This window comes from Talpa occidentalis, unplaced genomic scaffold (genome assembly GCF_014898055.3).
Source record: "Talpa occidentalis isolate TD23 unplaced genomic scaffold, MPIMG_talOcc4v2.1 talOcc4.12, whole genome shotgun sequence".
Taxonomy (NCBI): Eukaryota; Metazoa; Chordata; class Mammalia; order Eulipotyphla; family Talpidae; genus Talpa; species Talpa occidentalis.
This window is the reverse complement of record NW_023601212.1, coordinates 6,088,198-6,208,757: the sequence shown is the minus strand read 5'-3', so window position 1 is coordinate 6,208,757 and position 120,560 is coordinate 6,088,198. Positions and strand designations below refer to the sequence as shown.

The 120,560-nt window shown below is 60.1% G+C and overlaps 8 protein-coding genes and 1 non-coding gene across 16 annotated transcripts; 3 read left to right on the top strand and 6 right to left on the bottom strand.

The window, feature by feature from the left end:
* Positions 1-1,873: 1,873 nt before the first annotated feature.
* On the bottom strand, positions 1,874-1,980 carry LOC119242504 (U6 spliceosomal RNA). Its single transcript, XR_005124503.1, has one exon. It is a non-coding gene; the product is annotated as a U6 spliceosomal RNA (small nuclear RNA).
* A 383-nt stretch (positions 1,981-2,363) lies between these two features.
* On the top strand, positions 2,364-10,937 carry TMEM259 (transmembrane protein 259). 2 transcript variants are annotated; one of them, XM_054693012.1, is made up of 11 exons: positions 2,364-2,722; positions 7,053-7,328; positions 7,818-7,911; positions 8,347-8,457; positions 8,534-8,656; positions 8,735-8,835; positions 8,909-8,966; positions 9,105-9,185; positions 9,259-9,391; positions 9,504-9,603; positions 9,692-10,937. In XM_054693012.1, the coding sequence occupies exons 1-11, from the start codon at positions 2,495-2,497 to the stop codon at positions 10,235-10,237; spliced, it is 1,851 nt and encodes a 616-aa protein (XP_054548987.1). In that variant the 5' UTR covers positions 2,364-2,494; the 3' UTR covers positions 10,238-10,937. The 2 variants fall into 2 exon arrangements, with proteins under 2 accessions (XP_054548987.1, XP_037360810.1); XM_037504913.2 differs by having other exon boundaries at positions 2,365-2,722; positions 9,102-9,185.
* Positions 10,845-24,210, bottom strand: GRIN3B (glutamate ionotropic receptor NMDA type subunit 3B). The gene is given in 10 exon segments (XM_037504907.1): positions 10,845-11,198; positions 11,201-11,412; positions 11,606-11,658; positions 11,735-11,899; positions 12,175-12,326; positions 12,430-12,545; positions 12,637-12,782; positions 19,611-20,640; positions 21,418-21,998; positions 23,786-24,210. Coding segments are annotated over 10 exon segments (3,048 nt in total). The 5' UTR covers positions 24,206-24,210; the 3' UTR covers positions 10,845-11,025.
* Positions 24,211-28,653: 4,443 nt separating this feature from the next.
* On the bottom strand, positions 28,654-36,025 carry WDR18 (WD repeat domain 18). Of its 2 annotated transcripts, none has more exons than XM_037504926.2 (10): positions 35,749-36,025; positions 34,604-34,714; positions 32,611-32,744; positions 32,314-32,455; positions 31,732-31,875; positions 31,545-31,609; positions 31,326-31,450; positions 30,975-31,141; positions 29,982-30,050; positions 28,654-29,680 (listed from the first exon to the last, which is right to left on the bottom strand). In XM_037504926.2, exons 1-10 carry the CDS (start codon positions 35,956-35,958, stop codon positions 29,549-29,551), a joined length of 1,299 nt encoding a protein of 432 aa, XP_037360823.1. In that variant the 5' UTR covers positions 35,959-36,025; the 3' UTR covers positions 28,654-29,548. The 2 variants fall into 2 exon arrangements, with proteins under 2 accessions (XP_037360823.1, XP_054548992.1); XM_054693017.1 differs by having other exon boundaries at positions 28,655-29,680; positions 35,814-35,837.
* Positions 36,026-37,948: 1,923 nt separating this feature from the next.
* On the bottom strand, positions 37,949-74,184 carry ARID3A (AT-rich interaction domain 3A). Of its 4 annotated transcripts, none has more exons than XM_054693014.1 (9): positions 74,106-74,184; positions 70,243-70,889; positions 69,045-69,339; positions 50,992-51,064; positions 47,502-47,685; positions 46,891-47,138; positions 44,617-44,913; positions 43,421-43,522; positions 37,949-42,927 (listed from the first exon to the last, which is right to left on the bottom strand). In XM_054693014.1, the coding sequence occupies exons 2-9, from the start codon at positions 70,626-70,628 to the stop codon at positions 42,731-42,733; spliced, it is 1,782 nt and encodes a 593-aa protein (XP_054548989.1). In that variant the 5' UTR covers positions 70,629-70,889; positions 74,106-74,184; the 3' UTR covers positions 37,949-42,730. The 4 variants fall into 4 exon arrangements, with proteins under 4 accessions (XP_054548989.1, XP_054548990.1, XP_054548988.1 ...); XM_054693015.1 differs by lacking the exon at positions 74,106-74,184 and adding an exon at positions 73,997-74,022; XM_054693013.1 differs by lacking the exon at positions 74,106-74,184 and adding an exon at positions 71,004-72,122.
* Positions 70,780-84,144, bottom strand: KISS1R (KISS1 receptor). The gene is made up of 6 exons (XM_037504707.2): positions 83,839-84,144; positions 82,963-83,087; positions 82,288-82,423; positions 81,772-82,007; positions 81,192-81,597; positions 70,780-70,889 (listed from the first exon to the last, which is right to left on the bottom strand). The coding sequence occupies exons 1-6, from the start codon at positions 84,080-84,082 to the stop codon at positions 70,780-70,782; spliced, it is 1,257 nt and encodes a 418-aa protein (XP_037360604.1). The 5' UTR covers positions 84,083-84,144.
* A 2,907-nt stretch (positions 84,145-87,051) lies between these two features.
* R3HDM4 (R3H domain containing 4) lies at positions 87,052-97,526 on the top strand. Its single transcript, XM_037504929.2, has 8 exons — positions 87,052-87,134; positions 92,988-93,142; positions 93,657-93,781; positions 94,173-94,296; positions 94,659-94,744; positions 95,182-95,267; positions 95,352-95,407; positions 96,501-97,526. Exons 1-8 carry the CDS (start codon positions 87,052-87,054, stop codon positions 96,602-96,604), a joined length of 819 nt encoding a protein of 272 aa, XP_037360826.1. The 3' UTR covers positions 96,605-97,526.
* Positions 97,527-100,882: 3,356 nt separating this feature from the next.
* MED16 (mediator complex subunit 16) lies at positions 100,883-116,064 on the top strand. Of its 3 annotated transcripts, none has more exons than XM_037504909.2 (15): positions 100,883-100,925; positions 102,168-102,342; positions 103,337-103,444; positions 103,773-103,942; positions 105,122-105,553; positions 106,245-106,350; positions 107,442-107,597; positions 108,503-108,714; positions 109,109-109,315; positions 110,061-110,271; positions 110,952-111,085; positions 111,191-111,383; positions 111,816-112,032; positions 113,030-113,113; positions 113,654-116,064. In XM_037504909.2, exons 2-15 carry the CDS (start codon positions 102,210-102,212, stop codon positions 113,778-113,780), a joined length of 2,490 nt encoding a protein of 829 aa, XP_037360806.1. In that variant the 5' UTR covers positions 100,883-100,925; positions 102,168-102,209; the 3' UTR covers positions 113,781-116,064. The 3 variants fall into 3 exon arrangements, with proteins under 3 accessions (XP_037360806.1, XP_037360807.1, XP_037360805.1); XM_037504910.2 differs by lacking the exon at positions 100,883-100,925 and adding an exon at positions 101,060-101,108; XM_037504908.2 differs by lacking the exon at positions 100,883-100,925 and having other exon boundaries at positions 101,305-102,342.
* Positions 116,065-117,435: 1,371 nt separating this feature from the next.
* Positions 117,436-119,809, bottom strand: CFD (complement factor D). The gene is made up of 5 exons (XM_037504930.1): positions 119,746-119,809; positions 118,524-118,680; positions 118,291-118,435; positions 117,791-118,048; positions 117,436-117,661 (listed from the first exon to the last, which is right to left on the bottom strand). The coding sequence occupies exons 1-5, from the start codon at positions 119,801-119,803 to the stop codon at positions 117,500-117,502; spliced, it is 780 nt and encodes a 259-aa protein (XP_037360827.1). The 5' UTR covers positions 119,804-119,809; the 3' UTR covers positions 117,436-117,499.
* Between the last annotated feature and the right edge of the window lie 751 nt (positions 119,810-120,560).

Here is a 120,560-nt window from a genome sequence, read left to right as displayed (position 1 = left end):
GCTCAAGGCATGACCTCAGGCTGGGACCCTAAGTGAGGGCTTTAGGCACCTCCTGGGGGGGCTTTGAACACCCCCACTGCTGTCTTATTTTTGGTTCAGACAGGTGTCTCCGCCCTGTTCCTCACGCCACTTCCTGGTTGGCACATCTGCGAGGGGCATGTGATGCAGGGACAGCAACGAACAGCCACCACAACCGCTCCACAGGACAACCCGGCGACTCAGGTTGGGACCCTCCCTTGTTCACCACCAGCCACGGCCATCGGCGGCCTGCGGCCTCTCGTTCCAGCACCGCCAGAGAGCCACCTTCTCCGGGAGCCTCCCCAAATCCTCATTTAACCCTCAACCTGCCCTCGCCGCGCCCTTGCCCCTGTGCCCTGGCACACCCAGCACGAGCACCGCTGACGCTGCAGCAGCTCCCAGCCCAGGGCAACCTCTCTTTTCCCAGCTGTCCCCAGCAGCACGGCCATGGATCCGTCTTCTCTGCGGTATTCGGGTTCCATTTAGAGCTCTCGCGTGCCCCTTTTTCCCTTTTCCCTGATGGTGATAATAGGAGGCGGCCACATGGTGTGGGCACACGGTAGCGGCACCTATGAACCCTGGGCTGATGCTTAACGCGGCAGCTGCTCGCCACACACACTGGTTCAACGGAAATCACGTTGGCAACAATTAAATTAGTTTCAACTTTCCATCCCTTAGCCACAGTGGCCACGAGCCCAGGAGGGCCCCAAGGTTGGGCCTTGCTGGACGTATAAGGGCCCCTGATCCCTCACCCTCCAACACAGAGACTGGACTTACTCCCAGGTCAAGGGGACATAGGCCTGATTTGAGGGGTGATCCACGATATGTCAAGTGTGCGCACTGAGAGCCAAGGCCTGTCCAGAGCACTCTTTATGGAAGAGGAAGAACATGATCTTGGCTTCCTGGTCTTGGAAAAGCAGGGTCAGTCTGTCCATCCCCAAGGTGTAAGGCTCCCAGGATCATGGAACCTGGCAGGAAGGTCTGGGAGAGTCTCTCAGCCTGCAGACTGTAGCTGAAAGTCTCCTCCCACCCTGCCCACTCAGTCCAACTCAGAACAGACCTCACCCCATCCTCACACCCTGCTCTTTCTCAGAACTTCCCTGTGAGCCCCTGGGGAGGGGGCCCCCGCCTACCCTCAGGAAGCAGACCTGACATCCCGTGGCTGGTCACCTCTCCCCTGGCGTGCCAGAGCTCTGTCAGGGGGGAGACCAACCTGCTGCAGCCCTTGTTGTGTCCCCAACACCTAGCACCCAGCCCAGGGGCTGCAAGCTCACTTCCTGAGCCCGTGCGCAGCCGTCCTGCCTGCCCCTCGTCCTTCCTGGTGAAACCCTGCTGCCCGTCCAGGCGTCCTGCCGTGGTCAAACATAAACGACTTCCTCGGCTACTAGGAGACACTCAGTCGATCCAAAGAGGAGGGAGGGAACATATGACCCAGAGGTGCCCACGCAGCGCCGGGACACTGGGGGCCGCGCCTATGCGTGGGGTTTGGGTGCGGGCACCTGTCCCAGTCAGGTGGCAGCCAAGAGGTGGCCGTGCTAGGGCCAGCTACACGCCGTTGTGGCTTTTGGAGGCCTGTGCACTGTCGCCGTTCGGCGATGGGCGACAGTTGCGCAGGTGACACTTGGCAGATGCACACCTGTGTCCTGCCAGGCCCGATCAGGGGGCTGGGAGCCAGGGCGCAGGCGTGAGTTGGGGTCTGTCTGGTTCACAGGAGGAAAGCTTGGCAGTCGCTAGGAAGGGGAGCTGAAGTAAGAGCAAAGGCTGACTCAGCTTCGGAAACAATCTTCCTCTCGGGCCTGCAGCGGGAACTCAGCAAGAACTGACTAAACGCCCGAAGATGCACGGGTGCAAGCAAGAAAATATGGAACGCTTCACGAATTTGCGTGTCATCCTTGCGCAGGGGCCATGCTAATCTTCTCTGTATCGTTCCAATTTTAGTATATGTGCTGCCGAAGCAAACACGAACTGTTGGGACATCAGACAGCTATTTATAGTCCATAAGTCAAATCACTTTACACCTACACCAATTTATAGAACATTCAATTTGCCTTCCTAGAGTGTCATATGAAACATCTCCTTCAGTAACACTTACTTGGAGTGTTTTTAATAATATTTAACGCCTCAAATGGATAGCATTTAGCTACCTCGTAGCCGCGAGGACTTGTGGGAAGAAATATGCAAAATAGTCGAGCGAGACGCAGCACCACCCCCTCTGCCTCCGCGAGTCGGGCAACCAGGCCGGGGGCGGGGCGACCGGCGGCGGCCGCGGCATCCCAGAGTTCCCCGCGGGCTCAAGGAGGCGCTCTGGCCGGGCAGCAACTCGCTGGCCTTGGCCGCCCGCGGCGGAGGGGACGCGGAGGCGGAAGATGGCGGCGGCAGCTGGGCGTCCGTAGAAGCGGCGGCGGGGAGAAGGGCCCATGGCGGCGGGAAGGCACCCTCGGGGACCCGCGGGCCGTTAGGGACGACGGTGGGCGGCATGTCGGAGCACGTGGCGCCCGGGGGCCCTGGGCCCGGGCCCAACGGCGGTGGCGGCGGCGGCCCGGCCCCCGCGCGCGGGCCTCGCACCCCCAACCTCAACCCCAACCCGCTCATCAACGTGCGCGACCGGCTTTTCCACGCGCTGTTCTTCAAGATGGCTGTCACCTACTCGCGCCTCTTCCCGCCTGCCTTCCGCCGTCTCTTCGAGTTCTTCGTGTTGTTGAAGGTGACTGCGGCCCCCACCCCCGACCTCGGCAGCCGGACCCTCCCCCCAGCTCTGCGACCTCTGATGCGGACCCCCGATCCCGCCCGGGTTAGAGAGTTCCCAGCGGAGGCCAGGCCAGGACCCTGCCCGAGCCCTTGGTGACCCTCCTTTTTACGTTTGCTACCCCTAACTCTAGCCCCTGAGCCCCTACCCGAGACTTTCACCTGGGACTACCCGGGTTTCGGGGCATCGGGCGCCTGTCCCCCATTTCAGGAGCTCCTGATCCTCTCCAGGCCGCGCCCATTCCCTGGCTTCACCCTTCCTCCGGGCTCTCGTCTGCCAGGGACCTCCTCCAAGCCCCGGACCCCTGGTTATGCGACCGGGAGTCTTCAGTCCGGAGTGAACCTCTTCCCCACCCTCTTAGGCCCCTGCACACCCAGAACCCCAGTCCTGACCTTCCTGGAAACAGGCCCCATCACAGTCCCTTCAGGACACACCCCCACCCCACCCGCCCACACTGTAACCCCTCGTTTCCATCTCTAACTCCTGCTTCCTCTTCTCCTCGGGCTTCTTAACTCTTTGGGCCGCCCAGCTGTCCCCCACCCCAACTCTTTTCTGAGCCTCCCCAGGAAATATGACCTAGCTGAGGTCATCTCTCCGTGATTAGTGGCGAAGTCACAACCAGAGTTACTGTGCAGAACTTAGCAAGGGACCTCTCCTATCCTCCCTGCTGGCACTGAGATTTCAGCTGGGAGTTTGGCTCATGAAGTACTGGCGCTGGTCTGGGCCCCTGGAAGATGGGGCCTCACTAGGGTGATAGCTGAGCCCCCTCGGAGCAGTTAGTCTGTGCAAGGTCTTGGATTCCTGAGCAGAGAGGGGTCATTTGACCCTGACATATCTGAGGAATTGGAGAAATGCCCCTCTGGTTTCCCATCAGAGTGCCTCCGCCGGGGGCCAGGGGATGCTGCGGTTGCCAAGTGCTCCTGGGTTCCTGTCTGCAGAAAGGGGACTGACCACAGCCGGTCCAGTGCTGGGGTTAACCAAGAGTTCCTGACTCTTGGGTGAGACTGGCCTGGGTGCAGGTCCCAGACGCCCCACAGCTTCCAGAGAGGCTCCTGTGCCTCCAGTCCCTTGTCTTGGAGACTGATGTTCTATGGCTCAGGAGGCTGTGCAGAGCCCCCCCAGAACAGGTCCCCTTGAGAGGAGTGAGTAGGCTGTGGAGGATTACTGAATGGAGGTTCCTTTATCCAGCTCTCTGGGGTTATGGACAACCTTGAGTTTTGTGAACAGGTTGTCTGTGCCGTGGTTTGCTCGGGAGAGGAAGCTCTCTTCTCAGAGGTGCTCAGGAGCCTCAGTGTCCACAGGGGGGCCCCTCCCCCACGGAGCCCAGCCGCCCCAAGAGCCTAATCCGGTGGCCTCAACTCTGCCCAGTGACTTCTGGTTTAAGAGTGGCTTGTAGTTGAGCCAGTGCTGTAGCTTCCACATCTAGGAATGTCCCGTGCAGGTGGACAGAGGGTGAGGGGAGCACCCCAACTCTCAACAGGGTGCAGTCAGGGTCGGGTGTCATCGTTCATGAACCTTCCCTACCCCTGGTGTTGTAGACTTAGGCCCGGGTGCCTTTGGCTTTCCTGCAAAGTAAGGACTGGACCAGCTGGTTTCTGAGGCTGCTTCAGGTTGCAGAAAGTTCTGCTTCCTGCCCTCTCGGCTCCCAGTGCTCATGCCGCAGAGACGCGGGCCACTCCCGCGCCCTCAGGTTGCCTCATCCTGTGGTGCTGGTGCCACGGGCCTCCCGGCCACGGCCAGCCGGGACTCCCAGCCCACTCACTCTGCTCGGGGGTCATTCTCGGGGTGTGTGTGCGGTACCCGTTGCGGGGGCGTGAGGGGCAGCAGCTGAGTGTTGGGAGCCCCTTGCGGGCCTGGGGCACCTCCACTGCTCTTGGCGACTGCGACCTGGCAGCACCGCTCGGTCACGGAACTCTTGCTCTCTGGACCCTGGTCGGCTGACCCTGCAGCCACTGGGGCACGTGGGGCGGGGCACCCTGTCACCTCACTCCCTCTGGAGAATGGGGGCAGTGGGGCACCCGCAGATCCCTGAGGCGTGAGTCGAGGGCATAAGTGATCCGTCTTCCCTTGGTCTGGGCTCCCTGGACACGCGCTCTGAGCGGCTCCATGCCGGGCGCGGGCGCAGCAAGCGGGCAGACGCGGGGAGGGGGGGGCCGCGGTCTTCGGAAAGGTCCTGCATCTGGGAAGGCGGGAGCCTGGAGTCCCCCGGGGTCAGGAGGTTGGGGGGCTGATCGCCAAGAGCCTGTTGAAAAGGTCTTTCCTTTTATTCAGGAAAGACCCAGAGTGAGACCCCCAAAGCCCTTGGGCGGAGTCAGTCGGCTGGGTGCTTGGGCCGGAACACGGTGCTGCCTGGGGATGGCAGATCTTGCCCAGTGACGGGGAAACAGAGGCCCGGGTGGGGTCAGGCCCTGTCTGGTAGGGGGAGAGACCCTAGGCCCTGCCTCCAGGGTCGTGCCTGTTGGTTCAAGGGTGATGGGCCCACCTGGGACTTAGGGCCAGGAGGACGCTGGCGGTGCTGGACCCCCGTGAGGGCGCAGGAGAGGGCACCAGGTGCCATGCTCGTGCCCATTAGCACGCCAGCCCCCCTTGATTTCAGACGGGTGGCTCAGGCCTGGGCTGGTGGCTGCGTGCTGTTGCTCCCCCCTCCCGTGGGCCCAGCCACCGTGCCGTGTTCTCCAGGTCTCGCTCCCGGCCGCGTGGCCCCTGTGCCTCCCCTCCCTTGTCCATAGGGGGAGCCGGCAGGCTTGGGTCCCGTCGGGCCTCGAGCGAGGTGAGAGCGTGTGTCAGCACTTTCTGTGACGCCTTGGCGTTTGCCGCACTCCCCGTGCCGGCCGGGGCAGTGTCCTGGGCGCGGCGCCAGCGGGGCGGCAGCCTGCAGTGTGGCCGCGGGGCGCCGGCACCCACCCCGCTCGGGCGGGAGTCCCAGCCCAGGGGTTGGCTGCAGCGTCTGTCTGGCAACCTGCAGGCCAGCGAGCTGCCTGGTCTGACTTGGCCCCGGCGTCGACCTGCCCGGGTCCTGGTCTTCGTGTCTGCGGCACTTCGGGCTGTGGACAAAGGAAACGCAGGGCAGTTGGTTCCCGGGACGGAGCTTTTGGTTCTGACATAGCTCGAGTGTGGGGCGGGCTCCCCTGCTTCATGCCTCACTGAATCCAGGACTTCAGCATCTCAGATACGGGGTCTCTCCCTGTCCCCTGGTTCTGCATCCCCCTCATGCCATCAGCACTGTGTCTGGGCCAGGGTAGGAGTGAGACCCTCCCTGGCCCGGCCTTTGCCCAGTCTGCAGGGGGCTCCAGAGGGGCGACTCGTGGTCCTTGACTGGCGTGGACTCATAGCAGGGCATGGAAGGGCCGGGCGCCCTGCCGGTGGCTCTGGCCTTGGGCAGCTCCCGTAGGCCTGAGCATTGGCACCCCCTCCTCGGGACAGGAGGGGCCTTTGGTCTGGTCTCTCTCCCGTGGCTTTTTTGGTGGCTGTGGTTTCAGTCTCCGTGGCTCTTGGCGGAGGGTGGGGTGTTTGTGGTGGGTTATCAGAAATTGTATTAGTCCACCTGAGGGATCACCCCAGTCTGTGGCTGAGCTCCTGGGGTCACCAGCTCCCTGGTACCCACCTTTCTGGGGTGTAGGCATCACATGGGGCCAGCTGAGCCCTTTCCCCAAGGGGTAGGGCAGTGAGTGGGATGCACAGGGGTGAGGCTGTGGACATAGTGTTCAGGCCGAGAGGATGACATTTGGCCATCTGCGGCCTGTGAGAAGCAAACCCTTACAGTGAGGGTGGCTCTGGGATGAGTGGGGGTGACTATGAACACACTTGAGGTGGGGGCTGCTCTTTTGATGACCCACTTTGTCCCAGATGTCACCGAGTGTGTCTTGGCGGCAGAACTGGCCTGTGTGGGAACCACTGCTGCCGCCGCTTCACAGACAGGGAGACAGCCTCAGGCAGAGCCAGTTCACCCTTCTGTGGGCCCTGCCACCCTCGAGGGCCAGCTGTGTCCTGGACCGCTCCAGTTGTCCCTGCCAGCCAGGGAGAGGGGTGTTGAGGGTGCCTGATAGGTGAAAAAAATGCTGTTTTTAGCTAATGAGGTCAGGAGTCCTTGAGAGACAGAACAGGTGGGCTGTGTGGAACCTGTCCTCCCTGCTCTCAGGAAGGCCTCATGCCAGCTCATCCGGGTTGATCACGGGGCCCAGCCTGCGTGGGAGGCGCCAGGGGCCCACCAAGCTCAGGCGCACTGCCTGGTGTTCAGGGCTGGACTGCAGGGTCTTCCGGACCCCTGCTGACTGCGCCTTCCCCCCAGGCCTTGTTTGTGCTCTTCGTGCTGGCCTACATCCACATCGTCTTCTCCCGCTCTCCTGTCAACTGCCTGGAGCACGTGCGTGACCAGTGGCCCCGTGAGGGCGTCCTGCGTGTGGAGGTGCAGCACAACTCCAGCCGCGCGCCCGTCTTCCTGCAGTTCTGCGAGGGCACCAGCCGAGCCAATTTCCCTGGCTTGGCCGTGGAACCTGGCCTGGAACTGGAGGAAGAGGAGGAAGAGGAGCTGACCATGGAGATGTTCGGGAATAGCTCCATCAAGGTGCGGACACCCGGTGGGCAGACCAGCAGCTGTGCGTGTCCGAGCGCACAGGCCGAGCCCGCCCCCTGCCTTCCTGCTGACAGGGCCTGGGCACGCGGAGAGCAGAGGATCAGGGTGCACAGACTTAGATCCTGTCGTGTGAAAGGGATTGGCTTAGTTCTGGGGGCACCCAGAGTGGGGCACCCCCCACTGACTAGAGGGAGTTAGGCATAGCAGGTGCTGGCATAGTTGGGGTGTTGGTACAGACTTCACCATGTGCCTCATCCCTCATGAGCTGTGAAGCTCTGCCCTGGCCCAGCTTTGGGGTGCAAACCTTCTCTTGGAAATAGTTACTTGGGGAGCTTGGTATTGAGGAGGGCATCTTGATTGGACTCTGGGCAGCAGTTCTCCTGCCACAGAGGGAGAGGGCATTAGGGCAGAGTTGGGGGTCACAGTGCTGGCCCTCCTGTGCCATGGCCTGCTGACGTTCTGCTGCCTGGCACCCCACAGTTTGAGCTGGACATCGAACCCAAGGTGTTCAAGCCGCCGGGCGGTGCTGGCAACGACAGCCAGGAGTTCCCCTTCCCCGAGACGCCCAGTAAAGGTATCGGGCTCAGCTGCACCAGGCATGGCATGGAGGTGGGCAGGGGAAGTCACCTCGGGTCTCTCACAGCCCTTGCCAGAGGGCCAAGGGTCTGAGCAGCCAGTCAGCACTGCCTGGGAGAGTAACTCCTCTGCGCCTCAGTTTCCCTATCTGTCAGCAGCATGTGAGGCCTTGGGGCTGCTCCTGCACCCCACTACTGGCATGCCCTCTCTGGGCCCCTTCCATGAAAGGTGGGGGCTGAGGGGAGGGTGATGGGGCCCCCTCAGCTCAGAACTATGCTCTTAAGAGCCAGCCCCGACCCAAACCCTGGCGTCTGGTGCCGGTGATGCTCCCACAGCCTGGGCTCTCCCCAAGCCAGCTCTGGCCTAACCCAGGAAGGGGCCGTGGCGAGGACTGCCAGGCTGACCAGTCCTGTCCCTCTTCTGCGTCCGACAGTGTGGCCACAGGACGAGTACATCGTGGAGTACTCGCTGGAGTATGGCTTCCTACGGCTGTCACAGGCCACTCGGCAGCGCCTCAGTATCCCGGTCATGGTGGTCACCCTGGGTGAGTCTCGGGGGCTCTCCTGTCTGGGGTTGTGGGCCCTGGTCAGGCACACAGCCGGTCACGTGCCCACCCACAGACCCCACGCGGGACCAGTGCTTTGGAGACCGCTTCAGCCGCCTGCTGTTGGCCGAGTTCCTGGGCTACGACGACATCCTCATGTCCAGTGTGAAGGGCCTGGCTGAGAACGAGGAGAACAAGGGTGCGCCCTCAAGTGGGACTTGATTTGGGGAGGTGGGGAGGCGCGCGGCAGCGGACGAGCTCACTGCTTCCTCCACAGGCTTCCTCCGCAATGTGGTGTCGGGGGAACACTACCGCTTCGTGAGCATGTGGATGGCGCGCACGTCCTACCTGGCCGCCTTCATCATCATGGTCATCTTCGTGAGTGCGGGGCCGGGCAGGGCTGGGGCTCGGGGCTCGGGTGCCCTCCCCAGCTCATGCCTTTCGCTTGCAGACCCTGAGCGTCTCCATGCTGCTCCGCTACTCCCACCACCAGATCTTCGTCTTCATTGGTGAGTCTTCCCTCCAGCCAGCTGGCGAGGGGGGGTGGGCTTAGCTCCAGGCCCCCCGAGGGCCCCTGCCCACCCGTCCCACCCTGCTGCTGGGTGCCTCAATCGGTCTGCCCGCCTGCCGCCCTCTGCCCGCAGTGGACCTGCTGCAGATGCTGGAGATGAACATGGCCATCGCCTTCCCTGCAGCGCCCCTGCTGACCGTCATCCTGGCCCTCGTTGGTGAGGACCCCGCCCCTCTGGCTTCCCCTGCCTGCTCCATTCCACCCCCCAACCCCCGCCTGCTCTTCCCCAGGCATGGAGGCCATCATGTCTGAGTTCTTCAACGACACCACCACGGCCTTCTACATCATCCTCGTTGTGTGGTTGGCCGACCAGTATGATGCTATCTGTTGCCACACCAACACCAGCAAGAGGCACTGGCTGCGGTGAGCGGCAGTTGGCGGGTGGAGCTGCAGGGCGGCTGGGCACATGGGTTGGGCGAGTGGCTCAGCAGGTCCCAGGCAGCAGCAGGTCAGTGGGTGGCACCTCTGCCTACAGGTTCTTCTACCTGTACCACTTTGCCTTCTATGCCTACCACTACCGCTTCAATGGGCAGTACAGCAGCCTGGCCTTGGTCACCTCCTGGCTCTTCATTCAGGTAAGGTGCCCTGCCTCAGCCGCTGGGGTGGGTTACCCCAGGGAACTCTGGCTCTGTGCTCTCCTGACCCAGAGTGCCCTATCTTCAGCATTCCATGATCTACTTCTTCCACCACTACGAGCTGCCCGCCATCCTGCAGCAGATCCGCATCCAGGAAATGTTGCTGCAGACCCCACCACTGGGCCCTGGCACCCCCACAGCGCTGCCAGATGACCTGAATAACAACGGTGGCACCCCAGCTGCTGCCCCTGACCCTGCTGGCCAACCTCCTGCCCTGGGCCCTGGCTCTCAGGGTGCTGGCGGGGGTCCTGGTTCCATGGCCGCAGCACCCAGCTCCCTAGTGGCTGCGGCCGCCTCAGTGGCTGCGGCCGCCAGTGGTGACTTAGGCTGGATGGCAGAGACAGCTGCCATCATCACAGACGCCTCCTTCCTGTCGGGTCTCAGTGCCTCCCTCCTGGACCGGCGGGTCGCTGGCCCCTTGATCCCCAGTGGGGCGCCCCCTCAGGCCCCCCAGGACAGTGGCCCCCCAAATGACTCCCTGATGCTTGACACAGCGCCCCCTGCCACAGGGGTGAGTGGGCCTGACCCCACGTCCACAGCTCCAGCAGATGCCCCCTCGGAGGTGGGGTCCTGAGATAGCCCTTCAGCTGAGCCACCTGTCCCTGGCCATCCTGGCCCACTGGGCATGACCTGGCTGGAGCCCTCAGGGGTCCAGAGACTGTCCCTGGTGGCTCTGGGACTGCCTTGGGTGATGACAGATTTGTCATTTGCCCAGAAGACAGGCTTCTCTCCCCCAGGCATGGGACCCACCTGAGGCATGTCCTTACCCCATTTGTGGTGAGCCCCCTCAGCCAGCACGGGGTGAGTCTGAGCAGAAGTCGGGGGGCTCTGCAGACGGTTATGAAAGGGGTTGGTGGAAGGTCTGGAGCGAGCTATCCCTGAGGGCAGAGCCAGGCAGTTCTAAGCAAGGTGACCGGTCAGGCTTCCTTGCTGTTCTAGTCAGCTGGCTCAGCTGGTGCTCTGTCATGCGCAGTGCCTTTTCCATGCCCCACCCCCACGTGTGCGTGCCATTGCAAGGGAATGGGGGGGCGGGCTGAGCTCTGTCACGGCCACAGGGACATGGTGTGAGGGCGCCAACATTGAAGGCAGCTGCTGGACATTGCATCCAGCCCTGCTCAGGCAGGAGGGCCAGCGGCCAAACCCAGTCACTCAATGAGGAATGCAGAAGAGCGTTCATTCCATTCTATTTAATTGCAGTGTACAAATTGTGTTTGTATATAGAATAAACTGTCGGAAGCGGCCCAGCCCACGCCTGTGTCGGGGGTGGGACTCCGCTTCGGTGCTGGGGTGGTGCGAGGGCAGGGCCTGACCATCTCCGCCTGGTGCCGCAGGTACAGCGCGGCGGTCTGCTTTCTGGGGCCATCACCGCATAGCCCCGGTACCTTCCGAGTAGGCTTGGAGCAGGCGCAGTGGCCTGTCGCAGGCGCTGTCCCCCAGCTGGGCCAGCAGCTCTCCACGCCGCACCAGGGCCAGGCGGAGCCTCTCCCTCGCGCCCGCAATGCGCTGCTCCAGCTCCTGCAGCTCTCCTGGGGCGCGGTGCTGGAGGGCAGTGCGGCTGGTGGGCGGCCATTGGAGCAGGGCCGGGTGGGCCCTTTTGCTGGGCTGGTCTCAGCCTCTGGTGCTGCAGTGGCTGCGGACGGCTCCAGCAGGAAGCGCACGCGACGCTCTCGCACCATGGTCCGGCGCACCCGGGTCCAGCCCTGCTTTGCTGCAGGGGCTGCTGTCGTGTCCTGTTGCTCCTCAGGGCCGCTGAGAACCCTGGATGAAAGGGGTGGGCCAGTGTCCCTGAACAGGCAGCTGTGTCCTACCCATGAGCCCCCCTCTGCCCTTGGGGTAATGGCCCCTGAGGAGGCCATGGTATGGGGACTAAGGCAGGGGGTGGCCCAGTTGAGGGAGGGAATGGGGGTGTTGAGGAGCCACCCCTGGGGTGTCTTGCCTGGACTCTGGCTCCTCCTGCCCCTCCGGCGGCTCTGTGTTGAGGGCACGGTGGATTCTCTGGAACACAAAAAAGCCACATGGGGGTGGGGAGGTGGGAAGCTGCCCTGGTCTGCCCGCCTGGCCAGCACCTCACCTGGCTCGTGTGCAGCCAGTACTGCAGCTTGTTGCCCCTGCGGATGCGTGGCAGCGCCAGGTGATAAAAGATGTGCTCACCCAGTGAGCTGAGCAGAGCGCTGCCAAGGCCCAGGCAGAGTAGCACAAAGAGTCCAGAAAAGTGGTAGATGCCCATCTGGAGCGTCTAGAGGAGGGACACAGGCATAAGCCCGTCACTTTCATAGCCGACCCTTTGGGAACCCCAATCCTGGGCGACAGGCTGGGTCTGGGAGGGGGTGGGCTGTACGCGACTGGGTCACCTGGAGGGGCCACTGGACCTTGGGGTTCATAGCATGACTAGTATTGCACAAAAGCAGACAAAAACCCTCGGGTCCGATCAGGGTTTGGTCTCAGGCAAGGCCTCGACATACTCAGATCCCCCCACACCTGCCCCCACCCTCCACCTCAGGCCCTGCCCACCTCTGTAACGGCGATGGCCCGCTTCCCGCAAGGCACCATCTTGTACCACTTGTCATGCAGCAGGTCGATGAAGCCGGAGGACTTGTAGCGGCTGATGAACTCCGACAGGTTGGAAGTGAGTGGCGAGTTCTGGGGGAGTCCGATGCCGTAGCCTGGGGAAGGCCGGGGTCGGGGGCGGGTTGGGACATAGCTGGACGCAGCCCGAGGGAGCAAGGACCACCATGAACCCCCAGTCACTGGCCCCAGAGGCCTCACCTTCGATGGCGAAGGGCTTGCCCACGGTCAGCAGTTTGCAGTCAGCGTCGATGGAGACCTCGTAGTCCAGGAGTGACTTGTCCATGATGAAGGCGTTGAGCTTGGGGGGGTCACTCCTGGGGGGGTGCAGTAATGGAGTCACTGCCCTGTGCTTCGGCCCTGCCCCGCCCGCCGGGTGCGGCCTTCCCATCGGGCCTGTCCCCTTACGTGAGCATGGCGACGCCATCGGGCGTGGTGGGCGCGCTGTGCGGCCGCATGTGCGCGTGCATCTCTGGGAAGCTCTTCTTGATGTAAGCCTCGGCGCTGCTCTCCCACACGGTGCCAAAGCGGAAGCCCTGGGACGGGTGATGCAGCTGTGGGCCAGCCGCCTGTCAGTGCAGCCTCCTGGGCCTGCATCCCACCCACCCCGACTGCCTGCCTCAGCCTTGGTCATGCATCCTCTCCCCTCTGCCTGCTGGCGCGAGACTGGCTCGGCTCTAGTGGCTTGTCCGGAGCACTTCTGCCCCCACACCATGCCGGTGTGGCCCTTAGAGCTCCCTGGGGGCAGGATGACCCAGACAAGAAACATGGAACTGCAGGCCTCACCATCTCCCCTGGGAGACTTGGTGAGCCCCAAGCTCACCACTTCCAGGATTCTAAGGAATAAGTGGGTGACTGCACCTCCTGACAAGTCCACAGCACCACGGAAACTCCAGACCTGAACCCCACCTGCCCTCTGGAGCACGGCCACCCGGGCCTTTGGGTGATGGAGCCTACCGTACCTGCTGTGCTCTCTTGGCCATCGCACCCTTAATGTTTACTTAATTTAACCTAAAAGAATCCATGTGTGACCAGTGGCCACCACAGTGTAGGCCCAGGCTTTATTCCTAGCTTTTAGGGGACACTAGAGTGGGGTTAGCCTCACAGGCTAAACACCCTTTGGACACAGTCATCCAGAGCCAAATGGTGGGAGACACTGGGACCAAAACAAAAGTATCCAACAAGCGAATCCCCAAGGGAGAGGCGGGGAGGCAGCCTAGCGCAGAGAGGTTTCTACCATCCGTGAGGTGAAAAAAATGCGGCCGGGGGTTGGTGTATCTTGTCAAGTTTCCCTGATGTTTAAGTGCCCAGAATATGGTGAAAAAACAGGATGGGGTACAGAGGCGAAACCGGCTGGGGGCTGATTTTGGAGCTGGATGGCGGGCTTATTCATTGCTTGCCGCTAAGGAATAGCCAATGTTTTTTATTAAAAGTGATAAATACAGGGAGTCTGACAAGATGGTGGCAGAGTAGGGGTGCTGGGCTTCGCCTCCTCCACGTACTCAAAACTGAATTACAGGGCCTCCCCGGTGGCGCAGCGGTTGAGCGCTGAGTTGCGAAGCTACCTGCGGCCTCTGCGGCGCCGGTTCGATCCCCGGCTGCTCCCTGGCCACCAGAGGAGGGTCCCACATGGCGCGCAGACCTCTCCTGCCGCCCGCTGCTCCCCTCAGCAGTGTATTTCGGTTCTTCTGCCTGCTCTGCTCCCCGCTCTGGATCTGGTGAATTCTCTCACCCTCCCGCGCTTCTGACTGTACCCAGTGCATGTATAAAACAAAACGAACGAACAAATAAATAAATAAAATAAAATAAAACATGTCTCTTTAAAAAAAAAAAACAACTGAATTACAACAGAACAGAGTCGACAACTTCTGAAAGAGAAAACATGTCTACCAACTCTATCAGGAGTAAGATGCGGGGGAGGGTGGGGAAACCTGGGTAAACTGCAGGGCTACTGGGGGAGTCGGCCCATGAGAAGGAGGGAGGCCTCTGCTGCTGTTAACTCGGGGCACACACCCATATCAGAGACTTTGGAGACCTGGCACTGCCCGGAGAAGGGGGTACACAGAGTTGGTGCTCAGGACAGAGGGTGCACTACTGGAGAACTAGAGGGGTGAGGGTGAGGAATGGTTCCTGGCTTGGATGTGAGCTCCCAATCTAGAACTTTCCGGAGCCCAGACCAGCAAGGAGAACCAGTTTGGATCGCTTCCTGGAGGCAGTGACCCTCCTATTGGTAACCTGAAGCTGTGATATTCAGAACACCTGCTGATAACCTACCTGGGGCCAAAACAAAGACAACTGAATGCTCTCAATAGCCAAAGCTTAAACGATGGAATCTTAATAATAAGAGGAGCAAACACACCAGGGTAAGGTTCCATACTGGAAAATACAGAATTTCCAGCTGGTGGCCCTGCCTCAGCCACAGGTCTCACAGCACTGCAGCTAGAGAGAGCTCAGCCATGGCCCAGAGGGTGAGGCTGGCGTGAGACTGTACAAAACATTTGGCTGAGAGCGAGAGTAGGGACGGATAGCACTCGGGGAGCCCCACAACTCAGACCTGCAGCACAGTAGGAAATCTGAGCCTTCCGTGCTCACTGGAGGTGAACTTTTGGTGTCCTAGACAACCCCAGATCCCCTCAACCTGTGGCTCCTTACTGGTGTCAGCAATCCTGCCATTTGAAGAGACACAAAGGGAAAATAATACAAACCTAGAATTACACCCACTTTTTAAAAAAGATTTATTTACGCATACAAGAACTGGGGTGTGGGGTGAGAGGATTCAGCAGAGACAGAGTGGGGAGCAGAACAGATGGACCCACTGAAATACACTGCTGAGGGGAGCAGTGGGGAGACAAAAGAGGTCTGCCGCACCATGTGGGTAGCTCCCTGGCCAGCCGGGGATCAAACTCATGCTGCAGAGGCTGCAGACAGCTTCCTAGTGCTGAGAATTCACCACCAGGGAGCCCCTATACCCATTGTAGGAGAGGTATAAATCCAATTTATTAATAAAAGGAAATTCCCTATTACAACCCACAAATCTAAAAATAAAGAGATTAAACAACAGACCACACATGATCAAGCAAAAAAATAAACAAGAAGTCTCAATCCAGGAGGAGTTTAAGTTACCAATTATAATCATACTTATAAGAAAAACAATGAATGATGTAAAACAGGAACACAAGAAAGACAAAAATATGAGACTGCTACAGCGAGAATTAATGGATCTAAAAAGCACTATAACCAAATTAAAAAATACAATAGAGGGCCTCAAGAGTAGATGACTGCAAATAGCGGAGAGAATTAATGAGCTTGAAAACAGTGAACACACAAATAGAACAACCAAAAGAAAAAATAATTAAAAAATAAAAACAGTGTAAGAGTCTTTGTGACAACTTAAACAGAAAAAGCATCTGTATCATGGACAGGGGGCAGGGGCTGTCCCAGAAAGAGAAGAGAAGGAGAAAATAATGGAAAATATATTTAAAGAAATTGGGGCCTCCCCGGTGGCGTAGCGGTTGAGCGCTGGGTTGCGAGGCTGCCCGCGGCCTCTGCGGCGCCAGCTCGATCCCCGGCTGCTCCCCGGCCACCGGAGGAGGGTCCCACATGGCGCGCAGACCTCTCCTGCCGCCCGCTGCTCCCCTCAGCAGTGTACCTCAGTCCTTCTGCCTGCTCTGCTCCCCGCTCTGGCTCTGGTGAATTCTCTCACCCTCCCACGCTTCTGACTGTACCCAGTGCTTGTATAAATAAATAAATAAATAAATAAATCTTTAAAAAAAAATTGCTGAGAATTATCTCAATTTGGCAACCAAATTTTCTGATCCAATAGGCCCAAAGAGTTCCAACCAAATTATTACCAGATTGACACACTCCAAGACACATTATAATGACACTGTTGATGTCAATGACAAAGACAAAATATTAAAATCACCTAGGGACAGCGGAGAAACCGATGATAAAAATCACCAATTAGACTTCCCTGGACTTTTCAGTAGAAACCTTACAGCCAAGAAGGAAATAGCAGAAGATATTTATAGTACTCAAAAAAATTTTCTAGACCAGAAAAAAAAAAATTTCTAGACCAGAATACTTTACCCTGCAAGATTATCATTCAAGACAGAATATAGGGTAAGGAATTTCACTGAAAAGCAAAAATTGAGGGCCTCCCTAGTGGCGCAGGCAGTGCTGTGAAGTGCTGTGAAGCTGTCCACAGCCTCTGCAATGCTGGTTTGATCCCCGCCAGTCATGCAAGATACCCATGTGGCATGGCAGACCTCTCCTGTCTTGCCCACTGCTCCCCTCAGCAGTGTATTTCATAGATCCTCCTGTTCTGCAGCCCACTCTGTCTCTGGTGAATTCTCTCACTCTCCTGCACCTCTGGCCAGTACCCCGATTCTTGTATACATACATAAATCTTTAAAAAAATGTTTTTTAAAAAAAGCAAAATTTGAAGGAACTTAAATCAACACTAAGCTCAACATGAAGTACTAAAGGGGCTACTTATTATAAAGCAACAACAACAAAACATATGGAGGCAAAAGACACCTAAATTTTACATTTTACAATGTGGTGACAGTGAAAATATGACCCATCAGAATGAATATGAGATCAAACCATCCAAACAGTTACAAAAATAGTCCATTGGGGCCTCCCTGGTGGTGCAAGAGGTTAAGTGTCAGCACTATGAAGCTATCCCCAGCCACTGCAACATGAGTTCCTCATGAGTTCCATCCCTAGCCAGGGAGCTGAACCACATGGCGCAGCAGACCTCCCCTGTCTCGCCCACTGCCCCCTCAGCTGTGTATTTCAGTCAGTCTGCCTGTTCTGTTCCCCGCTCTGTCTCTGGTGAATCCTCTCACCCACCGCACCTATGGCCTAGACCCCAGCTCTTGTATGCATAAATAAATAAAAATAAATCTTAAAAAAAGTCCATCGTGTATATATATATATATATATTTAAGATTTATTTATTTATGCATACAAGAGCTGGGGTCTTGGCCAGAGGTGCAGGGTGGGGGGCGGTGAGAGGATTCACCAGAAACAGAGTGGGGAACAGAATAGGCAGATTCACCGAAGTACAATGCTGAGGGGAGCAGCGGACAAGTCTGGAGAGGTCTGCTGCGCTATGTGGGCAACTGTTTCCTGGCCGTCTGGGGAATTGCACTTGTGTTGGAGAGGCTGCAGACAGCTTCAAAGGTTGCGTCTTAACCCCTTGTGCCACCAGGGAGGCCCAGTCCATTGTATATTAACCTCAGCATAATCTTCAAACAAAAAAACAGTGGAAGTAACTCATATACAATGGAAATGGAACCTAATTAAAACATAAAAGGATGGGCCTCCCCTGGTGGTGCAGCGGTTGAGCGCTGGGTTGCTAAGCTGCCCGATCTGGCCGCTGGGCGAGGGTCCCACATGGCGCACAGACCTTTCCTGTCGCCCGCTGCTCCCCTCAGCAGTGTACTTCGTCAGTCTGTCTGTTCTGCTCCCCGCTCTGGCTCTGGTGAATTCCCTCACCCTCCCTCGCTTCTGACTGTACCCAGTGCTTATATAAATAAATCTTTAAATATAAATAAATAAATAAATTCAAAACTACCATAGAAAAATGCCTCTTTGGCAGATACAAAGCATTAAAAAAAAACAAACAACATAAAAGGATGACCTTTAAAAAAAAAACTAAAAAAAAAAAGCAACAACCACTTATGTATCATAGATCACCTTAAATGTAAGTAGGTTGAATTCACCAATTAAAAGTTTGACAGTGGCTGACTGGAGTTGAAAACAAAGTCAACCTTCTGCTATTTACCGGAAACCCATCTCACCACTGAAGACTAGCACAGACTTAGAGCTAAAGACTGAAAGATAATTCTATAAGCAAATGGCAATTTAAAAAAAGTAACAGCTATATTTGTATCAGATAAAATGGACTTCCAACTAAGAAAGCTAATCAGATACAGAGACAGACATTATGATTACGGGCCTGGTAGAAGAAATAACACTTATCAAGCTATATTCACCAAAGATGGCACACCAAGATACATCAGAAGAGAGACGGACAGCAACACTAGGAGACTTCAATACTCTGCTTAAAACTATAGGCAGACGGGGCCACCCTAGTGGCTCAAGGGGTTGAGCAAAGCACTATGAGGCTGTCCACAGTCCCTGCAGCATGAGTTCGAACTCCGGCCGGCCAGGGAACAACCCACATGGCACAGCAGACCTCGCCTGTCTCGCCCGCTGCTCCCCACGGCAGTATGTTTCGGTTGGTCTGCCTGTTCTGCTCCCCACTCTGTCTCTGGTGGGCCCTCTTGCCCCTTGAACCTCTGGCCTGTACCCCAGTTCTTGTATTCATAAATAAATAAATTAAAAAAAAAGACGATAGACAGACAAACAAGACAGAGAATAAATAGACAATACCCTTAAGTGAATAACTAGACCAAATAGACTTAACAGACATCTATAGAACACGCCACCCAAAACCCACGGCATATACACTTTTTTCATGTATATGGAAACAACCTGAGTGTCCACTGATAGAGGAGGCAATTAAGAAGGTGTGGTATATCCATACAACAGACGACTACTCAAGACAAAATGTTATTTACAGCAAAATGGAAGGAGTTTGAGGGAACTATGTGTAGTAAAACAAGTCATAATGACAAAGACATAGCAGACAATATGAGAAAGTAAAATACTTATAAAAACTAGAGTACACTAATAAATGAAGCGAGGTTTCTGAAGTTAAGAGGGAGGGGGAAGGAGAAAGGGGAAATATTTTTAAATAAATTTAAAAAATAAGAGAAGGAAAAACCCATAGCCTGGTACATGCCCCTGCTCTTCCCACAACTTTCCGGGGTTCCTGGCAAAAGTCTGTCTTGGGAAAAGCTACTCTAGAGGCCCAGGCCCTCCTGAGCCCATGTGAAAACTTCCCGTTCCTCTCCCTCCCCCACACCACCCCCTTCCCCAACCCACTTGCTGTGCTACAACCTCAGGGCCTCCTCCCAGCTGTTCCCCAAGCCCTTTAAACACACTGTCCCTTCTACATAGAAGTCCAGCATCTGCATAAGTCCCTACGCACAAGGAAGTCCCTCAAGTACCACCCCTACTGGGGAATTTCCTGCTACCCGAGTAAGAAAATGTCCCTTCCCAGCACTCACTGGGTCCCCACGCTGCCTTATTGTTCCCTGCCACCTGTCCCCCCTCACACACCATTCACTGGCTTGTCTTGATTCATGTGTCTCCCCTCAGGGGGGGAGCCCTCTCCTGCTCTGCCTGGCACTCAGTAAGCCTCTGGGAGCAGACGGCTCCTTGTGGCAAGGTCTCTGGAAAGCAGGTGTGTGTATGTGTGTGTGTGTGAGAGACAGACCCCCCAGCTCTGCCCTGGGGCCACCCACCTTGGGGTCATGGATCCCAGACAGCTCCTCAAAAGTCTTATCCCCAACCATGACGGCGGCCAGGTTGGCCGTGTAGCTGGAGAGCACGAGCAGGCAGAAGATGGCCCACAGGTTCATGAGCAGACGCCCCGTGGGGCACTTGGGTGTCTTGCTGGAGACAGTGCGTCCGAAAAGTATGGCGTAGCAGAGGTTGAGGGCCGAGGAGTAGGAGAACACGGTGCCCCGGTTTCGGCCCCGGGGGGTGAGGCCGTAGGGGCTGCGCCACTCATACAGCGTGAGGAAGAGCGCGGTGAGGTGCAGCGCCGTGAAGACGCCCACCCACATGGACCAGTGCAGCGGCCACATGAAGGCGCCAATGGGCGAGGCCGTGTCCCGCGCCCGCACCATGATGCCCAGGCTGGTGGAGAAGAAGGGGCTGCTGAAGTCCATCACCTGCGAGCGGGCTGAGTTGATGCTGAAGCTGGTGACGGCCATGTGGGCCCTGCCCGCCAGCAGGTCGCCCACCAGGCCGGTCCAGCGGCCGTCCCGCAGGGCGCCGTACTTGCCGTCGCCCACGATGTACAGCTCGAAGTCGAAGGGCGTGTCCTCGGCCAGGCGCTCCAGCAGGTCCATGCAGTAGCCGTAGCAGCACTTGCGCAGGGCCCGAGGCAGGGAGCCGTTGGCCAGGGCCGTGAACAGCGAGTCTAGCGTGGCCGAGTCAGTGGTGCCAGGGTCCAGGCACAGCTGTCCCGCGGGGCACTGCCCATCCTCATCTGACTCGCGGGCGAACACGAAGGGGTGCTCCACCAGCGTCACAACGCGCAGCTTGGGCCGGGTCTGGGCGCCTGACGGGGGTGGTGGCCTCAGGGCACCCCCTGGCTCCAACTCCAGCCGCCCGTCCCTCCAGCTGCCCACTGTGGCCCAAGCGGGGGTGCCCCGTGGGTCCTGGCGTAAGCTCCACACCCTGAAGCTCCGGGACATGTGCACCTGGGAGGAACTGGTCACCCACACTGGCCCCGTGCGGCCCTGGAAGGATGTGCCAGCCAGGAACCTGCCGGGCAGGCCGTGGGGGTGTCAGGCAGGGGACGCTCCATACTGAAAATCTCAGGCCTTCCCTCTCCCTCGCTTGCCTGGGCACATGCTGGGGTACCACAGCGGGTATGTGGGCATCCTCCCATACCCGGGTTCCTTACTAACAGGTGCCCACCTCCTGCAGGCTGGAGCAAAGCCAAGTGGGGCTGCTTGGATTTGGGGTGCTGTGCACCATCAGTGGTCTCCCGGCTGGCCATTCCACCTGCTCTGACCCTGCCCTCAGCTCTGCCACCAGGGACCTGCCCTAAAATGTTTCCCCGGCGGAGCACCAGGGCACTGGAGCCTCGGAGCAGCAGCGCTGCGTGGATGAGCAGCCTGTGCGGGACGTTGTGCCAATGGGGGCTGCCTCACACAGACTGTGGGGGGCACAGCCACCTCCCACGATGTGGGCAGCGGCCAGGGCATGACAGCTGTGGGGATGTAAACCAGGCTCAAGGCGGAGCCAGCCCAGGGTGCAGCTCTTCCGCCGGGCACTCCCCAGGTCCTGGCTGGGTCACCCCTGCTGGGGTCCCCCCTCAGTGCCTTCCTCGTCCTCCCACTTCTCCCCAAACACCTGAGTGAACCCTCCATCAGATCCTATTCTGGGGCGCCGCGTCCTCCTACAACAGGTGCGAGCGGCCCGTCATGGGGGCCCAGAGCCTGGGACTCAGCCAGGGCCCAACTGCCTACACGACACGGGAGCAGATGTGGCCCAGGGGGTGCCTCGGTGCCCGTCCCACGGCAGGGCCCCACTCACCGCGCCAAGAGGCGGCCTGAGGACGCAGGCCCGGCGGGCTGCAGGTCGCTGCAGTTGACGGCGGCCGGGAGCAGGGCCTGCTCTGGGTGCACCTGAGCCACGCTGCCCAGAGCCCGAGCCACCAACTCCACCGCGTCGTGGATGGCGGCCTCCAGCGGGGGGCGCACCACCTCCCCCAGCGCCAGCAGCCCAGGCGGCAGGCCCTCCGTGGGCAGCGTGTCAGCGGGCAGCGGGGTGCCGAGCAGCCAGCGGGGCCCGGGGGGCACATCCCGCAGCACCCGAAGAGCCTGGGCAGCGTCACAGCCCAGGAGCACCGCCAAGGGCACTGGGGCTGTGGACCCCAGAGGGGCGAGGCGCGCCTGCAGCCCGGCGTTGCCCGTGTCTGGCCGGCTTAGGTCCAGCACCAGCTTAGGGGCCTGGCCAGCCCGGTCTGTCCAGAGGTCTACCAGGCCCCCGGGGTCCCGCACGCGGCAGAGTACCAGGCCCACATCCTCCCAGGCGTGTGCCTGCAGGACCGACGCCAGCACATCCAGCAAGGTCTCCAGGGGGCTGGCCCAGTCCAGCTGCAGGTGGAAATGGCTCTGGAAAGGGAGCGGTCATAGTTAGGGGCCTCCATGTCCCACCACGCCCCACGCACCCCCATCAGTAGGATCCGGTAAGAAGATGTCACCATGATTGCTGGACCTGCAGCTTTCCTCCTAGCTGCACCCCTGTGCGAACCCCTTCTTGGCTCCCTGTGGCCATCAGCACAGAGCCCAGCCTCCTTAGGTTAGCATTTTAGATCAGATTCTTGGCTTTCCCCACACTGTGCTACCCCACTTTGAGGCATTGCCACCCAACTCCTACACATCCTTCACAACCCAGCCCCTTTGTCCCTTCTCTCCACAGACTCCTCTTCGCTCATGCAGGAGTCTGCCCCCCACCCCCCAATCAGGACTCTCCTAGACTCAAATCCCTCCTTTAACCCCAGTCCTGACCTCACCCACCCCCACCTGGGAGGTCCTCTAGGGCCATGGATGGAGACCAAGGGACGGCTCATGCCCTTGCGATGCCCAGCCAGCATGCTTCCTCCTGAGACCCCCTCACTACACATCACTGCCCCTGTGCTAGGCAAGCCAGGGCCTGGGGGCGCTCTGCCTGGCAGCATCCAGAAAGTTCCCCTGAATTTGCAACAAGTGTGTGAAGGATGAGAACTTTGCCACATATAAGGTGGGCAGGGTGTTGCCTGGGTGGGGGCAGAGTGCCAAATGCTGGGGGACAAGGTGGGGTGCTGCTCAGTTCTTGAGGGGACAAGCGGGCGCCCCAAAGCCTGGCGGTTCCGACAGGGAGGCTGCAGCCCCTGGAGACGGCAGCAGAGGGCACCACAAGCCTGGACTTCGGTTCGAGGCTCGCGGCGGGCAGGGGCAGCGGCGCACGGGGAGAGACGCTGCCCCTGCCCGGGCGGGAGAGGCCGGCCCTGCCCGGGGGCGCCGTCGCGGCGGCGGAGCGAGGGGGCCGGGGAGGGAGGGAGCCGTGGCCTGGAGGGGAGCCCCGGAAGGCCCCTCCGCGCGCGTCCCGCGGACTTAGTGGGGGGTCTCTCACCGGGGTGGGGGGACAGGGCCCCCGGGCTCTGCCCTGCTCGCCTCCTTAGGCCATTTTCTATTTTCTTTGCAAATTCGAGCGCGGGGGGTGGACCAGACGCCCCAAGGACACGGAGGGGCGGCTTCGCGCGCCCGAGAAGGGCATCTGGGGTCCGAGAAGGGCATCTGGGGTGCTGTGGGTGGGGAGGCCTTGGCTTTGAGGGTCTCCAGAGCGGAAGCGGGGGGCTCCTGCAGGAGGAGAATCTCCCCCGAGTACAGGAGCCGCGCCCCCGAGAGAGAGCGAGGAGACCCGCGCCGCCCCGCGCGGGGCCGGACCCGGAGGCGCTGGAGGACGGAGGGGGACGCGCCCCGGGCCCCAAGGGCCGTGGTCTCGGCGGCGGGGCTCCGTCCCCAACGCCCTGACGAGGGTCTGCACACCCCGGGGAGTCCTGTGGGCTCCATCGTCCGGGTCCAGAAGTTTCCCGCAGGAGCGGGGGGTCCAGGGCTCTCGGTCCCGACCACCCTGGGGCTCCCGCTTTCGGGTTCCAGGTCCCCGCGCTCGGGGGGCGGGGGGGGGCGGCAAGTGGGTCCCGAACTCCAGGTTCCGCGAGACCCAGGGCCGTCCGGGGGCTTCGGACATCGGGGCTCCGCATCCCCGCAGCCGGCCTCCTGGGCATCCCCCGGTTCCCACCAGGGGTCCAGAAAGCCGGGGCCGCTCGCCCCGGGACTCTGCCCCACAGCGCGGCCAGGGGCCTCCCTCCTGCGCACCCCGGGGCCCCGCGCTCCAGCCTCCGGGCGTCGGTGCGTACCGGGGCGCCGAGGGGCGCGCGCGCCTCCCTCCGCAGCACGCTGAGCACCGGGGTCTCCGTGGCGGCCGCCAGGAAGTGCAGCTGCAGCAGCTCGGGCCACGCCTCGGGGAAGGCCAGCACGGCCGCCACGCCCGGCGCGGCCAGGGCCTGGCACAGGCCGAGGGCGAGCGACGCGGGGTCGCGCGCGGTGGGCGCAGCGACCACCAGCTCCAGGCTCAGGTTGTGCGGCAGCCGAGGCGCCGGGGAGGCCCGGGCCAGGGCGGCGCGGACGCGGGCGCGGGCGGTGGGCGCGCGGGGCAGGAGGGCGCCCAGGCGCACCGAGCCCCCCAGGCGCGCCGAGACGCCGCACGGCTGCGGGTGGCCTGCAGCGGACCCCGGCGCCAGAGCCAGGCCGAGCCACAGCGTCCACGCAAACTCCATCCCAAAGTTGTGGCCAGGCACGGCGGGCGAGGCTGAGCCGCGGGTGCAAGGGCGCAAGAGGCTGGATCCCAGGCTGCCAATCGCTCCCTCCCCGCCCCCACGGGCCGGCGCACCCCTCCCTGCCTGGCCTGCGCCCGCCTTCACCTCTCCCGGCCCCGCAGTGCCAACAGCCCACGAAGGAGGAGCAGGACTACATGGCCACACCGCCTCCTTCTCTGCACCAGGCCCATTATGTCCCCGTTCTTCAGGTGAAGAAACAGGCGTATTACCAAGGAGGGAGTTTTATGTCTCAATCGGGTCCTCTCTTCCACCCCACTGCTCACCCCTGTTCCCTGCAGGATCTGCCATCCCCCACCCGCCCACTGTTCCCTCAGGAGTCAGGATTTGCCCAAATGGCCACTCAGCAACACCCTGCACCTCCAGGTGGCAGCAGTCACCCTGACCAACCTGGGTGAGTGTGCTCCACATCTTGTGCACGCTGGGGAAACTGAGGCAAGAATGTCTCATGGCAACCTAGAGGGTAGATCTAGCCTCTAGCCCTGGCGGGCATCTTGGACCAGAGAACTCTTTACCCTTCAAGACTCAGTGCCAAATGCCCCTGCTCTGGAGAACCTACTTGTCCCCCAGAAAGATGCAGAAAACACACACACACACACACACCCATGGAAGCTCAGCTCCTGGTGCCTGCGTTAGCCGCATCACTTAATCTATTTGTTCTTTCATTCACTTTCTTATTTAGGGGCCTTCTTCTCCCCCCACTCAACCCTGGGACGGGGCGCAGGTCTGTCTGGCTTGGGAACTGCTGTCCCCAGCCTCACACACAACAGGCGGTCGCTCCGCTCGGACCGGGGCACTTGGGTACATCACCTTCCACTGCTCTGGACCTTTCATGCCTCCCTCGTCCGCCAATCCCCAGCCGTCTCCCGGGTCTCCAGCTTCCCCACAACGACCTGGGGTCCCCTGGTCCTGGCCTGCAGCGGGCATTCAGCAAACACCGATCGACCCCCCCAGGCAGGGGGAGTGGAGAAAACCAAGGCATCTCTCAAGATATTCCAAGTGGGCAGCCATGCCAGCATGGAACATTCCAGCTCTAATGAATGAATCAACACTCGGTTTTGGTGCTTTTTTTTTTCCACACAGAAAAAAACCCCATCTCCTTTTGGAGCCAGTGTTGCAGAGGGAGGGAAAAAAACTCCATTAGATAAATAAAAATGTCGAGTGCTGGCCAGCGACATGGGGTGAATTTTGAGACGATGGTAATGAGGACGCTGGCCGGGCATCCAGGGGCAGGAAGGGTCCGAGGGCCGGGGGTTCTGGGCTCCTCCCTACCTGAGGCCTGTGTCACGCCAGCTCCTCGCCAGGACCCCCCGCCAGCGCACCCACCTGCCCCGGCCGAGGCAGCTTCTCCTGTCCTCAGGGACCACCTGGGCCTCAACCCAAAGTGGGCTCGTGCCCCGCCCACAGCGAGAGTCCCCGGGGATGGACCGGGGTCACTTCCTAGCCCCAGCCAGAGTGTCGCGGACGCTGGTTGTCAGCCAGCACGTGTGCGGGCTCTGGGGAGGCCGCCGCCTGCCGTGACTGCGACTCACACAGGACACGCTCCGGAGCCCCGGCCTCCCACCTCCTCGCCCGGCTTCCCCGGGGCTGCCGGTGCCCCACTCATCATCCTGCGCCGGCCGGACTCCGGGAGAGCATAGGGCTTTGCCCCTGAGTCCCGGGGGCGGCCGCCTGGCTGCCGGGCTGCGGTTTCCCCATCCGCGCGGGCCCGCGCCCTACTCAGCTGCTGCTCGGGTTGCACAAATGAACCCAGAGAAGACTGTTTTTTCACTGTGGTAAAATACACACAGCAAAGACTTTACCTTTTTTTTTTTTAAAAAAAAAAAGATTTATTTATTTATTTATACAAGCACTGGGTACAGTCAGAGGCACGGGAGGGTGAGAGAATTCACCAGAGCCAGAGCGGGGAGCAGAACAGACAGACTGACGAAGTACACTGCTGAGGGGAGCAGCGGGCGGCAGGAGAGGTCTGCGCGCCATGTGGGACCCTCGCTGGTGGCCGGGGAGCAGCCAGGGATCGAACTGGCGCTGCAGAGGCTGCGGGCAGCTTCGCAACCCAGCGCTCAACAGCTTCGCCACTGGGGAGGCCCTTTTTTTTTTGTTTTTTTTTTAAGATTTATTATTTTTATGTATGCATACAGGAACTGGGGCGCAGGCCAGAGGTGCAGGGGGTGAGAGGACCCACCAGAGACAGAGTGGGGAGCAGAGCAGGCAGATCCACTGAAATCCACTGCTGAGGGAGCAGCGGGGAGACAGGAGAGGCTGCTGCGTTGCCTGGTGGGTGGCTCCCTGGCTGGGGATCGAAATGCTGATATCTTCATAGTGCTGAGGTTTTAACGCCTGCACCACCAGGGAGGCCCACACAGGGGCTTCATCTTCATTCATTTTAATCTTTGAGGACCCTCCTGACTGCTGAGCACAGTGGCTGTCCAGCTCCATATTCCAATCCGCCGCACAAGGATTCCAAGTTTCCCACCCCCTTGCCAACCATTGCTGTTTTCCATCTTTTTTGTAAATGGTCGTCCTGGCTGAGGATACAAGGTGGCGGCGGTGTCTGGCTGCGACTCTACTGAAGAATCTCAGCCAATACTCAGGGGTCAGTCAGCACCTCCCCATGAAAGCTGACCCTCCCCCGTGTCTGCTTTCGCCCCTGCCCCTTGTGCACAGCCCAGGGAGCCGCGAGCCAGGATGCAGGGAAGGGGCTGGGGAGGCCGCCGCTGTCTCGATGTCACATCACCATGGCCTGGGAAGAGACGCAAAAACTCCAATCCCTCAGCACTCTGCACCGAGACACCTGAGCCCCCGCGGGGGGATGGGGGGTGTCCAGGGGCTAAGGTGGGTGGAGCATGACGGGAAAGAAGTGGCTTGGGACATGGGTGCATGCTGGGCCATCTGGGTTCTGCCCTTGGAGAAACCCTAAGCTGGGGCGCAGGTGGGAGGCGGGCACACTGGCATGCACAGTCGTGCTTGCCCATCTGCCCCTGGTCTCCAGCCTGGTCACTGGGCCGGAGGTTGGCCCCTCCCCGAGTCTCACCACGAAGGGCGCCCATCTCTTTGCTTGCTTACTAGAGCTCAGGGTAGCTGGGGCCCCTCGGGGCTGAGCTGGGGTGCTCCCAGGCACCTGCACAGCCCTGTGCAGTCCTGGCACACACCAAGCGCTCAGTGAGGAGCAAGAGGCCGGGCGGGGGCAGCCATGGAGGGCAGTGTGGGGGTGCTGCTGTACCGTACAGTACCCGCACCCTGCCCCTGGGGGCTGCCCAGATGTGAGCAGGAGCCCATGCAGGAGGGGGCGGAGCTAAAGGACACCAAGTCCTGCTGGCAGAGATGGTCCAGGATAGCAGGTCAAACTGTTTCTGCAGAAAGTGTACAATCATCCTACAGACAGGGTGACGTCACTGGCTGCATGCTGTGCACCGCTCATGAGGGGGTACCCAGATAAGGAAATGGTCTGCAGTCCAGGTCACCTGTGACTCTAGCGGGTGGGGGAGGCCCTGGGCCTCGCCCCTCACAAGCCCGCATGGCAGCCTGCAGTGGAGGGGGCACTTCATTGTTCAGCTCCAGTCAGGGCCGGGAACAGCGTGGGTGTGGAGTCATTTGCGTATTAATGTCCAGTTCTTCCGGGCCTGTCTGTAGCTTCGGGTGACTCAGTTCTGAATCAGAACACTGGCGGCCCGAGGGGGCAGTGACCCTACCTTCTCTGCTCAGGGGTGCCTACCTCTGCCCCAGCCCTGCGGGAACATTGAGTCACCCGTCTCTGCAGTGCCAGCCGTAGGTTGCGGTAGGCTGGGGAGCCTTCTGAGGAGGGTCCGGAGAGGTGCTGGGGGCAGGGGCTGGGCCCTGGGTGTCCTTGGAGGTGAGGGCAGAGGGAGAGGCAGCAGTGAGCTGCATTTGCAAACTGCCTCACGATGACCTGCCAGTCTAGGCCTGGAACTTGACCAGGGCCAGGGGGCATCAGGCCCGAGTCGGTGAGGGGTCCCGTGGAAAGTCAAATTTAAAAGCTCGCCTCTCCATCAGGCCCTCTGATGACCAAGGGGTGAGAACAGATGGCTCAGTCTACAAATGGGAAACTGAGACCCTGCAGCTCCAGGGAAGGGCCAAGAGCTTTAACCCCCAGCCCTGCTGACTGGCCACTATGGTTTCTGGACCAGTGCTGGCCTCGTCTTGACTTACAGGGCACCCCCACCCCCACAAATAGTGCAAGTCCCTGATGGGGCCTCATTCCCCTTCTGGCCTCAAAGGACAGAGGTCTTCTGCCCAACAGCCCCCTCCCAGCCCCACCATCAGCCAGCAGGCCCAGGAGGCCCAGTGAACACCCCATCCTAGCTACCCCACAGGGCCATTACCCCAAGGGTCCAGGGGCATTCCGCTGCACTAGCTAGTGAGGGCAGAGCCCCCAGAAGGGGGAAGTGCCATTAGCCTGAAAGCATTAACTCAGCACTGGCCGCTGCTGCAGCCGCCGCAGTTACAGCACCGCTCAATCACATGGGTTTTCTGGATCATTAAGCAGTACTGTCAGCTGGGGGCTGCTCTCTGGAAGGTTTTGTTAGTGGCCTTGGGACATTCATCTGGGCTGGGCTCCAGGCACTGGCTGGCAGTGTCCTCAGGGCAGTAAGTCTGGCCTCTCAGGCCTCTGATGTCCACAAAACAGTGTGGGTAGAGCGACCTGCATGTGTGTCCCTCTGGGGGACCTGGGAACTGGCCACTACCCTCAGGTTTGGTTGCCCGCCCTGGGTTGGGAGAACCATCTGGTGGCCATCAGAGGGACAGGCACTGTGGCCACACTGAGCTCCCTCTCTTGACCCAGGTGACCTTGGCTCAGAGCCCTGCGCCCGGCGGTGCCCTCCATGGGAGTGACTGGTCTTCACCGCTGTGCAAAGGCACTGAGGCAGCAACTGGACTGTTGGGAACATCTGAGCTCCAGTTTCTCTCAATGGATTAAAAAACTGGAATGCTGCAAGAGGCTGGGGGAGGTTCCATGAGGCAGCCCGGCCATGGGGAAGAATCTGGAAACACCCCGTACACACACAGACCCAAAAAGGAGTTTTCACAAGTCTTTTGTTAAAAAGAGAACAGCACCAAAATGACACAAAGACCGGGGGTCCATACTCAGGCGACAGGACCCTGTAAAATCCAAACATCAGAAAGTGGCAAAGCGCGAGCTCTGAGCCTTGAGCAGGCTGGTCCCTGGGGAGGGCCTGCCCTGGGTGGGCCAGGACCGGGCTGTGGCCCACACCCCCAGTGCGCACCCGGCAGTCTGGCTGGGGGCTGGGGGGGTGCGGGAGAGGCTCACTTGGCCGGCCGCGTGATGATGCGGGTGGAGAAGTCAAACAGGTCGCGGTTGATCTTGCGCAGGTTCCGTACTTCATCCTCCAGCTCGGTCACGCGGATGCGCAGCTGGTCCTGGCCGCCCAGGACATTCTGGGGAAGGGGAGAATGCTCAGAGGCAGGAGGGGTGGCAACAAGCCCCTGCACCTGAAGCAACCAGGAGGGTCCCCCACTGCCCGAGACAGGCTGGCCTCACGCAGGGCCCTGTTCCTCCACCCTCCGGTAGGGTGCCACCCTCCCCCCCACCAGTGTAGAGCCCACCCCTTCTTGCAGCCCTGCCGCCCGTTCCACCCTATTTCTCCAAGCCCCACTTCTGCGCCTCTTCACCTGTTGCCGCCTAGCACCCAAAGACCCGCCTGGCTCCCCAGGACGCCTGTCCAGCTCCCCAGCCCACCTTCTCCATGGTGTTGCACGTGACCACGTGCAGGTGCTCGGTCCGCTCCAGGTAGCTGGGCTCTGATCCCTAAAACAAGAGGGGCTCATTACACCGCTCAATCACCCCCTTCAGTGTGGGCAGTGGCCCTTGGGAGGGCATCCTCACACCCGTGAGGCTGAGCGAAGGGGGGAGCCAGGTGGGTCTTTGGGTGCTAGGCGGTGACAGGTGAAGAGGCGCGGAAGCGAGCCTTGGAGAAATAGGGTCAACGGGCGGCAGGGCTGCAAGCCCCAAGCTGACCAGCAGGGGTGGCATCTCTGTTCCAGCCGCAGGTTCCAAGCCCACTTCTGGAGAAAAGCAACACACATGCTCCCCTCTCCCCAAACCTGCTTCCTGGCATGCCCCAAATGCAGGCCTGGAAGAACATGCTGAAACCAGGAGCAAGAAAGCATCAGAACTGATGGCAGTGCCTGCCTGGCCCAGCAAGATGGACAGATACTGCTGCAGTGTCCCCTGGCACTCGCTGCTTGGACACGCTGCCCGCGGCTGAGGAGGGGACTCATCACCAGTCCCCAGGGACCTGCGCGACCCTGAAGCAGGGCAATCACGGCTGGCACAGCCTGAGCGGGTCAGAACAGGCCCCACCCAGGACAGGCAGGCAGGGGGCCTGGCTGGAGGGGAACCCCGTGGGTGCAAGGACATGCATGAGCAGCGCCCGCCGTTCTGCTAGACCAGCACCCCAAGCCCAGCTCTGCATCTAGAAGGACACCCCGGTGTGTGGCGCCCTTCCACCCTGGAAGACTCCAGTGTTGTGGGGTCAGGTACCGGCTGCCAGGCTGGGCTCAGCCATGTGGTCAGAGGCTGGAGGTGCAGTGTCCACACCAGCACCAGGGCAAGGCCTACAAGTGGGGGCCAGGCCCACCCCACCAGGGATGGAGTCGTTCAGTGGGGACAGAGTGGGGGCCAGCGTGTTCTGGAGGCTGGAGCACGGGTGCTGCCAGGGGCGCGGTGTACCTGCTGGTGGAGGCCCAGGCGCAGGGTGAGGCCCCCGCGGTGCCGCTCGTCCCCGTGCTCGGCTCCCAGCAAGTGCTTGTTGAAGTGGGGCAGGGGCAGGCCGGGCCTGAAGTCGGAGCTCAGCATGCTGACAGGGGCCAGCATGATGGAGGCGTTGGTCACCGGGCCTGTGGGGCAGACCCCATCACGGACCACCCTCAGGAGGCTCCTGTTCCCTCAAGCCTGTTGGTGTCCGGGCCTGCGCACCCTCTCTGGGACCCCGCTGTCCTCTGACTGGCGTCCCCCCGCCCAGCGGGCATGGCTGTGGCTGGGCACACGGCTCAGACCATGCGGGGAGGGCACGCTGCCCACCTTTGAGGGTGACCGTCCGGATGCACTGCTTGCTCTGGACGTCCCACAGCCGCACCGTCTCGTCGTGGGAGCCCGAGAGCAGCACGGTGCCGTCCGTGGACACGGACAGGCAAGTCACCTGGTTCCTGCGGACAGGCGGGCGGGAAAGCGCCGTGCAAATGACCGCCGACCCTAGGATGGAGGAACAGCCCACCCCCACCCCCGTACCCCAGTCCTGACCTGTGTCCTTTGAAGACCTTCCCACAGTCCTGGTCGGAATGGAAGCTCTTCTCTCTCTGCCCGGGCTGTGGGCCGAGGGGGCCAGTGAGCAGCAGGCCAGGGGGCCTCTAACAAGGGGCGCAGAGGGCGGGGGGCAGGCGACCTTTGGGGTCTCTAGGGTTGGAGCTAGCGTCCCCTGGCTACTCACCCAGGTGCAGAGATCGACCTGGAAGATGGAGCCGTCGCTGCCGCCACAGAACATGTGATGCTCGGCCAGATCCATGGTCACGGCCATGATGCTCACGTCGAAGAGCACGGAGAGCAGCAGCTCACCCGAGGAGATCTCCCACAGCTAGGAGCGGGGGTGCTCTCAGGGACACTGGGGGTCCCAAGGGCTGCTCCGTGGGTGGATGGCCCTGACTGGGAGGTGCTGGACCCCCCCAAAGACCGTCAGCCTCCCCCCAAATGGAACTGGGTGCTCATGCTGGTGATCCCGTGCCAACACTAGCTTTAGTCACTGCTGGCTCTGGACCCCCCCCCCACTCCCATCCCCCAGACCTCAGCAAAGACCCGAGTTAAGCTAAACACCCTCAAATCCCCTGAGCCGGGGTCAGGGGACCACTGGGTGTGGTAAGCAAATGGAAACTCCTGCGCTGACACAGGCCTCAACTGACTACCTGCTGATGCCCTTGAGGTCAGAAGCCTCGGGGGGAGGGGGTGCTGTCCTAGACACACTGCCAGGCACGGCCTGCAGACCCCGGGAGTGTGGGCAGGGTGGGAGGTGTCCTACCTTCACCGTCTGGTCCAAAGAGGCTGTGGCTACCCGGGCCAAGGGCCCCCCGAAGCCGCAATGTAGGTCAGTGATGGGGAGAGTGTGGCGAGACCAGATGTGCCGGGGAACAGGGGTCCTGGAGGGGTCCACCTGTAGCACACTGTGTGTGGGGGGAGAGGGATGCCCCAAATGCTCACGCGGATGCCCCACACCCACCTCCAGCTCAGTCAGACTGGCCATGGCTTCCAGGGCATCCTCCCTCCCTCACCCTGGGCCTGGGTTGGGCAAGGCCTTTTCAGAGCACCAGGTAGGCACCTGCAGAGATTCCACACCAGCACCAGGCAATCCTTGCCCCCCGACAGGAAGTGGCTGCTGTCCCCAGTGAACTGCAGGCATGAGATGTCCTGGTAGTGGCGGCTCAGGATGACCAGGAGGTTTCCCGTGGAGACCTGCGAGCAGAGGACACAGGTCAGCGCAGCAAACAGCTGCCACTCTGGCCACATGGTCCCGCTCCCGCTGCTGCCCTCTGTCCTCCCTCACCCTGACCAGCCCCGTGCCGGTCCCATCTGTGGGCCTCAGCTGGTGCAAGGGGTGGGGTCCTGTAACCAGGGTCCCCAGGGAAGATGGGGGCTTTCTGAGTGACATGGCTTCAGGAAAGGTTGGGGAGGGTGTGCTTCCTGCAGGAACTGTGGGTGGCTCCTCCCGAATATTGGGTCATAGCCAGAAGTGACCATTTTCCAGGCTGGCTGTGAGAGCTTCAAGTATACTGCGCAAAGAGTCTGACAGAAGGGACCGGGAAAAGAAGCCAAGGTCAGCAAGGAGCCAGGCAGGCGGTCTAAGGAAGGAGAGGCTCCAGATGACAAGCCTGTCACACAACGCCCCAGCAAGGACTGTGAAAAGGGGGTGGAGGAAACACAGATCACAGATGCTGCTGTGGCTGAATCCTGCCCTCAGACAGCTGTTTACGTCCCCGGCCCTGGAACCGAGGAAGACGGGTCTTTGCAGTCATACAGCTGATCCGTGAACACGGGAGGATGCTGACTCGCCCAGCAAGAATGCAAATTTTTGATTCTCCAAAAATGCAACTATAGTTGTTCCCTGGGACCCATGAAGGATTGAATTCGAGAACCCTTCCTCTAACCAAAATCTGAGGATTTTTGACTGTTTCAGAGTTGGCCCTCTACACCCATAGGTTTCAAATCTGGTGATTCAACTAACATCTGGAGTTGCTGAATTTGTGGATGCAAAGCACAAAAGATAGGGGGGAAAAAAAGCTGTGTAAAAGTGAACCTGGAGTGTTCAAAGTGGTGCTTTTCAAGGCTGAACTACAGTCAGTTCCGACGAGGCCACACTGCCGTGGGGAAGCCCTAGTGCAGTGACCACAGGAAATCTGAGACCACCCACACAGGAGGCCATGTGAGGAGGAGGCAGAAAATGAGCCATCTGGCCCCGAGCCCACAATGCCTGCAGCCCACAGGAGCTGGACAAGCCAGGAAAGTCCCTGTCAGAGCTTCTGGAGGGAGCTGGGCCTGACACATTTTGACCTTGGCTTCTAGTTCCCCAGAAGTGGGAGAGAGTAAGTTTCTTTTTTCTTGTGCTTTGTTACCTCAGCTACTCACTCACCCGGGTGCCTTCTGAGCCCCCAGGACTGAACAGATCACAACCCCCTGGGGCCAGAGTTTCCTCTTGTGCAGAGCAAGTGACAGCTATTGTGTGTGTGAGAGCTGGGGCAGTGAGAGGCCGAATGCAGGGGCTCCCCAGGCTGCAGTGTGAAGAACAGAGGCTGGGCTCCTTGTTCCCCCCAGCCTTCCTACCCTAAGGCTGTCCAACCGCCCCCTCCCACAAAGAGGGAAAGGCAGTAGAGGCTGACATTGGCCCCCACCTGGACAGCCATACAAAAATGCCCTCCCCAAGGAGGAGCAGCAAACCAAGATGACTCCCTGAAATATGCTGACAGCAACTGACAGTCAACCTGTGAGGAGGTCCTCCCTGGCTCAGTTTCCCTCTCTGTACTTGAGATACTGCTTCCTAATCTCAAACCTTAGCATGGACTAAGGTTTAAAAGCTCCAAAAGTAAGACAATGAAGCCCCCTTGCATCAATCCTCAATGCCCATGTCACCTCTCTGGGAGAGGTGCGGAGGCCACTCAGCAGGTATGGAAGAAGTCAAGAAAGGCAGAACGCAGTTAAGTAATCTTCCAGCCCCAGGACCTGCAGTGTGTATGGGGATGAAGATAATCACTCAACACCACATGATCCACCCCAGCAGTCTAGAAGCCAAACCCATCACACCTGATTTGTATTCTCACCTCCCATAGATAGATACTTTCTGCAATCCCTGCCAGGACGTAGAGGCCATTGGGCGATGTGGTCAAACAGGTGACAGGTCCGGGACACATAATCTTCTGCTGGAGCTGGTCCTAGAAGGACACAAGAAGCCTCTGAGCCACCTGCAGAATTCAGAATCAGGGGACTGCAGGAGGGAATGTAGGGGGTGCAGAGGGTTCCCAAGCAGATGAGTAGAAACAACTAGAAAGAAGAGAGGGAATGGCTTGACTAATGGTTTGACCTGGATTGACTAAACCAGGGTTTGGCAAGCAAGCTTCAGCTGAGGCACTGGAGGGTGGAGCTGGAAACCTTAGGATTCTCAAATAAAAGCAGGTGCATGCTTTGTCTGGGTAGAGGACCAGAGGGGTCCTCTGGGGGTGGAGGCAGGCAAGGCACAGAAAGCCCAGGAGACCCCAAGGGTCAATCAGCTTGTGCCCCGATTCTGCCTCCCCGAATGTCTGGCCTGTACCTTGAGCCTGTTTCCAAATCTCTAAATGGGAAAACTTGATGAGCTGCTGTGAACCACATCAGGCCAAGCTAGAGCAGAGTCTTTGTCCCCAGGCACGTGAGCCCGTAGAAAGGGGCCACATTTGGGATTACTTTTAGAGAAACCATGGCCTATTAGGAAGGGTAGTCCCTTTTCTTTGTGGGGTGAGTGGGATAAATTCACGAGTCTCCCCGTATACCCTTTCACGGGGTTTCCCCAGACCTTCACCCTCCAAGACCACATGACTCAGAGAAACCCAACAACCCACTCTCTTTAAATTTCGCGCCTGCTCATACGCAGTACCCCAAGGGCCCCACTTTCCTAGCATTTCACAAACGCCTGCGCACAGTCCGCAGCCCAGAGACTTGATAACCCCCCCTTCGCCCCCCAGTCACTGCTCAACCTTACCTCCGCGCATGCGCTCGGCGTCCGAAAGGGTCTCACTCTCCCTAGGGCTCTCGCCTCCCACCTTCTAAAGAGTCCCCATACCCACGCAGGCGCAGAGCACCATAACGGAGACACCCCACCTCCACCCCACTCAGTTCAGGGGGCGTAGGCACCCCTCGACCCTTCCCCCGACCCCGGTTCCAGGTTCCCAGCGCATCCCCTGCGGAGCCCAGCCAGGGAGCGCCGCTGCACCTTCCGTTGCAGTTCCCAGGCGCTGATGTAGTTCTTGCCCAGCTGCGCCGCCAGCAGGTACTCGCCATTAAGGAGCGCCAGGCCGCGAGGCCCGGCCTGGCCGCCGCGGTACGTGAGCAGATTGGCGCCGGAGTGCAGCTCCCACACGACGCAGCTCCACAGCTGGGCCGCCGAATCCGTACACACGGCCACCTCCATGGGCGCCGCCATCTTGCAGCCTCCCTGCCCGGACTTGCGTCATCACTAGCGAGACGTTTTATGCGCCACGCGGGCTAGAGAGGCGCCCGCGTCGCCTCACCCCCGGCGGCCGGCGCAGCCGCGCGTGCGCACACGTTTCGGGGAGGGGGTGGCCCGACCCGTTGGTGGTTTTGTGATTTGGAGAATCTGGGGGTTTGCGGGTCTGCGGCTCGGGTGGGGACCCGGGGAGGAGACCGCGCCCCTAAACAAGAAGCCGAGGCCTCCCGCGAGCAGTGGGGTCTCAGCCTGGATGTTTGGGCGTCTTGGGGCAACTTACTCAGCCTCTCGCATCCTTTTTTTTTTTGAATCTGCAAATAAAACGACTCCCCGGTCCGGCCAAGACGGGGCCGCGGGACACAGCCCCCCCGACAGGACACCACGGCCGGCGCTCGGCTGCCCCCCGGCTGCCCCCCTGGGGGCCATGAAGTCCCCTTTCCGACTGCAGCGCACGGTGCCGGCCGCGCGGGCCGCGCGCTCGCCGAGGGGCCTGGCGGGCGCTGGTCCCGCCGCGACTGCGAGCGGCGTTTTCACCGTGTGGAGCCGCGCGTCAGCCTCTGAGCGGGGGGCGCCCCAAGCCCCGGCCCGCCCGCCCGCCCCGCGCTCGACGGAGCCGGGGGCGCGGGGCAGACGGGGAAGGGCGTCCCCCCGAGGCACCCGGGGAACGAGGAACCGGCGCCCCGTCGAGGGCGGCTCCGAGCTCCGACGGCGGCCGCGAGGTGGCGGGCGCGAGCCGTCTGCGCGGAGGCCGGCGGGGCCGGCGCCGGGGCTGGAGCGCTCGGGCCGCCGCGGGGGGCCGACGGGGCAGGGAGGGCACCGAGGGGGACGTTTTGGGAACCCGGGAAAGGGGCTTCCCAGAGCAGGGAACACACCACCTGAGGAAGAAAGTGGACGGAGAGGCGCGTGCGAAGACCGTGAGGCCGGACCGTGGAGGGGGACGCGGGGCGCCGGCGGCTTCGTGCGCAGTTAGGAGTCTCCATTTTACTTCATCCCGGGGGGGGGGGGGCGGGGGAGGCTCAGGAAACCAAGTAGTTTTGGAAGTTGAGAGTGGGGTGTCTAGACTCCCAGTAGCTGCCAAATAAGGAAACTGGGGGGCAGTGTTCCTGAATTCCACTCCCAGAACCAGCTGGTGCCCCAGGTTCCTGCGATGTTTTGAAAGTGGAATAGGAAAAATAAGACTTTGAAGACCAGTTTACACTTTCAAACACCGCCCCCCCCCATCTTTCTCTGAATCCTGAATCACGGGTGCTCTGTGGAACCCAGTTTGAAAATGGCCACAATGTGCAGTTTCCAGGGCTGAGCTAGGCGCCCTCTTTTGAACACTGACTTAGGACTGGAACCCCGCACTTCTGAGAGGGGGAGGCTCCGGGGCCTCAGTTTCTCCACATGTTAAAGCAGGTGTGCTCCGGTTCCCCAAGCCCAGCTCCTGCAAGTGTTGGCAGGCACAGGTGCAGGGGGAGAGGGAGGGGAAAGCTGATTTGAAGAGGGGTGCTGATGGTGGAGGGGGGAGGGGTTGGGGGGCAGGGCAGATGGACTACAGCCCTGTCCCCATCACTGGCCTCTCCCTCCCCTCCTCCATTCCTTGGGGACCCAGCTCATCCAGGCTGTTGTGTGAGGTCAGAGGTCACCCCACCCCCAGCCCTTCCCGGAATGAGGACAGACCAGTTGTGTCAGAAGAGCAGGACAAAGCCACACTTGGGGGCTTCTTGGACCACCCAGTTGCCAGACCTGCTCAGAGCCAGCTGGGTGCCTGGTCTCTAATCCAAGGCTGCTGGCAGCCCTGGAGGTGGGAAAACAGGCAGGGCCCTCCACAACCCCGAGTTCACGGCCTTCTCATTTACTGAGCACCTCCTGTTTTCGGGCACTGGGTACAACTGATAAACTGAACCAGACCCTCCCTCTTGGCATCCAGCCCCATCTCAGGCAGGCCCCCGTTCCCCGGCCCAGGGTACCCACAGCCATGGCAGTGGCTCCAGCCTTTCTGGAGTGGCCCCATCATGTGCACTAATGATCCTTTCAGCCCCTTCCCCCCTCAAACCCTGCTTCTTGCTGGCTCCCTGGGCGCCACTAACCGGAGTGGTTTTGAGTTTCACCTCCCAGGAGCCTCCCAGGGGCCAACTGGCTGGCGCAGAGCTGGGAACCAGAGGCAGGCGGCTCCCTGGGCTCTGGAGGCAGGGAGGAGGTGGTGCACCTGACCAGCCTGGTCCCCTGGGAGCTGTGTGACTTCAGGGTGGCTCTGACCCTCTCCAGGTCCTTTTGGCTGAGGAATGAACACGTGGTACTGGCAGATCCAGTTTGACGGAAAGTGACTTTCAGTCATTTTTCCTTTGTTTTCCTGGGGGGCAGGCACGTTGACCTCCCAAGGTTGTCTAACCTCCCACTGTCCCCCAGGCTCGTGGGGGCCAGGATCACGTCTTAGTGGATTCATTTCTGGCTTGAGTGGAAAATGCCGCAGAAGAAACTAAACAAGGGGGAGGCCCGAGAAGCTAGCTGGCTGCGACAGGAGGGGAGTTGTTTTCCTTCACTCCCAAAGCAGCCTGACTGCGGCTGGAGTCCGGGCTGACTCAGGCAGGAGGCACCAGCCTGGGCCAGCAGTGGCTGGAGTTGGTGGCCTGGGAGTCCGGACGAGGGAGGCCAGACTGGCCACACTGCCCTTGAGCCCGTCATGTTGGTCACAGGAAGATGGACGTGGCTAGGACACCCCAGGAGGTCTCTTCTGGGGATCCTGGCCTGCCTTCTCTGGTTTGTGAGGCGCCTAGAGGTGGCAAAGCACAGCCCTGGGGCTGCCCTGTCCCTTTGTCTGGCTTCCCTGGGGCCACACCCAATCTAAACAGGAATGTGAAAGTGTCACCAACATTGGGGAAGATGTGGATTTTGGTATAAGGCCCAGGACCCATGGCCTCATCTCCCAGGCTTCCCAAAGCCAGTCCTCTGGGGCAGTGACCCAAACCCCTGGGGAAGGTACTTGATTAGGGGACAGGCAGAAGAGGGACAGGTGGGGGTGAGGGAATGTCATACATTTCATGCCCAGTTGTCAATGTCTGGCCACATCTGGCAGAGGATGAAGGGAGCCGTGTGGGGCAGTAAGACCAGTAAGGCCTGGTCACGCATCCTAGGGCTTCAGTCCGCCGAGGAGTCTGCACTGGACACTGGGACTGCAGAAAACCAGCCTGGGGCCTAGGAGACACCAACCTCCCCACCCTGTGTCACTCCCAAACTGGGGCTTCACATCTGGCTCGCACCACTCACCTCCTCTTTCAAGGTTAACACTGAGGGGGCTCATTCTTCTGGAGGTGGCTTAGCTAGGTCCCTCCTGCCCTCCTGATGTGGGGGTCACTGTGGAGGGCTCTCCTGGGCGCTGTGGGGGGCTGACCAGCATCCCTGGCCCCACCATTCAGTGCCAGGAGATGTAATCTGGCGATCAAGGATGTCCCCAGACGTGGCCCGGTGACCCTGGGGGGTGTATTTCCTTCTGAGGCACCTCTGGGTTGGCCTTTGTGCCTTCTGCGACCCGAACCCCACCAGGATGGGGGTGGGGCGGCGCCCAAAAAACCACCACAGGAGCAGATTTCTGTTAAAAGTCAGAAGTGTTTGGTCTTGTTTTAATATCTCATCAGCTTTACAGGGTTACAATTGTCTTAAATATTTCTGAAGTTTAAATACAATCTGCATAATAATGTTATAAAATGTAAACTTTCAGTGTTCTTTTAAATTTCAAAATCACACTTTTTTTTTGGTCTTTTGCTTTTTTTTTTTTTTTTTCCCTTTTAATACCTGAATGTTCTGCAAAAACTGAAATCTGTTACAGGCCGCCCACGCGGGCAGCTCGCGACAGGCTGGGCCGGCCAGAGGTAGAGTAGTTACACCTTTAAAAAAAAAAAAATTTTTTTTTTTTTCTTTAACCTGAGTTCAGGCGTGGTATCCACGCGGTCTGACAAACCCCAGAGAAACTGAAATTTCACCTGTCAAGAATGAAAGGCTGAATTCATGTTTGCCGAGAAAAAACACAAAAGCAAAATTAAAGAAAAGAGTGGGCAAAAATGATAAAAGCGAAAAAAGTGGCTGTATAAATGCACATCTACTCAAACTAACCCAGCCACCCCAGTGCACCATTCCACCCCCGCCCCCACCCCCCAGCTGGACAGCCTTGTGGCCAGTTTAGAGGTCACAAGGAAAATTCTAGAAGCAATCTGTCCACAAACATCTCCAGAGCAGGGGAGCCCCTCTCCACCCTGAGTTTGGGAGTCCCTGCTCTGGCCCTGCTGCTAAGCCCCACCAGTTCCAGAATGGATAGTACACAGGCAGGGGCGAGGCACCCTGGTTTGCATAATGGGGTGCTGAATCACACCCCAGAAAGCTGCCCCTTCCTTAAACCCCCACCGAGGGCACCGCCCGGACAGACGCAGGGGCTCGAAGGGGGCACCTGAAGCAGGGGCAGGCCCTCTGGAGACCCCCACACCTAGCTACCCCAGTGCAGGCTCCAGTGGGCAGGGAGAGCAGGGCCTGGGGAGCACCCCCACCTGTCCCCTACAATCATCAGTGTTGAACAGCAGGCCGTGCTTTTGAGTTAGACCCCTCACAAGACAGCACCCGGGGCCACACACTCCACCACACAACACACAAGATCGCAGTTCACGCCCTCTGGGGGTGGGTGGGGGTGAGGGCGGCTCCCTACCTGCCCCAAGTCCTGAGCAAGTGGAACAGAAAGGCAGGCTGGGTGGATTTTGGCATCAAAGTCACACACCTGAGGTAGAAAGAAACGCCAGCGGAACCTCCCCCCCCCCCAACAACCCACCAGTGGGCTCCAACGGCAGGTGGGGGGGCAGGAGGGAGAAGGGACAAGGGGCCTGGAGGTGTCTGGGGACCAAAAGCTCCCCTTCCCACAATGATTGTGCTGCTGCAGCGAGAAAAGGGGAGAACCTTCTAGAAGGAAGCCGAGAAGAAACCCCTGGATGCCTGCCACCTCCCCACTTCTTGGGGGGAAGCATCAACGACCCTGAGATATATCAAACAAAGAGGGGTTCCTTCCCAAAGTCACACCACAGCCTGACTAGAAAGCAAACCAGATTCCCTGGCTCAGGACCTCACCCCCCAGAAGGTATCCAAGGCAACAAGATGATGCCTGGGACAAGGCTGGGGATGCTGCCAAGCAGGGCTCTGCCCCTCCCGGCTCATTAGGCTGGGCTCCCTGAGCCCAATTAGAGACTCCAGGCTCACCCTGGGGACAGCTGAGTTAATTTGCCCCACACCCCACAGGAACACCTGGCTGGTGAAGAGGCCCTACCTGTGAGAAGCCACAGCCCCACCCAACACCCAACACAGGAGAGCCAGGGGACCTGCAGGGCAGGGAAGCCAAGCAGTCCCCAAACCCAGCCTGAGCCCCAGGCTGGAGCTTCTGCAGGCAGTGGGGGCGGCACCTGCACTGGCCCTGCCTGAAACAAGTCACCCCCATCCTCTGAGGCAAGTCACTAAGGGGGGTATTAGAGGGGTACAGTCCCTTTGTGTCTCAGTTTAGTTACTCTAGTGCCAAAGGGGTGGAAGAGGACAAAGGGAGACCAGAAGAGGGGGGCTGTTCAGGGTGCCATGGCCCCAAAAACCTCACCCTGAGCTAAGCCTGGCTTTACCCCATTCCCCAGTATTGATAGTCTCCAAAAGTAGCCCTTGTGGGCAAGACAGAGCCCCCAGGCCGCATTCATCCCTGAGACAGGAGCCTGAGGGCTGTTCTGGGTAGAGCCCCCTCCCATCCTGGGGGGGGTGTCCTTTTCCAGCACTTTCTCCTAAGACCTCCAGATTTCTGTCCCGAGAGCTCCCTGCATGCAGCCCAAGGCATCCCCTCTCCCGAGAGGGCCCGCACACCCTGCCCACAGCACCTGAGTTCACCTCTGCTGGCTCCAGCCCAGGGGCCCAGTGTCCCGCGCGCACCAGCTGGCCAGCACACACAGGAAATGCACGCGCGAACCCAAATCAGTCATGGGAAAAATAAAAAGGGTATTACTTTTTCTTTTGTCAAGTCCAGTTTCCCTGAATGAACACAAATATATAGACGTATAGATAGATATATATATCCTCTTCCTAAGGTTTGACTCCTCCCCCAAGAATAAAATAGAATATTTACAAAACAAAACCCCCCAAACCTCTTAAAAACCCTATAGTCTGAATATCGCTATTTCTTTAAAAAACAAAACCAAAAACAAAAATGTTTCCAAAAGCAACAGGAAAAATAATTCAACTGATCGTGGCTCAGGGGTTATCATTCAACAGAAGCTGGATGTGGTGAGTGTGTGATGAATAGGATGAAAAAAACAAAACAAAAAACCCAGACAAAATGAGACAGTGCGGGACGCATGAGGTAAATACGGTCAGCCTTGCACGGCCGCGGGCCCGGCAGACACCGGACACCGGTCCAGGCAATCCGGGGCTGCACGAAAGCCCTGGAAATATTTGCCTCTCTCTTTTCTGATTTCCATTGCTGTTCCTGTAATTCATCTTTCTGAATGTTCGAAACCTGAGTAATTCAAGTGTTCGTTGGTTTTCCCCTGTTTTATTAAAATTTATATATATATGTGTGTGTATATATATATGTATATATTTTCTTCTTTTCTTTTTGGTGCTAGCTGTGGCTCCTTTGTAAATGTCTCCCTTACCCACCCATATCTCCCGACATTCTGGCCCCTGCTGGGCCCACCTCGTCCCCCCTGCCTGGCCTGGCTGGTTCCAGGGGTGGGGTGGTTGGTGGGGAGTGGTGCGGTTAAGGCAATGAGTTATTTGAGGTAGAAGACGTGGGGGGTGTGGACAGCCCTGCAGGCCCGGCCTGGCTGCCCACGCTGCTGCTGGTCCCGCTGCTTCCTCCCCGGCTGCCACCACCGCCACCACCACTGCTGCCACCGCCGCCTTTGCTGGGAGCTGAGGGTGGCGTGGGGGCCGACGGCTGAGCAAACAGCACTCCTGATGCAAAGACAGGGGGAGAGACAGGCCGTGAGAATTTCAAAAGCTTATGTGACAGGTCAAGGGACTCCCCTCAGACTCCCTACAGAGTCTGACAGGGATCAGCTAGGATGCCCTGAATTCGTATCATCATGTCCACCGCCAGCCACCAGGCCTCTCCACGTTGGCAGCAGTGCCCGATGCTTGTGTGAGCAACAGGCCTGACTGTTTTTAGAAAGAGATGTGAAACCTCCATTGCAAAAGGAGAAACATAACAACTAACACGTATCTTTGAGCACTTACTCTGCACTGGACAGGCTGCTAAGCTCTTACATAGTTATCTTATTTGAGAGCCAGAGGGAAGGCCCTTGGTCCTCGATCGTTTATCCTATATCAAGCCCCCAATGCCCCTGCTCCCCTTCCCACCTGGGCACGAGCAGCCAGACCTGGGCATGAGCCAGGACTCCCAAGTTAGCCTGGGGAGGGGCGAGTCCAGGCAGGCGCAGAGTCCTACCTGTGTACATGATCCCGTTAATCTCTACCGACATGCTAATACTGTTGCTGCCGTTGGTGCCGGTCACGCTCACGGCCGAGTCCTGGCGGCTCTCAGAGGCTGCTGAAGAAGAAAAAGCACCACTTAGGATCAGAAATACCTCTGGGTGATCGTCTACTTCTCAAGCTAGTCATCCCCACTGGACGTTCCAAAGGTGTGACTCGTAGCTGTCACCAGTGCACATAGTAGGTGCTCGGTAAGTGCTTATCAGATAAGAGCACTGAGGCAAAGGGTCAGTAACAAACAAAAATCTGACTGCAGAATTGAAGCTACCAGATGGGGAGGGGGAGGGGAGAGAAGAGTGGGGAGGGGCCCAGTGGACTAGGGTGCAGGACTATGGTGTTTGGTGGTGGGTGTGGTGAGGCAACTCAGCTGAAGGGGGTGACCCTGTACCTCTAAATCATCAACAGTGCTGTGAACCAATACTGCTTCAATTAAAAAAAAAAAAAAAAAAGAGAATGTATTTGTTGAAAATCTGTTTTTTTCATGATTGTTAGATGTCAGCAAACCCTAAATAATCTCTCATTCTAATTGCCAGAGAGTATTCCAGATTTGATTGATTCGTATGATGGACACAAAGGCTGCTTGATGTCATGCGAATGACGGACTTGAACGTCCCTCTATATACGTCAAGTCCTCACCTCCACCAACGGGGTCTTTGAAAATGTGACCTTAAGCAGAATGATACATAACAAAAGTAGGTCCTTGTGTTTTGTTCCAGTCATCTGGGATTTCTTTGTTTTAATCAATGTATAAACAAATGTTGCTGAATGAAACCCCATAAAGGACCAGCTATATGTGGTTCCTTGAGCACATACTCGCTCCGCCATAGATACCCAGAAGAATCACTAGGTCAACGTCCAAAAACACTGCTCATTTTTAAAAAGGACTGCCAAATTGTTGCAGCAGGACCATTTCCCCACATCCTGACCAATTCTGATATTCTCAAACTCTGATGGTGAAAATGGGATCTCCATAGATCCCCAACTACATGGAATCAACTTTTTGTATGAATTTACTAGTCACAGATGCCCATTTCTTCTACCTGTTTGCCTTTTCTTATTGATTTGTAGGTACTCTTTATATATGCTGGCCACAGGAACCTTGTTCTGCTACACAAGCAGAAAGCATGGAGGGTCTAGGTGCTGGGTTGGTACCTTGGCTGTTGATTCGAATGCTCATAGGCAGCTGGGCTGTCATGGCCAGGAAGTTCTGCTGCAGCGCCCGCTGCATAAGCCGCTGCTGTTCATCTGCCACCAGAGCCATCTTCTTCTCGGGGGGCTCTCCAGACTCTAGTTTCTCCCGAAGTTGCTCCAGGGCAGCTGCTTGTGCTGCCACAGCTGCCTGGGCTGCTGCTGCTTGCACTGCTGCTGCTTGGGCTGCCACCACAGGGTGGCCTGCCAGGGAGACTGGCAGGTGGCTGGGGACCGTGATGGGGATGGCAGAATCCTCCTCTAGAGAGGAGAGAAGAGGAGATGGTAGGCAGAAGGGAACTGAGGCGCCTGGCTCTGACTTCTACCCAAGGCGGGAATGTGCAACCTCTTGAATACTCCTGCTGATGGGGAGCTCACTCTTTCCAAAAAGGTGGATAGATTTCTGGATAGACATAAATGCTATAACATCCTTTCTAATATCAGGGTGACCGTAGGTAGTAGCATCAGGTGATGTTGCAATGATAACAATACTAGTTTGGACACAGGATGATAGTAGTATACAGTGTCAGCATCAAATAGATTATAAGCACAAATATCACACATAACACTAGTTACAACACATGGGCCCACCATGGTCTTGTCTAGAGTAGTTACTGTGAAACGTCTCAGAGAGACTGTTCAAAACCCCAGGTCTGTACTCACTCTTACTCCCATTTTACAGATGAGGACATCGAGGAGGCAAGATAACTTTCCAAAGGCCACAGAGCTGGGGAGGGGTACCTGGAATTTGAGCCCCACAGCCCAGCTCTAGAATCAGCTCCTGATCATCCCCTCTTGTGTGGCTGAAATCAATGTCCCCATCAATCCTGCTCAGAGGCCCCACTGAGACCTGTCGCCTCGTCTTCTGATTCTTCCTCCCACATCTCCCTCAGGTCGCCTGGCGCTGCCTCTCCATGCTCCACTTTGACCTCTGCAGTTGAGGGGTCCTCTACCCTGGAGTGTTTCCTTCCTCTTTTGGTCTCAGCTCCAGTATCTCAAGAGCCCCTCAGCCACCTTCCCCATCACCATGGACCTACTGCTACTGCCTACTCTTGGGGTTGTCTTGTCAGAAGCCCTCATTCTGGTACAATGCAGCCCCCAAGTCCAGCACAGAGCCTTGCACATGGTGGACGCTTAATCATTAATGGATGTCCCAGGATCCCCAACCCTGAGAGGGGTGAGGCTAAGCCCACGAAGGACCGAGTGAGCTAATGTTTAGCAAGATGCCATTCATCTTAGCTCTGACAGCTCTCAGTTTTCAGGGCACTGTGGGATCAGCTTAGATCCCTGGACCGCCCCTAGGCGGCAGGGACTCATAGCCCATGTGACAGGAGAAACAGGGCGCAGACAGGCAGCTGCCCTACTGGAGACCATGCTGCTGCATGTGCTGCTGCTGCTGCTGCTGTGTTAGGAAGGCTCAGAAGTTCAGCGGGAGACTGCGGCGAATGATGATGTCTCCCATAGACAGCACTTTCAAGGCACTGCCAGGCCTAGCCTGTGGCATTTTACAAACTGCAGGGTTCCTAACAATGCTACAAAGAAGGGGTAATTTCCCCCACTTTACTCATAACGAAAGCTGGGCTCAGCAAAGGGCAGTGAGCTGCCCAGGGGCACCTAACAATAGCTTCAGGATGGCTAAAGGGTCCCTAACCCACAGGGCACTCGGTGGCAGTCTGCCTGGACAGCGTGCCAAGAGGATTCTAAAGCTCAAGGGGGAAAGACTGTAGTAATCCACTAGTAATGTCTGTCACGGGAAGGGGGCTGGAAAAAAACCGTGGTGACTTACAGCATCAGCCACAGGCAGAAGCAGGGCCGATGCTATAATAATTATTGCTAATGTCTGCCACAGGACTGTAGAAGAGTACAGTACTCATTTGATAATGTCTGCCTCAGCGTGGACTGGGAAAACAGTGATGAATTAGTGACATCTACCATGGGCATACGCTGGGGAAACTGGGCTTAATTTAATACCTGCTTTGGCATAGAACTAGAGAACAAACTATTGATTAGTGATATCTGCCATGGACACAGATTTGGGAAAATCAATTACTAATGCCTGCCTGTAAGCCTGCAGCTGAAAAAAAAAGGTGATTGATTAGCAGTGTCTGTCAGAGGCACAGGCTGGGGACTGGCTGCTTTCCAGCCAACTCTGGGGTTACCTGCTGGTTACCTAGAGAGGGTGTCCCATCATACAGCTAGGCTAAAGCTGAGTCAGGATCAGGATGTGTGGCCTTTTACCTTTCTTGATCTTAGGGGCTGGAGTGATGGAGCTTCCGTTGGTGCTGGCGGTCAGTCCCAGGGAGGGCATGGGCAACTTGGGCGAGGACAGCACGCTGTGGGCCCCGCCCGGCGAGTAGGCAAACAGGGAGCCCCCAAAACTCTGGCGCCGGCCCTCACGCCGGTTGCTGTCGATGGCTGCCTGGAGCTCATTGGGGTTGCTGAGGCCACGCTTCTCACACTCGTAGGGGTACAGGTACTTCATGTACCTGCGGACGGGGGGGGGGGGGGGGGGGGAGGGCAGGATGGTGCCTGGGTGCCTCCTGTGGCTCCCTGTTGCCTTTAGTATAGAGCAAAACCCCACCGTGGCACCAACTCCCCGTCTCCCTGCAGTTCTCGCAGTGACGCTGCTTCCTGTCTCAATTTCTGTCTCTGAGATGTGACCCCCATCCTCATGACTGCTTACTGCTAGTCCTCTAATACTCAATCCGGGCGCCCCAGAATCAGAATACCCCTTAAGACCCCACCAACATCCTCATGTGGCCTGGACAGCTCCTGCCCCTTCCTGCCCTAGGCCCTGTGCACTGGCTGCCCATAGCACCCTCCTCCATCGTGGCCGTGCGGGCACTCACTGTGTCCGCAGGGTGAAAGCAGCGCTAGTGATGGACGTGGGCAGGTTGAGGCCCTTGGTGATCTCACGCCACAACTTCTTGTTGATAACTTCCACCAGCCCGCCCTTCTCGGTCACCAGCACATACAGCATGAACAGGTCCAGCACCTGTTTAGCCATGATGGGGATCCGGTTCACGGGCGTCCCTGTGGGGTTGGACAGGGTGAGTGAGACGAGGGTGTGTTGAGGGCCCCAGCCCCTCATGCAGCAGACTCTAGCTAAGGCCTGGCCCGGGGTGGGCTCTCCCATCACCAGTGACATCGGCACTCTCCATGGGGCTGTGCTGTCCTGGCACTGCTGGGGACTGGGCAGCTGCCCTGGCTCCTACCCCCTTGAGGCTAAGAGCAGCCCCAGTTGTGACAACCACAGACGTCCCCAGACATTGCAAATGTCCCTTGGGGGTAGGGTCATCCCAGGTGAGACCCCCCATTGGAGAAACCACCGAAGAGGCAGCTCGGCCTCAGTTTATCCATCAGTGGTCTGGGCTCACTGTTGATAGCAGACGAAGAGGAGGACAGGGTAGAGAAAGCCCCCCTCCCCCCCCCCCCCCCCCCCCGCAGGTGGGCCTTTGTGATTCCTATTGCACCTTGCTGAGCGCAGCAGGTGTCAAAACAACTCCACCTGCCTCCTGCTCCCCAGCTCCCGCTCCCAGGGGCCTGTCAGTCCTGGCTCCCAGGGGCTTTGCAGGGGGGGGGGGGGGGGGAGGGGAGTGCTTAATCCATTTAGCAGCTTAGAGAGTAAAGTGGTGGGGCTAGCACAGGGAGGGGAGGGGCGGTAGGTAGCACCTCCCGCCCCTCCCTTATTCACACCCTTCAAGCTCCAGGCCTGGCACTACAGCCCATGTCCACCACCTCCCTGAAGCTGCTGCACACAGCATGTCCTCTCTCCACCTGCGCCTAACCACGACAGGCCCCTCACCCAGCCACAGGAGCTTCTCATTTCAGCTCAGACCTTCTGGCAACGTCCTGGCCGGGCCCTGGTATACCTCTGCCCCCAACAGTGAAGTTCTGAGTTTCTTGTCCTGGTCCCGCCTGCTGGCTTGTCCCATGGAGTCCCTGGGGCTCTGCCAGGCGCACAGCAGGCGCTCAACCAGCGACAATAAAGCTGACTGCTCACACCCGTCCCTGGGGCACACCGGGGACAAGTCCAACTTCAGGGGAGGGGAAGGCTTGTCGGGGCCCACACATGGCTGCACTCCTGGGACCCTGGCTCTGGGTTCCCCCAAAGTAGACATTCCAGAACCATGTCCTGCCACCACCTCCATTCCCCAGTGAATGGAGGACAGTTGGGAGGGGGAGAGGACGATGGAGCTCAGAGACGATACTCAACCAAATTCTGTTCTCCAGCATAAGAGGGAAATAAAAAAAGTCAGCAAGTGTCTGTGGCACACCAGCCCCGAACAGCGCCCAGTGTGCCTGTGGTGCCCCACCCAGGGCAGTGGTTTTGCCTCTCCCTAGAGGAGGAGGAGAGAAGGATCACGCTGAAGCTCCCCCAGGGCTCCCTGGTCCGCGGGGCGCTGGGCGGATGTTTACAGAAGGAGGGGGCCACGTCTGCACGTGCAAGGAGGGCGCTGACAGGGCTAGTGGGCAGGGGGCCACAATGAAGGGTGCAGAGGTCGTCAAGGAAACCATAGAAGGGTAGGTGGAGGCAGGACCCCTCATTTCCAGGCCCCAGAGAACTGTGAGAGAAATCCAGTGTGGGGGAAAAATTACTTTCCTTCTATCTGGAGTAAAAGGAAGGTGGTGTCCAGGGTGAGAGGGGTCTGAGGTTCTGAGCACCAAAGGTCCCAAACTAGAAAGGGTCTAAGAAGGGTTCTGAGCACCAAAGGTCCCAAACTAGAAGGGTCTACGGTCTAAGAAGACCGTAGCGAAAAGGGAGCCTTGGGAGTTGGGTTTTGAGGGGTGCATAGGAGTTTGTTGGCCCCTGGCCTCCTGAAAAACCTGGCTTGGTAAAAGAGGCTGACCCTCGTGGCCCTGTCTGGCCGAGAGCAGGACTGACATGTTAGGGACTCCACTCTCACTCACTCAGGGGCAGCTCAGCAAATTCCCTAGTAACAGCAGAATACCAGGTGCCCAGCTGCGGATAAAAGCAGTGAGAATCCAGCAGGACAGTCAGAGGCTTGGGCAGGTGTGGATAGAATGATAAAGACAGCAGGGGAGAATCTCTCTGATCACAGAGGGGCAGTGGGCCTTGGCTGGGCTTGGCGATAATATGTGAGGGGCCCCCACACCAGCATGGATCTTGCCTCTTCAATCCCCTGGCATGGGAGGGGTTAACAAAGAGGCCAAAGCCCCCTCCCCTTTCATCTCCTTCCCTTCCGGTGCTGGGTCTGTGTTTACAGAAGCTGCTGGCTGGGAGGGGAAAGCAGAGAAGTCTGGACAAAGCAGTTTGCTGGCCCAGGGCTCCAAGAAAGCCTGGGGTAGACCCTGCGGGGGGGGGGGGGGGGGCCCCCCCCCAAGTCCTTCCTGCCTCTATGGCCCAAGGGCCAGGTCACCTTTCCCAGCCTTAGTCTCCTTTCCTGGAAGGTGGGATCATGACCACCCCCCACGGGGGGAGGGGGGGGAGTACAGAAGTGAGCCACACCCTGCCGAGGATGGCTGAGCACTCTCGCTCAGCTAGGTGTCCTGTGGTGTGGACAGATGGCTCTCTGCCCCGTGGCAGCTGAGGCCAGGGGTGGGGCAGACTGCGGAAGACCCCCCCCCCCACCGCTCATCCTGAGTGCCCCCAATTGCGGGGCCCAGTCCACCCTATGCCTGGGTCTTCTTTCCCTCCCCAGACACCACCCAGGCCAGTCTCTGCTCCCTGGTGCCTGGCTTCATACAGGCCATCTCGTTGTTCTCCAGGCCTCAGTTACCAGACACTTCCTGGGGGGGGCCATATCCCCCACTGCATCGGTCCTGACTGGGTGGATGGGGCTGGCAGGGCCACAGCGGACAGTCAACCTAGTACACCCTCAGTGCTTAATAAAAGTGCTGGCACTTGGTATGCTCGGGGTGCCTGCTCTCCGCAGTTTTGGGGCTGGCCTCAGGGTGGGGATTGTTTGTGGCCCACCCACAGAGGTAGGGACTGAGGCCGCATGGGAGCTGGGCAGGGGCTGGGATGACAACCTTGCACCAGGGGCCACCTGCCTGCCGGCCACTCCAAACCTGTGGCCCCAATGGGCAGGCCCTGCTGTGGAGGTTCCTGCGAGTCAGGACTGTCAGATCTGGGTTGAGGCCCTGAGTTAGGACCTACCCCAAGAGGCTCACAGCTGTGCTTCCCCCTCAGACACCCACGACAGGATGTGCCCCTTCTCTCAGCCCCGATGGCAGGTCAGTGGCGCATCCCCCAGACGCCTCTTGGAGGCCTCCAGCCGTGGGCACTTGCTGCCCTCCTACCACCCCTGCCTGGGCTATGACCGCGGGACCCTCCTCTGCAGCCCCGTTCCCGTGACTGCCCAGGGCAGGCCTCACCTCGCTTCTGCATGAAGCTGAACAAGTCATCCAGGAACTCCTTCCTCTTGGGGTCCCCATCCAGTTCGTAGAGCTGTGAGGGCAGGAAGGGGACGAGTTAGTTGGTGCCAGAACAGGGGTGTTGGCCCTGTTATGTGGAGGGCTGGGCTGAAGGGGAAGCAGAGACGCGCACAGAGATCTGGCCCTCCATGCTCCAAGCTCTCACCAGCATCCAAATACCTCCTGAGGCCCCTGGGCCAATAGTGAACCTGTTCCCCACTTTCAGAAGAGGACACTGATGCCCGAGTCGGGCCTCCTGTCCCGGGGTCTGGGGCCGCCTGGAATAAACAGTGCAGGCAGGTGCTAAAGACAACAGAGGCTCCTTCCCCTGCATTTCTGGGACCACAAGTCCAAGGGTGAGACCTCGTAGGGCTGTGCTCCCTCCGGTGGCTCAAGGAGGGCTCTTCCCGACGCTTTCCACTTCTGGGGGCTCCAGGCATCCTGGCCTGTAACTGCATCACCCCAGCCTCTGCCACCTTCTTGGCCTTTGCCGTGTGTCTGTGTCCAAACTCCCTTCCTCCTAAAGACGCAGTCTTTAGATTTAGGGCTGCTACTCCAGGAAGACCCCATCTTAACTAATGATGTCTTTTAAGAACCCTGTTTCCAAAAATAATTACATTCGTCTGAGCAGAGCCTTGAAGGAATCTTCTGAGGGACACAGTTCACCCCAGCACCTCCCGGCACTGCCATCATGGTGGGTGCACGAAGGCAGGCCCAGGGCTGGGACATCGGCAACTCTCAGTCTGGGGCCTGCGTTAACCTATCGCTGAGGGTGGGGTGGGGGTGTCCAGTGGGGGGTGGGGTGGCCCAGGTCCTCTGATTGTACATACCGTCCCCTGACAGGTGCTGGCAGGTGGGGGAAGCCATAGGGACAATTAGGAGTTGGGAGAGGCAATTTGCTGAGGAGAGGCAACAGCAACAGCCAACTTTGAGTTAAGCCCCAGGGAACGAGTCCCCATGGCCACGTGGATGGGACAGATCAGAGCCGCAGGGAGGTCTTGAAACCACCAATTAGCTGGGGCTGGTATAATCCGTCATTAGGGCCCAAGAACTCGCTGACGCCAAGCTCCCGTCACATGGGACGGGACGTGCCCCGGTCTTGGGGAGGCAGGCCCATCAGGGCTGACCACCCCACTGCTCCTCTCTGGGCCTATCCCCCCTCTGTGCGATGGAGAAGCAGCAGGGCCTCCCAGACACAGACCAGGGGAGTCAGGAGCAGGGACCTGGAGGGCTGAGGCTGAGTGGGGCTTTTGTGTCCCCCTGCCCTGCCCAGGCTGGCCGGCCACATTCCTGTGCTGATTTATGGTGGCCGGGGAGGCCCGGCATTTCCCCACCCCACTGCCTGAGGGGTGTGGGGCCTGCAGGTGGACCTGGCCAGCCGGCAGCTGGACCTTCCCAGGGGCGTGCATTTGCCAGGCTCGTCCAGCTGGCCCCTGACCCAAAGCCCCCTACCCCACATAGTCCCCTCAGGGAACTGCTCACCCCCTCCTCCAGGCCCATTCATCATGGAGCCACACAGAGGGCTCCTGTGTCGTCAGACCGGGCAGGGCGCACAGCAGTTGTTTAATACTTGTTCCTAAATAAACCTGGGTTTTCTCGGCTGCACCACGGCCAGGCTCGCGGGGAAGCAGACTGTGGGGAGACTCCTGGGACAGCAGGTGCTGGGTGAATACTGTCCCCCAAGTTCAAATGTCCCTGGAACCTGAGAACAGGACTTTATTTGGAAAAGGGGCCTCTGCAGATGGAGCTAGTTTGAGTCCTGACGGAGCAGAGAGGCCCTAAATCCAATGCAAGTGTGTCCTCATGTAAGGAGAGAATTTGAATGCAGACACAGGAAGGGGCCAGGTAACAGCAGATGTGGAGACTGGGGTGATATGGCCACGGGCCCAGGACGCCTGGGGCCCCACAGCCAGAGAAGGCAGGAAGGATCCGACCCTGGAGCCTCCAGAGGGAGCGTGGCCCGGGACTCCTGGCCCCAGGGCAGTGAGACTAAGTTATCAGTATTTGCAAATCCCGTCTGGGTGTCCTGTTATGGCCTGGCCCTCCCATCCCCCTCCGAAGCTTATACTGGGGCCTGTAAACCACAGACCCTTCCTGGTGCAATCCTCACTTGGGTGTTGGGGGTTCCACCTGCCTGAACCCCTTTCCTGGGCCCAGCCCTGACAAGGCACCTCAGTGATCCTCCTGCCTCAGTTTCTCTATCTTTCCAGGAGTGTGTGCGATCAACATAATAGCTTCACCCTGCGTTCCTGGAACTGGCAGGAACCCTGTATTCCAGGCGGGGAAACTGAGGCTCAGGCAGGGAACAGCTGCCAAATGACCCCACAGCAAAGGTGAGCCAGCTCTGGGGGCCACTCACCCCCAGGCCAAATGGTGGCCGGCTGGTGTGGTCAGATCCCTGTGGAGCCAGGGCAGTGACACAGGGCCATAAAGGGGGATGTGCAGGCCCCCCACTGCCAGGGGGTGGCAGTTTTAATGGTCATTGCAGTGGGCAGTCGACAACAAAGACAAACAGTAAAGGCCGCCCGGCTTTATGGGGTTCTGGCCCCGAGTACCGCTCCCCCACAGGCTGTTTCCTACTCTGGCCAGGGCTGCCCACCGGCCCTAGGGGCGGGGGTGGGACGGTGTCCAGGCCCCCTTGTGGGTCGGTGGTCATCACACAGCAGAGCCCGGGTTCTCCGGCTGAAATCCTGTCCCTGTCAAAGCAGACCAGATGCCTGCAGGCCAGCGCCGCAGGACGGGCTGGAGACGCGGGGCCAAGCCTCAGAGACCCTCCCCGACTGAGGGCCCGGATGAGTCGAAGACCTGGGGTCACGCTCTGGCTCCTGCCTGATGTGAAGACATCCTCCCAGCCCCCACAGCCCCCAAGACCCTGCAGCCCCTCTCCCACCTCACCTCCCTGGCCGACCTGCCGCTTCTCAAAATGGCCAGCCCTTGCCACCTCAGGCCCTTCCAGGCAGTTCCTCTCACACCATATGCCTTCCCGGCCTGCGCCCACGCCCACGCCCACCCACAGCTGCCCATCATCCGGGCCTCAGCTCAACACCGTCGCCTCCTAGGGGCCCTGGGGAAAGGCCCCCGCGGGCAGCCGCAGCCCCCGCTCTAGTAACGTTTTGTCGTGGCCCCTTTCCTCTCCCGCCGCTTTCCCTCCCCGGGTCTGGCGTGGCCCAAGCTGGGCGCGGTCACCTGCGGGAGTGGGGGTCCGCCTGTCGCAGCAGAAGGGCAGGGGTTGTGTCTGCCTTGTTCCCGGTGCGTGACACCGGCACGTGGCAGCGGCTTCATGAACCTCGCGAAACGGACCTCGATTTTTCAGGGCGATGTGGGACGGGGCGGCGAACCCTTTCAGAATCCAAGCCGTGTCAGGCAGGGCTCCTGCTCCGAGAACGCGGGTGCAGGCAGCGCCAGGCAGACAGGAATGGGGAGGGCCGGGAGTAGAGGCGAGGGAGCAGCCCCAACCCTGCTGGGGTCGACTCCCCCTCTTCCACTTCTCGCCCTGTGAGCAGGGCCCGTCCTGCCCACTGCACCTCTCAGCCTGTTCACCTGCGACATGGGCAGCGAGCCTGGGGAGTGTCAATGAGGGAGCCTGGCCAGAGGCACCCCCCCAGCCTGCCCGAGTGTCCCGCTCCCATCTCTGTTCTCCACCTGCTGAGGGTTATCAGGATCACCCCGCCCTCACTCCATGGCCCCCTCTGCCTGCCTTGGCCCTGGAGGGGCTTTTACCCCAGAATGGAGGGTGCTGGTCCGCTAATTCCCGAGGTTGGACTGACCAGGCACTATCTCCTACTCCTCAGCACCCCCTCTGCATGGGAGGAGAAAGAGAGGCACAGCGCAAGTGTGTGTGTGTGTGTGTGTGTGTGTGTGTGTATGTGTGTGTGGGACAGCCCTGCCCGCACACCTGTACCCCACTAAGCAGTCAGAGCATGACCCTCCCCAAGGGCTCCCTGTCACCCTCCCAGCCAGACCTCATGCCTCAGGCCTTCCCTCCAGCCCCAGGCTGACTCATGCTTTCTGAGCAAGCACACGCTCTCACCTCAGGGCTTTGACACTGGCCACGTTCCCTCCTCTCCACAAGACCTCACCTTCTCAGGGAGCCCCCCACCCTTCAATCTGCAAGTCTCTGCGGGGCACTGCTGATGCTGACCCTGGAGCGCATGTGGGTTTCCCTACAAGCTCCATCATATTTGATAAATGAATTGGCTCTGGACATTCCCTTGGTTGACTGACCCCGAAGATGCCAGGGAGGCCTGGGGACCCTCCAAGGGACTTCCCCAGGGAGGAAGCAGATGAAGCAAGAAAGGCTCAGGCTCAGGTATAGGGGGAGGGCGATGAGGGAAACGTGAGATAACCACCCCTTACTCCGAGCCCAAGGTGGCAAACAGGAAATTCTTGTTTGTGCTGACCAGGCACACCAGGGGAAACTGGCTGGTCAGCAGGGTCCCTGCTGAAGGGCTGACAGCCCCAGGGGCTAGGAAGGGTCTCAGCGGCAGGGGACCCCTCTGAACAGGCAGCTCCCTGGAGGTGGGACCACCTCCCCGCAGCCTCACGCAAATCCCAGGGAGGGACTCAGCTGGGGCGCTCCTAGGAGACCCCCTCCCAGGCACATGGGACATGTGGGCCGGTGAAGGTCACAGCACCTGGAGGTTCTCATCACCCAGGGGTTGGGGGAGGTGTCTGGCCAAGGCTGAGGGGCCCCCCATTGTAAAGAAACCGCCCTCTCGCCCCAGGGCCCCCTGGGGGAACCTTTGCCCCCTTGACTACTCAGGCCCCTTCCGGACCCAGGCGGCTCCAAAGTCCAAGGGGCCCCACCTCTGGACGAGGCCACTGGGTAGGCAGGCGAGCAGGGAGCGAGGCGCCGTCTTTGGAAGGCAGAGAGGAGATCAAGTCTGGAGAAAGAGTTCGAGTGTCTGGCATTCTGGGAAAGCAGGCCCTGTGGCCGAGGGGACACAGACGCGGCAGGGGTAGTGGCCGGATGGGAAAGGCCTATTTTTGCACCATCCAACATGGCTGATAAAGCAAGAGAAGGGGGCCTCCCTCTCAGGACAGGAGGAGGTTTGCTGCTGAGGTCAGAGGTCTTGAGGGAAGCCTGGCTACCCAGGCTGGCGGGGCGGAGGCAGGAGGGAGGTGGGGGCGGGCCAGCTTGCAGGCAGGACCAGAGTGACTCAGGCTTTGGTGCTCAAATGTCACATACATTTTTCTTAGTCTTTAGAAAAATATTTATGAGGATGAAATTCACCTAACAGAATTCACTGTTTAAACATGTACAATTCAGGGGCCTCCCTGTTGGCACAGAGGTTAAAGTCTCAGCACTATGAAGCTATCCACAGCCACTGTGGCATGAGTTCGATCCCCAGCCAGGGAGCTACCCACATGGCGCAGCAGACCTCTCCTGTCTCCCCGCTGCTCCCCTCAGCAGTTAATTCAGTGGATCCACCTCTTCTGTTTTCCACTCTATGTCTGGTGAACCCTCTCAACGCCCCCACACTCTGGCCTACACCCCAGTTCTTATATGCAGGAATAAGTAAATAAATAAATCTTAAAAAAAAAAAGGTATACAATTCAGTGGTATTTGATGAGTTCACAATGCCGTACAACCAGTACCTCTACCTATTCTAGAACATACTATTACACCAATAGAAACCCCTTCATTGGCAGTTACAACCTATTCCCTGGACAAACTGACTCTGCCCATGGCTGGGCCTGTCCTGGACGTTTCTCGTCAGTGGCCTCACACCGCGTGGCCTCATGTGTCTGCTTCTCTCCCTGAGCGTTGTGTGTTCAGGCCCCTCCCCGTGGGTGTGAGTGTCAGAGCTGCCCCTTTCCATGGCCAGTGATATTCCCACGTGGGGGAATGCTCTGTGTGCCCTTTATCCACGGATGGACACTTGGGTTGTTCCACCTTTTGGCTGTTGTGAGTTGTGTTGCTGTGAATGCGCGTGTATAATCTCACCTATTTTTATACTTTTTTGGGTTTTGGACAAGAACTGATTCATTGTGACCCATGTAAGCAAAGTAAAACTGCAATGCCACAGAGCAGAGAAGGTGGCACAACCCCCAGACTCCCACAAAACACTCGAGAGACCAGGATGGTAAATCAGATGACAGCCTCCAGCAGCGGAAGGTACGAGGGGCTTTCCACTGACATTAGCCTCAAACCTCGTCTCCCTTGCTCACAGCCAGCCGGGAACCCCTATGTCCTCTGCAGTCAGGCCCCCAGCTGGCTGGTGCCCCTCTGTCCCCCGCCTGTCTGTCCTGGCTCCTTATGCTCAGCCCAGGACAGCAGGCTGCTCCCCGCACCCAGCCGTGCCCCGGGCCTTTGCGCTGCATCTCTACAGTCCCCTTCCCCAGCGTTAGCCTCTAACCTCTGACACCCACCCCCCCCCCAGCATGATAGCACCTGCAGCACATGCCTGGCATCCCCGGCCAGCATCTCTAGATCGTGTGACTGGGGAGTCATTCTGAGATGGCTCTTTCCCTTCTGCTCCCCACCCAGGTGAGGGTCCCCAAGGGTAGCACGGGGTCTGTGTGTGGGCACGGCGCCTGGGATACAGCAGGCACTCACTCGAGAGCAGGGAGTAGAGGCGTCACACATGTCCTCTCCACTGGCCTCCATCTGGGCCCAGCTGTGATGTCCCCCTCCCCGCAGCGGCCCCTGCCCCCTGATAAAACCCTCCTCACATTATCAGGCTCTGATGAGGTCCCTGGGCTGCCCGAGATGACTCAGCACTTGCAGCCGTTGCAGGGGCCCCAGGTGGGCCAGAAGCCGGCATCCCTAGGGGCCACCCCAGCCCCCATAAACAGAAACACCCACAGCTGCCCAGGGAAAGCAGCTGGTCCAGAGTATGTCCCTTGCCCAAGGACGTGTAGCCCAAAATGGCAAAGCTGAGCCCTGAGGCCAGGCCCACACCCTCCCCCCAGAAACCCCAAGCCGGAATCGGAATGAACAAATGGACAAAGGGGTGGAGAACTATGCCAGGACAGGGCTTGGGACAGGAAGAGGTCAGTTTAGGCAGAAGGACCTGAAGTTTGGAACCACCCTGCCTGCACTCTGGGCCTCAGGAAGCAGAAGCCAGAGCTGTCCTCTCTCCAGCAATGCGGAGCAGCTCAGGGCCCAGCGGTCCTGGAGAAGCCCCGGCAGGCAGCAGGGGTGCTAACACTTGAGGGATTGTTCCCTTCTAGAAATGTCCAGGACCTGGCCCAGAGGCCATGGGGGCCCAGTGAGGGGCCACAAGGCCATGTGGCGCCAGGTCAGCCTGCAAGGTTTGGTCAGGATAAGCCATGTTGTTTGAAGCCATTAATGAGCGCCTTCAGTATACCAAAGGCTATGATGGACGCTGGGTGCCCAAGAGAGACCCAGGCCCCTGGGCAGCCCCGGGCTAGTGGGGAAAAGGTAGAAACAAAGGCACAAAGGAGATGGCAGGGAGAAGTCCAGTCCTGGGCTGCAGGCCCACGTGCAGCAGGGACTCCACTGTGTGACCTGAGGCCCTTCCCAGTCAGCCCCGGGCTGTGCCTGGCTGAGGTCCAATATTCCCCGCGTTATCATCCAGTGCAACTGACCCCAGGGGGGTATGACCCTCTATCTCAGGGCACCCCGACCACCCAGGCCTTTCGCTTCCTGTCAGCAGCAGCCGCCACCAGGCAGATGCTGCGGCCCCCACCCCCGCCCTGCTGTGCTCAAAGGAAATTGGGGAAGTGATTCTGGGCAGGGCAGAAACATCTGTCCTCTAGGCTATCACCCACACCTCTGCCTGCTTGCCGGCCACCTACCCCCTCTGAAAAAAGGCCCCCTCCCACCCACAGCACAGATATTAATAGAAAGTCCCAGGAGTACAGAGCCCATCACACTAAGTTGGTGCTCAAAAGCCCGTCTTTCTGGTTCTAGCTGGCGAGGTTCCAGCCAGACCGGGCTCTCCTCCTCCCCTTTGGCCCTTCACAGACTGGGGCCACCTGCAGCCTCCTGGTCTTCTCATCTGCGAGGTGGCAGGGGTGCTCCTGATCACAGGGGGCGGGGCAGGGGAATCATGACTGCAAACTGGCTCCAGGAACATGGCTGGGGGCACAGGAGTCACCTTGGCTGCAGGGTAAGGCTGGCTGCTTGCCATTTCCATGCCACAGGTAGGGAAACTGGGGCTCCCAGGGGGACACCAGGAGGCCTGACATTGAGGATGTACCCAGGATGGGAACAGCAGAGAGAAACTTCTAGGAAGCCAGTGCCTGGGGGGAGGTAGTTGCCCCAGAACAGCATGTAAACTACATGCAAATCACCAGTGCACCAGGAGTCGTCGTCGTCCCCCCGCCCCCCCCCCAGGTCTGGCCTTGAGCAGCCTACTCTCTGCATGGGGGTCCACTTCACAGACAGGGACACAGGGCTGAGATGAGGGGGTCCTGCCAGGCCTTGGAATGGCTACAGGGCACCCCGCAGCAGCGGACCTCCCGGGTGGGGTGGGGCAGCCCCTGCCCCAATGTGCTTGGCACTCAGGGAAGTGGCAAAGGTTCAGTGACAGAAAGTGAAAAATCCAGAATCTTCTCCCATCTACCCAAGCAGTTACAAGTCTGGCATTCCGCGATGCGCGCAGGCATTTCGTCACACAGGCCCTGGAAGCAGCACACGCTGCTCCTGCTGGCCGCTGGCTCAGCTCTGAGTCCCAGGCCTGGCCGCTGAGAATTAAAATTCTATCCTGGGGTTTCTTCTGAAAGGAACCAAACATTTCCCTGCAGACGAGCCCTGGGCAGCTCCAGAAAGGACTTTCTTAATGATTGTCATTACAAGACCGAGAGGGCGGCGGGGTCCCTGCGTCCCTGTCCCGTTCTGGGAGTGGATGTGCAGCGAGGGCCAGCAAGAGGAGGCCCGGGGCAGGTGGGTCCTGCCCAGGCCATGCTGCCAGGTCCCCATCATAGAACCGCTGCAGGCAGCACAGAAAGGGGGAAGGGGCAAGAGGCTGCTCAGGGTCTGGGGTCCCCACCAGGCACACGCAAGGTCCTCTAAAGACTCTAGGTAAGAAGGTGGCCTCAGAGGTGCTACCCAAATTGAACTCCCAACTGCAGACGGGGGATCCCTGCTCCCGGAGGACTTTCACCTCCCTGTGGGCAACTATCTTGCAGGGAGACACTGAGGATCGAGGAGAAGCAGCTGAGGAGAGGGCAGGCAGGCACGCAGCTGGCACCCACCACAGCTCGCCCCTGCCGGGTAGGGACACTTGTAAATGATAATTAGCAACAATAACAGGAAAACGACAACAGTCAACACGTGCCAATGGTGCCCCTGTGTTACAGATGGGGAAACCGAGGCCCAGGAGGACGGCGTGGGCAGTGGCTGACCCAGGCGGGAACAGAGCTGTTTATGCACCCAGCTTGGCTGGGCTTTGCACCCCCTGGGTGGCGACGTCATCAAAGAAATGAGTAATCCCAGAGATGACTTCAGGGCCCACTTATTTTCCAAGAAATGCTCCGTTCTGGGTACCTGGTCAGCAGGCACTTGGACCGGTGTGGGGGACAAGAAGGGGTCAGGCAGGCCACTGGGCAGGCAGGTGCCAGCCTGGGCACACAGGGGGCTGCCAGGGCGGGTAGAAGGCACACCATGTCCAGCGCTCACTGGGCCAGGGGCTGCCCGCTGCTTCCTGTGACAATGTGGACAGAGAAATCAGGGGGTGGGGAGGCAGATACACGCAATGGGGAGGCTGGGAATACGAGGACGCTCTGGGCTCTAGAACCGGCCCCTCCAGTGAGCAGCAGGGTGAGCTCTCATTTCCTGGCTTCCAGCAGAGGACCCAGCCCAAGAAGAATTTATGGGACGAGTCATAGGGGAGGGTGAAAAGACAGCAGAGGGCAGTGGGCTCCCTCGGGGCTTGAGCAAGTGACCCCTGCACAGGGGCTCATGAGCCCAGAAGATCCATGTCTGTAGCCACAGGTTTGGCATTCCTACTTGGGGTGGGGGTGGGGAGGCAGAACCTAAGGGCCTAGGCTGGGTTGGTCAGGGGGACCCTCAGAGATCCCTCACAGGTCAGAGAGAAAGAGACACAGCTCAGCCACTCCAGCCTGCATAGAGATGCCCATCAGCCCCACGGACACTAACAGGGTTCAAGCATGCCCAGCCCCAGTATCCCACCAGGTACACACTACAATGGCCACGCAGGTGGACCTTACAGACCAACTGTGGACCCTTCTTTGGGGATTTGCTTGGGGCGACGAACTCTTGCTGTCCTGCCACGGGGGTCGTGGGACCCCACCTGGCTTCCCACGTGGACCACCGCTGTCACATGGCCAGGGGCACACATGTCCACCCTGTGGCTGACCACGAACACCCACTCGGCCAGTTCACAGACCCTCTCACCCCCACATGCGCACAGGGAGCCTTGAAATATGCCCACAGTCCAGGCAGCCTGCCACGCCGACACACACAAACACACCCCTACACCCAGACACAGACACACAAACAGACACACCCTTCCTCTCTCCCTCCCAGATAAAGCGCCCAGATAGCCGCCCTAGGCCTCTGACCGGGCCCCACATCCCTGCTGCCTCGAGCCAGGGGGGAGGCCACTCTGACGCTTGGGTTGCAGATGTGTCCCGGTGGCCAGAGCAGGGGGGATGCAGCAGGCGCTCTAGACATGCCCGAGGAGGGACCAGGCCCCACACGCATGCCCGTGAGAAGGCACAGTCTGGCCTTGCTGCCCTACCCTGTCCACGTCCCCACCCTCCGGAGAAGAGGGTCCGAGCTTGAGGAGAAGTCCCTCCACCTCCCCGCAGGCCTGGCCAGGAGGCCTCTGGCGCAAGCTCCCACCTCCCAGACAATGGAAAACACGAACACAGGGGTTGGCCTTTGTGACAGGCAGGGAAAGTGAGGCACAGGGTGAGCAGAGTCCTGCCATCTGTTAGGAGCTCCTTGGATCACATCTGCAAGGCCCTGCTTCCAAACGCGCTCCTGTGCAGAGATCCTGTGCAGCAGCCAGCCCTGGTCAGGCTCCCAGTCACGCTGGGTCTGTGTTCACTCCCTCCAGCAGGGGTCAAAAAGAGGAACTCACACCCTCCTGGTTCTGGGGTCAGAAGACGGAGATCGCAGCGTGGAGGGGCCCCACAACCCCTGGGACCCTCCAGGAGAGGGTCCTCCTTGCCTTTTCCAGCTTCTGGGCCCGGCGGTGGCTGCATCACCCCATCTCCGCCCCATGCTCACATTCGCAAGGCTTCCCCTGTGTCTGCCTAAATTTCTCTCTTACGAGGACGTGGCCATTGGTTTTAGGAAGCCCTCCTCCATTAGGACCTCATCTAATCACATCTGCAAGACCCTGGTTCCAACAAGCTCCCGTTCTGAGATTCTGTGCAGACACGCATTTGGGGGGATACCATTCAACAGGCTACTCCCGGAATGTGGGTTTTCGTTTGTGTTTTTCATTGTCTGGGAGGCAGGAGCTCCGCCTGAAGGCCTCCCGGGGGGGCCTGCAGGGAGGTGAGAGGTGCTGACTCAGCACTCCCTGACCGGTCCCCTCGACCCCATGAGACCCCCACCCAGCCCTGTCCACGGGGCAAGGCCGGGTCCAGCGCCTGGGCCTTCAATGGGGCAGATTAGTTACCGTTTAACCCCGTGACCCCCAATTGTCCTCTGGCTGAGCACAGTGGAAAGAGCAGAGAAGGGGCGGTCCATGCCCCGCCCCCCGACGTGTGTCCACCCACCGCCCACGCCCCAGCTGCTCCCCTGACTGCTCTGTGCACCACCTGGCCGGGCAGCGTGGTCTGTTAGTGGGGGAGCCGGGCGGTCACAGCAGGCCAGATGCAAACCCTGTGCTGTACAAAAGGGGGTTCTGGGGATCAGAACATTTAGGGGGGCAGTCTCTGTGTCACCCAGGGAAACTGAGGCACAGAGTGAGCAGAGTCCTGCCAGGAGTCCCCTTTGGGTTGGAGAGCTGCATCCTGGCCCAAGGTGACACCTAACGGAACCTGGAGCCGGGACCCGCCGACCCCTCCTGGCGCCCCAGGGCCACGTGAGCAGGGAGGCTCCAGGGCCCGTGGTGGGCGGCGCTGACCTGCGCCTGGCCGGCTGATTCCAACTGCTGACCCAGACAGCCTGACTTTCTAGCTAATGGTTAATGGGCGCCACGGTTACCTCATGCTTCATGGGGCAGGGGAAGCCCACAAAGGGGGCAGCAGGAACACCAGCCTCACGCTCGGGCCCATGTGGAGCCAGCTGTGGTGTCTGCACACGCGTGGCCGTCCTGTCCACGGACATGGGCACACATGAGGCACAGGCACAGGCGGCTCTGGGACGCAGACCCCCGCCACCTACAGACACACTCACCCAAGCAGGGTGTGCCATGTGATGAACACACAGATGTACCCCAACAGGCGAGATTCAGTCGGGGCCACAACCAGCTGCCTGAGAGGATACACGTGAAAACACAGCAGCTGGGTGAGCAGCATCAGTACACGTGTGAGGGGCACGCACAGAGGGCCTCAGAAGGCAAAAGCAGATCCTGACACAAGCAGGGCCCCACGAGATGGGCCCCCAAGCCCAGGGGACCAGCAGCTGTCCACCACAGCCCACGCCCACACGCACACGCACACCCACGTCAGCAGGCTGGACCCGAGTGGCAGGCAGGCCCACCCCGCCCAGCAGGCACCGCTCCCTGCCATGGCTGAGTGTGTTATTAGAAAGCGTGGGGCGGGGCCGGGCGCTTGGCAGGGGCCACCAGGGTGGGGAGCAGGTGGTGGGCGTGGGGCCAGGCGACAGCAGCAGTGACCCCACAGCAGTGACCGGGCAGCCAGGCGGCAGCGCAGGGGCCAGATAAGGTTCTTCCGGCTGACTCAGTGTGGTTCCCAGGGCTGGCACGGGCTGAGGCACAGTGCCAGGGGTTGGCGGGCGGGCACCCTCCCTGTGCTTGCCATGGCCCGGCTGGCTCGGTGCCAGCAGCCACAGCGGCTTTGATGAGGCAGGTGCGGCCCAGAAGGGGAGGGCCAGGCTCCCAAGGGGCTTCCCGACATTCTCCTCTTCTCCTGTCTCCCTGTACACATGGGCCCGGGCTCCCGGGGCCCCAGGAAGATGCTGGCACCAGAGCTGGGGACCACCCGGGCCTGGCCTCCATCCCTCTGGATAAACATTCTGTCTCAGGCACACCAGGGAAACTCTGCTGGGCTCAGAACCCATGCCTGACGTCCAGGTCTTTGCCAGGCTGGGCCCTTGGGCACAGAGCACCCTCCTCTACTCCCTCACCCTCCTCCCTGGTCTTCCAGGGCCACCTGTGCGCCGACCTCTTCCTCCCCAGGCCCCGGAAGGCCTGCCTGGGAGCTCACCTTTGGTTTGCCCCAGTGTTCAGCCCACCTTCCCTCTCCCACTTTATGCTTCACCCCCGCAATCACAAGCAAATCCCACTTGTCTGTCCTCTGGCAAGGTCTTCAGTCTCCCACAAGGCCCGCGTTCCTCTGGGCAGCCTCCTCCTCCCTATCCTGGTCCAGCCCCGACCCCCCCAGAACTAGGAATGCCTTTGTCCAGAGCTGGCCCCTCCCAGATGAAGAGAAGGATGGAGACGGGGAGGAGGGAGGAGAGATTAAAAAAAGAGAAGGATGAAGAGAAGAAGCTGCCACCTCCGCCCCGAGGCCTCACGCCTCAGCTCCCCACCCCACCCACAGCCGCGGAGGCTCTCGTAAGCCCAGGGACGTTCGCTGCAGTGGAGTTTACGAGGAAGCAGGGAAACAGACCGGGGCGCCGGTGCCTCAAGGGAACTTCGCCACGGCTAGAAGAACCAGGGGACCCGAGCACAGGACACCGTGAGGTAAGCTCGTGAGGAGGGAAAAAAAAGAGGCCACATGTGCTTCCGTGTCGCCGGCCCTGCAGCGCCCGCTCTGAAACCTCGCAGGTGCCATTTCTGGGTGTCGGTGGACAAGGCCCGGCAGACACTGGCCAGGTCAAGTCCTCAAGCCTCACGGGAATTGTTTCCTATTTTCTCCCGACAAGAACAACATCGAGGGTTACTTCTAGAATCAAAACCAAACTAAAAACATGTATGTGTATTTCCCATGATTAGAAGTTCCAAGTGAGCAAAAAGGACCAAAAAAACACACGATGGGGCCTCAATCCCCTCAGATGCCCAAGGCTTCACCTCTAGGGGCCACGCGGGTCGGGGCAGAGCAGGACACGCATGGAGCTGGATGGGCCCCCTGGCAGAGCACACCAACCTCCTGGGTCTGGAACCCACGGCTGCCAGGGCCCACGTGCCCGTGTGTCGGCTCAGACCTGACACCCCTATGCGAGCATCACTTCCATTTCAGACAAGGAAACAAAGGTTCTGAGAGGACAGAGGGCTCCCCCAAGCCCCAAAGCCAGTGGCGCCCCTGGTTCTGACTCCCAGACCACCCTTGCCCCTGTGTCTACGCCACCAGGATGGTTCCGGCAGCTGCTGGGCACAGCACACCTCAGGGTGAAATCCCAGCCCAGACACCACCCCAGATGACTGTGGGCAAGAGCCTTGACGCCTTGGCTCCCCGCCTGTGCCGTCTCCTCCCCCACGAGATCAAGGGGGGTACAGAGGACGCGTGTGATCTCAGTCATTGACCTGCACAGAGCTAAGTCACAATACCAGCCAGAGATGTCACCCTGGGATTGTCATGGCTACACCACTGAGCTCAAGTTATGTGGTGAGCAAACGTTACCTTGGAAAGCAGGGAAAACCCCAGCATTTAATATAAATCAAAACCACCGTGACATACCAGGCCAACCCCACAAAGATACCTAGAATCAAAGCATCAGACGGGACTCGGAGACCCTGAAGCCTCCGGCATAGCTGCGGCCCGCAGGGTGGTCACTATGGGAACAGCACCGCAGTGCCTCGGAGGCTAAATACAGAGTGGCCGCGAGCAATCCCACTCCAGGTATTGACCCAGGAAAATGGAGAACACACACCGAGCCTGCACACGTGCAGAGTACAAGTCACTACAGCCAAAAGGTGGGACCACCCAGGTGTCCCTCGTCTGGTGAAGGGCTCTACACACGTCCCCCCACATGGGAGCGTCACCCGGCCATGAAAGGGGGGCAGCTCTGAATCTTGGGACCACGGGGAGGGACCCTGGACACACGACGCTCAGGGAGAGAAGCCAGACACGCAAGGCCACGTGGTCTGAGTCCACTGATGAAAAGCGTCCGGGAGGGGCAAGCTGGACCGGCAGTGGGTGCATGGCGCCAGGGGCGGCGGGGCATGATGAAGGACACATTTTAAAGGTTTCTTTTGGGAAGATGAAAATAACCGTAAAATTGGGGTGATGGTTGCACAGTCCTATGAATAAACTAAAACCACTGAATTGCATGCTTTAGGTGGGTGAATTATGTACTATGTAAATTTTCTCTCACTAAACCTGTTTTTAAAAATCCCAACATTTACTTGAGTTGTTGAAACTAAGCGCTTGAATGCTGAAGCAGCTGAAGATCTGTGACTAAGGGTCCGCAAGTTTAAAATCCCACCGTGGTCACTTTCTACAGGCCAGGCTCAGCCATGACAGTGACCGGAAGCCACCAGGACATCGCCAGGATTGCACGTCCCCTCCCAGGAGGTCGACATCTTGACTGTTGCCCCTGGTGCACGCAAACCCCTGGCTGGCAGCTCCAGATACTCGGTCTCCATCAGCACACATCTTGGGGGCCCATACATCTTGGGGGCCGGGTTTTCAAGGAGAGTCTGTGGCTGTGAGCCTGTTACCGCTGGCCCTCCCAGCCCAGCAGCCCCTGAACTGTAGCTGAAGGCAGAATTTCACTACTATTGAGGGTTTGTGGGAGGAAGTCAGCCCAGGCCCTGCCAAGACTGGGAGGAAGAGCCAGATACAGTGCCAAGTGGGTGGGCAGCCAGCCAGAGGGGGCTGCCACGTGCCAGGAAGGGGGCGGGTCAGGTGCCAGAGTCAACACAGCCCAACATCTGCTAGGCTGCTGGGCCCTGGCCACTGTTGACTCTGACCGTACAGGTGCCTGGCCAGCTGGGCTAGAGGGCCTCGGCAGCTGGACGTGCCACAGTGGAGCAGGAATAAGGTCCAGGCCCAGCAGGGTGGACTCGACTCCCCTCTGCCCACCGCCTGCCCCAGCCTCCACTGTCCTTGAACCCAGTCCTGCAAGGCCCACTTGGTGGCCTCTGGCCCTAAGCGTGAGCGGGGTCCTGCCTCGGGGTGTCTGCTCAGGTAGCTCTCTCCTGCACACGGGCCTGGGTCCTCTCCTACAAGGTTCAACTTGAAAGTTGATCGCAAGAGGCCTCCCCCACAGCCCCAGACCACGTTTCTTCATCCGGCGGCCTTTGTAATTATTTATTTGCTGACCTTACTATTTACTGACCTTCTCTACCCCGCAACGGGTGACCTGACCTCTCAATAAAAGACTGCCCACCTGCATCGTGGTCCCCTGGCCCTTGGCCTTGACTCCCTGCCAGTAACCCACCCTGGCTGGTGCAGAGACATCACCATCCTGTGCCAGACAAGAGGACAGTGGCTCCTGGTGGTCCTTGTTCCCTTCATGCCAAGAGGCCTGGGGTCAGGCAGGTGGTCCTCGGTCCCCTTCTGGCCTGGCCACCCCCCAAAACCCTCCTGTCAATGTGGTGTCTGAGGAGCTGGGGTTGTGGGGCAGGGTAGGGTGAGGTCCTGTCAACCTTTGACCCCACAAGGGCTACTGAGGCTTGTCCCTCTCTCTGGCCTCACCCATGACCCCCAAAGTCTGGCTGACTGGCTGGCTCTAGTCTAGCCCCCGTTCGGGGGCTTCAGGGAAGACTGAAAAGATCCCTGAGTAAATAATACAGTGTGCCCCTCTGTGTTATTCTAAACCCGGAGAACCTCAAGACCTCAGTGCGCAGAGATTCCACCCCAAACAGAGGGCCTCAGACTCTTCTCTACGAAATGGGATAAGTGACTCCTTCCGAAAAGGAGGGACACTGAGGCAGGGGGAAGGACGGGGTTGCTGTGCCTAGGCTGGCGAGGGCTGGCGCTACACGCGGGGTCCAGCCTCCCCCACGTGCCTGGAGGTGATGAGACTGCTGTCCCCACGCTTAGCGTTCAGCCCTGCGGCCAGATTGGGAGACGGGCCGTGCCACCAGCCAGGCACCTGGGCAGCTCATGAGGGGCAGCGGGGTGTAAACCCCTCCAGCCCTGGAAGCTGGAGCTCTCCTCTCGCCTCTGGATCTCTGCCCGGGCCATCCCCGCCGGGATCCCATTCCCCAACCTCCCCTTACTCCCCATCTCAGGCCCCCGTTGCCCTACTCGAGCCTGAGTCCGAGTTCTTTGCTCTAACTCTGAGCTCTCCGATGGCCAAATTCAAGTCTTTGAAAGAGTGTCGCGGTACAGCAGCCTTGGGGCTGAAAAGGAAGCCTCGGGTTCTGGGTCCCCCAGAATTAGCATCTCAGTCCATTCCCCTGCAGTCACAAACAATAGCTGGGCCCCAGGTTCCCTTGAGGAGAGCCTCACAGAGGTGGCCACATGTGCCCTGTGTCCACAGCCCCATGGAGCCCAAAGGGGGCCTGAGCGGGGCCAGGGTGGCCAGGTTCCCACCGGCCACTCCCGGAGGTCGGGCAGGGCCCAGCTGGCCGCTGGCTGGAATGTGAGCCTAGCCAGCCACCCCGTCATCTGGTTTCCATCTGCCCAGCCCAGCGAGGCCCAACTTCAAAGGATCCCTGCCTGGTTACTTCCTCTGCCCTGGTCGCCCACAGGGAAGGCACCAGGATGGCCACTTCCTCCCCTCCCGGCTGGAGCCCCCGGGAGCTGTGACACCGGCATGGCCACCCCTGCTCAAGCCAACAGGCCACACAGCCTCCGTTCAGGGGCACCGAGCCCCACCAGCAGCCCACACCAGGTCCAGCCTGTTCTCACTCAGCCGTCTCCTGGGAACGCCCCAAACTTCGCCCTCACTGCTCATGTCCCTATATCTGCTCTCCACAGCCGGCCCAGCCACCCATGGGACTCCACCACGGCCTCGGTTTCCACAGGAATCCCGGCGCCCGGACCAGCATCACGGCCAGCTGGAAGGACCCTGCAGTAACAGGGTATCCCCCAATTCGACGCATGCCTACCTGCTTGAACTGCTCCTCATACGTCCAGTCCCCATGGTCCGGCGGCTGCAGCTGGGGAACCATGTGAGCAGCCCCTCCGGGGTGGGCCGGCCCGGCCCCGGCTCGCTCTTGGCTGCCCAGTCCCCGGGGCCCGCCTTCGCCGTGCAAGGCCTGGGGCGGCTGAGCCTTCCGAGGGAACAGGGCTGAGGGGCCTGGGGGGCCGAGACCCTCCTCATCCTCGAAGTCCTCATCCTCCTCGTCCCCCAGGTCTTCTTCCAGCTCCTCCTCCTCCTCCTCCTCCTCCCACTTCGGCTTCCTGGAGGGGGCACAGGCTCAGGGTCAGGGGGATGCGCAGCATGCCAGGCCATGCCTCTTCATCCCGGCCCTGGGCTCCCTCTGAGTGTGGGGAGAGGCCCCCACCTGCGCTGGCTGCAGGGAGGGCCTGTGACCATGACCAGCAGAGGGCACGGGAAATACCTCCCCAGTTCCCAGTCAGATGGAGCGGCCGTAGGCACAAATTGGGGCTCCTGCCTACTGCTAACCCCAGTTCCTCTCCTCCCTCCTCCCCTCCGGGGCACAGACCTCCACGCCGGGCTCTGAAAAGGCCAAGCCAGGTCCTGCCTCAGGGACATTGTTCCCCTCCCACACCCATCGCCCCCTCCGCCCCGCCTGGCCCACCACTCCCGGCCCCCATGGCCTACCAAGGGGTTGCCGCTCCCACAGGGAGACGTCCACCCTCTGCCATCTAAAGCTGACCCTGGTCCCCGCCACCCCTCCTGACACCCCTGATGTGCTTCTCAGTAGCCTCATCTCTGCTCTTTTGCTTGTCAGGCATCTTCCCGTAAGGCCCGAGCAGGCCGGGCTCAGGGCACCAGGCCCGGTGGGACCACAGGACACTTGTCACTTGTCCCATGCAGGTCCCACGTGGCCTGTCCGCCTATGCCACTGACTCTGCCCCGCTGACTGGCAGCGTGGACCTGGCCCTGTGCAGGTAGCTGAACTTCAGTGAAATTAAATTCCAAACTGGAATCCATTTCAAATACCCAACAGCCATCTGTGGCCAGGGCCCCGCACTGCTGGAGAACGTTTCCATCACCATCCCTAAGTCCTGAAGCCAGCCAGGACAAGAGCTGGTCTTCCCCCCATGCTGTGTCCCCAGCACCCAGCGCTGCCTGGCACAGGCAAACGCTTCAGAGACGCCTACCAGGCCCCAACTCACAGCTCATCGTCGGAGCCCACGTTCTCGAAGTGCCCGTCTCCTTCAGCCTGTCCTGGCCCTTCCCTGCCTTGGCCAGGTGAACCCCGTGCCCCTTCCTGGGTTGTGTCCTCATCCTCTGAGCCGGGGGGCCCGTCCTCGGAGCCACCGGGGCTGGGTACGTGGCCAAGACCAGCAGCAGCAGCCCGCATGGCGGCCAGTGCAGCCATCTGCGCCCGCTGCATTCGGGCATTCTCAGGTTCTCTATCCTCGTCTGGGGCGGCCCGAGCCAGGGCTAGGGGCCTAGCGGGGGGCTCAGGTGGTGGCAGTGGCTGCTGCCGGGCCTCCAATTCCTGGCGCGCCCGCTGCTGCCGCTGCAAAAGCGTCTCCATCACAGCCTGCAGCTTCATGGCCCTGCGGGCCGGGCCGCCCCGGGCACCAGGGGTAGGCGGCGGGGGCGGCCCCTGTGGGGAGGGGGCCCGGCCGCACTGCAGTGTGGGGGCCTCGTGGGTGCTGGGGCAGTGCAGGGTGGCAGGAGGGGAGGGGGCGGGGCCGCCGGGCTCAGGCCGAGAGCTGGTGGGGCATGCCGGCAGCTGGCAGCAGACACCTCCTCACGCCCAGCACAAGGGGGCAGTGGCTGGCATTCAGCTCATTGACGTGTTTGCAGAAACCTGGGGGCAACAAGAGAGACTGTCAGACCTGGTTTAGTCACTCCAGATCCTTCCTCCCATATGAAGGCCAGACCACAAAGGTCTCTGGGAAAATTCCTCCCATCCAGTGCAAACCTGAAGGCCTTCCTGGAGGCGGAGGAGTGTGCTCTCCCCATTTGCCCCTTCCAGAGGGCTGGGAAGTGGGGCCACCCTGCACTGAACTCCGAGGGTCTCGAGGTGGCCCCCACCCATGTGGCCCACAGGAAAATACCCAGGCCCTGAGCGACTGTGCCGCCTCTGGAAGGCCCTGGATTATTACGTCATAAACTGAGTGGTGGGACAGGGCACACTTGGCAGCTGATTGGCCAGCTGACCTCTGTGCACCAGAGTCCAGATGGGCCCTGGGTTCTAGTTCTGAGTTCCAGGCGTGACTCATGCCCAGGAACAGAGGGCTCCGGGCAGCACCCTTCTCCTCAGCCGGCAGCCAGCGCCTGGCAGGGGCATTGCTGTGCGCACCCTCTTCCCACCCACGCTGTCCTCACCCCTAAGCCATGACCCCTTTGGGCCTCAGTTTCTCCATCTGCAAAATGGCACCAAAGTGGCTCCCTTGCTGTGCTATGTCTCTGGTGGTAAAGGAAGGCACACAGCAGGCCGCCCGTGAGCTTCAAGGAAGGAAGCCTTGGGTGGCCACACTTCTAGCGGGTAAAAGGCTCAGAGATAGGCTGTTGGAGGTGAGGGGTTCCCCAAGGGCTAAGATTCTAATCCAGGTCAGGTGACCTCAGAGCCTCCCGTACCACCCCAGTGAGCTCCTCAAGGGAGCTCCCAGTCCTTTGGGACCCCAAGTGGGCAAATGTCCCAGAATGCAACAAGGGCTGCCCCCACTCTGGGGTCACTTCGGACCACCACCAACCCTAACTGCCAGGGCCTAGGGTGGGCTCTGAGCAGAACATCCCAGAAACTTCCCCCAAGTCCAGGCCACCTGCCACCTGCCAGGCGACCAAGAGAACAGACTGGGCAGAACCCACAGGTCTGGCAGTGCGGTCCCAGGTGGGACATCAGAGGGATGGGGCTGTGGTGGGGCAGGAGGGGCCAGGCCACCCCAATCCAGCAAATGAACCCCTAAAGGCTCCTAAACAGTTCCTGAGGCAGATGGGGCCCACACACAGGAGAGCAGGCGGCACAGCCCCCCGTAGCCGCCACTCCATCACCAGGCTGGCCACCCTCCCAGGCCCCGTGGCGACTGGCTGAAGTGACCGCCCCACCCCAAGAGCTTCAAATACAGACCCCCTCAGCCTCCCCTCCTCACCAGACCAGCACCTAGCCCCCCAGCCCGGCACCCTGTACCCAGACCCCCAGGGTTCCTAGCAGAATGGGTGAGGGGGTAGTGGGGGGCAGGTGGGAGGCCCCTGTGGGAAAGGGAGAGTTATGTCCCCAAAGGGCCTTTGTGGCCAGCAGGAACAGGGTTCTCAGGCACAAAGGACCCTCTGAGAGGCCAAGGAGCAGGAGAATGACCACCAGAGCTGGTCCTGGGAGGCAGCAGAGCAGCCTCTCCCCCACCACAGGCACTGGTGGTCACTCCCCCCACCAGCTCGAGAAATGCTGAGGGGACATTTCTCCCTCAGTGTGTCTAGTCAGGTCTGCCGCCCCTCCCCCACCTTTGACAACTTCAAGACAAGCCCCCCCCCACGGAAATGCTCCAGGCAACTCCCCCCTCTTTGGGGGGGCAGAAGGAAGAGGCCAGAGGAAGCCACTCCCCACTCACTGCCCCCCCTCCCAGGCCTGCTGGGTTTAATGACCCTTCCGGGTCGCCAGTGGGGGGAGGGGAGCGGAGCGGGGCTCCACACGGGCCGGCGGAGGGGCCAGGTGGGAACCCCAGAGCCCCCCCTGGGACGCCATTAACTCTGAGCTGACCAAGCCCACCCCCTTCGAATCCCTCCCCCCCAGAGCCCTTTGTCCTTTGCCCCCACCCCCACTTTATGACAACTCCTAGGTGCGGGCATCCCCGAGGCCGCGGCCTGGGAGGTGCTGGGTGGCCGTGGAGACCCGGCCGGGGGTTCAGAGCCCATCGGGGCTACTCGCACCCCCCTCCCCACGCCTCCGGGGGAGAGCGAGGTCAGCCGCCCCGGCGGGGGCCTTGCAAAACACGGTTATTTAAAGAGTTGTGCAAGGCTGGGGCCCACGGGTGGCGAAAGGGGGCCTCGCTCCACCGAGGAGGGGGAGGGGCGGGGGGCTGGGGAGGGGGGTGGCGAGGCGGGAGGGGCGGCCCGGAGGAAGTGAGAAGAAAAAACTGAAGAAGAAATAAAACGAAAAAGCCCCAGCCCGGATTTCAAAGGCTTCTAGGAAAGCGGCCAATTTGCATGGGGGGGCAGCCCCCTCCGGCCCCGCCGAAAACGGAAGATCATTGACCAACGCGCCGCCCGGCGGCTCGGGACGTTGGGATTGACAAACGCGCGGTCCCCGCGCTTTCCTGCGCCCGCTTTTGTGTCTGGGGGGCGCAGACACGGGGGCTGCTTCCCGGGGATCCCCGCCAGACCGCGGGGGCCCGGCCGTGCGCACCCCGAGTGCGGGGCCCGCGGCGCTCTCCAGGGACCCTCCCGGCCCGGCCCGGCCCGGCCCCGGCACTTTATAAATAAACCGCCCGCGTCGGGAGGGCTGCCCGCGCCCGGGGCGCCCCAGAGGCACCCTCCGATTCCGGGGAGAAAGCCTGAAGGGAGAACCCGCTCGCAGCCCCCCGCGTGCACCGAGAGACCATTTCCTTCCGCCGCGGGGGGGGAGCGCGTCCCCGCGACCCCCGACGCTCCCGCGCGCCCCCCGGCAGCCGCTCGGGGCGAGGCGCGCCCGCGCGGGGCGCGGAGGGAACCCCCGACCCCGGCCCGCGGGGCTGCCCGCCCGGCCGCGGCCCCCGGCCCGCGCCCCCGCCCCCGCCCGCCGCCGAGGGCCCCTTCCCGGCTTCCAGGGCCGGGGGGCCCCGGGCCGGCCGCCCCCCGCCTCACCGCGCAGGCCCGCTCGGGGGGCGCACGCCCCGCGCCCGCGTCCCGCCCTGCCCGGCCGCGCTGGCCCCGGGCCGGCCGTGCGAGTGCGCGCCGCTGTCTCCCGGCGCGCCGGGTTGGTGCGGCGCGCGGACTCACCGAGCCGCCGGCCGCGTCCGCGTCTACACCCCCGACCGCCCCGATTGGTAAAAGTCGCCCCGCGCGCGGCCTCCCCCGCCCCTCCCCTCCCCCGGCCCGGCGCACTCACCGCCCCGCAGACAAATCACCGGGTGACAAATCGCTCTCAGATGCAAATACCTCGCCGGTGATTCAGCGCCGCGGCCCGCGACGCGGGGAGGGGTCTCGCGGGGCCGCCCCCCCTCCTGGACGCCCCCTCGCCCCCCGCGCTCGGCCCACGGCGCGCGCCCAGCCAGGGGTGCCGGGGGAGTGTGGACTGAAATTTTCAGGTCGCGGCCCCTTTAAAGGATAATAAATAATTAAAGAAAAGGGGAACAGCCACGCGAGAAGCCCCGCCCCCGGCCTAGGGACAGTGGACAAAGTGCACGCCGAGGCCCGGGGCGCACCGGGCGTCGTGGGCGCAGGCGGGGCTGGGAGCGCTTCAGGGGTGGCCGAAGGGGACCGGGGCTGGACCTCCACCCCGAAGGCCGCAGGACCGGCCCCGGCCCGGGGTTCCCCTTCCCATTTCACCGGGCACCGAGAGGCGCGCGCCGGGCTCAGAGTTTCTCTCTCGTCCCTTAGACTGAGCGCCTCGCCCTCGCGGGCTCGGCCTCGCGGCGCCGGCTCGCACGCCTGGAAAACGGGGGTTACGGACCCGCTGAGGCCAGGGGAGGCGAACGCCGGCGCTGCGGGGCGCGGGCCGGGGCGGGGCGGGGGCCGCGGGCGGCGCGCGGCGCGGGGTCTCGCGCGGGCGCGGCTGCGGGCGGGGCCGGGCGCGGCGCGGGGCGGGGCCTGCTCGGCGCGAGGGCGCGGCCCCGCCCCCCCGGCTGTCAGGGCCGGGGACCCCGGCCCCCCGCGGGGCTCCCGCGCTTCTCTCCCCGGCGGTGGTGACAGTGTCCGCACGCGGAGCGCTCGGCGGCTCGGCCGCGCGCCCGGCGCTTGAGGAAATGCTCGGCCCCCGTTCCCACGGCGCCCAAGCCCGTCACGAGCCCATTTTCCGAGAGCGGAAAACTGAGGCGCGGGCCGGGGCAGGCCGGGCCGGCGGGGGCTCGCGGCCGGCCGAGCCGCGGAGGCGACGCTCAGGGCCAATCGCGGGGCTCAGGCTCCGGCCCAGCCGAGAGCCAGGTGCACGCGTGGGGGGGCTGGGGCACCCAGCGGGCTCCCCTTCTCATGGGGCCCCCCGGGCTGGGACTCAGGTTCCTGGTTTTCAGGGTTGAGCCCTTTACTTCCCTGCGGCACACGGCGCTGACGTCTCCGCGCCGACCCCCACACCATGCCCCCCAAATTGGGGGCACACTCTTGGGGGAATCCTGAGTGCAGCAATGGGTGCTGGGGAGTGTGCAGGAGGAACTGCCCCTACCCGGCCAGCCCTGGGGGAACCCAGGTGGTGGGAGGGGGAGGCCTCTACCTTCAGGATGTTAAACGCCCCACCCATAAAACACACACAGACTAAACACCTAACCCAGCACCCTTCTCACTTGCACCCCCCACCTTGCCCAAAGGGAAGAGCAGAGACAGCCATCCATCAGAAGAATGGCCGTTTAGAGACCCAGGGGGTCTGGGAAAGGGAAGGGCTTGTAAGGGCTGGCGGCAGTTCACTCTCCAAAGCTCAGGAAAGCCTCCTTTCCCCAAATAATTCATCCCTTGCCCTGCCTGCAGCAGGTGCATGGGCCTCCGTGTGCCTCAGTTTCCCACTCTGTGAAGTGGGTCAATATTTATTTTTCTTACAGAAATTTTCAAGCTTACATTTCCCTTTGTTCAAAGGGAAGGGCAGAGTGGGGTACTCCGAAGGTAAGAGGGGTATTGTCTTTCCCCCATTTACCAGAGGAAGCTGTTGTCCCTGAGTAGCTGAAGACCGCTTATTCAGAGTTGCCCAGCCCAGGAGAGTGAGGGGTTGCAGGATTCCCAGCTGCCTCCAGTAAGGAGCTGCTATTTTTAGCCCAGAGAGGGAGCTGAGACTTGATATAAGACTTGCTGGCTCCAGGAGAGGTGGGGGGTGGGCAGTAGGCCCAGGTTCTGAGTATGTGCCAGCGGGGTGACTAGATTAGCGCACACCCATCTGGCCTTCATTTCTCAAGCTGGGAAATGGGTATGGGGACTCCCACCCTAGAAGGTTTCCTAGCCAGGCCATCTTGGGGGACCCCTCTTGCATTTGGAGTCTCCCCTGCCACCATAAAAACCAGCTTCTAAGTCAATTACTGAACCGGCCCAGCACTCAGGGTTAGGGAGCCTTCTCTTATAAATTCATCCAGATCCCAAACTGCGCATCTTCCCATGTTATTCCTCAAATATGTTCCCACCGCCAGGCCTTTGCGCTGACCGTTTGCCCTTCACAGATCACCCCGTGGTTCCATGCCTTCAGATTTATTTATTTTTTTAAAGATTTATTTATTTATGCATACAAGAACTAGGCGTAGGTCCGAGGTGAGGGGGAGGTGAGAGGACTCACCAGAGACAGAGTGGGGAGCAGAACAGGCAGATCCACTGAAATCCACTGCTGAGGGGAGCAGCAGGGAGACAGGAGAGGTTGCTGTGCCATGTGGGTTACTCCCTGGCTGGGGATAGCTTGATAGCGCTGTGTCTTTAACTCCTGTGCCACCAGGGAGGCCCCCATGCCTTCAGATTTAAACTGGAGTGCCAGCTCCTCAGGTGGTCTGTCCCTGACCCCCCCAATATCTGGTGTGTCTCCATCACCCCACCCTGTTTTAGCTCCATGGATGTGCTTCTATTTTGAAATAGCTGTGTTTATTTAACCTACTTGGCCTCGCTGCTGGCTGGATCCCCAGCCCTGAGATGGGGCTGGCACACAGTTAGTGCCAAATAAATGCTGGTTGAATAAAAAGCATTCATGTGCTCCCCACCTCCCTCTCTCACCCACAGGATTTGGGGTATCTTTCTCAAGGAGATGAATGGCAGATGAAACAATTCACCATCTCTGTCTTAAAAGACAGAGCCCTCCCAAAACCCTGGAACTCCTGGCCTCTGTTGCCACCCACACATGGCCCCCAATTCTCCTGTTGCCTTTGTCGTGTGAGCAAAGGCCCACGAAAATGTAATTTTTTCATTTGTATTGAGATATAATTAATGAAATTACAATTCTAGCTTCTTTTAAAATAAGTAAAGTAAGTCATGTAACTCTGCTTAAATGGTATTTGTCTATATGCCAACACAGCTCTAAAATATAACTAATATTTTTTCATAGGATTCCACAAGGACCCGGGAAATTGATAATAAGGCTCTGCTTGACCCATTTTACAGCGGGTAAATGTTCAGTGGGGGTGTTCTGGTTGGGCCACATGGCCAAGGCTCTGGGGACACCTTTGTGGGTGCCCTAGGTGGCTACCCTGTGGGAGCTAGACCCTACCTAGGGCGCGCGCTCCCCCTGCTGGGCACCTGCGGGACTGCAGCCGGGGGCGGGGCCTGCCAGGGCGGGGCCCGCGAGGTCGCGCCGCCGCTCCCGCCAGAGGCCGCTAGGGGGCTCCGCCGCACCAGAAAACGCCTTTCCCGGGCAGCGCCATTTGCCTGCGCGGCTCCATTTGACTCTCCAAGGTAGAGCTGCTAGATAAAATACAGGACTCGCAGTTAAATTTGAGTTTCCAATATACGACGAATATTCAAATATTGCGCAAAACATGCTCGCATTTAATTTCTTTTCGTCCTTTATCTGAAATAAAAATTTAACTTTGAGTCCCAGATCTTTACTTGCCAAATTTAGCAAGCTTACCCTACCCCATGGGGTCCTGAGGCAAGAGTTTGCCCCACTCTGACCTGCCAGAGCTTGGACCTGGAATGTCGGGGTCACCCTTAGCCCCTTGTGGTGGCTCTGAGGCCCACCTCCTCCAAGTTTGACTGTATGAATATATGCCTGGTCCCGGCACCCAAAAGATTTTTAAGCATAATCATAGCAATGAATTCTTAAAAATCCCATCATACCTGGGGACAGGTGGGCTAAAACCTTCCACAGCTCCCATCATCCTTAGCAAAGACCTCATCTTGGCTGCTTGCAATATTCACACTCTCTCTACTGTCATCTCCCATCTCTCCTTCTAATCCTGGTCATTCCATAAGTCTCCAAGCTAGTCCTCAAATCTACAAGACATGCAGCCTCTGGCAGACCCTTCCCCTACCTCAGTTCACATCTCTTAAACTCACCTCCTCCAGGAAGCCTTCCTGGAATCCCCCCTCACCAAAGTCAGGCTCCCAGTCACTCACAAAGGGTATGATTATTCCCTTCACCCTTTTCACTGTTGTCACTGAATATCTCAGGGTAGTTTGCCACTTACCCTGTCACCAACTCTACAGGGGCCTGTAAGAGTGAGGGCAGAGGCTACCTGATCACTGTGTGGTCTCACCCCCAGCACAGATCCTGACTCTGAAAGAGTGTCCAGCTGAACGGACGGGAGAATGACCAAAGGGCACGCCCTGGGTCTGCTACTTGGAAATGACCCACTGCCCAGAAGTCCCTTTCAACCCTTAACTTCATGTTTTCTTTTTGTTGTTGTCTTGAGGTATTGCAGGCTCTAATGACATCCTTTACCAGCCTTTCCTCTACAGTAAGATTTTGCAAACTGTCCACTGTCACAACCAGGATGTTGGCACTGGAGCAACCACCTACCTTTTCCGATTTCCCCATTATACTTGCATGTTCGTGTGTGTATTTGGTTCTCTGTGATTTTATCTCCCGTGTAGGTTGGTGTCTGCCCCACCAAGAGTGATTCCTTCACAAGGGCCCCCCCAGATGGGAAGGTCCTGGGTCCCCATTGTCCCTCCCCCTGCAGCCACTAATCTGCTTTGTCTCTACACCTCTGTCATCTCAAGAATGTCCCAAGGAGGGACTCTCACGCCACATATCCTGCGGGGATTGGCTCCTTTCTCTCAGCGTGACAGTCGGTGTCCCCGCTAAGGTTTGCAGGTTTTCTCACCAGCTCTTACAGCTGAGGAGGACGCCTGGCATGGCGGGACCAGCTTGTCTAACCATCCGCACATGGAAACACAGCTGCTTGGTCCCCGTCTCAGCCATCACAGATCAAGCTACTGTAAACATATGTGTGCAGACTTGTGTGTGAACAGAGTTTTCATTTCTCTGGGAAAGACTGCCAAGAGTTCCCCTGAGAATTAACTGTTCTTAAAAATTTCATTTTTCAGGGGCCTCCCTGGTGGTGCAGGGGTTAAAGTCTCAGCACTATTAAGCTATTGCCAGCCTTTAAGGAATGAGTTCGATCCCCAGCCAGGGAGCTGACCCACACCGTGCAGCAGACCTCTCCTGTCTCCCTGCTGCTCCGCTCAGCAGTGGATTTCAGTCAATCCACCTGTTCTGCTCCCCACTCTGTCTCTGGTGAGTCCTCTCACTACCCTGTACCTCTGGCCTACACCCCAGTTCTTGTATGCATAAATAAATATATCTTTTTTAAAAATTCATTTTTCACAGAAAAATCTTGCTACTTGCTCTAGATATACCTTCCCTTTTAGTCCCCATTCAACAATGGGATTTTAATCCTCCCACAAGTATTTATTCAGCCCTACAGTGTGCTGGGCTCTGGGAACCAAGTCAGACACACACCCAGCAGGTACAGCACAAGAACGGGCCCATGAGAGCAGCGATGTGGGCAGCACTGTACCCAAGGAGGCACCTGACGGGGGAAAGGGGTAGAGGAATGTCTGGGAGGACTCCCTGGAGGGGGCAGCTGAGACTTGATGTGAGGGTGCAGCTGGCAGGAAGGGAACTGGACATACAGAGGTCTAGGTTCAAGAAGATATCAGTCATTCAGGAAGCCACAGCGAGGCTGGGTTTGGGGAAGAGAAGAGAGGTGAGGGGGTGGGGAGGGCCTTTGAGCAAAAGGGAGAATCTCACCCATGGGTCCAGTTCTGTCTGGAGACCTCATTTTGAAGGCCAGAGCAAGCAGGCTTCAGGCTGATGTCAAAGTGCTGTAACATTCCCATCTCTTGGTCTCATATTAACATCTCAGCGAGTTTGGGGGTCTTTGGAGGACTGTGGCACGCCCAGATAATTGGGGACACTGAGTGGTTGCTCTTCAGGGTGGTCAGCCTGAGGCCTGCAGGGATGCTGAGGACTCTACACAAATCCCGCTCTGGGGCAGGCACATGCAGCTCCACCCACCAAGAGGTGAGTCTGCCCACCACCTCCATCAGCCCCCACCCCCTGTAACCCCAGTGGGACTCAGAGGTCCAAACAATTCACTCGAAGAAGTGAGGTCATGGGACTTGGCAGTTTCTGGCTAGGACAAGTCTGACTTTCCCCGTAGGGCCATGGCGGGGAGGGAGCCCAAGATGGCCGAGCAGCCACCGCTGCGTGGGGGCCAGCCCTGCCCAGCGGAGCCCATTCACCCCACAAAATTGAGAATAAGCTGAAGCTGCTCTTTGAAAACTCTATTTTTGCGTGTTTTATTATGGAGCTACCAGTCCTGGTCCTCACCTGGGTGGCCCCTTGTGCTGTGCTCCCAGAGGATCACTCACTCCCTGCCACCCCTTCCCCACCCTGAAGCTGGACCCAGCAGGTGGCAATAGCAAGAGTAACAGTAACAATAACACCCATCTCATCCGCTTTAAGATGCCCATTGTGTTCACATTTTAACATGAAAATGGGACGAATCTTACAATTTTATTATTTTTTAAAATATTTATTTATTTATGCGTCCAAGAGCTGGGGTACAGGCCAGAGGTTGGGGGGGATGGTGGTGAGAGGACTCACCAGAGACAGAGCGGGGAGCAGAACAGGCAGACTGACGAAGTACACTGCTGAGGGGAGCAGCGGGGAGACAGGAGAGGTCTGCTGCGCCGTGTGGGTGCTCCCTGTCCAGCCAGGGATGGAACTCGCGCTGCAGAGGCTGCGGACAGCTCATGGTACTGTGCTTAACCCCTTGCGCCACCAGGGAGGCCCCGAATCTTACAATTTTAGAGTCTACCTCAAAGAAGTGTGTGAAAACCACTCTGAATGCTTTCTGAAAGTTGGAGAAAGTCAGTCTCAAGGCAGCTTGAAGTCAGGAAACACAGGTCATCACAACATCAGGAGCGGCAAATATCGCGGCAAATTAGTACCCCACGTGGCAGGAGGACAAAACAGCTTCACGAGGACTACCCGGGACAGAAGTGCAGACCAAGCCCCGCGGAGACAGCCGCCGGGCTCAGGCGGCCCCTGTCCTCGGGCGGGGTCTCCCACACAGCGGGCTCAGGGGGGGCAGGGGCGCGGCTCCCGGGTGGGGGCCCCCCAGAGGGCGGGCGGCCAGGCGGTGCCGCTCAGGGCCGGGGGCGGCAGGGGCGAGGGGCCTGGGGCGCAGGGGGGCGCAGGGGCAGACCCCGCGGAAGGCCTGGCGGAAGTGCGAGCCCAGGAAGGCGTAGAGCAGCGGGTTCAGCGCCGAGTTGCTGTAGGACATGCAGTGCGCCCAGGTCTTCAGCGCGTAGGCCGCGTAGCTGCGTGGGTGCCAGGCGCCCGCCGGGCCCAGCGCCTGCAGCACCAGAAACACCTGGATGGGGCCCCAGCAGGCGGCGAAGAGCAGCACCACGGCAGCCACCAGCCGGGAGACCTTGGCCCGCACAGCGCCCGCTCGCTCTGCCAGCAGCTGCCCCTGGGATGGGGGTGGTAGGAGGGGACACTGTGGACCGTCTGGGGCGAGCACCCTCGGAGTTCGGCCCCTTGAGCCCTTCAGATGCCTCCACTGTGCCACCCCCCTCTGAGGCCTCCAAGTGCGCTACCCCCACCCCTAACCCGGGGCTGATTGCTCCCCACCCCAGCCAAGCACCTGCAGGGCGCAGTCGGCAGGCGCTGCGGGGCGCAGGGTGGCGCGGCCCAGGTGGCGCAGCATGGCTCCATAGCAGGCACAGGTAGCAACCAAGGGCAACAGGTAGAGCGCCAGCAGGTTGTAGAGCGCGAAGGCGCGCTCCAGGGCTCGGCTGGGGAAGGCCTCGCTGCAGTAGGTGGGTGGCCCCGGCGAGAGGCGGTGCAGGGCAAGAACTGGAGCCGACACTGCCGCGGAGCCTGCACCACAGGCCTGGCTGAAGGCCTTGTCCAGGGGACGAGAGGCGCGGAAGCCAGGCCTCTGGGCTCTCCAAGGTGCCTCCCCGGGCACCATTCACTGAGCGCCCCTCGGGTGACCAGCACCCCAGGTCTGCATGCTCAGTACCCCTTCCCAGGTAATGCCATTGCACCCACTTTCCAGGTGCCCCGCGAAGCCAGGAGAGAGGCAGTGGGTGTCCTGTACGCCCAGGACAGGAGGGCTTGTCCCCCCACCCCACTGAGGCCCCCACCTGGCACTCACCCGCCCAGATGCTGAGGCTCACGGACAGAGCCAGACGGGGTGTGCGACGGTGCAGGGCGCGCAGAGGAAACACAGTCACGTACCAGCGGTCCACGCTCATGGCCGTGAGGGTGGCGCAGGTGGCCTGCACAGAAACCTGGGAGCGCCCCAGCCGGGGCATGTGTGGCCCCCGCCGAGTCTGGGCATGCCATGTCCAAGCCCACCCCGAGGTCTCTCACCTCCCCCTGCCCCCATAAACCCAACTGCTGAGGCACAAACAGAACGTGTCCGGGGGGGCGGGGAAGGGGCAGGACAGCAGGAACACCAGACAGGAGCCCGGGGTAGTGGGAAATTAGGGGGTCATTGAGGGTCAGCTGAGACCCGGGTACAGAGCAGAACCATCCTGCGATTTCATAACCAAAGGGGCAAGAAACCACAGCGTCCAGATCTCCCTCCCAGTGTCTACCTGTCACCCCCAAGCCCCGTGTCCTTACCTGTATCCTCCCTCCACGCCCGTCGGGAGCAAGTTCCTCGGCTGAGTCCCCGCCCGGCCCGGGGAGCCAGTCAGAGCGCCCGGCTCCCGGGAACCCCAACCTGGTCCCCGCTCCAGCCGCCAGCCCCAGAGCCCGCCCAGACTCCAGCCCCGCCCCGCCCCGGCTCCCGGGCGCTCTCCCGCGCGCTCCCGGCGCCGCGCACCTGTTGAATGTAGTTGACGAACTTGCACATGAAGTCGCCCAGCACCCAGGCCGGCAGCGGGTAGAGCAGGGCCGTGAAGGGAACGCAGCACAGCAGGAACGTCACGTCGGTGGCCGCCAGGTTGGCTGTGGGCGGCGTACACACGGGCGCTGGACACGGGGTGCAGGGAACTCAGAGCCCCCAGTACCCGCGGCCCAGGCCCCAACCCTCGCCTTGGTCTGAACCAGCAGCAGGACGACTCGAGAGGGCATCCCCGCCCCCACATGTCCTGGGACAGCAGAGTTGGGGCCCCTCTAGCCTCTCCTTTTTCATTTCAACACCCCCTCCCCCAGCGTGGGCGAAGTAGGCATTCAAGCAGCCGTGGGCCCTGTTCAAGAGCGCCTGCGCCGGCCGCGCCCCTCCGAGCCTCAGTTTCCTCGTCTGCAAATTGGAGACGGTGGTGCTAGCCCAGCAGCCGCCGCAGAAGGAGCCCACGGAGCACTCCTGCTCCTGCTCCTGCTCCTGGGCAGGACATGCCGGCACCACGTGCTGAACCCGGCACAGGGTAGAAGTTGCAAACTGCAGGCCCTTGGGCCAAGCACCTGCGCCCCTCCCGGGCCCTCGTATTGCTGGGACACCTCCGTGTAAGAACCACCCGGCACCTTTCTGGGGTGGCGGAACCCAGAGCCACACTCCACGTCTTTTCTTTCAACTGCCCTGGCACCCATGGAACCCTCAAACCCAAACCAGCGCTTGCGACCCAGCGTACAGGGACGGCAGGGAAAGGACAAGGAGCCGCCGGAGACAGATCCCTATCCGGAAGGACCCTAACGCACCATTAGGGGACGCATTGCACACCCCGAATGTGGTGGCACCCCGCTGCGCCCGGCCGCTCACCGATGTAGAAGTTGGTCACCGTCCGCATCTGCTTGTGGCGGCAGATAACGAAGATGACAAGCGAGTTCCCGGCCAGGCCGAGGAGCATCAAGGCGGCAAAGAAGAGCGGCACCAGCCAAGCGTCCACCGACCGGGGCGCAGAGTCCTGCTCGCCAGAGGCGTTGGCCCCACAGCCTGGGCAACCCGAGGCATTGGCCTGCGCCCACCAGGATGTGTTGAACCTGGACGTGGCCACGAGGCGCATGGCTTTGCTCCCCACTTTCTCCTGGTCGCCCTCCAGGATTGCACCCCAGGATTGTTGCAAAGACCCAACTCCCGCCCACTGGCCAGGTATGAGCCTAGCCTACCAAGCACCCAAGGGTCTAGATGGGAGGCCACTGGGCCTGGAGAGTGGCTCCACTGGGCTAGACGGCTCCTCTGCTCCAGTCAGCAGCTGCTGTGTCTTTATACAAGGCGCCCCCCTCTTGTGCCCACCTTCCCGCCTCACCAGCAGCAGCTCTCCACTCCCCCACCTGCTGCGTCCCTTCCATTAACTGGCGCCACAGTCTCTCCTCATCTCCTCCCCTACGTGGTCTCAAGAGAGCACTTGAGGGTACAGTCTGGGGAGGAGTTGGGGTAGAGCGAAGAGAGGTGGGTGTATGGAGACTGGACGCATCCTAACCAGGGCACAGAGATTCTGTAGGGCAAACTGCCAGGACAAAGGCAGACACTAGGGAGTGTAACTTGTCAGAGGCAGTGATCTTGACTGCTCCAGGCAGGTGGAGGGCGGCAGGGAAGCCTGGCCTCAGCGGAGGCCCTGAGTGTGGGCTGGAAGGATTTGTCCCTGATACTGGGGAGTCACGGAAGGTTTAAGGCAGAGAAAAGGACGGTGCTGTTTGTGTAGAGAAGATTAAATCTGGGAGCAGGGAGGATAAATAAATAGGCTTAGCATCAAATGAAAGTGATAGCTCCAAAGACAAGTACTAGGCGGCTGGGGAGGGAGAGCGAGCTCCTGTTTATCCTGTTTATACTTTCAGAATTATTACTGGCAATGGCCTAAACAACGAGAAAAGAGGAAAAATCCTTTTGAGTGGTATAGAGGAACAGGCTAGGATAAGGTCCAAGCTACTGAGTGCCAGGGCCTAGGAGGGCACTCAGCTGGCATCTGGTCCTCCAGATAGGGGGTCTGCAGAGCAAGGAGAAGCAGCCAGAGTGTGGGGCCAGATGGGTGTCAAGAAGAGAGAGGGCCAAGAATCTGGGTAAAGCTCAGGCTGAATTCTCTGGAATTTGCTCCTTCCTCTCCATGTAGTCAGTGCACACTGAGCAGTCAGTCTTCATGGATTTGGCCAGGAAACCAAACATTGCTATTCCCTAGAACCTTCTTCCAGCTACTCCCCCAGAGGAACTTTCTTTCCGGACTTGCATTGCTATTTCTTTTGCCTCTTTTTCTCATGTATCTACATGAACTCAGACAGTATATGCTCTTTTGGGCCCTCTAATAATTCCTTCTCCTTTTATCCCCCACCCTTGCTCTTTATTTATGAAAGCAATTGAGTTATTTATCCTGTGCAATTTCTACCAGCCTGGATCTGGTGGGCAGTATCCATTTCTTTTTCTTGTAGACTGAGAGGGAATTTATTTTTTCCCCACCAAAATCCTTTATATCCCCTTGTCCCTTTCCCTCCCTCCCCTTAGCCTCAGAGCCCTCGTCATGTTCATGAATGCCCACCGGTTTTTGTATTTTACTTTTTCAAATCATCTGCTGTGTAACTATCCAGTATTTGTTTTCATCTTTAAAAAAAAAAAAAGATTATTTATGCATGCAAGAGCCAGGGTGCAGGCATGAGGTGTGGGGAGTGGGGGGATTCACCAGAGACAGAGTGGGGAGCAGAACAGGCAGACTGACTGAACTCCACCGCTGAGGGGAGCAGCGGGGAGACAGGAGAGGTCTGCTGCGCCCTGTGGGTCAGAGCCCTGGCTGGGGATGGAACTCGGGCTGCAGTGGCTGCCACAGCCCCGCAGTGCTGAGACTCACCCTTGTGCCACTAGGGAGGCCCCAATTTTACTGTTTTTCCGTCAATTCCCTATTCGTCCTTCTATCTTGAATGTTACTGTGCAGGCTAAACAATTCTAGGCTGAAATGTATTTTCTTGAAGTGCTCTAGATAACTCCTGCCACTCCTGAAGAGTGGGTTTTAGATTCTAGAGCACATTTGATTCTCTGTTGCAAACTCCATGGCTCCCTATACCTTGGGGGTGAAAACCAAATCAGGCTCTCCCCTCTGTCTCTGTTCCTGCACCTCCCCACCCAGCGTAGGGGACGTGGCCCTGCTCTGGCCATGCAGATGCCCCAGGGCCTTTGCATCTACCTGGAACACCCTTCCCACTACTTGTAGCTTGCCGGTCCCCCCCCACCCCCCCAGAGGCCTCCTCTCTCCCACCCCCCTCAGTGGGGAATGGGTCCTGCTCACGGGGTCCCCAGCCAATACCAGGCCCAGGACACAGAGGGCATTTGTTAAAGGACCAAACCCCAAAAGGAAAAGAAGAGGGGGCTGTTTGCCCTATTTTTAGAGATGAGTAACCTGAGGTACCCGGAGGCTGCGCTTCCACGGAGGCGCGGAGGAGGCTGTGGGGGGACAGCCCTGGTGCTGCTGGGGGCTTCAGGGGTCACTTGTTTGTCCCCCGCTGCCCACAGGGACAGCCCCCTCTTCACCCCGGCGCGTCAGCTTCCCCTCTGGGCGCATCCGACCTGCAGCAGCTGAGTGGCGGCTCAGGGACGGTCGCCCCCACCCCACCGCCCCCAACCCTGCCTCAGTTTCCCTGTCTGTCCTCAGGCCCGAGCCCTAGCGAGGCGGGCTGTGGCGGGCGCCCCCCCCCGGCCTCCCCCCACGTGGCTGCGCCCCTGCCCCCCGCGCCTCAGTCTCCCCACGGGCCGGGCGGGGTCCGGCGGGGGCGCGGGGGGCCGGCGGGGGCGCGGGGCCGGCGGGGAAGGCGGGGGCGCGGGGGGCCGGCGGGGGGCCGGCGGGGGCCGGCGGGGTCCGGCGGGGGCGCGGGGGCCGGCGGGGGCGCGGGGGGCCGGCGGGGGCCGGCGGGGGCGCGGGGGGCGCGGGGGCCGGCGTCGGGCTGCAGGCTCCGCCCCGGCCCGCCCCCGGGGTCCCGTCACTTCCTGCCGGGCCGGGCGGCCTCGCTGGGTGGCGGCCGCGGCGGCGACGGCGCTGGCGGCGGCGGCCGAGCCATGGTCGCGCTGGAGAACCCCGAGGGCGGCGCGGAGGAGGCGGCGAGCCCCGCCGAGGGCGCCGCGGGCCGGCGGCGGACGCTGTGAGCGCGGGGGGCGCGCCCCGGGCTCGGGGACCCCTCCCTCCCCTCCCTCGCGCGGGCGCCTCTCCGCGGCGGCCCCCGCCCCGCCCCCTTCCCGGCTCGCGCCCCGGACCCGGGCCGGGGTGAAGCGGGGCGGGGCGGGGGCCGCCGGGGCGGGGGTCGCGCCGCTCGTGCTCGCGCGCCGGCCGCGGGGTCCGGGCTGCTGGCGCCCCCCGCCCCCGGCGCCGCCCCCGCCGGCCCCGACAGCTGGGGCTCCGCGCCGGCCCGAGCGCGGCTGGGGTGCCCGGGTCCTGACCCCCAGGTTCCGTCCCCAAGCTGGGCTCACCCCCAGCCGCCCCTGGGTACCCACGTGGGGTATCAGCGCCCCCAACCTCTGCTGGGTGGACCGGCTTTGTTTGCCTTTGGGTAAATGCCCATATTAAAGGGGCGCTTAAAACCCGGGCCGTCAGGTGCCTGCGCGCCCCAAGATAAAGACCCCATATGGCAAGGCCCCGGTGTTTACGTGCAGGCTGGGCAGGGCACCCCAGCGCCCGGCAGTGGGGCGGCCTGGCCGTGGGCTGCCTGCGGGGGTTCCAGTGCCGCCCCCGCGGACAGCCGGCACCTGGCAGCGCCCCCCACCTCCGGGCCCGAGTTGCCCCATCTCTAAAACGAGCCACAGCCGTGGCAGTGCCCTGGGCGCAGGAACCCTGCCCTGGCAGGTGGCCTGCCCGCCGAAGGACCATCCCCTAATGATGGTCTTACACGTGGTGTTATTTTAAAAAGACTTCATCGTTTTGTTGTTTTCCTTGTTATTTTCCCCACCTGGCGAGAGGCCGTGGGGTCTCTGCATGTGTGGGTATTTATCCCAAAGAGCTGATGCCCCTTTCAAGGGGCTCTGACCACCCAGGTGGTCCCTCTGCCCTGCCCCCTCACCCCCCTGCAGGGGGTTGGCCTCTGCTGGGACCCCAGTCAGCCCCACCCGACTTGAGTCACTCTGAGCCTCCTGGATTTCCTCCTCCGGGGAGTAGGTTCCTCTCTTGCCGGTTCAAGGGGGGAGGGGCCTGGACAGAGAAGGTGTGTTTTTTCCACCCGGGAGCAGGTGTTACGACGGCCCCATTTCAAAACCCTCAGTGGACAGGATTGGGGCAGGGCAAAAGGGCCTGTTCTCCCCAATCCCAGCCTGACCTAGCAGTCACTCCCACCCCTGGAAGTGACACCCTTCACAGTGACAGCGGCTGCCGGGCAGATGTTTCCTGAGGCCTGCTGGGACGGGGAAGCCTCACTTGCCCTATCTGGGTCTTCAGTTTCCCCAACTACAAAGTAATCTCTTTGGGTGTTGCAGAACCCTTGGGTGAGGGTGTAAACAGACTTCAGGTATTCATTCAACAAACAGTCAAGGGACACTCCACTCTGGGCCAGGTGCTGGGACAGAGCAGGGATCAAAAGGACATCGTGTCCAGAGGCAGGGAGGCAGGATAAACAAGTCGGAGGACCGACGGTTTCAGATAGAGCTAGTGAAGCAGGGCAGCGGGGCTTACTGGGGGTGTTGGAGGGGTGGGAGTGGGGCGCTTTCTCCTGGGAGCAGAAACCAGAATGAGCCGGAGTAAGGCTGCTTTAGGGGGTGGGCTCTGCATGTGCAAAGACCCTGAGGTGCGGGCCTCCCCTGGTGGCGCAGCGGTTGAGCGCTGGGTTGCAAGGCTGCCCACAGCCTCTGCAGCGCCAGTTCGATCCCCAGCCACCGGCAAGGGCCCCACCAAAAAAAAAAAAAAAAAAGACCCTGAGGTGGACTGGTTGCTGGTGAGTTTGTGGCACCGTGAAGGTACCCCTGTGGCTGGAGCCAGGAGTGGGGTGAGGCAGGAGATGGGCTTGGGTGTGTGTGGTGAGGTATGTAGGTCTATTCTACGTGAAGTCTATACCTCTGTCCCTGCTACCCCCTTAGCTTTCCTTTTTTTAAGATTAATAAATAAATATATTTATGCATATAAGAATTGGGGTATAGGCCAGAGGGGCGGGGGGTGAGAGGATTCACCAGAGACAGAGTGGGGAGGAGGTGGATCCATGGAAATAAACTGCTGAGGGGAGCAGCAGGGAGACAGGAAAGGTCTGCTGCGCCCTGTGGGTCAGCTCCCCGGCCGGGGATCGAGCTTGTGCTGCAGTGACTGGTGATAGCTTCATAGTGCTGAGACTTAACCCCTTGCTCCACCAGGGAGGCCCCTACCCCTTTAGCGTTCATCAGTAGTCTGACTCGCTGGGAATTCACGAGCTGTTGCTTTGGCCCTGCCCCTTGTGGCCCTGCCCTGTGTTTTGAGCAGGGGCCCAGGCCCTGCTGTCTGCCCTAGAGGCCACATTTCTTGTCACCTGTGGAATCTGGCTGAACTTAGCATGATTGGGTGGTGGGACTCATTTTGTGATGGTAGAGAAGCCACGAGTGGGGTTGAAGCCACGAGTGGGGTTCTCACAGTGCCTGTTTAGGTCTGGGAATGGATGGGGCCTCCAACACCTGGCCCAGGAGTAGCTGGGCCTTGCCCTGGGGGGTGCTGGGGAGCCACACTTGGTGGTGGAGCAGGAGAGGAACCAGTCTGATCTTAGCTGAGTGGACTGTGGTCTGGATCTCTGTGGGCCCAGTTGGAAGCAGAAACCCGAGTGGTTCTGCGGAGTGTTCGTGTTCAGATCCAAGGCTGTGGTGGAGCCTGGTGCCCTTGGGGCCTGCTTTCTCTCTGGAGCCCTACCCCACCCTGATGGCTCCCAACATCTCCCCCTCCCGGATGTGGCCTCTTATCGGGCACTGCCAGGCCACCAGCCTGGACTCTGTCCAGCTGCTGGGGTGGAGAGAGAGGTCTTGGGGCCCTGGGGAGGCCCTGAGTGAATCTGGGGCTTGGATTGGGAGTTGTCAGGGCAGCCTCGAGTCCTTGTCTCTGTGCTGCCTGTATTTGCCATGTGCTGTGTCAGCTGCCCTCTTCACAGCTATGGAGCTTGGGATAGTCACTCTGTGCCTTGATTTGCTAATCTGTGTAATGGGCGTCAAAATGTTAGTACTTGCCTCCTGGGGTGATGGTGTAGAGATCACTCAACCCAGGGATGTTGCTGTGATCAGCCCTGTCGCCAAGGCCGTGAGCTCCCAGTTACAGGAGGAAACTAAGCTGGTGGCATATGGGTTGACGGAGGAGGGTATCTGTCCTGGCCCTTCTTGGCTCAATGTGCCCCTCCCAGACATACAGGCAGCTGCAGGGGCCGTTCTTACCCCCACTTTGCTGAAAGTGAACTGAGGTTCTGGGTCAGACAGTGAAGCATGGTGGCTGAGAGCCCAGGATCTCCATGCCTCCTCTTTGTTTTTATTTATGCATACAAAAACTGGGGTGCAGGTCAGAGGTGCGGGTGTGAGAGGAGTCACCAGAGACAGAGTGGGGAGCAGAATAGGCGGATCCATGAAAATAAACTCTGAGGGGAGCAGCGGGGAGACAGGAGAGGTCTGCTACGCCTGTGGGTCAGCTCCCTGGCCAGGGATCGAACTCAGGCTGCAGTGGCTGGCGATAGCTTGATAGTGCTGACACTTTAACCCCTGTGCCACCAGGGTGGCCCCTCCATGCCTCTTCTTGATGGGTATCCTGTATATCCCTGACTTACCTGTCTTGCACCTTCCCCTGCCCTACTCCCACCCATGGTGCTGGGTCTCACCAGCCTCTTTACTATTTGATCCAGATAGAATGGCCACTGCATGCAGTGCACAAACCTGAGGCGGAAAGCTTTTTACACATACACAGACATTCACCACAATCTAACCCCTTCCAGGCGTCTTGTCTCTACCCAACGAGAATTTCCTAGAGCCTTTGCCTTTGGTGGTTTGGAGAGTGTGGCTTGGGAACTTTGGACACTGGGAAAGCCTGGGTGCAATTTTTTGATAACTGATCGGGCAGTTATTTTCGTGATCACCTACTACATGCCGGGTGTGGCGAGTGTCGAGGGTTAGAGCGGGCACCAGATCCCGCCCCTGTGTAGGTTACAGTCTAATGGGAGAGGTGATCAGTCATCAGTGCAGAAAAACAAAGCAATGGGATATTTTTCATTTGTTTGTTTTTTGCCCCCACAGCTGAGCCTGAAAGCGGTGGGATGTGAGAGGGATTCAGGGTCTCACTGTCGAGGCTTGAATAGAAAGAAACTCAAAGGAATGAGCACGGGAGCCGGCCGGAGCCTGGCAGAGTGTGCAGCGGGTGTGGGGCACAGTGTGCCAAGGCCAGGAGATGGGACTGTGCCTGTGTAGGGGCGGGGAGGGGGTCCTGGCACCCCCCCAACCCTCTGAGGGTCAGAATCCACCATTGGCCCACAGTGTGAGGATTTGGAGCCTGGGGAGGACCCTCCTCTTGGCCTGTGGTCTGGGATCATCAGGCGCTGACCAGGAAACCCTGCAGCTTCTTGCCAGAAGTTTCCATGTAGACCCTCCCTCCTGCTCCCTCCCTCGGCCTCCTCTAGTCCCCAGTGGGAGACCTTGCTGCCAGCTAATCCTTGTCCACAATTAGTGCCATTTGCTGGGAGGAGAGCAGATTAGCTCCTGGGGGTCCACTCTAGCTCCCCAGCCCTCCCTAGTCCAGGCCCCTGGGCACATTGTTGGGTGGGGGTACCTGGCCTTAAGCTGCTACAGGGGGTGGGAGGGTAAGCAGGGTAGGGAGGTGAGGCAGGGGTGCTTGGTCAAGTTTAGTCTCTTGAGAAGCCCCTAGAGGATACCCGATGTTCAAGTCCTGAGACTGGGCCTCTTAGCTTGCAGCTGAAATCTGAAAGTCTTTGGGGGGCTGGGGAGCAACTATTCTCCCGTGTGAATTCAGGCAAGTGTCTTAGTTTCTCTGATCCTCTGTCTAGCAGTTCATCTTCACAATTCATGCCTCCTAATTGAAGTGACAATTTTGAAACAAAATGAAATTTTAAGGAACCTCCCTGGTGGCGCAAGTGGATTAAGAGGCAGCCCTAAGATCCCCGGCCCGTCAGAGAGCCACCCACCGGATGCAGCAGGCCTCTCCTGTCTTGCCCGCTGCTCTCCTCAGCAGTGTATTTCGATCGATCTGCCTGTTCTGCTCCCCACTCTGTCTCTGGTGAATCCTCTCACCCCCGCACCTATGGCTTATACCCCCGTTCTTAAAATAATAAAAAGACGTAGCGTTATGAAGCTATCTGTAGCCACTGCAGCACAAGTTCTGTCCCCAGCCAGGGAACTGCCCACCTGGCGCAGCAGACCTCTCCTGGCTCATCCACTGCTCCCCTCAGCAGTGTATTTTGGTAGATCTGCCTGTTCTGCTCCCCACTTTGTCTCTGATGAATCATCTCTCTCTCTCTCTCTCACACACACACACACACACACACACACCCACCCGCACCTCTGGCCTGTACCCCAGTTCTTGTATACATAAATAAATCTTTAAAAAAATGAAATTTTGGGCCTCCCTGGTGGCGCAGCGGTTGAGTGCTGGGTTGCGAAGCTGCCCACAGCCTCTGCAGCGCTGGTTCTATCCCCGGCTGCTCCCCGGCCACCAGAGGAGGGTCCCACATGGCGCGCAGACCTCTCCTGCCGCCCGCTGCTCCCCTCAGCAGTGTACTTCGGTCCTTCTGCCTGCTCTGCTCCCCGCTCTGGCTCTGGTGGATTCTCTCACCCTCCCATGCTTCTGACTGTACCCAGTGCTTGTATGAATAAATAAACAAATAAATCTTTAAAAAAAAAAAAATGAAATTTTAAGGTCCAGCCCTACATGTGGTGGGGGTGAGCTCCACGAGGCTGAGGAAGGGCAAATGGGAGACAGCGATGGTAGGGTGGCTATGGCAGGGCTCTTCCTGGGGGCCCCGGCCTGTCCTGGCTCTGAGGACACTTCCCCACTCCCACCCCACCCACAGGCCCCTTCCAGGCTGCCTGCCTGCTCTGGCCAGCTCCCAGGTGAAGAGGCTGTCAGCCTCCAAGCGGAAGCAGCACTTCATCAACCAGGCCGTGAGGAACTCGGATCTTGTGCCCAAGGCCAAGGGGCGGAAGAGCCTCCAGCGCCTGGAGAACAGTGAGCAGGGGTTGGGACGCCTCCTGGGGGCCCTTGGGCCTCAAGAAGATTGGTGTGCATGTTGGCATTACCTGTTGCCTTGGCCAGGAACCTGGTCCTAAGCTGGGTAGAGGAGCCTGGGCATCTCGGGTGGGGTTTTATTTTATTTATTTTTGTGTGGGACCCTCGCCAGTGGCCAGGGAACGAACCGGTGCTACAGAGGCTGTGGGCAGCCTTGCAGCCCAGCACTCAACCGCTGCGCCACCAGGGGAGGCCCTCGGGTGGGGTTTTAACTGGTGTGTAGGAGTTCATCAAGCCCGGGATAGGTAGTAGTTCTTGAGGCTGTGCCTTCTGGGAAAGGTAACTGGAGCTTAGTGGTGGGGAGCATTGGTGTGAGCCAGAGAGTAAGAGCCCTAAACAGAGGCTGCAGGCAGCAACAGGTGAAAGGGAGAGGAAAGATGGTCCTGGGGTCCCCAGGGATCCTGGGGCTCCAGAATGCTGCCCCTTTGGCTAGACATAATCTGTTTCCATGTAGCCCAGTACCTCCTGACCCTGCTGGAGACAGACGGGGGCACACCTGGTCCAGATGAAGGCGACCTGGCGCCCCCAGCGGCACCCGGCATCTTCGCAGAGGCCTGCAACAACGAGACCTACGTGGAGGTGGGCCCCATATCCCTCGCTTGCCCCCACACCAGGCACTGCCCATGCCGGTCCTTCCACCAAGAACACGTGTCCCCTCTGTCCTCGGTGCACACCCCCTCAGCCACCTTCAGGCTCCCCTCACTGGCTCATAGTCTTCCAGCACCTGGATGCATCCGCTCCTCACGCTTGAAATTAATGACTCATGGGGGGGGGGTATTTGACATACTGATGCCCTGTGCCACCCCGGCAGATTCCAGGTGCTCCATGAAGGCTCTGCCAGTCCAGTGGGCAAAGGTGTCCACAAGGGGTGTGTCCATGTACTTGTGGCCCTCCTTCCACATTGGCTGGGGGGAACGTTAAATGGGGGCCCCCCGGGGTGTGTAGTCACTGTTGTCTGCCTCTCTTTCAGGTCTGGAACGACTTTATGAACCGCTCTGGGGAGGAGCAGGAGCGGGTGCTCCGCTATCTGGAGGATGAGGGCAGGAACAAGGCGAGGAGGAGGGGTCCTGGCCGCGGGGAGGACCGGCGGAGAGGTGCGGGCCTCAGCGGGAGTGGGAGGACCAGAGGGATGGGTGGGCCCTGGCCTGGCTCTGCCGGAGTGAGCTTAGGGAGGAGCCTGGAGCAGGGCGGGGCGGGGCCAGGCGCGGGTGGGGCGGGCCAGGCACGGGGCGGGGCGGGGCCTACGTGTGGGTGTGGCTGGGGACGGGAGGAATCTGGAGGGCGAGGGGAGGTATAGGGGAGGTATAGGGGTGGAGGCCAAGGATAGGGGAGGAGTGTGTGTGTGTTTGTGTGTCTGGGGGCGGGGCCAGGGCCCCTGGCGGAGAGTCGGGGTGTGGGGGGCGGAGCCCGGTGTGGAGCAGGAGGGGTAGGGAGAGCTGGTCTGTGGCTCTTGCAGAGGACCCGGCCTACACGCCCCGCGAGTGCTTCCAGCGCATCAGCCGGCGGCTGCGGGCCATCCTGAAGCGCAGCCGCATCCCTATGGTGAGTGCCAGGCTGACTCCGGCTAACCCCCACCTGCCTAGTCTGCACGACCTGTTTTTGCGTCTCCGCAAGGGAAGGAAGGACGGGAGGCTGGTTTCCTGCAGGGTCGTCTCCAGGAGGCAGGGTGGGATGCAGACTAATGTGGTGGGAGAGCAGGACCCGGGGTCTGGCAAAGGCTATTCTTGAGGATGGAGGGGCAGGGGCAGTGAAGGTGGGCACTGCAGGATGTATAGGGGTTTTCCAGGTGCAGGTGTTCAAAGGTACAGAGGGGCCTAAGTGATATCCTTGGAAATAGTTAAGTCGCCTCCTGTAGCAGGTCACAGACCATATTTGAATCCAAATCTTTGGGCTCTGGAGGCTGCCCCTGGCATGGGAGGCATGGACAACCTGGCCACGGTCCCACCGTTGTTCTGACCCTTGGTCCATCTCCCCTGCAGGAAATTCTGGAGACCTGGGAGGAGCGACTGCTGAGATTCTTCTCCGTGTCCCCCCAGTCTGTGTACACAGCCATGCTGGACAACAGGTACTGGGTGGAGTGGGCACAGCTAGCTCCCCCACCCCCAGTGGCCAGCTCTGGTCGTGGCCACTCACTGCCAGTTCTCCACAGCTTCGAGAGGCTCCTGCTTCATGCTGTGTGCCAGTACATGGACCTCATCTCGGCCAGTAAGTGTCTGGAGGCACCCCGCACCTGAGTTGGGTGCTTCAGCCCTGGAAAACTGAATCTGGGGTTTAATACTTTGATTACTCAGTGGGAGGCTTCTGGGGAGGAGGGGCAGCCTGAGCAAAGGGGGCAGCATCAATTCTTGAGAAGCTCCCCCTGTCCCTGACACATGCTGTATGGTGCTGTGGACACACACACCCCTCACTCTGCATCTGGTCAAGGGAGAGAAGGGCTGGTGTGGGGTCATGAAGCCAGGTCTCTACAAACCCTGAGTTGAAATCAGGGGACTGCCGGGTTCTCATTTAGCAGTAGCCTTCCCCCCAACTTATACCACACATGGTTTCTGGCAAGGCCTTACCTCCTGGGGCCTGTGCTCCCCTCTTACAGTGGGGGATGGTTTTGGGGACCTCCAGGGAGGGTCCTCACAGGTCCTGGTTGACCCCAGGAGCCCCATGGTGTCCATGCTCCCCAGGCCTGTCTCTCTGCTTCCTGCCTGGAGATGAGATGGCCAGCCACCCTGGGTGATTCCTGGGGGGATGGAGATACAGTCCCCATGTTTGCTTTGTTCGCACAGACTCAGCATCGAGGGCCTTGCTGGGGGTGGCAGAGGGAGGATCAGGGGCAAAGACTCAGAGGGAACTGAGCTCAGGTTGGGCACGGCATGCTCGTGTTTTGGAGTGAGGGAAGGTGAAGGAGGGGGAGGCTGGCTGGGGCTGGACTACCTGGGCCTGTTGCCTCAGAGTTACCCCTGAGGCCTGGGATGGAAGTGGGGAAACCAGGGAGGGGGTGGGATGCTCATTCAAGCCCTGTGAGATGTCCACTTGGCCATGGCCTATGTGTCAGTGTGGCCGTGTAAACTTGGGGTAAGAAGCAGCAGAAGTTGAAACTAGCTGCAGGTGAGGATACTCATGGAGGGTTAGCTGTTCTGTGAGCCACATCCTGGGGCTTGGGGGGTTATAGTGGGCCAGACCCCAACTGGTAGCTTATAGTACCTCTGGCAGGGAAGGGCTAAGGGCTCTGCCCTCCTGGTATCCTGCTGCAGAGCCTCTGTGCCACCATCCTCATCCTTTCCTCCTCCTCCCTCCCCTCTCCCAGGTGCTGACCTGGAGGGCAAGCGACAGATGAAGGTCAGCAATCGGCACCTGGACTTCCTGCCTCCGGGCCTGCTGCTGTCAGCTTACCTGGAACAACGCAGCTGATGACAGTCCCCGGTCCCCCGCCCACCACCTCACCCGGCGCCAGGACATTGCGATCCTCCGCTAAAATATTTTTATTATTTTATTATTTTTAGAATTTGTCCTTAGAAACCTGCTCTTCCCCTTGGGGTGGCTCTCTTTCTCACCCTGGCCACCTCCCTGCCCAGCTGTCTCAGATAAACATTGGCAGCTGGGGCTGCCCTGGACGATCCTGGCCCTATAGATGCCCACTCTGGGACTTGTATTTGGGTGGGGAGACCTGGTCTGGTCACTTCATGTTTCTTCATTCAGCTTTTTCTGCCAGTCTGAAGCTTAACTGAGGAGAGAGAGGCTAGGTTTTTATCACTTTTAATGAATTTGGTGTGATTTGTTGTAGATTTTTAAATTTTCCTTTTGGGAAGAAAAACCGAAAACTGCAGTCCCTACTTGACCCCTTCCAGTTTTTGGCTTGGAGGGGGGATGCTCTGGGACGCTGCCCCTCACCCCAGGAGCATTGTGTCGTGTGTGTGTGTGCATGTATGCATGCATGTGGCAGCAATCCAGGACAGAACCTGTGTCTTAAAGGCTGGTTTTACAAATTCTGTGGGATGTGTGCCCTCCTCCCCTGGTGCCTGTTGGTGATTCTGGGGGCCCTGCCTGCTCTACATGCCCCTCCCCCACCTTTCTCCCTTTGTTTCCCTGGGGGTCCAGGACTTCCTGCCAGAAGCCTCTGCCCTTGGACTGCCCCTTCCTTTCCCTTTGGCCCCCAGCCTGGCTCTGGACCATTAATTTGTGTCCTGGTGGTCACCCTGGCCTGGTCCACAAGAGCAGGATGGGGACACCCCCAGCCCCGTGTGTGTGCGTGGCTTGTTGTGCGCTGGAAAAAAGTAGAGAGTTCAATAAATTTCTGGTGCTCTGGTCTCAGGCTGTGAGGTTTTCATTTGGGGCAGGGCTGGAGTATGCTTGAGTCTAGGTCACGAAGTCTCCAGGCCTTGGAGAGGAGGCTTCAAACTAAGTGACACCCCCTGGGGGAGCACAAGTATGTGCGCACAGTGCTGCCTGGCTCAACTCCTCACTCCACCACTGCTCAAAAAGTGCCTTCCAAGAAGTCACTTTCTGTGGTAATGTGCCCCACGCCGTGTGACTTAAAAGGATAGGGATTTATTGTCTCCAGATCTGGGGCCACATGTCCAAACTTAAGGTACAGCAGGGATGTGCTCCCTCTGCGGCTCCAGGGGAGGGGCCTTCCTCCCCTTCCAGCTTTGGGGGAGGGGGTGCATTCAGCACAAGCTGGCTATGACCCTCCCTTGGCAGCTGAACCCCAGTGCAGAGCATCTGTCTGATATTTGAGTCATTGTTTTTATTTTTTCATTTTTTAAAAATATTTATGCATACAAGAGCTGGGGTACATGCCAGAGGTGTGGGGGGTGAGAGGATTCACCAGAGACAGAGTGGGGAGAACAATCAGATCTACTGGAAATACACTGCTGAGGGGAGCAGCAGGCAATCTGGGAGAGGTCTGCCTCGCCATGTGGGTTGCTCCCTGGCCAGGAATCGAACTCGTGCTGCAGAGGTTGCAGAGTGCGTCATAGGCTGCATCTTAACCCCTTGTGCCACCAGGGTTGTTTTTAAATGAACCTAATTTTAGGGCAGTTTTAGATTTACAGAATTCAAATATTCTGTAGACAATGCTGAGTTCCCATGAACCACTACCCCTTGTCCAGTGTCCCCTAATTAACACTTTACCTTAGTGTAAAGCATTTGTCACTAGTAACAAACCAACACTGATACATTATTATTAACCGAAGCCCACATTTATTCATTCCCCTCACACACCTGCTCTCCTGTCCCTGGCAGGCAGGACTCCATGAGACACTGAGGCCCTTGGGGTTGAGGCGGTCTCCCCTGCCCCTTGCTCTGACACCCATGCAATTGTGAGGGGCCCTGGCCGGATGTCCTGCGGGACCACCCTGGTCTGGGTTTCCTGTCGTTTTTCTCACCGTCAGACTAGGTGGTGGGTTTAGGGGAAGACCTCGGAGGGGACGTGTCGTCTGCATCCTGACATGTCAGGACCCCCGGCTGTCTCTGATGTTGCCCCTGATCCCCTGGTCACTTGTGGCCAGGCTTCTGCTCTGCATCTCCTCCCCCTCCACACTGTCCTCCTGGGAAGGGGTCCTGGGGCAGCTCACACATAGTGGGGGCTGGCGCCTCCCTGAGGGCAGAGCAACACTGGGAATTCTGCAGGGGCCTCTTGTATCTATCCTATCATTTGTATCAGTATGGACCCATGGGTATTTACTTTTCTATTTTGGGTAATCTAATATTTCTCTTTGTGCTCAAATTGTTCCAGATTTAGCCAGTTGTTGCTCCATCTGGTCTTGTATATTCTTACTCTGTTCTAGAACCAAGAAGCTCCTTCCTTTTATTGGTGGTTCCTTAATAGAAACCAAGATCTGGAAGCGGGTGTGCTGTACTCCTTGTTAATGTGTTCAAAGGTTTTAAAATTAGATGCCATGGGGGCGGGGGCAAGGGGGGAGGTAAATGCTAAAAAAAACACGAAAATCCTACCGGCTAGCATGGAGGTTACCTAAGTAACCAGCAGGAGGGCTCCTCCACCTGGGAAAGGGAACAAATCCCTGGCTGCAGGGGTCAGGCCTGGGCCTCACAGCTTCTTCCACTTGCTGTCAGTGTGCGGGTCTTTGCGCCCCCCTCTCCCAGTCTGTTTCCTAGGCTGCGTGCCCCCAGGCCTTGGTGTCTCCCCCTTTGCGCCCTACACTGCGATCCAGGAGGGTTCCCTGGGAAGGAACTTGCAAACTGGAACAGGAACCAGCTTTTGGAAGAGGAATTGGGGATGGAGTCTGAATCCAGAGGGGCCCTCAAGGGGACAAGCCCTTCAGTCATCGGAGCCTGTTTTCCCACCTGCAGATGTTAGAAAAGCAAAAGGTGGGACGCATCACAACCTCGCGCGGTCCTCACTCAGGGGCCACACTGATCTCCGCGCAAAGCGCGTTGGGACTGCATACATGTGCAGCCGAAGCAGCAACATCCTAGGGCTGAGTCAAGCGCTACTTGGTGTGCTCAGGGTAAATTTCTTTACAAAGTGTAGGGTAAATAATTGTCAGGCTTTTCTCCCCTCGCCATTGGGATTGATGATGGATGCCTGCGGTCCTGAATGCATGGCGGGCCCCTGAAGTGGGGTGTGGGCACACAGAGGTGGGATTCACCTGGGCTGAGAAAGGTGCTTATAAGGGTGGCGTCGTGGAGAACCCGCAGACAACCAGAAGGGAACAAGCGAGAGACCAGAAGAGAACCAGCAGAGAACAGAGGCCATGAGAGAACGCCAGGGAGCCCAGAAAGAGTGAAGATTCACCAGGGGCTAGGAGGCCTGCCAGCCTCCTGGCCCCCCGGGACCCCTGCCTGCCAGGTACCTGGTAAAAGAACAGTAAAATCCTGAAAACGCCACCAAGGGCTCCAGGACTCCTTCACCCGTCTGCTCAGTCACAGAAAACCTGCCCTGTGCCCTTCCTGGCACTACACAAAGGATTTGCAGTTCGCCTTTTAAAACATGTATGTTGGGCCTCCCCTGGTGGCGCAGCAGTTGAGCTCTGGGCTGCGAAGCTGCCCGGTTCGATCCCCGGCCGCCGGCCCAGAGTCCCACATGGCGCGCAGACCTCTCCTGCCGCCCGCTGCTCCCCTCAGCAGTGTACTTCGTCAGTCTGCCTGCTCTGCTCCCCGCTCTGTCTACGGTGAATTCTCTCACCCTCCCGCGCTTCTGACTGTACCCAGTGCTTGTATAAATAAACAAATAAATCTTAAGAAAAAATAAAACATATATGTTACTGGGCCTCCCTGGTGGTGCAAGTGGTTAAGACACAACCTGTGAAGCTACCCACAGCTATTCCAGCACGAGTTCGAGCCCCGGCCAGGGAGCTACCCACATGGCGCGGCAGACTCTCCTGTCTCCCCGCTGCTCCCCTCAACAGTGGATTTCACTGGATCCGCCTGTTCTGCTCCCCGCTCCGTCGCTGGTGGATCCTCTCACCCCCGCACCTCTGGCCTGTGCCCCAGCCCTTGTATGCATGAATAAATAAATCTTAAAAAGCCACCACACACGTCACCGCACACACAGCGCGAGCACAGGGGCCACGCGGCGCCCCCAGCCCGGCGGCCGCGGCCTGACCCCGCGCGGTGGGGGCGGGGCCGGGCGCGCCGTCCCAGAAGCCTCCGGGCGCGGCCGCGCGCGCCGCGACTGTCTGGCCGGGAAGATGGAGGCGCCGGAGCCGGGGCGCTAGGGCACTGCCGGCCGCGGCCGCCCGCCGGCTCGGCGCTCGGGCCCGTGAGGCGGGTGAGCGCGGCTGCGGGGCGGCGCGGCCCGCGGAGGCGGGAGCGGGGGCGCGGGGGGGCCGGGGGGCCGGGGCCGGGCGGCGCGCAAAGGGTGCTGGGTAGCGGCCTGAGGGGCGGGGCCTGGGAGTCGAGGCGGCGGCGAGGGGTGCCCCGGGCGGACGGGGGTCCCGGCCCCGGAGCCAGGGTGAGTCGGGCGGGGCCTGGAGCGCGTTGGGGCGGGGCTGGGAGGTGATGGGGAAACCGGGGGCGGGACCTGGGGCCCTAGACCCGGAGCCTGCTGGGATCCCAGGGGTGGAGCTGGGGGCTCCCCGGGGAGCAGTGGGGGCTGCGCGGAGGGCCGGGAGGGTTTGTAAAGCAAAGGGTGCAGGGGCCGGGCTGGAGGACTTTGGGGCAGGGCCTGAGGTTGTGGGGTCCCTCTAGTGAGAACAGGCCTGGGGGCTCAAGGAGCGAATTGAGAGCGGGATCCAGAAAGCAAAGACTGAACGAGATGGGCCAGAAGGCGCTGGGGCCAAGTTCACAGACTGTGGAGGCGGCTGGCGGTTCTGGGGCAGGGCTTGAAGAAGTGGGGGGCCTGGGTGTAGTGTTTGGGGAAGATGGGGTTGATGGTAATTCGAGTCTATGGGGACTTTGTAAAGGTGAAAGGAAAGCTCCTATAATGGGTGCCAGGCGTGTAGCCAGGGCTGAGAAAACGCTTATTGCTGCTGTTTTTGTTCACTCCGGTTCCACAGCAAGTCCCTGACCCTGCCCGACACTCTCTCCCTCCGTCTGAGGAAGCAGCATCCCCCCCCCCCCAGGACTCCTTCAGGACACACCCTCGGATCCAGGGAGCGACCTATCAGTTTGCACTGCTCTCATCATTGCTCCCCTGGATGCCTGGCTCTGCCCTCCAGACAGCCAGAGGGACCCTCCTAAGGCTTCCATTCCCTCCCACTTGGTGGTACAGCCTGGTCAGCCCCCAGAGCCAAGACCTGCTCCCACACGTCGCCACCCTCACTGCAGCAGCCACACAGGCCCCCCAGCCACCCTTTGAACACCCTAGGCTTTTGTACTGTCTGGTCCCTGCACCTGGAATGCTATTCCCCAGGCCTGCGTGCCACACCCCTCACACCTGTGCTCAAATACTGCCTTCCCGTGCAGCCCCCCAGACCCGTGCGCAGGGGCTGGGACTGTCCGGTTTCCCTGGTGACCAGCATCTAGCAGGCTGTCTGTGAATGTGGTAACTGGCCTGTCCTCCCTCCCTTAGGAGCTGGGTGCCTCGGTGTGTGACCTGTGACCGGCAGGCACGATGGATCTGGCTTATGTCTGCGAGTGGGAGAAATGGCCCAAGAGCACCCACTGTCCATCAGTGCCCCTGGCCTGCGCCTGGTCCTGCCGCAACCTCATCGCCTTCACCACAGACCTCCGAAACGACGACCAGGGTATGCCCGCAGCCGCCGCTCCCCTCCCCACTCTTCCCTCGTGATGCGGTACCCTTGTTTCCCACTTGCCTGGAACATGTCATGGGGGGACTCCTGGGAGCTGCCCGTCACCCCTGTACGACCTCTCAGGGTTTCTTTGTCCGTGACGGGGTGCTGAGAATCTCAACCTCATAGAGGTGCAAAGGGCAGGTGGGGCTCGTGCCAGAACTGGGATCACTTCTGTGTTATCAAATAGGCTGAGGGGTGTGTGGAACTGCAGCTTGTTGGAGATGTATGCCCCAGTTTCCAGACTGTCCATGTTACCGTTTGGCTTTTGAAAGCCTCCAAGGTACCTTAGTGCCAGCCAGTTTCTCTTCGTTGTTTGAGTAACGTGTGCTCATTAAAGGACATTTTAAAAGGCTAGAAACTTGGAATAAGGACAAAGAACCCCCCATTACCTTCTGAAGAGATGCCCACTGTCAGCATTTTGGGGTCATTTCCTTCCACTTCTTTCTTGATTTTTTTTTTAGAGATTTATTTATTTATGCATGCAAGAGCTGGGGTACAGGCCAGAGATGCAGGGGGTGAGAGGCTTCACCAGAGACAGAGTGGGGAGCAGAACAGGCTGACTGATTGAAATACACTGCTGAGGGGAGCAGTGGGGAGACAGGAGAGGTCTGCTGCACCATCTGGTTTCTCCCTGGCCAGCTGGAGATCGAACTCTTGCTGCAGAGGCTTGTGTATTGCTTCATAGTGCGGTGCTTAACCCCTTGAGCCACCAGGGATGCCTCCTTCTATTTCTTTAAAAACGTAGTAGGCACACTGGCAGCCAAGTCACCGGCCTGTCGTGTTCTCCTATAGGACCAGGCCTGCTCATTGTGGTCAGCAGTGGTTCTGGTTCTTCCTTTTGGGTTTGATGTGCCCCAGGCTCCTCAGCAACACCTCCTGGGATCTGCAGGTGCTTTGGGGCCGTGTGTCTGTCACCATGCTGACGGTACCTTCTCTTGATCCGCAGACCTGACCCGCATGATCCACATCCTGGACACAGAGCACCCCTGGGACGTGCACTCCATTAACTCGGAGCACAGCGAAGCCATCACCTGCCTGGAGTGGGACCAGTCAGGTGCGAGTGGCCTGGGGTCCTGCACGGCATGGGGCAGGGGAGGGGCAGTGCTTGCCCTGATTCCGGAATCTCAGAGCGGGATGCTCCGTCTTTCCCTGGTCATGTTGCTGGAGTCCAGAGCTGGCACTCAAGTCCTTTATCTGTGGCTCTGCCGCCATCGCTCTTCTCATTCCCTGCATCCAGAGTTGTTTCTGAAACATGCCTTCTGTCACTCCCCTGCTTCCTCCACCAGGCTGACTCCTTCCAGCCATTGTCATGTGTGGGTCGCTGCTCCTGCCGGTGTGGGTGTGTGTGACTTAGGTTTAACGATCCTCCCTCCCCCTACCAGGCTCCCGGCTCCTGTCAGCTGATGCCAATGGGCAGATCAAGTGCTGGAGCATGGCTGACCACCTGGCCAATAGCTGGGAGAGTCCTGTGGGCAGCTTGGTGGAGGGCGACCCCATCGTGGCCCTGTCCTGGCTGCACAACGGTGTGAAACTAGCCCTGCATGTGGAAAAGGTGGGTGTCCTGCCCAAGTGAGTGGTGCAGAGGTCATTAACCCTGCGTGTCACCAGCCACCCTGCTTCTTCCCGCCAGCACCTCTCACCTCTGGTGTAAGAGCTGTGGTGGGCCCAGATCTGACCAGTGGTCAGCTCTCAGTAGCCTGTGTTCCAGTGGACCACGTTAACTGATGGCTGCTATCCTCAGTGCAGCACCTGGTTAACTGAGGGCTGATGTCTTCAATGAGTCACCCATTTAACTGGTGGCTGTTTTCCTCAGAAGTCAGGCCACCCTCTGATTCAGTAATATCCTAGAGTTCTCTCTGTAGCCTGCTATTCAGCCGGGAGTCGCCTGGGTCAGGCACCTGAGTTCAAATCCTGACTTCACGCCTCTGTGTGTCACTTCCTTCACTTCACATGCTGCTGGGTCATAGTTAGGACTCAGTGAGGGGGCTGGCCAGGCCCTGCTGCAGGGTGAGGCCTCCAGCTGCTGCAGGTCCTCAGAGGCCTTTGTGGCCCCTGCACTTGCTGGGCTGGACCACTCCATGGACCAGGAAGCTGACCTGGATTGATGACCAGGAAGCTGGCAGTAGAGAGTAATTTTTTCTTTGTCACATCCCTGGGCCTGCCTTCCTCAGTGTCTGCGTGTCCTCAGTGTGTGGCCACAGCGCCACATGCCACTCGGTGGATCCCCCAGACACAGACCACTTTTGGCTATTTGGCGCATTTTTTTTTTTTTTTTTTTTTGCTGAAAGCTTTATCAAGGTAGAATTCCTATACCAGGCAACTCCTGGGGCCCGCCAGCGCCAACGCTTTGCTTCTGGTCGCCTGCTGAATGCACCACCTGTCTGTAGGCAGAGTCGGACTGGTTTCTGCACTGGGAAAACAAACCCCTGGCCACCAGCCGAAAACTTAGGGCGACTCTTTACAAAAAAAGGGTCGCTCATGCCTGTCCTCCATGATTCAGTCACTTAGTCTCCACCAGCGTCTTCCAGAATACAAGCAAGGAGCCTGACCGTCGGAGAAGGCCCTTACGTGGGGCTGTAAGCACTTGCTGAGCTTAAGTCCACGTGCTGGTGGCGTGTGCACATTGCTGCTTTATCTGTGGGTGTAGCACCCAGAAGTGGGGTGATGGGATCTTAAAAGCAGACCCCTAAAGTTTGGGTGGGAGCCTGCTCACTCCCCACTCCCCCTGCAGTCAGGCGCCTCCAGCTTCGGGGAGAAGTTCTCCCGGGTCAAGTTCTCGCCGTCGCTCACGCTGTTCGGAGGCAAGCCCATGGAGGGCTGGATTGCCGTCACGGTCAGCGGCCTGGTCACAGTGTCCCTGCTCAAGCCCAGCGGGCAGGTGCTGACGTCCACGGAGAGCCTGTGCCGGCTGCGCGGCCGCGTGGCCTTGGCCGACATCGCCTTCACAGGTGGAGGCAACATCGTGGTGGCGACGGCCGATGGCAGTAGCGCGTCCCCAGTGCAGTTTTACAAGGTGTGCGTGAGCGTGGTCAGCGAGAAGTGCCGCATCGACACCGAGATCCTGCCCTCGCTGTTCATGCGCTGCACCACCGACCTCAACCGCAAGGACAAGTTCCCCGCCATCACCCACCTCAAGTTCCTGGCACGAGACATGTCGGAGCAGGTGAGTCCTGCTTGGGACGCCGCTTCTTCTGGCCCCGGTAGCAGATCTCCACTCGCTTCTCACCCCATGGCTGTGGGGCCCTGTGTCCACACAGTCTTCTGGGGCTCAGCCTGGGCGGAGCAGGCCGCTCCTCTGAGGGTCCAGGGCTCCTCCAGCCTGTTGCAGCATCTACAGGGGCTGCATCCAGGCCCTTCCTCCATCCTCACAGCCAGCAGCATCTTCCCGTGCCTCTGCCCCTGACTCTCCGCCTCCCTCTATAAGGACCCTCGGGAGGACACTGGCCCCGGGAATGCAGAACCCCCACACTCCCAGGGGTCTCAATCTCCCTGTGGTCTCTTTACCACCTGACATGCCCACAGGCCCTGGGTTTAGGGTGGCGACATCTCCAGGGCTGCTATTCTGTGGACCCCACCAGGTCGCCTGGTCCCATCACACCATGAGCCCATAATGCCCCCAGCTTCCCCACACCCCTTGGGTTTCCCTCACTTTCCCTGGGAGGGCCATGCAGATGACCCTTGCTGTTCCAGTGTCCCTCCCCAGCACTGGGGCGGGCTGTGACCTCGGCATCATGAGCCCAGTGGAGGTGGAGGCCCGGGTGGGGGATGGGTAGGCTGGACTTGACAGGCCAGGAGCAAAACCCAGGTTTGGGGTGGGTCCTCACAAGCCTGTGCCATGTGCCTTCCCCTCCCAGGTGCTCCTGTGCGCGTCCAGCCAGGTAAGCAGCATTGTGGAGTGCTGGTCCCTGAGGAAGGAGGGGCTCCCCGTGAACAACATCTTCCAGCAAATCTCCCCCGTGGGTGAGTGTCCAGGGCTTGCCCCACGCCACCTGCGGTTACTGCGGATCCCTGCCCCAGAGAGCTCGGTCCTCCCCGTGGTCACCCAGTGGGCAAACACGCTCCTGTGGGGAGCTAGCGTGTGGTTGAGGCAGCGGCGGTGCAGAGCACTTGGGGCACCAGGCCAGAGCTGGGCCCAGTGGGCACAGAGATGAGCGGCGGGGGCGGGGGGTGGGGAGGCAGGGGGGGCAGGGAGGTGTGTACTGGCCTGAAGGCCACAGACTCCCCAGGAAGCCCTGGTTTAGGGTGAGAAGATGGGCTGACTGGGGGTGTTAACTGGGTTTGCCAAGAATGTGCCATGGTCCCCTGCCCTGTCCTTGCACCCGCATGAAGTCCTGCTTCCTCCAGCTTCAGAAGGACGCCAAAGGCCCCCCCAAGACTGTCATTTGCTCTTCCCTAACTTAGACCCTGGGGCATGCTCACCCAGCCTGAGATCACTTGGGTGCCAGAAAAGCTGCTTATTTCCATCCCCCTGAGTTGAGAGGTAACCCTCAGCCCCTGGTTTTCATGCCCACCCCTGTCCTAAGGACATGTTTGCTTGGCATATGAAAATGCCAGTTTTGGGGGGCTGATTATCAATAATGGCCCCTTGAGCTCCTGAGGAAGATGCAAGAAGGTTGTGACAATTAAACGTGGACAGTGAAACATAATCGGAGTAATTAAGCGTGAAGAGGGTCGTGGCCCCTTTCTCAGGACCCGTCCCCAGGCGCCGGCCATCTGGTCTGCACGAGCTTGGGGACAGCGACTGGCGTGACCCTGTGTGGTGGGCAGGGCTGAACAGGCGGTCACCAGCCCTGGGCTGCCTAACCCGGTCCTTTCCCCCTTCCCTCCTCCTTGGAGCTGTTTTGTGGGGTCTGTGTGCCCACGGCTCCTGGCTCTGGCACAGCTCTGCCAGGCCGATCTTGGCCCAGGTAATGGCCTCTGGACTCCAGCTTCCCCCTTCCTGCAACTCCAAGACCTGTAGCGCGGCCACTGCCTCCCCCACGCCTCCTGCGGGTTCCACCATTCTGGCCTCTCAGTTTTTATTCCTTTTCCATTTCCTCTCCCGCTTTCAGTGGGTGACAAACAGCCCATGATTCTCAAGTGGCGGATCCTGTCTGCCACCAACGACCTGGACCGTGTGTCTGCTGTGGCACTGCCCAAGCTGCCTATCTCACTCACCAACACTGACCTGAAGGTGGCCAACGACACCCAGTTCTACCCCGGCCTGGGTAAGGCTGCTCTGCAGCTGAAGGGGGGGGGTGGGGAGGGGGGGGGAGCGCTCAGGGCCTCGCCTCCTTTCAGCCTCCAGCAGTGCAAAGGGCCGTGGGGCTAGCTGACAAAAAGCCGTGCTCTTTAGCTGGAAGTGGTTGCTAGAATCAGTGAAAGAGGTCGGGGACATGGCGCTTCTCACGCAGCTGCCTCTTGCTGAAGCAGGCGAGGTGTCGCCCCGGCGCAGGGCCTCGAGTCCGGAACCAGCAGGGAGCGTTTGCACAGCCAAAGTGTGGGTCAAGGCCAGGCCTCTAAGTAGACATCGGCCGGAGGGGTCGGGCCGTCCAGTTCTTGGCCTGAAAATACTTCATTTGTTCCACTTCCAACCTTCCATGTGCAAGGACCCTTCACTATCCTGGCTTGTCAGTGAATCTTGAATTCTGGAAACCACACGCTCCCTGGAGAAGCAGATCTCAGTGTCTCTATTGGCAAAATATTTGGTTTCCAAGACAATTTGAAGTTTTGGCTGCAGGGACAGCCCCGGGCCTGTCCCCATGGATCACTCACTTATTTTCCTGGAACGCTGACCTCGCTGACCCCCCAGCCCTTTGTGGCTAGCCCCTACAAGTCCCGCTCCCAGGACTCGGGCCTTGGTATCCCTCTGCCTTCCCCAGCTTGTCCCTTGGGAATCGTGCAGTTCCCACGTCAGCTGAAACTATGCCCCCTGCACAGCCACGCGCAGCTGCTGCTCCTGGTCTCTGGGGCTGTTACCAAAGGCAGGGCACAGATGACTGAGGGGCGGCAGGCAGTGGGCGGCCTGGGGGGCAGGATGAGGGTGGCTGGGGTGGGGCGTGTGCCTCTCCACTGTGGCAGCCTCTGCTGGTGGGGCAGCCATCTCCCTCCTGATCCCCCAAATACCCCTTAGGGCTGGCCCTGGCCTTCCACGACGGCAGTGTCCACATCGTTCACCGGCTCTCACTGCAGATCATGGCCGTCTTCTATAGCTCCACGGCCCCGCGGGTCGTGGACGAGCCCACCATTAAGCGCCCGCGGACCACCGGCCCCACTGTCCACTTCAAGGCTATGCAGCTCTCCTGGACCTCTCTGGCCCTTGTGGGCATCGACAACCACGGCAAGGTAGGCTAACCTGTCGCCTCCGGAGCTGCCCGCCTGCCCTGTGAGGCCAGCGCCTCTCAGAGAGAGCCCCCTCCCCTCCTGCTGTTGACAGCCAGCCCCCGCTGCCAGTCTGGGCCCTCACTCTGAAGCCGCGTTGCTGGCAAAGGAGGAGCGGTGCGGGTCCGCAGCCCTAGAGTCACTGGGCGGGTCAGGCCTCGCAGCAGGCATGTGCAGGTGCGTGGTCGAGGTCCTCCTCTGCCCTGGAGGAGCTCGTCCTCGACCTCGCAGAAAGAGACAGCAGTGCGCGCACACACACTCACACTTGCTCAAGCGGAAATGCAGGGTGCACTCGGCGGGGGACTGCCCACCCCGGGCTCCTCCTGTGGTCTCACGGGTGCCCACCCCTCCCCGCCAGCTGAGCATGCTGCGCATCTCCCCCTCCATGGGGCATGCGCTGGACGTCAGCCTGGCGCTGCGACACCTCCTCTTCCTGCTGGAGTATTGCATGGTGACCGGCTACGACTGGTGGGACATCCTGCTGCACGTGCAGCCCGCCATGGTGCAGAGCCTGGTGGAGAAGCTGCACGAGGAGTACACGCGCCAGAACGCCGCCCTGCAGCAGGTGCGCTGTGGGCTGGGCCCCCGCCCTTGGCCTTGAGAGTCCCGCAGAGTGGAGCCCTGCATTTTACAGCCCCTTGTGCTGCCCGACTCTTGCCCCCAGTTGGGTGCGTCTTTTCCTTCCTGCAGACGGGCGTGGTGCCTCCTGTGGTCAGGAGTGAGAGGTCAGGGGGACGGAAGAGAAAAATGAGTGTGTAGGTGAGGCGGTTGTGCCCCTAGAAAACCAGCCTTTTTGAGGGTCTTTAAAGCTAAGCAGTCCGGCAAGGTGACTGTGGGAGATCACACACCGAAAAGCCCATGCTGCCTGGCCTCCGCCAGCACCGCCGCCGAGAAAACAGACAGGAAGCCAGGCCCTGCGCACTGCAGCCGCCGGGACGGTGTGAGGCGTTTTTAGAGTGCTGGAGCACAGGCCGGGCGGAGCGGGCCGCACCACTGGTATCCCCAGCAACAGGAGACTCGTGTCTCAGACGCCAGCTCTGTGCATGCACCGTATGCTTTAGTCCTCGCGTGGGCCCTGAGGTCAGGGTCTCCCCAGCACCACTGACATCAGGACCAGACCGTCTCTGGCGGGGGTTATCCTGGGCACAACAGCATCTGTGACCCCCACCCCGTGGCAGGAGCACCTGCCCTGCCGCCCACGTTGGGACCTTGCCCGCCTGCGAAATGGGCTCTCACCCCTCTGAGCCATAAGAAGGCCAGCGAGGTCAGGCAGCTTGGACCGGCTTGCCTGACTGGTCCTCCTGCTGCAGGTCCTCTCTACCCGCATCCTGGCCATGAAGGCCTCGCTCTGCAAGCTGTCGCCCTGCACGGTGACCCGGGTGTGTGACTACCACGCCAAGCTCTTCCTCATCGCCATCAGCTCCACGCTCAAGTCGCTGCTGCGCCCACACTTCCTCAACACGCCCGACAAGAGCCCTGGCGACCGACTGACCGAGATCTGTGCCAAGATCACTGACGTCGGTGAGTCCGGCCCCCTCAGCCACCCTACGCCTCACGGGTCAAGTGTTGTCTGCGCGTGACTACACAGCCCTCCCGAGAGTGAGAACTGCGTGACTTGGTGTAGGACCGTCCTCCCCTGTCGTAGGAGTGTGCGTGGTGTCTTCTGGGTGCCAGGTGGGGTTCCCATGGAGCTGGCACTGGTGTCCTGTGAGTGCAGGCATGAGGGCTGAGGAGGCAGAAACATCTGGCTCTCAGAGCCTTCGCTCGCTATGGGGCTGTGCCTGGGTGACGGCATCCCAGGAGGAGGAATTGCCTTTGCAGAGCGGGGGGCGCGAGGGGAGCTAAGGGTGTACGCGCAGGTGGCCCACAGGCACTAGACACCCCAGTTCTCTAGACCTAGCTTTCCTTTAAGTGCGAAGGGCTGTGTCCAGATTGGTGGAGTCCATGCCCCACATGCTCTGAGCCGAGGGGGACCCACTGCACAGTCCCAGGGTGCTGGGTCCAGCTCTTTCCTTCAAGGTCACCCCACTGGCTTATTTTCAGTGTCTGTGTCAGCCCTCCAGGGCCCAGGGCCTAGGGTCTGCTCAGCAGGCACTGAGTAGGCACTCAGTAGGCACTGAGGGGTCACAGAGGTGTGTTGGCCCGTGTGGCATGTGTGTGCACTGTGAGGTCCCGGGCTCCTAACCGCTCTCTCTTTCCAGATATTGACAAGGTCATGATCAACCTCAAGACAGAAGAATTTGTCCTGGACATGAGCACCCTGCAGGCACTCCAGCAGCTCTTGCAGTGGGTGGGCGACTTTGTGCTCTACCTGCTGGCCAGCTTGCCCAACCAGGTGCGCACCGCCACCCCTCCCAGCGGTCCCCCACGCCCGGCAGGACCTGCTGAGAACTGAGATGCTGCACATGTTGAGATACACAACCCAAGTGCCTCCCCCCAGGGCTCCCCACTGCGGCCAGGCCACAGCTTCCTGCGGGATGGCACCTCCCTGGGCATGCTGCGGGAGCTGATGGTCGTCATCCGCATCTGGGGCCTGCTGAAGCCCAGCTGCCTGCCTGTGTACACGGCCACCTCGGACACCCAGGACAGCATGTCCCTGCTCTTCCGCCTGCTCACCAAGCTGTGGATCTGCTGTAAGTTATGGGGCCCTCTGCTCCCATTCCCTCCCAAAATACAAGTGAGGCCCCCCCACGAGATTATACGCCCTGGCAGGTGAGCCCGCTCTGTTGGTCCCTGCTGTTCCCGCAGCACCCAGCACGGGTCAGGCATGGCGTGGGGCCTGTGCTACAGGGGCGGCGGCCAGGCACTGTCTGCTTGTCTCGTGTACCGAGATTGTCTACCTGTGGCTGACCAGACTCTGGCGATCAGATGCTCACTGGGTATTTTCTAAATAAAAGAGTGGGCCTTTTTTTTTATAGAAGAGACTGGGGCAGAGGGGACAGGAACTCCCAGGCCCACCCCAGAGGTCAGGGGCCTGAGCCCGGTGCTCTGTGACCTCCAGGAAGTCCTTGCGGGAGCTAGGTGGGCGGTGCGCAGGCAGGGCCGCTGACGCGCTCTCCCCGCAGGCCGTGACGAGGGGCCCACCAGTGAGCCAGATGAGGCGTTGGTGGACGAGTGCTGCCTGCTGCCCAGTCAGCTGCTCATCCCCAGCTTGGACTGGCTACCCGTAAGCGATGGCCTGGTCAGCCGCCTACAGCCCAAGCAGCCCCTGCGCCTGCATTTTGGTAAAGCTCCATCTCTGCCCGGCAGCACCACCACTTTGCAGCTGGATGGCCTCGTCAGGTGCGTGCCTGTTCCTGCTCCAGGTCTTGCCACCTGTTGCTCCTTTCTAGAAGGTCCTCCCCAGAGCCTACCTGACTCCTGCCAGTTACCCCTGCTTCAGGACTTCTGCACATCCTGTGTCTGCTGCTTCCTGACTCACCACTGACCTCGGCTCCTAGTGCCCTGCACGCCCCCCTCCTGTCAGGTCAGCTTGTGATTCATGCCCTGGTCACTTGTACCCCGCCTCTCCACACGGAGTGCCCTCGAGGCTGGCCCCGGTGACTTGGTCTCCAGCCCTCTGAGGCGAGGCTGGTACATGTGACTCGTGACCCCAGGTCCCAGGGAACTGAAGTGCACTGCAGGGTCCATGGGAGACCTGGAGCTAGTCAGGTCATCTTTTTGGGGAGTGGGTGGGTGTGGAGTTACCCCAGTGTCTGGCAGCACCAGGGGCTGGGGTTTTATAGGTGAGTAAACCGTAGCTCAGGAAAGTGTGGGTCACTCACCCACATAGCCAGGAGGAACCGCCCAGATAGGCGCAGGGTGCAGGAGCGGGGGTGCCTTCCTCCCTGCGTCCCACCTCCAGCGAGCTGACCCAGCAGCGCCTTGACCTTCCCGCATCTTTCTCATTGTGGTGGGAAGAACTGCCTGGTGAGCCAGGTTTTGGTTGGGGTTTGGGTTTCAGAAAAGGGGAGTCTGGCCATAGATGAGTCTTTAAGTTCTTTGCTTTTGCAGCTTCTGACCGCATTTAATGGGATGGTCGCGGCATCGCGCCCCCTGCTGTGCCAGCGCGCCCCAGGGGCAGCTTCTCCTGCCAGGTCTCAGATGTCTTCCCAGGGACTCCGCGCCCTAGGGTTGGGTGTGCCTGTGGCGGCGGGTGTGTGGGACTGCACACGCGTGCACACACCCTTTTCCATCACGAGTGTCATACACTGCACCTTGGAGACGGCTCTGTCCCAGCGTACGTGCGGCTGTTACGTGTGCGCGGGTTCCAGGCCTCACGCACTCCTCTTGTCTGCAGGGCACTGGGCCAACCCAAGATCGACCACCTGCGGAGGCTGCACCTGGGAGCCCACCCCACAGAGGAGTGCAAAGCCTGCACCAGGTGAGCGCCCGCCCGCCCCGCCCCTGACTGCCACCCCCCAGCTTCTGTTTCCCACCTGCGGATGGGGGGTTGGGGGTCTCGTGAGTCCTGCCTGCCGGCTGCCCGGTGGTCACGAGCGTGCTTCTACGAGGGCTGCGGCCGCCTCTGGTCCCAAGTGTCTGGCCTGGCAGCGTCGACGCTGGGCAGGGGCAGGGTGAACATGCAGGAAAGGCTGCGCCCTGTGCTGCACTTTGCGGTATGACCCAGATGCTGCGGGATACCTGGACGCAGGCACCCCTGAGTGGAGCTCCACCCCCAGCACGCCTGAGCCAGGAGGGAAGGGTGCAGGGAGGGGGCCAGGACAGCCTGTGCCTTGAGCCCCTGGGGCAGTGAGGACATGCGAGTGAGAGAGCAGACCTGGGGCAGGGGTGCCTGGCGAGTATGGGGGAGCAGCTTGAAGCAGGTGGTGCCTGAGTGTGGAGGAGCTGTCTTGGGGGAGGCCTGGGACAGGAGGGCCTGGCCGGTGGAGGGCAGTCCCGTTAGCACCCCCTGACGCTGCAGGTGTGGCTGCGTCACCATGCTCAAGTCACCCAACAAGACGACGGCCATCAAGCAGTGGGAGCAACGCTGGATCAAGAACTGCCTGTGCGGGGGACTTTGGAGGCGGGTGCCCCTCAGCTATCCCTGACGGGGCCAGGCCTGTCGGCAGATCCTGCACTGGGGACAGCATTCCACACTCCAGACCTTCCGTGGACTGGCATAAAGCAGCCTAGCCTCTCCGGGCTTCGTCTACCAAGACTGGCATCACCGTAACTGGACAAGCAGGCACGGAGCTGCCAGAAGCCTCGGTGGGGTAGCAACGGCCCAGAGAGCAATGCTCTCCCTCGGCGCCTGATGGCGACCCCAGGAGGTGGGCCTCGCCTCTTCAGGCCGGGCCACGGCCCTTGCACTGCCCTTTAGGGACTCCCAGGGGCCCCTCCAGATGCCTCAGGCCCCAGTCTAGAGCGCGCAGCCCGGGGATCTGTCCTTGCAGTGGGGCTCTCAGGCGACACACACGTATCCAGGTGGCTCCGCAGGCCCAATAAACACCCTGGGAGTCACAGACCTCGTGTGAGCATCATGAAGCCCCCCCAGACCCCATGCCGTCCCACTCCCTGTTCTCCACCCCACAGTTGGGGTGTTTCCGTGTTCCTGGGCACATGGTCCGCCGCTGGGAACCGGCTGGGCAGGGGAGGGGCACCCTGCCTGCCTTGTTCACCGGGAGGGGCGGGCTTCTGCAGCGGGCGGGCTGCCTCCTCCGGGCCCCTTCCTGCACTGCTCAGGTCCCGCGCCCCCCAGGCATCGTGCCTTCTGCTGCCAGCCACCTCTGGCGATTATGACCTGCCCCCTGCGGGCCTCTAGACAGCGCTTGCCTGCTAAGTGGAAATTGGTTCTGTCTTCCCTCTGGAAGGCTCTGGGGAGGCCGGCTTCTGTGGGAACCCTGCAGGAAGTAAATGGCTGTGTGGCTGGGCTCCCGCCGAGATACCACTGGACATGAGCTTCCTGGGCTTTTAGGGGGATGATGGGCACCTGGGGAGCCCCATTACCTGGACCAGGGGCTGCGTGTGAAGCCCACCTGCCTGGCACAACACTTGAACAGGTCCCCCCGCCGGCACCCTCTGCGGGGACTTGCGGCGCTGGGCCAGCACAGGAGGCTGGGGGAGCTAGCTGCAGCCTGCCCCCGCCCCTCCCTGAGATGGACCCGCTGCTGCCCACCGCTTAGTGAACAGACGCGGCTGCCTCCCAGGCGGCTGGCTGCTGCGCAGTGGGTCAGGCCGTCGCGCCAGCCAAGGAGCCTGTCCGTGCAAAGCGCTGCTGCTAAGATTGCAGGAACGGGTTCCCGGGCAGTTTGGGGGCAGGGGTAGGCACCAGGCCTTTCCTCCGTGGAGGTCAGTTTCTCTGGGCCTTCCCGTAACTCTGCTGCCCATGCGTGGGGCTGGTTATCTTGCAGCGGTCTCACAGCAGACGCCGAGTCTTGGGCGCTGCTCTTTGCTGCTGCTTGAACCTGGGTGGCTCCTGCTTGTACTGATGGTCCTGGGCAGGGAGGTGATGCTGTGACCTCCGAGATTGGCGGGAAACTGCCCTGGCCTGCATCTGGGAGCCTGGGCAGCCGTGCCACGGGAAGCCCAGGGCATGTGGGGCAGCCACGGGCCGGCACTCAGCTGGGGAGCTGCCAGCTTAGCCCAGCGCGCATCAGGCACTTCTGGTGGCTCCAGTGCGTGGTCCCCAACAGGAGATGTGGTGGCCAGGAGACGAGCTCCCTGGCTCCCTGTGCACTCTGGTCCCGACCACAGAAGCAGAGCTCAGTGGTCCCCAGGGTGGTTTTACACAACTAAGTTCTCAGTGGTTGGTTACATGGGGATTGCCAGAACATGCCTTAAATTGTGACAAGCCTAGGCACAGAAGTGCCTGGCTGTCCTCAGGCATGGGGCGCACCCTGGCAGTCTGGGGTGGTGGTCTTGCTGGGGGGCCCTGTTGGAGTGGTTGGAAGGGTTGTGGGTAGTGATGTTCCCCCGCCCCCAACCTCGGCTGTCAGTGCATCTCGAGTTCCTGCCCCTGGGGCACTTGGAGTGCTCCTGCTCAGGAGTGGGGCCAGTTCTCAGGCAGCATATCCCAGGTGCCCTGGGATCTCATGGCCCCGTACAGCCAGGGCTGCGTGCGCCCCACGGAGAGACGAGAAACAAGAACACTGCAGGCGGCTGAGGCTCGCATGGCTCAGGCTCAGGATGCATCTCCCTCCTGTTGCCCACAGACTCCATCCCTGGCAGGCACTTCCACCTGGGGCCCACCGTGCAGCCAGGTGAGCTGCAGAGTGCCCGGGACATTTGCATTTCCGATGCGCAAGGAACACGTTTTCATTATAAGTCTCCCAAACAGCACATTGGAGATACTTATAAAAAGTATTTTTCTGAAATTCCCATTTACTGGACGTCTGTTTTTTTGTTTGCTAAATCTGGTCATCTGTCTGCACCTGGCGTCGTCCATGCCACCCCTGGCGTTCTCCCTCCATTCAGGAAGTAGCTAGCGAATGAGTGTCTCGGATGGCTGAGTGGCCAGCAGTTAAGTTTCCCTCCTTTAACTGTGTGCAGCGCTGACCTGCCCACGGCAGCTGAGGGCGCCTGGTGCTCTTGCGCTGTGTGCAGTGACCAGGGGATGCTTAGTGTGGCTCCAAGGTGAACGCACCATAGTAAAGGCCAGTGCAGGGTCTAGTGCCAACTCTCCAGTGCCCACTGGGGCGCTAGACCTCACCTCTCAGATTTACTAGAACCCTCTGTAGCCTGGGCTTGAGCTGGTGGGGGTGCGGGGGTTGCTGGTAGGGGTTGGGTGTCAACGGCTCCCCTTCCACTCAGTAGAACAGCCTCAGGGTCTTGGGGCTGAGTTTTGTCCTTTGTCACCTCCCTCCTCATTGCCCAGGAGGTAAGCAGATCCAGGGGGGCAGTGTGTCACCTGTGCCCCAGCCGGTGCGGTGGGTCCAGGACACCTGCAGACCTCATTCTGTGAACCTCACAGCACTGGGGATGCCTGTGAACGCAGGTAGGGGGCCCTGGCTTCAAATCTAGGCTTTGCCCAAGAACAACTGTGTGACCTTAAGAGAGTCCAAGGGTGGAGTGGGGGGTAGGGTGGGGAAAGCAAACGTTGAAAAATGAACAATAATGTAAAAAATATATTCAAAAATAAAGAAGAGTCCAAGGGTTTCGGGACCTCTGCAGCATGAGTTCAGTCCCCGGCCAGGGAGCTACCCACATGGCGCAGCAGGCCTCTCCTGTCTCCCCGCTGCTCCCCTCAGCAGTGGATTTCAGTGAATCCACCTGTTCTGCTCCCCACTCTGTCTCTGGGGAATGCTCTGGTGCGCCTCTGGCCTGCACCCCCGTGACTATGCATCAATCTTAAAAAATATATGCATCAATCTTAAAAAAAAAAAAAGTCCAAGGGTTTCTCTGCGCCTAGTTTGCCCCCGGGGACGCCAGGGGAGCAAAGAGCTCGGCCTCGGGAGATCTCCGTGTGCCGAGGTCTCCGTCCGGGGCAGGACCCCGCGCAGGGAAGGGCCTCCGGTTTGCTGGGGCAGCGGCTGGAGCGCGGCCGCGCCGAGGGGCCCTTGGGTTCTGCGGGCGCCTCTGGCTCCGGGGAAGAGCGAGGGCGCCGCCGTGTGGCCGAGCGACGTGCGGCGGCCCCCGCGCGGTTCGAGGGCGCCCACGGGCCCCCGCCCTTCCGACGGCGACCAGCCCGCCTCCCCACCCGCCCGGGCTCCCCCCGCCTCCCGCACGCACCCCGCTCGAGAAAAGCTGGCGCAGGCGGGGCTGGATGCCGCGGGCTGGGGACTTTATTGCCGGGGCTTGGGGCTTGGGACTTGCGCCGCCACCCGCGGGCTCAGGCGCGCGGGCCCTCGGCCATCACGCCGTCGATCCAGGCCGCGTAGCTCGCCAGGCGCGTGTAGATGCCGGGCTTCTTGGGGTTGCCGCAGACGCGCGCGCCGGAGCTGACCACGGCCTCCGCCACGCCCGCGCACACCAGGGGCCCGCCGGAGTCGCCCTGCGCGGGGGGCGGGGCCGTGAGCGCCCACTCGCTGGGCCCCGCCCGGCCCCTCCCCGCCCCGTCCAGGCCCCCCGCCCCCGGGACCCCGCCCCGGCCCCCCGGGGCCCCGCCCGCCGAGCCCCTCACCCTGCAGCTGTCGCGGCGGTTGCTCTCTCCGCACATCATGCGCTCGGTGATGGCGCCGTCGTGGAACGCGCGCTGGTTGCAGACGGCGCGGTCGAGCACCCGTAGCGCCAAGTGCTGCAGGCGGTCGGGCCGGCGGCCCGCGTGGCTCACCACGCCCCAGCCCGCCACGTCGCAGAGCGAGCCGGCGGGCACGTCGCGGTCCTCGCGCTGCCAGGCCAGGGGCTGCACGGCGGGGCCCAGCGCCGCCTGCTCAGACAGCTGCGGGCGGGCGGGTTGGGGCGTCAGGCGTCAGGCGAGGGGCGCGGGGCGGGGCACGCGCAGCAGGAGGGGCAGCGGCTGCCATGGGCGCGAGGAGCGAGAGATGCGCGTCGGGGCGGGGCCCCCGCGGGGACTACGGCTGGGCTGGGGCGGGGTGAGGGCTGGGGGCCAGGGCTGGGGGCTGCGCGCGTCGGGGCAGAGCCCTCAGCGCAGCGGGAGGGGCCGGGGCCGGACTCGCCAACCTGCAGCAGGAGGAGGTCGTGGTCCGTGGAGTCGGGCCGGCTGTCGGGGTGCGGCACTGCGCGAAGCACGTCGTACAGGCGCTTGGACGGCTCGGGCTGCGACAGCGAGTGCGCGCCCAGGAGCACCTGCACCTTCCCTTCCGCCCTGGAAGCGGGGTGGGTCCTCGTCAGCGCCGCGCCCCAGCCCCACCCGTCCCTGCCCCCGCGCCCCGCGCCCCGCGCCCCGCGCTCACATGTCTTCCAGGCAGTGCGCGGCGCTCAGCACCCACCGCTCCGACACCAGGAAGCCTCCGCACACGTGCCGGCCGTCCAGCTGCACCGAGGCCATGTAGGGCCGCGCGTGGGACGGCGCCTCTCGGCCGCCCAGGATGCGGCCCCGGGGCTGTGCCGCTGCGGGCAGAGGTGGGGGCTTCAGGGAGGACTGCGCGCCGCCTTCACCCCTCCCGCAGGCTGCTCGGCCCCCCCAGCCCCAGAATTCCATCCTTGGAATCCTCCCCAACCCCAGAGGAGCAAACTCCCGCAGTGCCAGAGAGGAGACCCCCGGAGGCCGAGGGTGCTGGGGCCTGGATCAAATTCCATCCCCACAGGCTGTGCTAAACACTTCAGATTAAACAAGAAAACTCCGACTGCCCCAACCAAAAGTTCCCGCCAGCCTTTGCCCCACCAGCTGCCAGTTTTCCTCTGTGGGAAATTCAGATTCTCACTGTGGAGAAGACTCAGACTCAAAAGCCAGGTTTCAGATTCATAGCCTTAAGAATTCCTTGACTGGGGCCTCCCTGGTGGTGCAGGGGTTAAGTCTCAGCACTACCAAGCCATCCCCAGCCACTGCAGCCTGAGTTTGATCCTGGCCAGGGAGCTACCCACATGGCACAGCAGACCTCTGCTGACTCCCCGCCCCTCCCCTCAGCGGTGTATTCATTCAGTCCACCTGCTCTGCCCCCCACTCTGTCTCTGATGAATCCTCTTAACCCCACTCCCACCCATGGCCTGCACCCCAGCTCTTGTATGCATAAATAAATCAAATAATCTTGGGCCTCCCCAGTTGCGCAGCGGTTGAGCGCTGGGTTGCAAAGTTGCCCGTAGCCTCTGCAGTGCCGGTTCCATCCCCGGCTGCCGGGCGAGGGTCCCACATGGCGCGCAGACCTCTCCTGCCGCCCGCTGCTCCCCTCAGCAGTGTACTTCGTCAGTCTGTCTGTTCTGCTCTCCGCTTGTCTCTGGTGAATCCTCTCACCCTCCCGCGCTTCTGACTGTACCCGGTGCTTGTATAAATAAATCTTTTTTAAAAAAAAAATCAAATAATCTTTTTAAAAAATGAATTCCTTGACTTTTCAGAACCTTCCATTCCATGGCCCTGCCCCACTCTGCCCACCCAGTGGGGCTTCCTACAGTTCTGTTGGGCCCAGGGGCCCTGCAGGCTGGAGCCCCAGCTGTCGCCACAACTGCAGACCCACTCACCGCATGTGGCAGCGCTTAGGAGGACCAGCGCCGCTACATGCAACACGCAGTTCGCCATGATGCCTCTGTGGCCCCGACACAGACACAAGCGGGGAGCTGGGAGTGCTTTTATGTGGGTGGAGGGGGGCGGGCAACTCCCACATGCGCTCTCTGCCAGTGGGCAGCGGTCCAGCTGGGGAAAGGGGAGCCTGCCTGCGCTGCCTCCACCCTCCCCACGGGGGGGGGGGGGGGGGACACGGGACTTGGCACCAACATCAGGCAAACTGCTGCCGTGCCCCTGCCTCCCACGTGAGGAGGAGACCCTCAATGAGCAGGAGGCTGCATGGAGGACTGGACCCAACACCCAGCCCCCTCCCCTGGCCCGGTCCCCGGAACACCCTTCTAGCCCTAAAGTTGCTCAACACCAGCTGGAACCAGTTTGTAAACAATTGACTTCCCCATTTGTCTGCTCCTTCCGTCTCTCCCTTCCCCCTGCAAACTGGAGAGAGGGGTGAGAGGAGTCAGGGGAAGGTCACCCAAGACCTCCCCGAGCCTGAAACACCAAACAAGTAGAGTGTTGGGGTGTGGCACGGTGGTGCGGGGCCGCAGGAAAGAATACTGGGTTCACGTGACAGAGAAGGAGCGTCAGGCCGGAGGGACACTTCATCAAGGACGCTGAAGAGGAGAGCTCGGGGGCTGCCCTCAGGTGTGGCTTGATCCAGGCACATGAGCAATGTCAGCTCTCTGTCTCTGGATTTTCCTCTCCTCCTTGATGGCTTTTCTCCTCACTGGGCTCCACTATCACGGTCCCAGGGACCCCAGACTCAGTCCAGTGT

Bases quoted from the DNA above. Each gene is read 5' to 3' on its own strand.
- WDR18 (XM_037504926.2), bottom strand. From the start codon at position 35,958: ATGGCGGCGCCCATGGAGGTGGCCGTGTGTACGGATTCGGCGGCCCAG. The intron at 30,051-30,974 runs GTACACCGCGCC...CTCTTGTTTTAG, and splicing joins GCCTGGGCCTCCACCAGCAG to GGATCAGAGCCCAGCTACCT. The intron at 29,681-29,981 runs GTGGGCTGGGGA...CCCCTTCCCCAG, and splicing joins CGTGCAACACCATGGAGAAG to AATGTCCTGGGCGGCCAGGA.
- CFD (XM_037504930.1), bottom strand. From the start codon at position 119,803: ATGGCGAACTGCGTGTTGCATGTAGCGGCGCTGGTCCTCCTAAGCGCT. The intron at 118,681-119,745 runs GTGAGTGGGTCT...CTCTGCCCGCAG, and splicing joins CCTAAGCGCTGCCACATGCG to CGGCACAGCCCCGGGGCCGC. The intron at 117,662-117,790 runs GTGAGGGGCTCG...CCCCCCGCGCAG, and splicing joins ACCGCCGCGACAGCTGCAGG to GGCGACTCCGGCGGGCCCCT.
- KISS1R (XM_037504707.2), bottom strand. From the start codon at position 84,082: ATGCGCCTCGTGGCCACGTCCAGGTTCAACACATCCTGGTGGGCGCAG. The intron at 82,008-82,287 runs GTGAGTGCCAGG...CCTGTGGTGCAG, and splicing joins GAGCCTCAGCATCTGGGCGG to GCTCCGCGGCAGTGTCGGCT. The intron at 81,598-81,771 runs GTGCTTGGCTGG...CCCCCATCCCAG, and splicing joins CTGCCGACTGCGCCCTGCAG to GGGCAGCTGCTGGCAGAGCG.
- R3HDM4 (XM_037504929.2), top strand. From the start codon at position 87,052: ATGGTCGCGCTGGAGAACCCCGAGGGCGGCGCGGAGGAGGCGGCGAGC. The intron at 87,135-92,987 runs GTGAGCGCGGGG...CCCCACCCACAG, and splicing joins GCGGGCCGGCGGCGGACGCT to GCCCCTTCCAGGCTGCCTGC. The intron at 95,408-96,500 runs GTAAGTGTCTGG...CCCCTCTCCCAG, and splicing joins CATGGACCTCATCTCGGCCA to GTGCTGACCTGGAGGGCAAG.
- ARID3A (XM_054693014.1), bottom strand. From the start codon at position 70,628: ATGAAGCTGCAGGCTGTGATGGAGACGCTTTTGCAGCGGCAGCAGCGG. The intron at 51,065-69,044 runs GTAGGCATGCGT...CTGCCCTCACAG, and splicing joins ATGAGGAGCAGTTCAAGCAG to CTCTACGAACTGGATGGGGA. The intron at 47,686-50,991 runs GTGAGGCCTGCC...CCAACCCCACAG, and splicing joins CAGCTTCATGCAGAAGCGAG to GGACGCCCGTGAACCGGATC.
- TMEM259 (XM_037504913.2), top strand. From the start codon at position 2,495: ATGTCGGAGCACGTGGCGCCCGGGGGCCCTGGGCCCGGGCCCAACGGC. The intron at 8,836-8,908 runs GTGAGTGCGGGG...TTTCGCTTGCAG, and splicing joins TCATCATCATGGTCATCTTC to ACCCTGAGCGTCTCCATGCT. The intron at 9,392-9,503 runs GTGAGCGGCAGT...CTCTGCCTACAG, and splicing joins AGCAAGAGGCACTGGCTGCG to GTTCTTCTACCTGTACCACT.
- MED16 (XM_037504909.2), top strand. From the start codon at position 102,210: ATGGATCTGGCTTATGTCTGCGAGTGGGAGAAATGGCCCAAGAGCACC. The intron at 103,445-103,772 runs GTGCGAGTGGCC...TCCCCCTACCAG, and splicing joins CCTGGAGTGGGACCAGTCAG to GCTCCCGGCTCCTGTCAGCT. The intron at 111,086-111,190 runs GTGCGCACCGCC...GCCTCCCCCCAG, and splicing joins TGGCCAGCTTGCCCAACCAG to GGCTCCCCACTGCGGCCAGG.